We start from the raw sequence: 144,179 nt of genomic DNA on the forward strand, positions 1-144,179 counted from the left end.
CTTTTATTTACGATAGTTTTCTTCAGTTTATTTTTGTCCTCCTTTTTATTTTAAAAAAGTTGGTCATCTTATGTCAGCAAAAGCAAGAGCATGTTGGGGAAGAGAGCTCCCTTTGCTTGGAGTAGAAAGACTCCTGAATATTATGAGAGACTAGCAGGAGTCCATGTACAAATTCCAGAGGCAGATGGGTCTGTGGGACAGGGACAGAGTGGACGCACCAGGAAAGAACAGACATTTCACCCACTTGGGTTCTGTGCAGGCGCATAAGTGCCGCTTAATGCTAACCTGAAACCAAGTTTACTTTATGAGATTAATCAAGCCTTTGAAGAATCTAAGGAAAAGTGAAAGAGAGAAAACCACAAAAGCAAGAGACAAAGGATGAAGAAGAGGAGAAAGGGAAGGTGACTTTGTGGGGCTTGGTCAGTTGTCAGAGGGTTTAGCCTGTCAGGGAGTGAGGTGGACTCTGGGGGAGGGGACAGATACCTCTCCTGACTACCAGCTTTTTCTAAAACGTGGCTGCTTATGTGTCTGTACCTTTCATTGGGAACTAATAGTGTAAGATTAGAAAGAGCAATGTGAGCAGAGGGTGAACATCCTTGGGGAGGACCCTGAGTGTGCTCTAACCCTGAAGGTCTGTCTCCCCCCCTGGGGCCCTGGAAGCTGCCTGGGTGGGGGTGGGGGATGAACTTGCAGCATCAGGTCTGATGCCTGATGGGGGATGGGGAAGAAGAGGCTGAGGAAAAGCCCACCCTGTTACCTGTTATGCACAGAATGCTCTATCCCATGGGAACTGGCACCCACAGGAGTAAGGACACCCACCCCAACATCAGCCACTACTTGTAAGTTTGGCAAGAAGTGGAAGGTGGAATTATGGAGAGAGAAGAGAGACGAGGAAAGGAGATGGAAAGAATAAAGGGAAAGGAGCAAGACAGACTGGGGAGGGGGTAAGGGGAGGAGACAGGGGAAGGGAAGGGAGCTGGCACCCAAGTTAACCCAAGCTTTCCTTTCAATGCCCAGTGCCGACAGTGGTGCTGTTACTGGCCTCAACCCTTCCGGGTCCTTCCATGTTAGTTCTGCACCCACTCCTACTTCAGGCTCCACCCCGAGTCCTACCAGGGAGTCTCATCTCTTAAGGCTGCGAACTCCCTGCTCCAGGCCCCGGGAGCTGAACACCTTGTTTGTAACCAGGACAAGTTAAGCAATTTCAGACTCAAACAGAAAGGAAAAACAGGAAAAAGAGAAGGAGAAGAAACCTGCTAGAAACTAGTGTTTGTATTTGGAAGGAGTCCCTCGTAACCTAGCACCCCTTCCCATGTCCCACATCCCAACAAGCTTCAGAGCAGACCCTGCAAGCCTCTGGCACAGGTGCGATGACCAGCAGGTATTCCTGAGGAGCCCCCTTTGGGGATCATTTTAGTAGGGTGCAGGAGTCAGGGGGGACTTCACATAGGCCCTGGTCAAATGGTACCTACTGGTTGTTACTACTCTCAGAGTCAGCTGGGTTGTGCTGGGACATTTTGCCATAAGGAGAAGAGTTGGCAGACCCCCACAGACACCCTCAGGCTTCTGCTGACTTGCTGTTCTACAAAACACGACAGTGGGAGGGGTGCTGGGTGCCTCCCTCCCACCCTGAGGCCTATGTAGAAAGTCACAATGATAGATTATGTGTATCTTTTGGGTGGACAGGTCATATTAGAGCAGATCCCACCCTTGATTATGAACTTGTCACTTTATACCTAACAATTCATGCAGGTTGGGAACATTAAGATAGTAAAGTGGAGATGTGCCAATGACATATAAAAAAAATGCTTGTATGTTGAACACCAAAATTCACTGCTTACCATTCTGTTCACAGCAATGTAAGCTAGAGCTGGTATAGATCAATGTAAGCTAGCGCTGGTATAGATCAAGGGTTAAATCAGGCCCATGCATGTGAATAAAGACTGGTTTCTACATTTTCAGAGGATTATTCCCCTCCTGTTGCCACCCCCCCAAAAAAAAATTGAAAAAGAATGTGTGACAGAGTCCACATGGTTTCACAATGCCTAAATGCTTAGCTCTTTTCAGAAAAAAATATTCCAACTCCTGGTGTACATTAAATAGGTCTTTATTCTTCAGTTCATCCAGAAACATTCTTCCCCTCCCCCATTTTTAAAAATGCCTCTCAGAAGAATGCATTCTTCATTCTGCAATAGATAAGTTGGAACACACCCAGTTCATTAGCTAGGGACTGCTTGTGCCTCTCTGTATGTTTTGTGCCAAGTGCATCTGAGGCAGGAGAGGACGTTGGCTGATAGTGATTATGAGGGTGTATATACGATGACTGCCGGGCACCCCGGGCAATGAGGGTCCTGAAATTTCCTTTGGGAGCTTTTGCATACCTAAGGTCCTTTTAAGGTGTCAGTTACTGTTGGCTTTGCCTTAAGTGCCACCCCATTGAGCAAGACAAGAACCCCCAGCTCTGCTTATTTCCTTAGTTCTGCCGCTATCTAGGGAGAAGAGAGCAGAATTACATCAGCTTGTCTTTGAGCCAGTGAGAGAAGCATAGGCAAATATGCACTCAACCCCTAGAACAATCTGGTACTGCTCAGCCGCTAAGCTGTATGGGTAGAGAAGGTACAAACAGAGCTGACAATATGGCTCAGAGACAAATTAGTGAGACGTGAACATCCGGGTCTCAGGAACCATAGTGCACCTTGGGGATATTGAAGGCTCATGGAAAAAAGGGCAGAGGCTGGATTGGGGGCTAGTAAAAGAACCTGTAAACCTCTCCCAGTCCCCCCCCGTGTCTTTATATACTAAGTACAGATAATCTATATTATGAAATAATACTCAAGAATGACTTGAGATAGGCAGAAGTACAATACTTTAAAAGGTATGAAGTATTGTATAAATGAAAGGAAATATTCAACTCATGTTGGGATTTTTCTGTCTTCACTTATTTAATTTTGCATCTGAATACACCTACTATTTATTTAGGCTTTTTGATAATCAGTGTCTTTAGCATTTTTTTCTCCAGAGACAGTATAAATTTGCTCATAGATTTTTCTAACTTAATTAAGCAATAATCATTTCCAGCTGATAACGTGAAAAATGGACTGTGACACGGAGGGAAACTAATGTAAATAACACCCCAGTCTCATGAAGAGGAAAGAGAATAACTTCATCTTTGGAAACGAATAAGCATAGTTTTAGGGCAGCTCCTTGCTGATCAGTAGCAGCAACACCTTCCTGAATCTTCCATCCTGCTTGGGGCAATGTCCATAGTTAAGTCTTCTTTCTCCTTCTCAACAGCCCTCTTCCCCCAACTGCTGTAATCTTCCTGTTAAGAGGACACTCCATAATTTGTGTTGCAGAAGCAAAGAAGAGATGACATCTCCCTTCACCAAGAAGATACGGTCCATCCTCAGCCTCATGACATGGGTCTGGGAAGCATGAATGAGGTAACCCTCGCGGGAGCACTGGCCAAGGACCAGTGTCCTCTGCTGAAATCCTGACTTGCTTTTGCCAGCCCAGCTCAACAGTCATCTCTTTGCAAGGACTTTGGAGGCCAGGAGGCCACTGCTGCCGTTGCATTTTGAAGATGTTGGACCCCACAGCTGCCTGGGCTCAGGCCAGCCCCACAGCACAATTTGTGGACAAGGAGCAGGTGCCAACAGTGTTCCAACCAGGCTCGACCGGAGCTGTGTGCAGGTGGTTTCATGGTTAAAAGTCCTAGTAGTGTAAAAAGAAATCAGAGTAATAAGTGAGCATACCTCTGAGGTTGTCTCCATAGTTACCACCTCTGCCTTTTCTATCACCCTGCTTTTGCTCGCTGAGTGTACCTTCCATGTGCTGAGCCCCCTTCTCCCTTTGCTGATGAGCAGAACTCCTGCCTTAATTAATTCAGCAAGCCCTCCAGAGGCCGCATCTCTTTGGCAAGAGGACCTGAACAGAACCAGCCCCAGAGGCAAGTGAGAATGTGTGTCAAGATATGATTAAGTAGCTGTGATTTAAGATGGAATAAGTACCTTCCCGAGCAAATGTTCCTAAAATGTTCTCCCAGGCCTCAGCTGAGAAACCCATTGGGCCAGAAAATATCTGCGCAGTGGTTCACTGTGAAGGGGTAGGAGGGCCGAGACACTCAGGACATAAAACATTCATTTGCTAAAGAAAATCCAGGACCAAGGGCATGCCATCTAATAAGTAGGCACAGCTGCCAACCAGTTCTCCATCTTCAAACATTGCCTCGACCTCTGGCTACCTGGAGATCAGCATCCTAAACCCTGTCCCCATGGTGACAGATATGATATTCACATGTTTGACACACTCTCTGAGTTCTGTGTAATTCTGCTGGGATAGCTATAATTTCTTTCTATTTTCCAACTGAAAAAAAATGCTGGATTACAGCTGATAAGCATGATGTCATATTTGTTTTTATTTACTTTAAAAAGAGAGGTACTTTCTGAAAGTGTGCCAATGAACTGTGGTTGGTAGTCAACAATGTCAGCACACTATACAATGTATTTCTTACCCACAGGTATGGTTTGCTACTCTAGGCCAATGCAGCTTCTTCTGCATTCTCTTACATGTCCATCTTATTCCAATTTGATATAATTTGTTCCTCTTGCAAGTCCTTAGGAAAGTGATACAATCTGATATTTAGAATTATAGACACCAAACCCTGTGATTTATGACCTGCTGTTGGGTTTGGCTGGAATGAAGATTTGGCAGCATATGTACCAAGGTTAATTGTCAGGCAAATCCCAAGGAAATAAAACATTAATAGGTTTGGGTATGGTATAGTATCCTTAGCATGCCCAATTCCAACTGAGTGACTCAGCCCCACTATTTCTGAGGCAGGGGTACGGTGAAGAAAAACCAAAACATTCAGACTTTAGTGTTAGGGAGAACAGGATTAAATCATGGTTCCTCCTTGGCTGTGGGCCGATCCTCACTCACTCTTAACTATCAGTTTTTAATCTCTAAAATATGAATAGTGGAATTGTTATGAGGTTTAGAGACAATGGACGCAAAATACCCTGGTAACGCCTAACACACAATGGCACCTAAAAAATGGCCTTCAGAAAATACTTATTTACTCGAATATCACTGTCTACCGTGGATGGACCAGGTGAACCAGGCGGCAATAGAGTCTGAGGCTTTAACATTCTGGAGAGTGTGAGTGCGCACTGAGTGATTACAGGCAGGAGCGGCCATGGATGACACACAACAGAGGCAAAGGGAAGAAACTGTGACAAGTAAACTGCTTGAAATCTTAGCAAATGTTTGGGGAATATTTTTGAACAAAAAGATTCAAGGTCTCTCTTAAGGCATGCAATTTGAATTGAGGAGGAAACTCAGATTTTGCCTATACCATTATGTCAAGTTGACTTTTTGTGATGTTGAAACAATCCCAACGCAAGTGCTTTTCAAAACACATTGGAGAAGACGTTTTGACCACTGTTGCTCTGGGTGAATTCTTCAAACTCCAAATAGAAGCAGTAAACATGTGAGTATAAATATGACAATCATTTGTTTCACTGTGACAATTTTAGTTTGGTTTTGGCATGCTCAAAGGTACAGAGATTTTTGTGGATGAGTAAAAAATAACTTGAACATTGTTATCCCACTTTGGCTAAGTCTTGGGTGACATTATTAATTCTTTGTAAAAATTGGCGTGCTCATATATAATACCAGGTTATGGGAAAGGAAAGAAATGTTAAAGTTTGCCTCCCTGGAGGGAGTAGGGTTGGAGAAGAGTGTAGCAGACAATTATTTATGGATAATTATACATGAATACAATTGTCCTTGCTTTTATCTGATGATAGAAAGATTCTCTAGTTGTTTATTTTGATTAGCAGGAGCATTAATGCTAGCTTCCCGGTGATCTTAAACTTTTTAATATCTAATACTTCAATTTGTCTGTGAAGGTGTTTAAAGATCATCTCAAACTTGGAGGCCCATACTGCTGATGAGAGCTATTGCCACTACTTCATGGAGATGACCGTTCTGTAAGGGGTGGCCTGGAGAGAGTGGTTTTGTAGATTCAGATTCTGAAAAAAATTATTCTCAATAATGAAACTTATCTGTCCTATGAAGGCAGAAGAGGAATGAGGTTTGCATATTCACATCCATCCCTGGTGCCTACACCCATAATAGGACACCCACATCTGGCAGAGCAGTTATGGACATGCACACAGACCAGAAGAGTCTAAAGCTCCAGTCACATCTAATGCCAGGCTCCAAATTATGAGCACAAAACAGAATGCCTATGGGTCAGTGAGAAGACACTGTCCAGAAATGCTGAGAAAGTGGTAATATTCTCTGTCCAAACACCACCGACAACCCAACTCTAATCACAAACATACTCTCCATGGCAGTATGCAAAGGTGTCAGTCTTTCAGAAGGCCTTAAAGAAATCATCATTTTGCTGCAAGGGAAGAAGAAGAAGGTGATGTGGCCACTACTTTTGCTCAAAGGTTAAATAATGGCTATGACTTACTTTGAAATTCTTAGAGAAAATTACTCAAATGTGTGGGAAGAGTCCATCAAAATGATCAGTAGTTCTAGATGAGTGGTTCTAGTCAATAATCATTCCAAAACCATAAATCTAATTTTAAATTCTTATAGTTGAGTGTGAAAAGTATTTTAATTTTTACATAGTTACCACCTTCATCTTTAGTAAATACACTGAGTTATTAAGATTTACCAAAATTTGGTATACATAAAAAATAGCATGCTCCCCCAGTATCTGTAGAAAGCGGAAATAGATGAGGGGAATGGCCTGCTGGCTCTTTTACCAGAATAAATGGGCATCTGTCAAACACTCTTTGCAAACTTCCTCTTTTGATGGGTTCTTAGTCAGTATTCTCCCAAGCTAAGCATGTGTATCTCTCAAATTACAGGGAGGATATACTTGGATCATAAGGCTCATTCCAACATGCTACAGGTGCACTGGGGACCTTAACTCTCATTCATTATGCAATAGTGAAGCTGCTGAGAAAAAATTGAAATTCAAAATGTGCTTTTCAAAATATTATCAGCTGTGAATTTTCATAATGGAATTCTGAAAAAGGTAGAAGTGCTTTGCCAAGAAAGATCTTTCTAGGTCATGTCAAAAAGGCTGTGGAGCCTGACCAGGTGGTGGCGCAGTGGATAGAGAGTCGGACTGGGATGCAGAGGACCCAGGTTTGAGACCCCGAGGTCGCCAGCTTGAGTGTGGGCTCATCTGGTTTGAGCGAAGCTCACCAGCTTGGACCCAAGGTCGCTGGCTCGAGCAAGGGGTTACTTGGTCTGCTGAAGGCCCGTGGTCAAGGCACATATGAGAGAGCAATCAATGAACAACTAAAGTGTTGCAACGAAAAACTAATGATTGATGCTTCTCATCTCTCTCTGTTCCTTTCTGTCTGTCCCTATCTGTCCCTCTCACTGACTCTCTCTCGGTCTCTGTAAAAAAAAAAAAAAAAAAAAAGGTTGTGGAGTAATTTTGCAGCCTCGATGTTAGCATGAAATTAGCACCCACCCCACCCCAACCTCTCTATATTTAAATGTGTTAAACAGGAAGCCTTCCTCCTTCTAATCTTGGAACTGCTTAATGAAATTGTGTTCATAGCAGTTAGGTTGACGAAAATAAGCCTCATCTTCACTGTCTTCCATTTAGGAAAAGCCATCCTTTCCCTGGCTGGTTCTTTCAACACTCTAGACCCAAGCCTAGAGGCTGAGCCTCTCTTAGTCCAAAGACATACTGGGTGCCCCTCATCCTCATCCTCAGGGAACCGGGAGCAGTATCCGGTCAGATTGCTGTAAAAGGTAACCACTGTCAGGTTTCACCCAAGCTGAGACACTAGATGTATCAGAAATGGTGAGCATGTTTGAAACTTGCTCTAAAAATAATGTGCCTGGATACCAGCAGCCACCTCAAGTCTCTTTCTCTCCAGGCCCTCTCCCCAGCACGGCTGTCAGTAAGTTCAGCCTGAAAAAAAAATCCCCTCACTCCATCAAGAAATAGCTCCAAACTTAGAGTGTGCGCTGAAAATATTCATGATGAAATCATAATCCTATATTTATAGTCTTTTGGGTCGTGCATGAAATTCTGTTTCCCATGGTGTTTTTCGATGAAGGGGCCAGACATGGAGAGCAGGCTCAGGGGACGCCCAAGAGAGTATTAACCTCAATGAAGTGCTGCTTATCCTCATTTGGAATGGGATGGTTGTGTGACACTCCCCTCCTCCCTGAACCCTACCCCCTGCCCAGAGCCAGGTCTTCTCTCGCACCCCATCCCCACATGGTCCCTGGTTGGATAGTCCTGCCTTGTCATCCAGGAAGAGTGAACTGGCCTTGTCAGTAGGAAGGGGGCTGGGTGCTTAAGATTACCCTCCTTCCTTCTGACCTTTCCTGTGCTCTGGACTTCCTCCTCGTTTTCATTGAGGGAGATGGTGTGGATCTTAATGGTTGGAACTTGATGGGTCTCTCCTCAGCGGAGGGTCGAGGGCCCCATGCAGCAGCAAGACCTGCAAAAAGCATTTACTTCTCACCCGGGCTGTGGTGCAGGCTGACTGGTCTTTGGGTGCTGTGATCCTGGCAGGTCCACGGGTCAAGGAGGAGAAAAACTTCCATTCACAGACCCCGTCCGTCTTGGAGATCTTATAGAAGGTTTCTCCTGAGCCCGCGGGGATGCGCACCAGGTCCTTATGCTGCCCCTCCAGGGCATGGCTGGGTGGGTGCAGGGTATAGCCCAGGGCCCGTTTGGAAGACTGCTTTCTGTGGAGACACTGCATTCTCAAGACATTCTGAAAGGCCTTTTTAAACTCTTGACTAGAGCATGGGTATATAATGGGGTTGATGCAGCTGTTTAGGTATCCGAGCCAAAACGCTATTTTAAAAACCGTTTCAGAGGGCTTGAAATCAGGGAAGAAAGACCCTGGAAGAAAACAGACAGATTCATATACATTATTGGCAAGCCAGCAGGCCAATGGTCTAGGAAAACAAGCAAACAAACCCAAACCATCCTTTATATTTTTTTAAAGTTTTGAATGATTCCAAGTGTGTTTGAGTTTCTCGCATTTGACTGACTAGCCCTGATGAACGTAACTCTTTTCAACATCCACAAAGGTCATTCTCATTGGTCCACTCGTATAACATCAACTATGAAAGCGGACCCAAAGCGTAGATTGCACTGGTTCTCAGTGATAAAACATCCCTTGATATCTGCTGTGAAGTTTTACACTCTGAAAACATAAAAATGAGGTTGAGTCTACATTTACACATTGTTTTGCTTGAATTTAAAATTAAGTTGGAATATATTCAAATAATCTATATAAAAATGGAGTTATTTGAATATTCTCTTTATTATTTAAAGCAATGTTATAAAGACACAGCCTAAATAGTTGTGAATTCCTTCTCCCTGAATATGGGAAGTGTTTATTTTAATGAGAATACAAATTTTGCAAATCACTAGCTTTGCCAACTTTTGGTTAGTAATCTTTGGTTATACTGTAAGTATGGTCATTGATCTACTATGTTTAGACTTACAATTTTTTGATGGTGCAAATTCAGTGGAAACTGCACTTTGAATTCTGAATTTTCATCATATCCTGAGCTAGTGACGTGTGCTACGATACTCTCTCGTGATGTTGGGCAAAACAGCAATATGATTTTGTCCAATCATAGGCGAATGTAAGTGTTCTGAACACAAGTAAGGTAGGCTAGGCTAAGCTATGATGTTTGTAGGTCAGGTGTGTTAAATGCATTTTTGATTTATGATTTCTTCAATTCACGGAAGGTTTACTGAGATGGGACTCCATTTTAAGTTGAAGAGCATCTGTCTTTTTCTTCAATGATGCCTTTTGATGTTACACTGTGCTTCTTTGTCAACATATTCCAATGACTGCCAAATGCTTATAAAATGCTTGCCAGTTGCTTGATATGCAGGGTCCTCCACAGACCTCAACTTAATCTGACTTTCTAACAGCAACACTTGCACTCCAACCAGACCCACTACAGACTTGTCTCCTATTTGTAGTGAGTCTGATTGCTCTTTTTCTCCTCCCTTCTCAAATTGGGTCCCAATGTCTAAAATGCCCTTTCTCATCCTCTTTACCTACTGAAGTCTTGTTCATTGGTTAACAAAGCAGGAATCATGCTTCAGACTTCTTTAAAATCTTATACAGAAACTGTCCCATCCATAGCTATTGGCAGCAGAATAAGAAAACCATGGCAACATAAAGTGGGAACAAACTTAGGCATGATCTTATTCAGTTACTCATTTTCCAAGTTAAAAAATGACGATGAAAGAGGTTGTCTCCACTCAGTAGCTACAGTCCCAGGACAGTGATGGGTAAAGGGGTCTAGAACCCCTTACCCAGTGAACCTTATTCTCTTGCACAGCTTTTCTCTTTGGCTTCAGCTGAAGGTCTTGATTTTATGTCTTTCTTTTTCTCTTTGCTCGATGGGCTCATCAGAGTCATGACAAACAAACTCATGTGTGTCCTTAAATGTAGCAAACAATGCCCTACATTTAGTAGAGGGTCTCATAAATATAAACAAAAAGTAAAGTTAAATATTGCACAGAAGACGCAATGGCACAGTGATCAATGGGAGCATTTATTATCTCTGAAGCACACTCCCTTCTAAGTTCAGTGTCTCAAAGAAATCACACACACACACACACACACATACACACACACACACACACACACACACACACAAACATACACAATAGTTGGGAAGTGGGAAAGTATTATTCTTTAGATCCAAAACTTTTTCTATCATTATAATAAAATTTACTTATATTGAGTGCCTGACTTGAGCCGGGCTCTGTGCTAAACAGCTTACATACAACTTAATCATCATTAGCAACGTCCCCATTTTACAAATAAAGAAATAGCGGTTTAATGAGGTTGAATAACTTAACTAAGGTCACTCAGCCAAATAGTTGTGGTAGAGGTGGGATTTGAAATTGGACAGTCTGATTGACGCACAAAATAGATTCGAATAATACATCTCTTGGGAAGAAAGATGGTGAATAGAGAGCGATGAAGTGTACGGTTGTAGGAAGCTAAATTGGAAAGATGTTTCTTCTTTTTTTAATTTAGATTGTTTTTAGGTGTACAGCATCATGGTTAGACAATCATATACTTTCCAAAGTGATTTCCCTGATAATTCCAGTGCCCACCTGGCATCACACAGTTATTACAGTGTTATTGACTCTGTTCCCTGTGCTGCACTTACATCCCCGTGCCTGTTCTGTAACTACCAAACTGTGCTTCTCAATCCCTTCACCTCTTTCACCCAGTTCCCAAACCTCCTTTAGCAATGGCCAGTCTGCTCTCTGTGTCTGTGAGTCTGTCTCAATTTTGTGGAAAGTTTATTTTGTGAAAAGATGCTTTTTCAAACTTTATGTGTGATATGGAGAATGTGGCCAAGGCAAACAGGACTGATGGCTTTGCGTGATTATGATCAGTTACAAAAAAAAATTCTCTCACATTATGATGCCAATACCTTGTCCAATATTTCCTCCTAATGCACTAGTGACGTGATTATGGGAACCCACTTCACCAAGGCACACCTTGGCCTGGCTTGGGAGTATGTGAGCAGGGAACACCAAAAACTATCTTGTCTGAGAATTCCACTATTCTGTAAATCTGTGAGAAAGGGAAGTACATTTATTTTAAGAATTTTAATTAAGAGAAAAAGAAAAAAATACATGAATTACGAGTGGAAATGCTAATGAAATGATTTGGGATCCTTGGAATTTTACCCAATTCCCTCGAGGACACTCATTCTGCTTACAGAGCCCAGATGTGCATGCGTAAATATAAACCTCAAATTTCCTTTCCGTCTCTTTTCCCCCCACCACCTGGTCTTCCCTTCCTTCGAGCCCCAACTCGATTCCAGATCAGGCTGACTCAGAGCTGAGCTCCTAGTCCTGTCTCCTCTGGTCTTCCCGTTGTGTCACAGTGTCAGGGGTAAATACTGGCCCTCCCCTCTAGGTGCCTTGCTTAAAACACCTATGTCTTCACTGCACCTGGAGTACAGGGTGAGAGAAAGAGATGGTGAAATGAATTTATATTCAGATAAATGTCAGTCTCCTACTTTAACCCTCTAGGGAGAGTATTTTGCTAATCCAAGCAAATCTCTTTTGAGACAGTCAGTGAGAGATTCTTCCGGATGAGAAGCCTTGCCATAAATGCCATAATTTGGTTTATCCTATTAAGTGGCACCTAGATGTGTCTAAACCAGAGGTCCCCAAACTATGGCCCACGGGCCGCATGCGGTCCCCTGAGGCCATTTATCCGGCCCCCGCCGCACTTCTGGAAGGGGCACCTCTTTCATTGGTGGTCAGTGAGAGGAGCATAGTTCCCATTGAAATACTGGTCAGTTTGTTGATTTAAATTTACTTGTTCTTTATTTTAAATATTGTATTTATTTCAGTTTTGTCTTTTTACTTTAAAATAAGATATGTGCAGTGTGCATAGGGATTTGTTCATAGTTTTCTTTTATAGTCCGGCCCTCCAACGGTCTGAGGCACAGTGAACTGGCCCCCTGTGAAAAAAGTTTGGGGACCCCTGGTCTAAACCTACACGACCCACCTAAGCCCACTCTGACAGTTGCACAGGGGCAGATCCTGTGATCCATTTCTCCTGCCTGCAATGCTCCTCCTGCCTTGGGGTGATCCTCTTCCAGCAGGTGCTGGATGGGGTTGGGATAGGGACTCATAACTATTTCCTTCAGGAGCTTTCCAAACATCGAGGAAAGACAACAATGGGCTGTTTCCCTCCTCATTTCTATTCTTCACATCCTTAGATCTCTTGCATTCATTTTTCCTCTCCTAGGAAGGGGAGATTGAGCTGGGATCAGGCTTAGAAAATGGCTGTTGCTGCCTGGTCCCAATCAGGGTATCCACACCCCACTAGCTCCTCTCTGTTCAGGACCTTCTCTGAACGCTCCACTATTTCTATCCCTAACCTCACTTTCTTCTCAGGTCCTTTCTTCTTAATGATGACAATGATGCTTGTTAGAATGGGGAGGCAACAGGACTGTGCTTTTCCCTGCCCTCCACCCACCATGACATGGAGCACAGGGTCGAACCGCGCAATTCAGGGATCGATGCCTCTGACCCACTCACTAGGTTATAAACTTCTTCTGAGCAGGTGCCATGTTAGTTTTGCTCATCGATTCCCAGCACCTAGCACAATGCTGGCTTCTTCAACATATCCTCTCTGTTTTTGCCAAATGAATGGCTGATTCTTTAAATAGCTGATCAAGTGGATGAATGTGTTTGACCTCTTCATGACTGCTTCCTGTGTGACCTGGCTCCATCTCCGCCCGACAGCTGTGGCCCCATGTTATCTCCCTGCCGTGCTTTCTGCCTTTGTCTCTTTTCCTTTTTCTGCCCAGTCTCAATGTAACCCTCTGGTTTTCTCTGTGATGGTATTTCACTTTCTTGTCTTGCTGCTGTCTAATTTTTCTCCTTACGCTTCATAGAAAAAGCCAGTCTTTTGAATTGCCCACCTGAGCAGAGAGACTCCTGTTTCTCTCATCACTAAAGGCCTGTGTGCTCAACAGCCCCCGCCTAGACTCAGCTGCAGGAGGAGACACAGCTTAATTCCTCGAACTCCTCACCCCAAAAGTCAGGTTATCCCTTTATGTAAATCTGTTCTGGAGCTTTGAAAAAGCCCGAAGCCTTCAAAAATTCTTCTCTTCACTGAGTTTCTTCTCACCATTTTTTTTTTTTTTTGCAAGAGAGACAGGCAGACAGACAGAAAGACAGAAAGAGAGGGAGATGAGAAGCATCAATTCTTCATTGCGGCACCTTAGTTGTTCATCAATTGCTTTCTCATATGTGCTTTGACCGGGGAGCTATAGCAGAGCCAGTAACCTCTTGCTTAAGCCAGTGACCTTGAGCTCAAGCCAGCGACCTTGGGCTTCAAGCCAGCGACCTTGGGCTTCAAGCCAGCGACATTTGGGCTCAAGCCAGCAACCTGGGCTCAAGCTGGTGAGCCTGCACTCAAGCCAGATGAGTTTGTATTCAAGCCAGTGATCTTGGGGCCTTGAACCTGGCTCCTCAGCATCCCAGGCCAATGCTCTATCCACCATTTGGCCTGTTGCAGAATCTCTGACTCTTTTTTCTTCAAGACCCTCCAGACATTCTGGTCAACTAAAACTTGGCCAGACTGAGGTGGGTAGAACATGAGTTTATCCCTGAGTACCATCAGTGTCATCACTGTTGGAAATTCAGAATTGTTACTTCCACTGGCAAGGTCTCTGGATTCCAAGGAAAAATGGGAAATTACAATTTCAAATGACGCCCTTAAGACTCATCACTCCATTGGGAACATCTGACTTTTCATTTCTAATCTGGGGCTTATCTGTAGACTTACAATGGGGGAAATGGGAGCCATCCTAGTGAAGAGTTGGCCACTATAGTTACAGTTTAGCTACCACAAAGTTACAGCAAAGTTTGCTCTCAATGTCCCCAACACAGGAGAAAGCCATTTTTCTACTAACGCTGGTCTCCTAAGTGAGTTTGTTCCACCAGTACTCTAGTTCACTCTGTAAGACGATGAAGGCAAAGATGGAGCTCTCAAATTCCAGCCTAGCACTGGTAATCAGTTCAGCTCCTTCAGAGTCAGGGTGACTCAGTATGAAAGCAGAAAACTGAGTCAATCTTTGTGGTCCTAGGCTCCCAGCTTCTGTGCTTAATTTCACCTCCCTGAAAATGTGACATCTTCATGACAACTTTGAGAGACACAGGGTTATGATAAACCCTAATTAGTTGGAGCCACAGAATGCTATAAGGTGAAGACTGGCAGAGACAGCGACTAGCAAATACCATCAACCCTTCCTTTACAAATGGAGATATTAAGGTTGAGGAAAGGTAGTGGTTCATTTCTGTCCTCATTTGTGGTCCAGTCAGGACTAGAACCGACTCTGCTCTGCTTAACCCGTTTCTGCTCCTGATCTCGTGTGCTACTTAGCAACCCACAGTGGCATGGAAAGTGCTAACGGCAATATGCCTAGCTATTAACACAGGATGACAAATTTTTCAGAGATAATGAGAAAGAAGGGGGAGAACAGTATTCTCCCTTTATCTGGGGAGAAATGTTACTGGCTTTGGTTACTATACTGTGATTACTGTTATCAAGAACCACAGCTTCTTCCAACCCAGGCAAGGAAAGTGTCACTGGGGAGATGTTCTCTCATAGCTCATGCTTCTGTAAGTGGTAGGCTGTCTTCATGGGACCCTTGTCTGGTCCCGTGCAGCTCTACAGAATTAGGGATTTTACCCCGAATGAGCCCACATTGCTCAAGGTAAAGCTCTTTATGATGGTTCTCTCACCAGTTACCAAAGCCCCAAACTGTACTTCTCCTTTTAGAAAAGAGGACCATGTCTCCCAGGACACACATGCCCCACTTGAACACCATGATGACTGGGTAGCCTCACTGTACACATCTCCTTAGAACAATTGCTGGTGTCAAGTGTTTCCTATTGAAATGAACAACTAATTCAAACACTTTCTTTTTTTTTTTTTTTGTATTTTTCTGAAGCTGGAAACAGGGATAGACAGTCAGACAGACTCCCGCATGTGCCCGACCAGGATCCACCCGGCACGCCCACCAGGGGGCGACGCTCTGCCCACCAGGGGGCGATGCTCTGCCCCTCTGGGGTGTCACTCTGTTGCGACCAGAGCCACTCCAGTGCCTGGGGCAGAGGCCAAGGAGCCATCCCCAGCGCCCGGGCCATCTTTGCTCCAATGGAGCCTCAGCTGCGGGAGGGGAAGAGAGAGACAGAGAGGAAGGAGAGGGGAAGGGGTGGAGAAGCAGATGGGCGCCTCTCCTGTGTGCCCTGGCTGGGAATCAAACCCGGGACTTCTGTACACCAGGCCGACACTCTACCACTGAGCCAACTGGCCAGGGCCAAACACTTTCAAAAGATAGCACAATATCTTCTCTCCCTCTTAGTTAACAAAAACCCGAGATTTGGGTAAGGGAAATGTTGGCAAATAAGTCATTGTGTTCTTTAATAGGCTGTTTCCTTAAAAGCAATCTCCTTTCACAAACCAACTTATTTTCCAAACTTTGCCACTTTCTTTAAAATCATCACTGTTTCATGAGTCTTACAGTTGATAAAACATCTGTTTATCATCTCTACACAATCACTTTCTCCCATCACCTGGCTTATTTATTTATTTATTTTTGGTATTTTTCCAAAGTTAGAAGCAGGGAGGCAGTCAGACAGACTCCCACATGCGCCCAACTGGGATCCACCTGGCATGCCCACCAGGGGGCGATGCTCTGCCCATCTGGGGCATAGCTCTGTTGCAACTGGAGCCATTCTAGCACCTGAGGCCATGGAGCCATCCTCAGCACCCGGGCTAACTCTGCTCCAGTGGAGTCTTGTCTTTGAGAGAAGAAGAGAGAGACAGAGAGGAAGAAGAGGGGGAAAGGTGGAGAAGCAGATGGGCACCTCTCCTGTGTACCCTGACTGGGAATCGAACCTGGGACCTCCACATGCCAGGCCAATGCTCCACCGCTAAGCCAACCAGCCAGGGTTTCCATCACCCAGTTTAAAGCAGAGCGGTCCTCAAACACACACTTGCCAGTGTGGTGTTTCTCTCATGGCACATATCATGGTTTGTAAGTTTTCTTTTTTTCAATAGAATTTTCATTTTTCCCCCTTTGTGATGAAAACTTTTAAATCTACTCACTTAGCATCCTTCCAATATACAATCCAGTATTGATAACTATAGTCACCATGTTGCACATTAAATCCCTTTCTTTATAACTGGAGGTCTGTACCTCTTGGACACCTTCACCCATTTCGCCCACCCTCTTGTAAGTTTTCTAATTTAGTTGTTTTCTTTGATGGTCTCACCTGCCATATGCAGTAGCTCGCCGGTGGCAGGGGCTTGAGTTATCTCTCTGCTCTAGTGCAAGTGCAGGGTCAGGGTCGGGCTCAGCTCCTGAAAGGATGTGGATGTGACTCCTCCTCCCCTCTGTCTCCTACATGTTCACCAGTCCCCGAGCCCCCCTGATGCTTTCCGGTGGAATGTGCTTCAGACTTGCCCCCCCCCCCCAGTACCTGTGCACTGTGGCATCAGATCTAGAGGGCTTTCTTCACTCCTAGCCTTGCTCATCTCTGAGCCAGTGGTGCTCAACTCACCACCTGCCGCTTTGTCACAGTGCCACCACTTCCCTGCTTCAAAATTAAGGGAGACCTGACCAGGCGGTGATGCAGTGGATAGAGCATCAGACTAGGACATGGAGGACTCAGTTTTGAAACCCCAAAGTCACCAGCTTGAGCGTGGGGTCACTGGCTTGAGCATGGGATCCTAGACCTGACCCCATGGTTGCTGGCTTGAGCCCAAAGGTCTCTGGCTTGAGCAAGGGGTCACTCATTTTGCTGTAACCCCTCAGTCAAGGTACACATGAGAAAGCAATAAATGAACAATGCAGGTGTGGCAACGAAGAATTGATGCTTCTCATCTCTCTCCCTTCCTGTCTGTCTGTCCCTATCTGTCCCTCTCTCTGATTCTCTCTCTGTCTCTGTCAAAAAAGAAAAGAAAAGAAAAGAAAAGAAATCAAGGGGGGTTGGGGCTAGGAATCAGGAAGGCTTGCATGGTTGTTTAGAGCTGGGTGAGTCACTTTACCTTCCTGAGCCTCAGTTTCCTAATCTGTAAAGTAAATGTTTCAACCAGGAAATCACTACCACCCCTTCCTCCCTCTAAAAGTATATGCTTTTAAGTAAACAGAAACAATCAAAAGTGAAAAACAGGCCGTGTCAGAGGGGATGATTGAGGAACACTGGGAGATGTTCAGGTGGGAAGAGGACAGACTAGAAGTCAGGGAACAGGTTTCTGAGATGGAGGGAAAGAAGGTCTGGGAGGACATGGCCAAAGGCAGTCATCACGAGGCACATCTGCAGAGGGGCGTGTGCAAGACCAGGAGGCCCACTGACAGTGAGTGGCACTTTGTTCTTTTTGTGCACAGAGCGCAGCATGGTCCAGAGCTCCCATGCTCCTTGGTAATAAGTGGCCTGCACACACATACACTTAGGACCTGAGAGGTGATGGCAGTGGTCATCTTGTCATCTCCAAGGGATGGGACAGAAAGGCAAGAAAGTAATTGAAGCCATGAGGGAAAATTCCCAAAATTAACTAAAGGGAAGAAAAATTTTTCAAAGGGCTCAGTAATATATTTAAGGGAACCTTATAATAGTGACATTAACCAAGATGTGTGATGTGCATTATCTTTTTGTCGCTGATCAGATCAAGTTCAAGCTCATCACCTTGTCATCCAGGGCCCTCCATCATTTGGTTTCACTAGCCTTGCACAAAGTCCTCCCCTTGACGAGTAATCTGCTTAGCATCTTCTATCAGAGCAGGCGCCTGCCCAGTAAGTACTGGAGATAGAATGGTTAAGAAAGTGCACAGTGTTCCTGGCCTTGGAGTTTATACTCTATGAGTATTTCCAAAAAACATCTGTTAAACTGAATTGTGAATTACCACCATGCCATGGTTTCTTCTTACATGACTTTTCATTGTAACTTTGTTAATCCACTGTAACTTTGCGACTATGGCCTCAGCTCCTGTGGTTCTCTGCTTCATTCTTCTGCTCCTCTCTCAGTGACCTCTCCCTCTCCCTTGTGTCAGTTCAAACTTAAATCCATTCAAATTCTCTATTTTCAAAGCTAAGTTCAAAATCCAGCTCCCCCATGAACCCCTTCCTTCACTGCAGCCTATTTTTGCAGCTTTTTAAGCCTTAAGCATTTAAGTTGAATTACTTTTCTTGGTAGCACTCATTGCCATCTTCTCTACTTGTTTCTTCCTTTGTTGTTGTTTTCCTTAAATATGAACTCCCTGAAGCCACAGGTTTTTTGTATTTTTATTTCACTGCTATATCCTTGACACCTACAACAGTTTATAAAATACAGAAGGCTCACACAATTTGAATGAGTAACACATTCAATCCCTATAATTTTAGTCTCTTTTTTTTCTTTTTTGCATTTTTCCGAAGCTGGAAACGGGGAGGCAGTCAGACAGACTCCCGCATATGCCCGACCGGGACCCACCTGGCATGCCCACCAGGGGGCGATGTTCTGCCCATCTGGGGCGTTGCTCTGTTGCAACCAGAGCCATTCTAGCGCCTGAGGCAGAGGCCACAGAGCCATCCTCAGCGCCCGGGTCATCTTTGCTCCAATGGAGCCTTGGCTGCGGGAGGGGAAGAGAGAGACAGAGAGGAAGGAGAGGGGGAGGGGTGGAGAAGCAGATGGGCGCTTCTCCTGTGTGCCCTGGCCGGGAATCGAACCCGGGACTCCTGCACGCCAGGCCGATGCTCTACCACTGAGCCAACCGGCCAGGGCCTAATTTTAGTCTCTTTAAAGACCCACACTAGGCCCTGGCTGATTGCTCAGTGGGTAGAGCATTGGCCCAGCCTATGGACGTCCCAGGTTTTGATCTCTGGTCAAGGCACACAGGAGAAGCGACCATCTGCTTCTCCCCCTTCTCTCCCTCTTCCCCTCCCGCAGCCAGTGGCTTGACTGGTTCGAGTGTGAGCCCCAAGCGCTCAGGAGAGCTTGGTTGATCTGAGTGTCAGCCTCAGGCACTGAGGATTGCTTGGTTGATTCGAACATTGGCCCCAGACAGGGGCTGCCAGGTAGATCTCAGTCAGTGTGCATGCAGGAATCTGCCTCACTATCTTCCTTCCTCTCACTTAAAAAATAAAGATAGAAAGAGAGGAAGGAAGGAAGGAAGGAAGGAAGGGAGGAAAGGAGGGAGGGAGGGAGGGAGGGAGGGAGGGAAGGAAGAAGGAAGGAAGGAAGGAAGGAAGGAAGGAAGGAAGGAAGGAAGGAGGGAGGGAGGGAGGGAGGGAGGGAAGGAGGGAGGGAGGGAAGGAAGGAGGAAGGAAGGAAGGAAGGAAGGAAGGAAGGAAGGAAGGAAGGAAGGAAGGAAGGAAAGAAGTATGGAGGGAGGGAGGGAGGGAGGGAGGGAGGGAAAGAAGGAAGGAAGGAAGGGAGGATGGAAGGAAGGAAGGCAGGAGGAAGGAAGGCAGGCAGGAAGGAAGGAAGGAAGGAGGAGGAGGAGGAAGGAAGGAAGAAGACACACATTACATCTTATCTTTCATTCCTATCTTCCTCGGTGATGGACAATTCTCAATAAATGTTCATTGACATTTGTTGATGGAAGAAAACGACGCTTTGAATAACCCTCCTGCTTCCACTGCTTCCAGCTGCTTCCACTGCTTCCAGCTGGAAATACATTCTTAAATGGAGAAAGAGAGCCTGTCTTGATTTATTCCAACATTTTATCTTCCCAATTTTCAAGACATTCTTATTTGCATAAAACCAAAATGATTCTACAAATAATTTTATATAGCTAAGGCACTTCATAAAATTATTACTTCCAGTACTTATAAAGACATGTTATGGGGTCTTGTAGGAAAGGTTGATGCCTATAATTAAGGCGTGATAGTCATAAGCAGCCTCTCATATTTGTGGGATGTGAATTCGAGGCCAAACCCCACAAATCCTAAGCAATGACACAAACGACCAAAATCGGTCAGCCTGGGAAGGAGCCAGGAGTCTTTCGGGCGAGGCCCCTTCACATTCAGCGTGAAGGCTGAGGCAAATTCCAGCCCAGACCCTCGCTGGCAAAGACATGCTAAGTTGTCTGAAGCTCCTGTATTAAGAGGTGAACAGAGAACAGGAAGATGACCTTTTGGTTCTGTACTTGCTGTAAAAATGCCAAATCTGAGCTTTCTGGACAATCCTACTGGGCAATAACATGCCAGGTCATCTTAGTGGCCACCAGATCATCCAGAAGCATGTCCTTTGATGCTGTAGTCATCCTTCAGGGACATCATCTAGCTCTGTTTCAGGTAGAATATGAATAACCCTTTGTTCTACACTTCTGCACACCCCCTTCCCTGCTGAGTTAAGCCAGGGACTCCTTCTACATACTTTTCCCCAGCCTTAGGCTCAGGCTGGACAAGACCAGCAGAGTAGCTGACCTCCAACAAAAGTGAGTGGTATTCACCTGATCAGTGGTGGCGCAGTGGATAGAGAGCATGACTTGGGACACTAAGGTTCCAGGTTCAAAACCCCAAGGTTGCTGGCTTGAGCATGGGCTCATCCAACTTTAGCGCACGCTCATCCATCTTGAGCGTGGAATCATGAACATGGTCAGTGGCTTGAAGCCCAAGGTAACTGGCTTGAGCCAAGGTTGCTGGCTTGAGCATGGGCTTATCCAACTTTAGCGCACGCTCATCCATCTTGAGCGTGGAATCATGAACATGGTCAGTGGATTGAAGCCCAAGGTAACTGGCTTGAGCCAAGGTTGCTGGCTTGAGCAAGAGGTCACTGGTTTGGCTGGAGCCCCCCGAACAAGGCACCTATGAGAAGCTATCAATGAACAACTAAAGTGCAGCAACTACGAGTTGATGCTGCTCATCTCATCTCTCTCCTTTCCTCTTTTTTTCTTTCTCTCTCTCAAAAAACAAAACAAAGAAAAGGAGTGGTATTCAAAATGACATAATATATATACACAGGTGTTTTATAGCTTATTTTCAAAATAAAAGGTGCCTTTTTTGTAAGCTATAATATGGCTTCTAAGTTCAATTGGGCCAATCAGTTTTAAAATGCAGAAAGGAATTGGAGGATATTTACTTTTTAATTTTAAAAGGCAAAAGAGCATGGAACTATTTTAATTATAGACAACTTTCATAATAAATGCAATATTAAGAAATCTCAGTTTTACGTGCAGGAGACATCTTCATTCTTTTCAAACTTAACCTAGCCTTCTATAATCTCAACTGAGAACTGCCTGCTACTCTAAAAGGGAAGACAGAGGTCAGGGAAGCTCATTCATTTCCACAGTTTCTTCTTTTTTTTTCTTTGACTCTCAAATCTCTATCCCTGGACCATGCCTGACTCCTGAGCTCCAGTTCTGCATACACAACTATTACCAAACCACCTTATCCTTAACATAATCAAACTGAATTGTTTGTCTTTCACAAAACCTACTCTTTTTTCTCCTCAGTAGATGGAGCCCCTTTCTCTAAGTTGTCCCATCCAGAAACCCACTGTCATCCTCAGTCCTTCACTCTCCCGCCTTACCCACTACATCCAATCACCCAGTCAATACCACTGACCCTTCATTTTCTCCGTCACCATTCATCCTAGTTCAACCACCATCATCTCTAGCTAAGACTCTGTGTCAGCTTACTGATTGAGCTTCCTGCTTCTAGTCTTACCTCCTCTCAACCTAATTGCCCACACTGTAGCCAGAGAGATTCTGAGAAAACAAACCTAATTATATCATCTTTAATTAAATCATGTCAATGACTCTTCACTGAATTCAAAATCAAGTACAAATTCTGCACTAGGACTTACTAGGTCCACAGGTTTTGCAGACTAACAATACACTCTGATAGATTAACTAGTTAGTAGAGTATGGGGACCCAAGTCCCATTCAAAGACTAGTTAGTATAGAAAAGCAGAAAATTATAACCCATAGAATTTGAACATTTGTGTAATTGTTAAGTGAATAATATACACATTTAGTTCACTACGATATGGTTTAGTGTTACAATGCTTGACAGATCATAGTTTAATCTTTCTCTCTTTTTTTTTTTTACAGGAACAGAGAGAGAGTCAGAGAGAGGGATAGATAGGGACAGACAGACAGGAACGAAGAGAGATGAGAAGCATCAATCATCAGTTTTTCGTTGTGACACCTTAGTTGTTCATTGATTGCTTTCTCATATGTGTCTTGACCACGGGCCTTCAGCAGACCGAGCAACCCCTTGCTTGAGCCAGCGACCTTGGGTCCAAGCTGGTGAGCTTTGCTCAAACCAGATGAGCCTGCACTCAAGCCAGTGATCTCGGGGTCTCGAACCTGGGTCCTCTGTGTCCCAGTCTGACGCTCTATCCACTGTGCCACCGCCTGGTCAGGCCATAGTTAAATCTTAAAGAATAAATATATGGTTTCCAGAAGGCAGCATGTTCACTAAAAAGTCTTCCCAAGGCCAAGGAATAGGAACCACTCATGATTTCTAACTATTCTAGTGGTAGTGACGACAATGGTTCAGAAAGTTGAACAAAACCTGAAAGGCCTGAGTCAGGAATAAAGATGTCTGAAAGATAGACATGGAAAGTGGTAAAGAAAAACCAGAGACAGAGACAGGTGCATTGAAGGCTGCCTGAAAAGAACTAATCCCTGGTGCACGGTGTGAGTTTGTTACCAAAACCAGTCATGTTTCTAAGGAAAGGTTGCTCCCCACTGTCATAATTCCCCCCTGAAATGCCTGCACACTATTTGCTTAAATTAGGGGATTGATTCAGAACACATGAGATAACCACAAGCGGTGGTGGTGTGTTCTAGATGTGTGTTCAGAACGGAAGCCCCTCAGCACTGTGGCACAGCTGTGGGCAGTCCCAGGCACAGGGGGAGACCCAGACCTTTTACCTGGTTCTAGATGTCTGTTTGTTGCTCTCTCTCTCTCTCTCTCTTTCTCTCTCTCTCTCATTCACAGAAAAATTTTTATGGGACGAGAATAAAGCTATGATGGTTTATCAAAATGAAAATAATGATATTCATTATTTTTGTTTATTCCAACTTGATGCTGGTGTTAGATGTCAGCTCCACTTTGTGTCTCAAGATAGGTATCAGTGTCCGCGAGTGGCTGGCGTAGGAACGAGTGTGGAGGCTCTGGTAGTTTCTATCCTGATTTTTTTCATAAGGCTATATTATCAAGAATAAAGAGAGCGATTGCTAGGGGCAGGGAGACCAACTCGGAGGCTAGCATATTCATCCAGTGGAGAATTCTGACCAAAGGCTAAAAGCTGTAGGAAGATGGGTCTGGGCTGCCTTGGAAGTCTCTCTTCATCGGTGACAGTGTCTTAGGGATAGGCTGGGTAGCCGCTCACTGAGGTGTCAGACGGGACTCAAGCATCACTAAACATCCTGCTAAATGCTCTGAGGTGCATTTAAACTGAAGTTCCAGATCTTCCTGAGGAAGCAAATCAGTGGAGAAAAGGTTGGTTGTCTGGATGCTTTGTTCCCTTTTAATATTGCGATGAACAAACAAACAAACAAACAAACAAACATAAAGCCTTCTGAATCTACTGTTCAATTTCTAGGAAATATAAAGAGAAAAGAATATATTAAATGACACCAAAAGAATGAAGTCAGCAAAATCCAGACAATGGAAAACTGTTCAAATAAAATAAAAATAACAATCTCAAGGAAAAGGAAAAAAAGAGGGAAAGATGAAGGGGAAAGCTGTAGAGTAAAAAAAGACCCATGAGACCTAAAACTCACCCTGATGCATGACCTTATTTGGATCTCATTTCAAGCGAAAAGGTTCTAAGGTAATATAAAAAGTTGGAGAAATATGAGCACTGGATACTTGATAATGATAAATTACTATTGACTTTTGCTTCAGAGCTGATAACAGTGTTAAGGCTATTATTTTGGGGGTAAAAGTATTGGAGGTATGTAGTGAAATATTTACAGATGAAGTGATGTGCTGTCTAAAATAAGCTTCAAGCCTGATCTGTGGTTGCGCAGTGGATAGAGCAGGGACCTGGAATGCTCAGGTCGCTGGTTCAAAACCCTGGGCTTGCCTGGTCAAGGCACATATGGGAGTTGATGCTTCCTGTTCCTTCTCCTTCTCTCTCTCTCCCCCCCCCCTTTCTAAAAATAAATAAAAGGTGTAAAAAATTAGAGTAAGCTTTAAAACACTCTGCGTGGAGTGGGGAATTTGAATTTAAAAAACTTCCCACATATGAATAAATATAGAAGCCTCATTACATACATTAGACTCTACTTTTGTGTATATTTGATAATTTACATAATAAAAGTTTTTAATGAAAAAAGAATGAAAGCATATAACTATAAATACAATTCACTTATTAGCTGATTTATTTGTGCTTTTATCTGCATTCCTAAGTTTCTTAAAACTCTCCTAAGTGAGTTTGTTGTTTAATTCATCTGACAAGAAGACCAGATGCATTTGGAACTGTGGGGGGCACAAAGAGGTGAGACTTTGTTCTGACCTCCTGGATCCATTTTGAAGCAAGACTCATAGAGATGGCCCATCATTCACAGCACAGAATGCCACATCGGAGGAGGCAGCTGATGAGGAGCTGGGGACAGACCCAAGGACAAGCATACCCCACACATTGCCACAGAGATGGATGGCATGGATGGCACGTGGGCAGAGGAGACCAGGGATGGGAGAGTTTTTGCAGGAAAGGAAACCAGGTAAAGGCAGGTCACAATGAGCTGCGTGGGAACAGGATTCAATGAGAAAGGGTGGCCTGGGATGAAAGGAGCCTTGGAAATCAAGCAAAAGCATGTAATTCGATGCAATGACAATCCAGCAGCCTCTGTGCTGTGTGATCACAGAAAATTCTTGGACACAGTCTTGTTTTTTAAGGCAGATATGTTCAGGATATACTGGAGAGGTTTTTCACTCACTAAGCAAATATTTATAAAGCTGAGACTAGAATCGAGTCTGAAATACAGTCATATGTGCACATCAGTTCTCAAAGGTCTCTTCCAAGGGGGCTGTTAGGTGGAAAATATATTCATAGCAATACATTGTTTGCCTTTGCGCACTCATACTCTCGCAAGACGACGTGAGAGTACGGTGGGATGGTCCAGAGATGACCTGACACGTGTTATCATGGCAGGCTGGAGCACCAGTGAGGATCCAGCTGTTTTTTATAGTTAGATATCAAAAAGATTTGCAAAAAAAATGTAAACATTATTATTAAAAAATGTAAATATTATTCTTTTCACTATATCTTTTTAGTTTTAAAAATAGTTTCTTTGCACACAAAAAATGAGCAGGTCAAAATGTAATGGTTTTATTTGGTTATTTTAAAAGAATGAAGAAATATTTAAAAAATTTCCCAGTTTTGATTTCTCATATGGTAACCTCAACAGATCTAATTCACATAAATAAAAGTCCTTTAAAAGTCTCAATAATCTCTAAGAGTATAAGGGAAGCTTGAGACCAAAAAAGTCAGAGAACTGCTGTTTTTGAGTGTTTATTAAGGATATGGAGAAAAATAAAGAACTCAAGGGGAATTTAAAAGGGAATGTGATCAAGACATGGCGATTACCTCCATAAATAATCATTAAGTGCTCACTGTATCTGAGGTACTGAAATGAGGCAGAAGGGATAAAAGTTGCCTCCAGGCTGTCAAGCTGGCTGTTTGACTCAAAGTCAGACATAAATTGTTATCTGCATTGACAAGAAAACCAGTTTGAGTAACTTCTAGTGATGTTCTGATTATCTGCTCTTTTAGCTGAGTGGATGGGCAAAATTTTGAATTTCTCTCACCCAGAAAAGCATAGCTTCCTTAATAAACACAGCAAGAACATGTTTAAAAAGGACTCTTAGTATATTAAGCAGGGTCCAAATATACTTACCCTTTGCTTACACATGTCATATAAACACTGTCAACTCGCACTTACCTTCTGCTTACTCTGATTTACGTCTGATCTAAGGACATTTTTCATTCTCAAATTATTTCCCCAGATAGAGCTAATGAAAATTAGAGCTAGGATGGTATCTGCCTGCATAAATGACACAAAGCTTTTAAAATATTTTAAAGTTTACAAACAGAGGATATTTGGGGGGGGGGGTATGTAGGTTACCGTTATTTAATACCTAAATGAAAGGTTACTTTTTAAAGAAACTTTTCCAAAACACTACTCACCCACCACTACTCCCTTGTGCTCCTCTGAGCAGTTTGATTTTCATCTTACACCATTTATTAACTCCTAGTACATGACAGTTTGTTATGCTTTTTTTTGGCTTTGCTTCCCTGACCAGGGAGATCCTTCAGAGAAGTATTTTGATTTATTCATATTTGATTCCCAACAATGATGCCATGTTTCAATAATGGAATTCAATTAGTTTAAAAAAATTCTTAAAAGTTATCCTCATTGCATTTGTTTATTTAATGTATGTAGTTGTTCAAAAGTTTATTACAGGGTTCTAACCAGACATTGCAATGGGTATCAACAGCATCCCAGTCTGAAAATGTTAGAACTGCACACAATATATGGATGACTTATTCTTAGACATTTAAGTTTTGATCCTTGGGAGAAGAAAATGGAGGAGATGTGCTCCACATTTATCCTGGATTTCTCCATGAAGGCACTTACTCAACTGTGACACAGAGAAAGAGAGAAGGGAGGCTCAGACAGAAAGCATCTCTCTGGGTGGAAGAAACAGAGGCCATTGCTCAGGAATACTGAGGTGGATAAAATCTGCAAAGCAGGGTCTACAGAGGAGAAAGCTGTGTGGGGAAGTCCTGGCAATCTGCAGATGGGTCCCCTTGAATCTTCAGCCAAATATTGAGCTGTGCAAGCACAAGGTAAGCAACCTGTAAGAAGACCTGACAGGTAGAATAATTTGGTTCTGTTGAGGATGGTTTAAGCTTTGTCATTGCTTCTAAGGCTAGAGTAGCCCTGCTCCTGAGTTATGCTTCTGTGAGGTCTCAGCTGAGACTAGAATATGAAGCAATGTCTCTGCTCTGGCTGGTTTCACCTTTAATGTGTCTGCACGTGTGCGACCTCTGACTCTCTGGGGGGCCTAGGGATAAGGGGACACTCTGAACTTTATACTAATAAGTTCAACAGCCTAGATGAAATGAAGACATTCCTTGGAATACACAAAATTTCAAGCCTGATGCATAAGGAAATAGGACATTTGATTATATCAATTTGTACAGAAATATTAATGCCTAAAATTGTCACTAGAAAAGAATAACAAAACTCGATTGGTTCGAGCATCACCCCCTGGTGGGGGTTGCAGGATGGATCCCAGTTGAGGCACATGCAGAAGTGTGTCTGTCTTCCCTCCTCTCACTTAAAAACCAATTTAAAACACACCTTTTACATGACCCAGGCATTTCTTTCTAGATATTTACCCAGGAGAAATAAAAGTATGTGTCCACACAAAGTCTTACATAGGGATGGTCAAAGCAACTTCAGTTGTAACAGCCCCAAACTAGAAAGAGTCCAGTTGTTCATCAGTAGGTGAAAGTATAAACAAACTATAATATACATATTACTCAGCCATTAAGAGAAACAAACTATTGATAAGTGCAAGATAGATGCATCTCAAAATCACAGTGGATGAAAAGAAAGAGGTAAAGAAGAGTAAATACTATATGATTCTGTTCATGCAGGGTTCTAGAAATTGGAAGCTAAAATGTAGTGATAGCAAACAGATTAGTATTTGCCTAGGGACAGAAGTCCGTGACTCCATGGGTGTCAGAGTCATGCTCTGAATTACTCAGCATATACTGCTCTTTGCTTAATGAACAAATAATCATAGAAAGTGGAAAATCTCTAAACTAAACCTTTGGGTTTTAGTTTCAGAATGACCATTAACAAGTCAGGTAACCTTTGCATGTCCCATTGCACTGATGGCTTAGAGGCCGGCTGTGTTAAGAGATCAAATCAGATGACATGTGTGAAAAATAATAGCCATTATAAGGTCTGATAGAAATTTCATTTATTCCTATTGTTTGTTGTTAACATTTAGAGCGAAGCTATCAAATTGGAATTTCACAGATAATCAAAGAGCATCAACCATGGTTGGGCTTCAAAATCAGTTTTGGATTTCTCTCTCTCTCTCTCTCTCACACACACACACACACACACACACACACACACACACACTCATACATATGGGGTCCATAGATATTGATTCTTAAGATCTGGGACATGGCTCTGAAATATTTTTCTAATGGCACTGGTGACTGGGATGCTCCTGTTAGGCTAAGTACCCAATCCTCACTTTTGCCTACCCATCTCACTCCTTAAAGTCACCCTCCTCATTTGCCCAGAGCAGTATCCGTTTATGCCTGTTGTCTCAGCAAAATTATCTTCAAAAAAAGTATCTGTAATACTTTTGTTCTCTAAAGTATCATGGGCTGGACAACACATTGTCATTGAATTAATATTTTCTGGTCAGGATCCACAAGGTGTGTATACACCCACTTTGAAGATAAGACAAATCACTTGCTGTAGAGAAGGAAGACCAACACTCTGGGTCAACCAAAACCTAACACTTACTGCCTGTTCACTATGGGCCTCGTACTTTCTAAGTGATTTCTGGGTATTATCTCATTTAATTTTCCAAAAGCTTATGTAGTAAATAAAATATCACAGTTGAGGAAACAGACACAACAGGCGAAGTAAGCAGTCTGGCAGCACACCGGGAGGAATGGAAGAAGCAGGTTGGATTCCTATAAAAGGCTCTGGCCACCCGCTCAGCCTCTGTGCCCCAGCCCTTGCCGCGTTCTCTGTGTTCAGGGAATGAGATGGCACATGTTCTAAATAGTTTTCTTCCTCTGAAAAGTAGAAAGAAAATCTCTACCATGTCGCCACTTCTTGACCACTACGGAAGCTCACCCCACACCATAAGCATGACCTGTTGTGGGGAGTTATTACTGTCTTATTTTTAACTGGGCTTCAGTTCACTCAGACTCCTGTGTTTGTATCAAAATAATTTCCCCCACAGCCTTCTTTGGACACAGTCCACAGCCCTGGTACAGCTAGACTCAGAGCTGAATGTGTCTGCTAAAGACCTTATTTTGAAATTGAAAGCAGGCTTTTGTGTGGCCCCTCCCTTGCAGTATAATACAGAAGAAGGTGTAAAAACTCTTCATTGAGTTCACAGAGTGGCCCTAGGTGAAACAAAAGAGCACCATTCAAGTTTTCTGTGGCTTCTGGCTCAGTTTTAACTCAATGGAAGCACAAAGCCAGAGCTCTTCTCCAGACGGTGCTTTGGGCCCAGACAGCAACCTGCCTTGAGAAGGGGCGCTGTTGACTGATAGGAGGATGTCATATCTAAGTGCAGAAGCTGATACTGCCAAGAATCCTGGGTTGCTCCCTGAGTCCTTTGCTCTGGATTAACTGAGAGTTCAGTCATTACATAAAGTTGCCCACATGCTTGGAAGGATGAAATAGGGAGCATGGGCACTTGACCCTGGTTAGACACGACCTAAGGGAAAGTCCTGGAAAAGGAGAAAGAACTTGTGATAGATCCACAGAAAGGAAAGTGATATTCTAGACTCCACTTAAGAGAAGTAAAGGGAGGAACAGGCAGAGCTCAGGTCACAGGAGCCGGTGGGGAGGAAGCAGACACTCAGGAGCCAGTAGAGCTGAGTGAGAGGGAGGAGGGCCAGGCTTACTCTGGTGACCAACTGTCTGCTTCTTCCCTGGAGCCTACTAGCCACTGATTTAGCCTGATAAGATGCTAAATGATGTGACCTAGTCAAAAGAAGACAGAAGAGCAGCAAACCTGGACATGGCTTACCTCTGTAAATGGCTTGCTACATAATTTTTGCAAAGTGTGTTCAGCAATTTGGTCCTAAGATTTACTAGATAATTAATGAACCATCTTCCCTAAATTAGGACACTATTCTGTGTCTCAGCTTGCAACTTTTATCAAAGCAGAACTCTGATTCTAAGAGGGAGCTCTTTCCTTGAAAGCCGTTGCCCTCCGCTTCCCCGAGCTCCAGTGGCATGCACACATTTCTGCTAACTCCTAATGCTTTAAATTCAGAGGTCAAGTCAATACAGCCAAGATCTCGACTGATTTGAGATCTTTGAGATCTTGGCTTTATTGAGACATGGACAACTCAAGGAAGGAGCAAAGCAATTTTTACAAAAGAGTAGTCATGCAAGTTCTAGTAGTATAGGCAAATTCCACGTTGAGTTAATTTCATACTGGATTTCTGAATTCCCACTGACATTTATACTGAATGTCATCATAACTGTGTATTTTTTCCATGCTCCATCCTAAGAGTTGGTGACAGGCAACAGGCTTAAAACAGTCACTCCGTCTCTAGGGAGAGAGGCTGCATGTGTACTCTAACTGAAGCCATCTGTTAGAATCGTGCAGCAGCGTGCTAAGGAAGAAAATGGTGGAGAATCTTTCAAGAAGCTCCGTGAAATGGTAACTTAGTATTTAGGGGATGACCTGAAGCATCTCAAATAAGAAGACAACCTCTTATGGGCACCCACTCCTACGTCACATGGACAAGGTAGATCTGACATGTTCCAACCTAAAAAATATCCAGTGATTTTTCTTTGCAGAAAACCGAGTTTGTTAGACACAGCATAGAGACTTGAGTAGACACCAGAACCCATATTTCAGGTCCTCCTTCCAAACCCATCACACCGTATCATCATATCATCAAGTATGGCCAACACATCTGGTCTTAGATTGGAGGTTTTGCAATTGTTTTTAACTACTATGTTTCTTACTTCCCTGATTTCAAATAGTCTAAAAATAAAATAAAAAGAGCTGACTTAATTTAAACTATGATTAACCAATTATTTGAAAAGGTACCTGAAAAAAAGAGATTCACTTGGCATAACATTTTATTCTTTTATCATTTCCTCCAAATGTGTTTCTATGCTCAACTGGATTTTGGAGTTGACTAATATGAAAACATGAATTTAAAGGAAATTCTTTATATTCACAAAGGACATTCTGTTTCAAACACCAGGTCTTCTAAGAAGCAGACTCACTCTGAGCATATTTACTTGTTCATCAGCATTTTGTGTGAGGTCTTGGAAGGAAAAACAGATCCGTAAGTCTGGATCCTGCCTGGCAGGCTTACCGTCTAGCTGTCTAAAGACAAACTGGTCCTTGCACCAATGTCTCTTTAGTCATTGTCACTAAATTCCAGTCTACTCAGAGTCCACTCACAAAACTTTTCATCAACCCGTAGGAGCAGATAAGTGGGAACTGACTCTCAAATTTCTTGCATTTAAAAAAATTTTTGAGATATAATTTAAAATTGTAAGGTATCCAAATCTTCACAATCCAGCTCAATGATTTTATACATATGTATAAACACAGGAAATTGTTACCTAGACCCAGATCCAGAACATTTCCAGCACTTTGAAGACTCCCACATGTCTGCTCCCAGGCAATACTCACAAAGGTAACAACCATTACAACCTCGAACACTGTGGCTTAGTTTTACCTGCTTTGGAACTTCATAGGAATAGAATTATGCAGTTTTTACTCTTTTGTGTCTGACTTTGTTCACTCAACAGCATGTCTGTGTGATTCATTCATATTGCTATATGTACCTGTGGTTGCTGTATAGTATTCCACTGTAGGACTGTAACACAATGTATTCACCTATATAGTAAGTGACGAACATTGGATTGTTTCTTATTGTCGGGCTATTGCAAATTAAACAGCCACGAACATTCTTATAAATATATTTTGGCAGATATGAGACTTTAAGAAAAAAATCTAATTTGATAAATTAAATATACAGGGTGGGGTAAAAGTCAGTTTATATCTGTTTGTATGGAAAATAATGCAATAATTAATAAATAATGGTGTAAGAATAAACTTTGTTTTGAGTACTCACAACTGTAGTAAACCTGCTTTTGCCCACCCTGTGTTTTATGTATTTTCTTTTTTAGAAGAAGACAATGTGGTCTGTTGAAATGGGAAGCTAAGACACTGAGCTCTGATCAGATGAATCCAGAAGTAACCTCTGCAAAATTGTGCTCTTCTGTCTTTGATGCCCCATTCCTGCCTCCTCCTTCCTTTCTCCCTCCATGCTTAGCAACGGCAACTCCTACTCACACATTTTAGTTCTCTGGAGACTTCTCCTTACTTTCTCCATGCTTCTTCAACTTATATCCACTGGGCAAAAATTATAATCAAGTAAGTAATACTTAGGTTTAAATAATAATGAGACCACTTTCTTGATGATATACGCACATGAACAGGAAACATAGTCTGACTACAATTGAAGCATTAGTTACAGCCGTACCTTTACTACGCTTTGCCTGCCTAGGAACAGGGGATGAAAGAGTATACTTGCTTTAATAGTAAAGCATGCTAGAGGAGTTGTTCACTTGGAGTTTCACAGCAGTGAAGGCCATGCAGTTGCTCTGAAACAGTAGGAACTAATAAAAGTAGACTTCCTCCTTTTATATCCTTGGTATGAGATGTAGTCCAGGCCACCAAAGAGGCAGATAAAATGATTTTCAGTGACATGACTGGGGTGAGACATTTTTAGGAAAAATTAAGAAGAAGGTAAAAAACAAATATTTAGCTTCCTTTTGTCTTTCCTTTCCCAAAGCTACCCTCTCAAACTTTCTGTCTCCATGATCCTACTCCTTATTGGAAGGGAAACTATGACCAAAAGGGATCATAAATATCCTTGCGTCAATCCATCCATCCATCCAACCATTCATCCACTCATCCATCCACCCACTCATCCATCCATCTATCTATCCATCCACTCATCTATCCATCCACCCAATCCATTCATCTACCCATCTGATGCTTCAATCCCAAATCATTATTTCACACTGTGGATATGCAGTTTTTATTTAATTCTTTCCAGTGATATGGGATTCACACAAGCCAAGCAGCCAGTTCATTCCTGACAAAGGAACAGGTCACAAATAGCTTTGATATGTTAGCATTCTTTTATTTCCTATTGCTATGGTAGTTGTTTCAACAACTGGGCAATAGGGCATTAAAAACAAAAGGCAATTTTATATGTAAAGATCTTTTAAGACTGGACTCTAAAACTGAGGCAAAATGAAGGACAATTCTGAGACCTGAAATTTTTCTAAGATTTTGAGTTGACAATAATTTATCGATATCTATGAGTGACATGTTCCTGATTCTCAAGTTTTACAGCCTGGGCCTGGGGCCTACAGATGGGTTTTATTTGGCCAATCCCGTATTTATAAAATAATGCATAAGTTGCTAAATTTTAACATTAGACTATTTCACACAAAATTTGAGTCTGGCCTATCCTAGCAAAAAAAGTATGTTTAGTAATATTTTATGATCTTTTTTCTTTATTTTCTTTCTTTTTTGTGTGTGACAGAGACAGAGAGAGGGACAGATAGAGACAGACAGAGAGTTAGGGAGATAGATGAGAAGCATCAATTTTTCGTTGTGGCACCTTAGTTGTTCATTGATTTCTTTCTCATATGTGCCTTAACGGCGGGGGGGGGGGGGGAGCTACAGCAGACTGAGTGACCCCTTGTTCAATACAGCAACCTTGGGCTCACGCTGGTGAGCCTTGCTCAAACCAGATGAGCCTGTGCTCAAGCTGGCAACCTCAGGGTTTTGAGCCTGGGTCCCGTCCCAGTCTGATGCTCTATCCACTGTGCCACCACCCAGTCAGGCAATGATCTTTTTTCTTAACTTTAAAAGAATATCTTTAGGCCCTGGCCGGTTGGCTCAGTGGTAGAGCGTCGGCCTGGCGTGCAGAAGTCTCGGGTTCGATTCCCGGCCAGGGCACACAGAAAAGGCACCCGTTTGCTTCTCCACCCCTCCCCCTCTCCTTCCTCTCTGTCTCTCTCTTCCCCTCCCGCAGCTGAGGCTCCATTGGAGCAAAGATGGCCCGGGCGCTGGGGATGGCTCCTTGGCCTCTGCCCCAGGTGCTGGAGTGGCTCTGGTCGCAACAGAGCAATGCCCCAGAGGGGCAGAGCATCGCCCCCTGGTGGGCAGAGCGTCGCCCCCTGGTGGGCGTCCCTGGTGGATCCCGGTGGGGCTCATGCGGGAGTCTGTCTGACTGTCTCTCCCCATTTCCAGCTTCAGAAAAAAAAAAAAAAAAAAAAGAATATCTTTAGTGATTACTATCTGTTGTAGTGAAGAAACACTTCCTGGAATTAAATTATTCCTTAGATTTAGATTTAGTTTTAGTGTATTTTTTCTTCTGCTAAATAAATTAAACTTAATATTTTAAAATACAAAAGCAAGTATGACACTATTTATTTATTTAGTATTGTTCTGAAGTGAGATGCAGGGAGGCAGAGAGACAGATTCCTACATGCGCCCGACCAGGATCCACCCTGCATGCCCACTAGGGGGTGATGCTCTGCCCATCTGGGGCATTGCTGTGGTGCAAATGGAGCCATCCTCAGCACCCAGGCCAATTTTGCTCCAATGGAGCCTTGGCTGTGGGAGGTGAAGAGAGAGATAAAGAGAAAAGAAAGGGGGAAGGTGGAGAAGCAGATGGGCATTTCTCCAGTGAGCCCTGACTAGGAATCAAACCTGGGACATCCATATGCCAGGCCAACACTCTACCACTTAGCCAACTGGCTAGGGTCTATTTTTAATTTTCTTTTTCTATTCATCCATCCATTCATATCCATCTACCCATCCATCTATTCATCCATTCTTCCATCTAGAAAGATGTTTAGAATGTGTTGGCCAAATAATAATGGTGGTTATTTCTGGATGGTGAAATTTTTGATGGCCCTTAACTTTTTTTAAATTTTTTTTCTGAGTTGCTGTCATTTTAGTATTTAACATGTCATTTTTACATAATGGTAGTCATTGTCATTTGAATTATTTAAAAATTCAAATATATCTCTTACTTCTTGAATGAAACTTTTAATAGATGTGATTCAGTGAATGCTAAATTAATAATGAATGTCATGAATGTCATTTTTAGATTATAATAAAATATTTTTAAACCAGAGCAATGCCAATCTTTATATATTTAACTAATTTTCATAATTTAGAAAGTCATGTGTTTTATTCTTTTCATTGGTCAGTATCATCTATGCATATGGGTCAAGGTGTTAAAAATTTTCACTAAGAAATACTTGATTTTATTCTATGGTAAAAGATAGAAAAATAATACTCTTAAAGAGAGTTTAAGATCACATGTAGACTTCCACTTCCAGTAAATGGACAGACAAGAGATACAGAAAAACCTCCCATAACAGAACACCTACATATAATGAATAAAATTTAATAAGCCTCCTTTTAAGTACATGGCTAAGTTGCAAGATAGCAAAAAATTTTCCAAGGCCCAGCAACAGGAGGTAGCTAAAAACAGAATATTAATATAACACTGACCTAAAGCTCCCTTGTGGGCATTGGTTGTTCTTGATTATCAAGAGTTATGGGTTTTAGAAACCCAATAGGGTTAGAAGATGAGTCCTTGAGACTGTGTAAGATTGGGGCAGAATGTAAACCAAGATCCCCGCATGAAACTTGGAACTCTGAAAGGGCTGGGTATTCAATGAAAAGGTAGATGTCTAGGATTAGTCTCAGTCTGAATCTTGACTGTTGGAAAGAAAAGTGTCTACTGAGCACTGAACCATAAAAAAAATTAAACATATACAAACTTGTAGGATGCAGCCAAAACAGTACTTAGAAGGAAATTTACAACCTTACATACTTCTTTTCTAAAAGAAGAAAGCTGAAAATTAGTGAGCAAAGTACCTGTCTCTATTCCCTATAAAATGGAGATTGATGCAAAGATTAAATGCTAGTGCTTTATTTGGAAGGTCCACTCCCAGGTCAGAAAGAATGAGGAAAAGGGGGAGTAAGATGGAGAAGGCAGCAAGTAATGAAAGGTGAAGTGTTAGTACACTGGCCATTGACTTAGTCTAAGCCATGATAAGACTCAGCTGATTGTTTGACAGGTGTATCAGTTTGTACATCCTGTTGTATCTTCAGATAGGCTATCCAAAGAAATAGTGCCTCAAAACAGGATCCTGATAAAGTATCCTTCCTTGTATAGACCTGGGGGAAGTAGTAGGAAGGCATAAAATCCCAACTGCATCCTTCTCCTTTATATTTCCAATGGAACAAAAGCCTGAAGCTGATGGGGAAAGGGCAACAAATCCTGTCAACTCTAAAATGCTGTAGAAAATCAAGCCCAGTAACCACAATAAAACACAACAAAAACTGCTAATAACTAAAGACAAAGAGAAAATTGTGAACACATCCAGAGGGAAAAAATACACATTACACACAGAAAAAAAGATAAAAATTACAGCAGAGTTCTTATTAGAAACAATGCATACTAGAAGACAAAAATATGATTTCTTTAAAGTGCTGACAAAAATGTCACTCTAGAATTCTATATCCATAGAAAATATCTTTCAAAAATGAAGAAGAAATGAAGATGCCCTCAAATTAAAATTAAAGGAATGTATTGCCAACAGTCTTGTGCTATAAGAAATGTGAAAGAAAATTATGTGTTCAAGAAGAAATTTGAATCTATACTGAAAAAAGAAAAAAGAACAATGGCAATTAAATAAATAAAAGTAAATATAAAATCATTGTGTAATTTTTAAAATTATTCTAAATATAACTGACTGAAGCAAAGATAGTAGCAATCAACTGTGTATTTATATCATTTGTAAAAGTAAATATATATGGCCACATTAGCACAAAGTACGAAAGAAAGGAATTGGGAGTATACTGTTGTAGGGTCCTTATATTACAGTTAACCTATATAATAGTATTTAAAGAATAATTATTTTTAATAAAGAATATGATTATTCTTTAATAAAGAATGTGATTAATTAAAGATGTATATGATATATGCTAGAGTGTCCATTAAAATTTTTAAAAGAAGCATAAATAATAAGTCAATAATGAGTATACATTGAAATAATAAAAAATACTCAATGAATCTAAAAGAGGAAAGATGCAAGGGAGGAAAAACTGCAGCTGGAATAGGTAGAAAAAGCTAGCAAGGTAGTAGACTTTAATTGGAATATCTCAATAATTATATAAAAATAAAGACTAAGCAAACCAATTAAAAGGCATAAATTATCAGATTGGCTAAAAAGCAAGACCTAACTATTTGCTGTTTATAAAAAACCAACTTTAAATATAAATACACAGATATGTTACAAGTGAAAGGATAAAAAAAGATACACTAGGCAAATACAGTACTAATCAAAGCAAAGCTGGAGGAGTTACATTAATGTCAGAAAAAGTAGCTTTCAGCCAGGGATAAAGTGAAATACTACATAGTTACTTTTTAAGAAGCTATTAGAGTCCTAAAAGTGTACACACTGAATCATGGAGCTTCAGAAAACATAAACAAGAATAAATAGGAATATATTAAAAAAAAAAAAAGACAAATCCACTATTATAGTTGAAGACTTCAACACTACTCTAAAGTAAAGAAAATAAATAAGAATATAAAAGGTCTAGATAATGCTTTCAAACACCTTGACATAGTTTATAGAACTTTCTACCCAACAAAATTGTAATACACATTCTGTGAAGTGCACATGGAACATTACTAAAGATAGAGTATATTCTGGTCATTAAATAAATCATAACAATTTTAGGAGAATTGGAAATATAGAACATACATTATAGATTATCAATTACAGGAAGAGAACAGAAAAATCTACAAATCTAAGAAAGTAAACAACTCACATATATAACTCATGAATCAAAGAAGAAATTGCAGAGAATCTAGAAACTCTTTTATCTTAAAAAAATGAAACTATAACATTTTATTTTCAGCCAAAGCAGTTCTTAGAACTATAGATCCCACAGGTATTAAAAATGGACAATGAGACAATTCTACAAACAACTCTGTGATCATAACTTCAACAACTTAGATGATGTGGACAAACTCCTTGAAAGACACAAGTTGCTAAACTTACTCAAGTAAAATAGAAATAAATATCTTAGCTAGTCCTATACCTGTGAAAGAAATTAAATTTGCAATTAAAAACCTTACAAGAAAGAAAAATCCAGGCCCAGATAACCTTACTGGAAAAGTCTACTAAATTTAAAAGTAATAAATATTTTTAATTATATACAAACTCTTCCAACAGAAAATGAGGTAATAACTCCTAATTAGTTGGTGCTGGGGGGGGGGGGTGTCTCAAGCATTATACTGATATCAGATAAAGACATTATAAGAAAGAATAACTATATATAAATACTTCTTATAATGAAAGCACAAGATGAATGTCACAGCTCAAGCAGAGAGTGAATTCACCTTTCCTTCACCTTTTTTGTTCTATTGGGACTTTCCATGGACTAGATGATGCCCATCCATATTGGTGAGGTTGATATTCATTACTTTTTTGTTTGTATTTGTTTTTTCGTTTATGATTTTAATCTACTATGTTTAATTTTTTTAAAATACTCATGCTCTTTTTTTTTTAATTTTTATTTTTTATTTATTCATTTTAGAGAGGAGAGAGAGACAGACAGACAGACAGAAAGGAGGAGCAGGAAGCATCAACTCCCATATGTGCCTTGACTAGGCAAGCCCAGGGTTTTGAACCGGCGACCTCAGTGTTTCCAGGTCGACACTTTATCCACTGCGCCACCACAGGTCAGGCATACTATGTTTATATAGATTCAAGTGTCCCACCAAATATATCTCCCCCAACCCCGTGTTCCCTCCGCACCCCCTTTTGCCCCCTCCCTCCAATGCTTTCCCCCTTCCCTCCAAGATTTGCTGTCCTGTTCTCTATAATGCTGAATTTATATATATATATATATATATAATTTCACTAATCTCTTTCCCTTCTCTGATCCCATCTTATCTTCCACTTTCCCTCTGGTCCTTTTGATCCCGCCTCTGCCTCTGTTCCGTTGCTCTGTTCACATTGTTCATTGGATTCCTCAAATAAGTGAGGTCATATGATATTTTTCTTTCTCTGCCTGGCTTATTTCACTTAGCATAATAGTTTCCAGGTCCATCCATGTTGTCACAAAAGGTAAGATTTCCTTCTTCCGCATGGCCGCGTTCATTACTCTGCTTATTGATTCAAATGCTCATCTCTTCCGGAGATACACTCACAGATACAGTAAGAAATAATGTTTTATCAGCTATCTGTGTATCTCTTAGCTTAGCAAACTATCACATGAAATTGACCACAGATAAATACATCATGGTTTTGTATGGAAAAACTCATTATTTTCAGATATAATTCTCTCCAAATTAATCTATGATGTAAATCAACAGTCTATTTCATGGTCAAGTGGAGAACCAAAAATGGCCTGGAATATTTGAAACAGAAGAAAGCAGAAAGAAGGAAGGAAATTAATTTCCTAAATATTAAGGTATTATAAATGTTTTATAAATCACCTATTGACTTATGAATAGACAAACAGATCAAGAGAAACGAATGAAGACCTCGGAGATAGTCCTACATATAAGGAATCTTGTGTTTTTTTTTAATGTCTTATTAGGCTCCTTGCTTGGCTTTCTTTTTTTTTTATAAATAAATTTTTATTAATTTTAATGGGGTGACATCAATAAATCAGGGTACATATATTCAAAGAAAACATGTCCAGGTTATCTTGTCATTCAATTATGTTCCATACCCATCACCCAAAGTCAGATTGTCCTCCGTCACCTTCTATCTAGTTTTCTTTGTGCCCTGCCCCCTCCACTTCTTCCTCCTTCCTTCCCCCCACCCCCCATAACCACCACACTCTTGTCCAGGGGTCCCCAAACTTTTTACACAGGGGGCCAGTTCACTGTCCCTCAGACCGTTGGAGGGCCGGACTATAAAAAAAAACTATGAACAAATCCCTATGCATACTGCACATATCTTATTTTAAAGTAAAAAAAAAAAAAAAAAAAAAAAGGAACAAATACAATATTTAAAATAAAGAACAAGTAAATTTAAATCAACAAACTGACCAGTATTTCTTTTTTATTATTATTATTTTTTATAGTAAACGAATAGTCTTACTTTAATTAAGTTCCAGAATGAGGGCATACTGATTTGAAAATCAGTTGTCTCAGCAGAAGATGCAAGGGTGTGTATAAAAGAAAGTTTCTAGAAATACCAAAGGCATCAAATATAACCCCAATTTGGCTTTCCATTTTCCGTTGGTGCCACTCCATATCCCAGGCGGGGAGGCTACTTTGTCCAGCTGACTCTGGGAAAGTCACAGTGCTCTGTGAGTGTATCCAGGTGCCTGTTGAAGTCCTCCACTCTTTGCTTGTGGGTTTTGGAGGCTTTCTTCAGGATCCTTTCCATTTTCCGCTTCTCCTGCATCTTCTCGAAGGCTGCCTGGGTCGGAGTCCACTTGTCCAGGTCGCGCTGCTTCTCTTCCTCGTTCTTTTTGCTTGTCCCCATGGCTTCCAGGAGTTTGGCCTTGTCCTTGTCCTTCTTTTTCTTCTTCCGCTTGGTCACTCCGAGCTCTGCAACGCCTTTCAGCTTCAAGGTCCCCCTCTGCACCTGTTCATAGGCCTCCATGGCGACTTGACCAGTATTTCAATGGGAACAATGGACCTGTTTTGGCTAATGAGATGGTCAATGTGCTCCTCTCACTGACCACCAATGAAAGAGGTGCCCCTGCCCTGGCCGGTTGGCTCAGCGGTAGAGCGTCGGCCTGGCGTGTGGGGGACCCGGGTTCGATTCCCGGCCAGGGCACATAGGAGAAGCGCCCATTTGCTTCTCCACCCCCCCTCCTTCCTCTCTGTCTCTCTCTTTCCCTCCCACAGCCAAGGCTCCATTGGAGCAAAGATGGCCCGGGTGCTGGGGATGGCTCCTTGGCCTCTGCCCCAGGCGCTAGAGTGGCTCTGGTTGTGGCAGAGCGACGCCCCGGAGGGGCAGAGCATCGCCCCCCTGGTGGGCAGAGCATCATCCCTAGTGGGTGTGCCGGGTGGATCCCGGTCGGGCGCATGCGGGAGTCTGTCTGACTGTCTCTCCCCGTTTCCAGCTTCAGAAAAAAAAGAAAAAAAGAAAAAAAGAAAGAGGTGCCCCTTCCGGAAGTGCAGCAGGGGCTGGATAAATGGCCTCAGGGGGCCGCATGTGGCCCGCAGGCCGTAGTTTGGGGACCCCTGCTCTTGTCCATGTCTCTGAGTCTCATTTTTATGTCCCACCAATGTATGGAATCATGCAGTTCTTCGTTTTTTTCTGATTTACTTATTTCACTCCGTATAATGTTATCAAGATCCCACCATTTTGTTGTAAGTGATCCGATGTCATCATTTCTTATGGCTGAGTAGTATTCCATAGTGTATATGTGCCACATCTTCTTTATCCAGTCATATATATATATATATATATTTACAGTGATTAAAGTCTTTAAGCAAACTCTTGGCCAATACAACAAGAATCCATAAAAGAGTAGTGTCCTTAACATGTTCACCAAGTCCAGGTTGGCACCAGCACCATTCCAAATCCCTGTGAATGCAACCCAACCCCAGTTCAGTCCGTTGGGAGCTATCACAAGGAGCAGGAATCCAGAAAAAGTCCATGTCCAGGAAAAGTCTGCATGGCACTGAAATTGTTGTCACAATTCTATATTTTGCAGCTCACATCCAAGTCCCAATGACTGCTGCTTCTAGCTGGTAATGATTCAGGTAGACTGGAAAAGCCACCTGCATGCAGCATGTGTGGAGATGGAGCCTCTGTTCTCCTCTGCCTGGAGAGATGAGACCAGGGTGCTTTTCCCTGGAGCTTTGCAACTGTGGCATGGTAAAGAGAACCTTGGGGTACACTAAGCTGGGTGGCAAAGGTAAATTCACAATAGAAGCTGGCAAAAAGGGGAGAGAGAGCTCTAAATTAGGAGTAGGTCCAAGCCTGAAATATGAGTGGGGCATTGAGGTAGGAGGAATAAAGAAAACACTATATATTAAACAAAGCAGCAGAAAATAGGACTATCAACACCCACAACAGAGATCTTTGAGGGAAGAATAAAAAACCTGACTATTCAGGCAAGACATAGTTAAGTGGCCCTTGTGCAAATGAGATCTGTTTACCTGCTTCTTGGAAGAAATACCCTAGGCTCATCCACAGTGTCATAGATGGGGTTGACAGCCCTGGGCACCTTCAGCCTTCAGTGGCAAACCCCAGCATTTTGGGCAAGGTTAGGTCATAGTTGGCTGAAGCAGGGCTGGAAGAGACTGAACCCTCCCTTAGAGGAGCGAGGGGGAAGCCTACCTTCCAGTGTCACTTTTTCCTCACAGCAAAGGCATGTAAGCCTGGCAGGCTTTAGCTCAATGACCTTCCTTTTCACTATTGAAGCAGGACCCAGATGGATTCCAATGAGACCCCTTTGGGGCATTGGAGCCTTTAAGGGCATATCCTAAAAGCTGGTAGTTCACTTGATCTCTATTGGACTTATTCTGCCTCTTGGTACCTTAAAAGCCATGCTCAGAAGATCTCGCTGAGGGGTTTGAGGATCCCCATTCGCTTATATAAACCTTTTCCATATATCTGGAGCTATTTGGAAGAAGACAAAACAGTGTTATTAGCTGGATCAAATAAAAGAAGGCAGAAGTTTGCAGGAGAAGAAGATTTGGTGTCTCCTGTTCATCAGCACTCAAAAGAAATTTAAAAAATTTTAAGTAAAAAGCATGATATAGTAGACCCATAGGAGTTCCAGGATATGACTCCCCCCTTTAAAATTTTTTAAATTGACCTTAAAATATTTGCTGGGTATGCTTTAATAATACTTTGACTTTAAAGATTGTAAGAAATACCCATAATTCGAAAGGTTTGACAAAATACAGTAAATGCTTTTGCAACATATGCAGGAACATTGTCAGTTTTAACCAGTTTAGGAAATCCAATAATAGAAAAATGCATACAGACAATGAGCTATAACTTGTTTAGCAGCCTCTCCTATTCTGGCAGAGGGTACTATGTATATAAATCCAGAATAAGTATCCATTCTAATGTGGACATAAGGCTGTTTGCCAAATGAAGGTATATGAGTAACCTCCATTTGCCAAAGTTGTCCTGGTAGGAGTCCTTGAGGGTTAACTCCAAATGAAGGGGCAGATTGTAGTATAGGAACCCTTGGACAGGATTTACCAATCTGCCATGTTGCTTCCCTGGGAAAGTTGAAGCTGTTTACACAGGGCTGCAGCGTTCTGGTGATGAATAGTATGAGACTGAATTTTTCGATCTGTCATGGCTGCTTCAAATAATTTTTTTGGGGGTAGCTTGATCAACAAGGGCATTCCCTTGTGCTAAAGCTCCAGGGAGCATGGAGTGAGCTCGAGTATGTCCTATACAACATGGAGCTCTATGTTGACATACAAGTCTTTGAAGAAGGAGGAACTGCTGAAATAGTTCATCCGCAGTTGTCCCTAAGACAGCAGTCTTTATAGTGGAAACAACCATAAGTAAATATTTGCTGTCTGTATATAGATTAAAGGAGGAATATGGCAAATACTTAAAAGCCATGATAATGGCATATAATTCTAGTCTTTGACCTGATTTTAAGTTGACTGTTTCAATATAAAGTTGTCCATTGATTTGCAAAAGCGATTTGCCATTTAGTGGAAGTTTCCTAAAGCCATTGTTGTTGATCCTTTGAAAAAAGGAACAATAATTTTGAGGCTCAAAACTTATAAGCTATAAGGGTCACCTATGCCCCTTGATAATCAAGGAGGTGACAAGATCAAAATATGGAAGTGTATTTCATGGGCTATTAGATGGTTCAATGTGCCCAAGCTGTAGCTGCAGGAATCTTAATATATGATCAAGGTTGCATTACAGATTAGTGAGGAAAATAGAGATGCTTCAATAAATGGCCCTGGTACAAGAGGCTATCCAAATGGATTAAAAAAACCATGTTACTTTGGATTCTAATCTCATTTCATACATAAAAATCAATTTCAGGTGGATTAAAGACCTTGTTTTATGTTCACATACTACTGACTCATGCAAAATAATATGAATGAGTCTCAAATGTATTATGCTAAGAGAAAGAAACCGTATTCAAAAAGTTATATACTGGATGGTTCCATTTATATGACATTTTTGCAATGGCAACCCTATAGGGACAGAAAATAGATCAGTGGTTGCCAGGGGCTGGGGATGGGGAGAGAGCTGTGGCTGCCAAGAAGCATGAAGAAAGTTTTGGGGATGATAGAAATTTCAATACTTTGATTGTGCTGGTAAGTGCTTGTTAAAACTCACAGAACTATATGGCAAAAAATAATAAATTTTAGTGTACATAAATTATACCTCAATATAACACCTTCAGGGAACTTTTCTCCTAAAAACATAATAACTTACCATTATTAATCTCTTTCTATGAACCAGGCACTGTGATCAGCATTTCTACATGCACCCTTCCATTTAATTTTTCCACAATCGTCATATGAGATAGATACTATTTTTATTTAAGTAAAAAAGATTAGGAGAGATAGAATCATTTAGCAGTTTCTTTTATTCTGCAGAGTTGGTTAAATTCTTTTTGGTTTTAATTCTTTAAATATCCTCTCTAAGAATAACTTGATTAAACATCCTTGCTCTCCTTTGGCCTACAACTCTATATCTGCTCAGCTGGCTATAGAAACATTCCTTCTCTCTTAGACTTTTTGTCATCTTACCTAAGGTTTACAGCAAGCATTCTCTGCTTCTCTCTTCTACCTTATTAAGTCATGCCCACACCAAGATACCCACATACACACAACCATGAACATTGTTACAAAAGAAAACTGGCTTCATTACATTCTGAAAAGATGCAGCTTCTGTAAGTAATGTGTATAAAAAGAGCAACAAGTGAACAAACAAAACAAACAAACAAAAATTAAATTCATAGATATAGAGACAACAGAATGGTAGTTACCAGAGGGAAAGGAGGATGGGAGAGGGTGAAGAGGGTAAAAGGGGTCAAATATATGATGATAAGATGGAGACTCGACTTTGGGTAGTAAGTGCACAAAAGAGTATACAGATGTCATATTATAAAGTTGCAATTTATATAATGTTATTAGCCAATGTTACCCCAGATAATCTAAAAAAAAAAAAAACCCAGAAAAACTAATCAAATTTTTCAGAAATTAAAATTTAATCTAGGATGATTGCAGCTTCACATATAGTTGTAAGAAATCATACAGGGAGATATTTTATTAGCAGGTTTCCTCCAATGGTAACATCTTGTAAAACTGTAGTACAACATTACAAACAGAATATTGACACTGATACAGGCAACATACAGAACACTTCCATTACTGCAAGGACACCACCCCTACTTTCCTCCCAACTCCACTCCTCCCTAACCTTTGCCTATTACCAATCTGTTCTCCATTTCTATAATTTTGACATTTCAAAAATGTTATGTAAATGAAGTCATGAAGTATGTAATTATTTGGGGATGGGCTTTTTTTATTCAGCAACTCAGCATAATTCTCTGGAGATTCATCAAAACAATAACAACAACAACAAAACTGTATGTATCAATAGTTCCTTCCTGTTTATTGCTGAGTAAGAATGTATCACAGCTTGTTGAACCATTCACTCTCTGAAAAACATCTGGTTGTTTCTGGTTGGGCTTATGACAAATAAAGCTGCTATAAATATTCCTGTACAGATTTTTGTGTGAGCATAAATTTTCACTTCTCTGGGATAAATGCCAAGAAATTCAATTACTGGGTCATATGGTAGTTGCATGTTTATGTTTTTGTGAAATTTCTGAACTTTTCCAAAGTGTCTGGATTAGTTTACATTGCCACCGGCAATGTACAAGTGATCCAGTATCTTTGTGTTGCTGCCAGCATCTGATGTTGTCACTATTTTTAAAGTTAGCCATTCTGATAGTTGTGTAATGAATCTAGTTATTGTTTTAAATTTGCATTTCTCTACTGGCTAATGATGTTGAGCATCTTTCCATGTAGTTATGTGCCATCCATATCTCCTTTTCAGTGAAATGTCTGTTCATGTCTTCTGTCCATGTTCTACTTGGATAGTTTTTGTATTGTTCTGTTTTTACTGTTGAACTTTGAGAGTTCCTTATATAATCTAGACACCAGTCTTTTATAGGATATATTTTTTTAGATAATTTCTACCACTATTATCTTTTTCATCCTCTAACAGAGTCTTTTTTAAAATTTTGACAAAGTCCAATGTATTAATTTTTCCTGTTACAAACAGAGCTTTTGGTGTATAGTCTTCTCTGGACCTGGAGGCCTAAGATTTTCTTCTTTGTTTTTCCTAAAAGTTTATAGCTTTAGATTTTATTCTTACGTCTATAATCCACTTTGAGTCAATTTTTGTATAAGGTGTGAGGTTTGTGTCAAGGTTCAATTTTTGCCTATGGATGTCCAGTTTGCCTTTGTATCATTTGAATAGGTTATCTTTCATCTATTGCATTTCTTTTGCATCTTTGTAAAAAAATTAGTCAGATATATTTGTATGGATCAATTTTGGAGTTCTCCATTTTGTTCCATTGATCTGTGTGTCTATCCCTCTGTCGATCTACAGTCTTAATTACTGTCACTGTATAAGCTCTGAAATTGGATAGCATGATTCACTTTAAACTTCTTTCCCAGTGGTTTTCAGCTATTTTAGTCCCTTTGTTTTTCCATATAAATTTTAGAAAACTTGTGTATAACAACAAGAAAATCTTGTAGGATTTTGACAGTGATACTGTTAAATCTGTATGTCAATTTGGGGAGAACTGTTATCTTTACTATGTTGAGTGCATGAATGCAATAGGTCTGTCATTTATTTAGATCTTCTTTGACTTTGTCCATCAGTATTTTGTTGTTTCAGCATACAAATATTGTTAGATTTAACCCCAAGTATTTCATTTTTATGAGCAATTGTAAATTGTATTGCATCTTAAAATTTGGTGCCCAAGTGCTTATTACTAGTATGTAAATAATATTTTTGTTTGCCTTGTCCCCTGAGACCTTGCTGAAGTTGCTTATTAGTTCTAGAAGTATTTGTTTTCAGTAGAATCCTTAGAATTTTCAACATAAGTATCATCATATCATCTACAAATAATGACAGTTTTCTTTCTATCTAATCTGTATGGGTTTTTTTTTTTCCTTTTCTTGCCTTACGGCATGGGTTAGAAGCTCCATGTTGAAGAACAGCAATGAGAATAGACATCCTTGCCTTTGTTCCTGATCTTAGGGGGAAGGTTATTTGCTCTCTTACTATTATGTTTAATGTTACTTGCAGGTTGGTTGTAATCTGTATTTTATTGTATAACAACCAGATTGAGGAAGTCTCCCCATCTATTCCTAGTTTTCTGAGAATTTTTATCATAACTGCCTTTTGGAATTTGTCAAGTACTTCTTCTGATCAACTAATGTGATAAGTGATTTTTATTCTTTAGCATGTTAATATGATGAATTACATGTATTGATTTTTAAATATTAGATAACTTTGCATCCTTGGAATAAATTCCTCTTGGTAATGACATGTAATTCTTTTCATATTTTGCTGAATTCTACTTGTTATTTTGTTAATGGTTTTTAAGATATATTTATAAAGGATATTAGACTGTAGTTTTCTTTCTCCCTTTCCTCTGTTCCTTCTCTGTCCCTCACTCCTTTCTTCCTCTCTCTCCTTTTCTTTCCTTCCCTCCTTCCCTTCCTTCCTTCCTTCCTTCCTTCCTTCCTTCCTTCCTTCCTTCCTTCCTTCCTTCCTTCCTTCCTTCCTTCCTTCCTCCCTCCCTCCCTCCCTCCCTCCCTCCTTCCCTCCCTTCCTCCCTTCCTTCTTCACTAGCTCCAAAGTAAATTGGGAAATGTCTCATCCTTTTTTACTTTCTGAAGAGACTGTATAAAATTGGTATTAACTCTTCTGTTAATAGAATTTTTTCCTGAAACCATTGTGTGACAATTTCTTTTTTCTTTGACAGTTTTTAAGTTATGAATTCAATTTCCTTAATAATTATTGAGCTATCTACAGTGAAAGATCTATGGTGAGTTGGGTAGCTCAAACTTGTCATAAAATTAGTCCACTTCATCTAAATTGTCAAGTTAATGTGTGTAGGGTTATTCATAATATTTTCTTATCACTGCAAAGTCTGTAGTAATATCCTGATTAATTCCTGATTTGGTAATTTTGGTCTTCTCTTTGTTTTTATCTATCTATATATCTATTTATTTATTTTTGGTCAGTGTTGCTAGATGTTTGTCAATTTCATTGAGCTTTTCAAGAATCACTGAATTTTTCTGTAGTTTTACTGTTTTTAATTTTATTGATTTCTGCTCTTATTCTTTTATTTTCTTCCTTTTTCTTGCCTTGGGTTTATTTTACTTTTCTTTTACTTGTTCCTTGAAGTGGGAGCTTAGATTATTTTTTTTCTTTTTTCTTTTTCTTTTTTTTTCTTTTTCTGAAGCTGGAAACGGGGAGAGACAGTCAGACAGACTCCCGCATGCGCCCGACCGGGATCCACCCGGCACGCCCACCAGGGGCGACGCTCTGCCCACCAGGGGGCGATGCTCTGCCGTGACCAGAGCCACTCTAGCGCCTGGGGCAGAGGCCAAGGAGCCATCCCCAGCACCCGGGCCATCTTTGCTCCAATGGAGCCTTGGCTGCGGGAGGGGAAGAGAGAGACAGAGAGGAAGGAGGGGGGGGGGTGGAGAAGCTTCTCCTATGTGCCCTGGCCGTGAATCGAACCCGGGTCCCCCGCACGCCAGGCCGACGCTCTACCGCTGAGCCAACGGGCCAGGCGTGAATCTTCTTTTTCAAGATTGCTGAGGCCATTCATGTTCTTTTTTTGGTTCCATATGAATTTTTGGAGTATTTGTTCTATATCATTGATATTTCAATTGCATTGAATTTATAAATTGCTTTGGTAATATAGACATTTTAATGATGTTTAATCTTCTTCTTAGATTATTTCATTGATATTTTTTCCCTTTTTACAATGTGTTTTTAAGGTAAGTTTCCATTTCAGCACTACATTAGCTGTATTCCACATGTTTTTATATGTTTTATTTTCATTTCATTCAGTTCAATGGTCTTTTTTGTAATATTGTATATAATTTCTGTTGAGGCTTCCTCTTTGGCTTATGGATTATTTAGAACTGTGTTGTTTAGTTTTCAAGTGTCTAAAATCTTTCCTGTTCTCTTTCTGTTACTGATTTCTTATCTGATTTCACTGGGGTCACAGACCTCATGAACATGTATGATTTTAATTTTACATTTTTGATGTGTGTTTTATGGTCTAGACTGGGGCATATCCTAAGTATTCTGTGGATGCTGGAAAAGAGTGTGTATTCTGTTGCTGTTGGGTGGCATAGGCTATCAAGGTCAACTACACCCTCTTGATCAATATTGCTCTGTATCCTAACTGCTTGATGATTTTCTGTCCAGCTGTTCTATCAATTGTTGAGAGAGAGGTGCCAAAATTTACAAGTATAATTGTGGATTGGTCTATTTCTCCTTTCAATTCTATCAGTTTTTGCTTCACATATATTGCAGCTATGTTGTTTAATGCATACACACTTAGAACTGCTATGTCTCCATGGTGGATTGGTCTTTTGTCTGAGTAATTTTCATGGTCAAAAATCTACTTATCTGATATTGATACAGTCATTCTTGCTTTCATGTGATTAATGTTTGGCTGCTTTGTCTTTTCCCATCATTTTGATTTCAACTAATGTATATCATTATATTAATGTGAATTTCATATACATATCATATAATGGGTCATATGAGGTATTTTTGGCTTTTTTCTTTCTTTGTTTGTTTGTTTGAATTCACTCTGGCAAGACTGCAATATTTGAAGCAAAAGAAGAAAACTCAGGAAACGTATCAGGTCTAAAGATCTCTAACTGATGTGACTTCTCTTCATCTTTCACAATCATTTTTATCTTTTTAAAAATTTTTTTTCAATTACAGTTTATTTTTTTAATTTTAATTTATTGTGTTTACATAGATTCTAGTGTCCCCCCCCCAAATGCATCCTTCCTCCTCATGTTCCCCACAACATCCCCTTTCCCCCCTCCCCACAACACCCTCCCCCTTTCCCTCTAGGATTTGCTTTTCTGCTCTCTATAATGCTGCGTTATGTGTATATAATTTCACCAATCTCTTTCCCTTCTCTGATCCCATCTTCTCAACCCCTTTCCCTCTGTCCACTTTCCCTCTGGTCCCTTCAATCCCACCTCTGTCTCTATTCCATTCCCTAGTTCTATATTTTTCATTGGGTTCCTCAAATGAGTGAGGTCATATATTTTTCTTTCTCTGCCTGGCTTATTTTACTTAACATAATAGTTTCCAGGTCCATCCATGTTGTCACCAAACGTAAGATTTCCTTCTTTTTTATGGCCCCATAGTATTTCATTGTGTGTATGTGCCATAGCTTTTTAATCCACTCGTCCACTGACAGACACTTGGGCTTTTTCCAGATCTTGGCTATTGTAAGCAATGCTGCCATAAACATGGGGGTGCATTTCTTCTTTTGAATTACTGATGTGGGGTTCTGGGGATATATTCCTAAAAAAGGGATGGCTGGGTCAAAAGGCAGTTTGATTTTTAATTTTCTGAGGAATCTCCATACTGTTTTCCACAGTGGCTGCACCAGTCTGCATTCCCACCAGCAGTACAGGAGGGTTCCCTTTTCTTCACATCCTCGCCAGCACTTATTCTGTGTTGTTTTGTTGATGAGCGCCATTCTGACTGTGTTAGGTGATATCTAATTGTGGTTTTAATTTGCATTTCTCTAATGATTAGTGATGTTGAGCATTTTTTCATCTGCCTATTGGCCATCTGTATGTCCTCTTTGGAGAAGTGTCAATTCATTTCTTTTGCCCATTTTTTGATTGGATTGTTTATCTTCCTGTTGTTGAGTTTTACAAGTTCTTTATAAATTTTGGTTATTAACCCCTTTTCAGATGTATTGTTGAATATGTTCTCCCATTGTGTGGTTTCTCTTTTTATTTTGTTCATATTGTCTTTAGCTGTGCAAAGGATTTTTAGTTTGATATAGTTCCATTTGTTTATTCTGTCCTTTATTTCCCTTGCCCACGGAGATAAATCAGCAAATATATTGCTGCGAGTGATGTCGGAGAGCTTATTGCCTATGTTTTCGTCTAGGATACTTATGGTTTCCCGACTAACATTTAAGTCTTTTATCCATTTTGAGTTTATTTTTGTGAATGGTGTAAGTTGGCGGTCTAGTTTCATTTTTTTTCAGGTAGGCACTCAATTTTCCCAACACCATTTGTTAAAGAGGCTGTCTTTACTCCATTGTATGCTCTTACCTCCTTTGCCAAATATCAGTTGTCCATAAAGGTGTCAGTTTATTTCTGGGTTCTCTGTTCTGTTCCATTGATCTACATGCTTGTTCTTATGCCAGTACCAAGCTGTTTTGAGAACAATGGCCTTGTTATAACTTGATATTAGGAAATGTGATACATCCCATTTTATTCTTCTTTTTCAAGATTGCTGAGGCCATTCATGTTCTTTTTTTGGTTCCATATGAATTTTTGGAGTATTTGTTCTATATCATTGATATTTCAATTGCATTGAATTTATAAATTGCTTTGGTAATATAGACATTTTAATGATGTTTATTCTTCTTAACCATGAACACAGTATATGCTTCCACTTGTTTTTATCTTCCTTGATTACTTTTATCAATGTTTTATAATCTTCCGAGTACAAGTGTTTAACCTCCTTGGTTAAATTTACTCCTAGCTTCTTTATTTTTGTTGTTGCAATAGTGAAAGGGATTGTTTTCTTAATTCTCTTTCTGATAGTTCATTGTTGGTGTATGAAAATGCCTCTGATTTCTGAGTATTAATTTTATATCCTGCCACCTTGCATAATTCATTTATCAGGTCCAGTAGTTTTTTGACTGTGACTTTCAGGTTTTCTATGTACAGTATCATATCATCAGCAAATAATGATAATTTTACTTCTTCTTTTCCAATTTGGATGCCTTTTATTTCTTCTTCTTGTCTGATTGCTGTGGCTAGGACTTCCAGAACTATGTTGAGTAAGAGTGGTGAAAGGGGTCACCCCTGTCTTGTTCCTGATCCTAAGGGGATTGCTTTTAACTTTTTCCCATTGATTAAGATGTTGGCAGTGGGTTTGTCATAGATGGCCTTTATCATGTTGAGGTATGTTCCCTGTATACCCCCTTTGCTGAGAGTTTTGATCATTAATGGGTGCTGGATTTTATCACATGCTTTTTCTGCATCTATTGAAAATATCATGTGGTTTTTCTCCTTCCTTTTTTTTATGTGATGAATCACATTGATTGATTTGCAAATATTGTAGCAGCCATTTCTCCCCAGAATAAATCCCACTTGATCGTGATGTATGATATTTTTCATGTATTGCTGGATCCAGTTTGCTAATATTTTGTTGAGAATTTTAGCATCTAAATTCATCAAGGATATTGGCCTATAGTTTTCTTTTTTTGTGTTGTTTTTGCCTTGTTTTGGAATCAGAATTTTGCTCACCTCATATAAGGAGTTTGGAAGTCTTCCCTCGTCTTGAATTTTTTGAAATAGCTTGAGAAAGATAGTTCTTCTTTGAATGTTTGGTAGAATTCGCCTGTGAAGCCATCTTACCCAGGACTTTTGTTTGTTGGGAGTTTTTTTTATAACTGTTTCTATCTCATTTGTTGTAATCAGTCTATTTAAGTTTTCTGATTCTTCCAGATTGATTTTTAAGAGATTATATTTTTCAAGGAAATTGTCCATTTCACCTAGGTTGTCTAATTTTTTGGCATACCTATCTTCATAGTATTTTCTTACAATCCTTTGTAAGAAATCCAGTTGTTACTTCTCCACTATCATTTCTAATTTTATTTTTTTGAGTCCTCTGTCTTTTTTTCTTGGTGAGTCTAGTTAAAGGTTCATCTATCTCAGGGGTTGGGAACCTTTTTGGCTGAGAGAGCCATGAATGCCACATATTTTAAAATGTAATTCTGTGAGAGCCATACAACGACCCGTGTACATTATACTTTATCCAATAAAAATTTGGTGTTCTCCCGGTGTACAGCTGTGATTGGCTCCAGCCACCCGCAACTGTGAACAAGAGCGGTAGGAAATGAATGGATTGTAATACCTGAGAATGTTTTATATTTTTAACATTATTATTATTTTTTTATTAAAGATTTGTCTGCAAGCCAGATGCAACCATCAAAAGAGCTACATCTGGCTAGTGAGCCATAGGTTCCCGACCCCTGATATATCTTGTTTACCTTTTCAAAGAAACAACTCTTGGTTACATTGATCCTCTGTATTGTTTTTTAGTCTCTATGTCATTTATTTCTGCTCTGATCTTTATTATTTCCTTCCTTCTACTATTTCTGGGCTTTACTTGCTGTTGTTTTTTTTTTTTTTTTTTCTAGTTCTTTTAGTTGCAGGGTTAAATAGTTTATTTGAGTTTTTTCTAGCTTCTTAAAGGTATGCCTGTAATTCTATGAACTTCCCTCTCAGGACTGCTTTTGCTGTGTCCCATAAATTTTTAGTTGTTGTATGTTCATTTTCAGTTCTTTCAAGGAAATTTTTTTATTTCTTTCTTGATCTCATTGTTGACCTATTTGTTATTTAATAATATGCTATTTAGTTTCCATGTGTTTGAGTGTTTTTTAGTTTTTCTATTGTAGTTGATTTCTAGTTTCATGCCATTGTGGTCAGAGAAGATGCTTGATATGATTTCAATCTTCTTAAATTTGTTGAGGCTCATTTTATGCCCTAACATGTGGTCTATCCTAGAGAATGTACCATGAGCACTTGAAAAGAATGTATATTCTGCTGCTTTAGGGTGAAAGGTTCTGAAGATATCTATTAAATCCAGTTGATCTAGTGTGTCCCTTAATTCTGTTGTTTCTTTGTTAATTTTCTTTCTTGAGGATCTATCCAGTGATGTTAGTGGGGTATTGAAATCCCCTACTATTATAGTATTGCTGTTGATCTTGCCCTTTATGTCCATCAAAGTCTGCTTTATATATTTAGGTGCTCCTATATTGGGTGCTCCTATATTTATAATGGTTCTCTTCCTGTTGGATTGCTCCCTTTATCATTATGTAGTGACTTTCTTTATCCCTTATCATAGTTTTTGTTTGAAAGTCTATTTTGTCAGTTATAGTATTGCTACCCCAGCTTTTCTTTTTTCATTTTCATTTGCATGAAATATTTTTTTCCATCCTTTTACTTTCAGTCTATGTGTATCTTTTGTTTTGAGGTGGGTCTTTTGTAGACAGCATATGTATGGGTCCTGTTTTCTTATCCATTCAGCTACCTCATGTCTTTTGATTGGAGCATTTAATCTATTTATATTTAAGGTTATTATTGATATGTAGTTGTTTATGGCCATTTTTTTCTTTAAATCTACATTCCTCTTTTACTAGATTTTTTTCATGCTTTGTTCTGTCTACAGCAGGCCCCTTAACATTTCTTGCAGCATTGGTTTGGTTTTGATGAATTCCTTGAGGGGTTTTTTTGTCTGGGAAGCTTTTTATTTCTCCTTCAGTTTTAAATGATAGCATTGCTGGATAAAGAAGTCTTGGTTGTTGGCTCTTGTTCTGTATTACTTTGAATATTTCTTGCCATTCCCTTCTTGCCTCAAGTGTTTCTGTTGAGATGTCAGATGTCATCTTTATGGGGGCTCCTTTGTAGGTGATTGACTGTTTTTCTCTTGCAGCTTTTAGCTTTAGTTTTTGATTATGATGTATGTTGGTGTAGGTTTCTTTGGGTTTCTTTTTATGGGATTCTTTCTGCTTCTTGAACCTGTATGACTCTTTTCTGCATGAATTTAGGGAAATTTTCAGCTATAATTTCTTCAAAAAGGTTCTCTATCCCTTGTTCTTTTTCTTCTCCTTCAGGAACCCTTAATATGCAGATGTTGTTTCTCTACATGTTGTCAGAGAGCTCTTAGAGTTTCCTCAGACTTTTTGATCTTCTTTTCTTTTTGCTGTTCTGCTTCTGTGCTTTCACTTATCTTGTCTGCTAAGTCACTGATTTGATCCTCTGTTTCATCCAGCCTGCTTTTAATTCCTTCTAGTGTAGTCTTCATTTCTGATATTGTTTTTGTCATTTCTGACTGTTTTTCTTTTTTTATGATTTCAGTTCTTTTTGATGTTTACAATGTCTTTATTTAGGTGCTCATTAAGTCTATCCATTGTAGCTTTGAGATGCTTAAGCATCCTAACAATCATTATTGTAAACTCTGCATCCAGTAATTTGATTACTTTCATTTCATCCAGATCTTTTTCTGGGGATTTTTCTTGTTGATTCATATGGCTTACATTCCTCTGTCTTCCCATTGTTTCTTTTTGTGATTTGCAGGCTTGTTCAAGTTGTGGTCTCCTTAACTAGTAGAGCCGCTTTTTCATTTTCTATATCTTAACTGGGTCATGTGTAAGGAGCCTTCCTTAAGATGTCACTATAACAAAGGTTGTTAGGTCCTGAACTGATGCTCTCCGTATCTGCCCTCTGGATATGCCCTCCCTGGACACAGACCTGTGGGGGTCTGAGCCTGGTGCAGAACAGTGGGGGTCACTGCCTATGAATGGCCCTTCTATCTTTTTGAGCAACAGGCCACCCAGATCCTGTGGCTGCCTCTGCTGGGCCTAGGTGCCATTGTTAATATCTATTTACTCTGACTTTTATCTACTTTTGGCCTGGAGGATGTTCATTTAAATGTTCAGGTTCCCCTGAGATTCGCTTTCTGCTGCTTCTTATTGGTGGCTACTTGTTGGGCTCAGTACTACAAATCAGGGGTTAGGTAAGGTATTGAATGTGGCTTGCCCCTTAGCCTCAGGGTTGTTCTATCCAATCTTCTTTTTAATTTAGTTTAATTTTATATTTTTCTTTCTTTTCAGCCTTCAGAAGGGTGTGACCACAGGAGTCCAATGGGCATGGCCTTTGTATTCCCGAGGTATAGTCTGTCCACAGGCCTGCCACCACCACTGCTGCCGCCTCGAGTGTTCAGGCATGGGCACTGCCGGCATTGGCCTGACTCTGCAGTCATTGCAGCTTCTGCCTTGCCTTTGCGGGTGGGACTGCATGCATGCCTGCCTGGTCTGCAAGCCTTGGCCAGCCCCAGCCTCTGCCCTGTTCCTGTGGGTGGGACTGCGTTCACACATCTGGCCTTGCCACTTCAGGCTGCTTTGGCACACCCAGGCTGCGAGCCTGGGCAGGTTCCCCAGCTTCCACCCCACCCCCGTGGGCTGGACTGTGTACACGTGCTTGAGCCACAGCTGCAGCCAGCTCTGGGTTTCCACCTCCATGGATGGGACCATGCTCTCATGTCCTGCTGCCGTCGCTCACCCTCTAGCAAGCACTCAGCAGTGTGGGGGTGGCGTTGTAGCTCAGATCTCAGCACCTAAACTGTATCCCTGATAGGCTTCTTACTTCTAAGCGACTCCGCTCTGAGTATAGCAGGAGAGCTTCCATTTAGCTGGTGACCTGCTTCCCTTTGCTGGTATTGCTGGTTCCAGGAAAAATATTCATTCTAAGTTTGGGTAGTGACTCAGTCCAGGGTGTTGTAAGGTACCAAAAAGCTGAAAAATTAATATTGATAATCTAGGAGGAAAGGGTTAGGCTTTCCTGTCCTTTCTTTGGAAAATGGAAGAAAAGGAATGTAGAAGTCTCCTGACTTAAAAGGACGACTAGGGTCATTTGGTTTTAAGTTCTCTGAAAGGATTAAGCTTACCTGAAGAATTCCCTTTTGCTTTCAATAAGAGACAAAATTAATGTACCACCCTACACTGATTTTAGCTCTCCTTCCCTTCCTGGAATCCTGAGATTAACATGTATCTCTAGGCGAAGGAGGAGAGACAGATACTGAAAGGATTTGTGAATGTCTTTGATTGTATTACCTTGAAAGTTTTAATGTTCTTTGTAAATCCCCTAGACAAATGTTAATCTTGTTAATGTAACATAAATCTTGTTAAATGTTAATCTTGTTAATGTAATGTAAATCTTGTTAAATGTTAATCTTGTTAATGATTATGTCATGCTGTCATGCCCCCCCCCCCCACAACCTGTATGTAGTCAAAGGGTATATAACCAGCCTCTGAAATGCACTCAGTGTGCATGATTTGGGTCTTCTATGCCCAGTGTCAGCCATATGCGGCCAGCATATTTAACAAATCTCCTCCTTCAATAGAACTCTTCAAAATACATCTGGACTGGGTGTCTCTACATAAACTTGATGATGGAGTGAGGTACGGTGCCATTCAGAATCTGGGGTATGGTACTTTATAACAAGTGGTTAGGGTAGCTGTCCCTCAAAGTGTTTCTCCCTGTGCCTTCTAGATTACACTCTCTTCCTGCTACTCCAGTCCTCTCAGCTCTTCTCATCCCCCAGAACCCCAGGTGAGTGGTTGTGAAAGAGGTTTTCTGCGCAGTCCCTTTAGGACGAATCCTGGGTCTGAGAAATCTGTCTCTTTCTTACAAACAGTATCCTGACTTGTTTCGTAGCTAAATAGTCTCCTAGGGCTTCAGTCCTAGGGCTCAGGTCCTTCCCCTTTCTGGTAAAACCCCACCACTACCACGTGAGTCCCTCCGGGCCACCACTCGCTCCCGGGTACTGGGCAGCCCTCTCCACGTTTCCACTTTTCCTACCAGTTTCAGTGTGGCTTCTTCAGTGTTCTTTGGTTATAGATTCCTCTTGGTTTAGCCCAAAGTTGGTTTTTCCAGATGATTGTTCTTAAAATTAAGTTGTAATCCACTTTGGTTCTGGGAGGTGGAAGTTAAAACGTCTGTCTACTCCATCACCATCTTGCCGCCCTCCTTATGCACAAGGTCAGAGTGAGGAGCCCACAATCTTATGTTTATCTTATATATAATGCCCAGACCTTTTAGTTATAATTATTAGAAGGAATAAGTAGAAGTATGTGTTTTCCATCTTTTAGGAAGTGAAAGTTATTATTACATCTTGTAAGCATTTTGTTGTTGTTGCTGGTCTTTCTGCATCAGGAGTATTGTGTGGAATGTTGATTTAGAAAGGAGATTTTGGGAGTTAGTCAATATCCATCACTCCCCTACCCTAGATAACCTTGGCAAGCAAGCAAATACCTTCAAGACTTACATTGTTTATCTGTAAAGCTGTACTTTACATCTCAGAACCGTTTTGAGAGCTAAATGAGATGATACACACACGTGCTTACCACTTGGCTATTGAGAACTTGAAATATGGCTAGTATGATTGAAGAAGTAACACTTTTAATTTTAAGTCATTTAAATAGTCACAAGTGGCTAGTGGCTATTGTATTAGACAACATAAACTTACGTGGTTATTAACAAGGATAAGAATAATCCTATCACAGTGCAAGTAAGAATATGGAAAACTGACTTGGAGACACTGTAGTCATATAACCTAAAATGGTATTTGTAGTCAACACAACAACTCAAAGGCCTTCTGACTTCAGACCAAGAAAGTCTTTTTTTTTTTTCTCCTCTAAAAGAAAACTGACATTTTTTGGTACAGGCATGAATGGCGAAGTAAATACCAGCAAGAAAGGAACAAAACAAGAAAGAATGGTAACAGGAAGCAAAAGGTATGCCTAGCCTTTTTCTACTGTGTGTTCCCCCCATGATACACTCGTGAGGCCACATGGCACAGCATCTGCCCTCCACACACTGTCCCCTGCTGAGTTCTATCCTACCTGGTAGCTCTGTGCTGGGGTCTGGACATGGGTAGTGATTTTTACCTGACTCCTCATGGAACATTGCCCCATAGAATTCATTATGGTGATAGGTCGCCACTGGTTATATGCTCTTTCATGAAAAACTGGTCCCTAAAGAGTCCTCTCTTTGATTCCCATGGAAACATTATCTGCCTGACCAGGCAGTGGTGCAGTGGATAGAGTGTCAGCCTGGGACAATGAGGACTCAGGTTTGAAACCCCAGGGTCTCTGGCTTGAGTGCAGGTTCACCAGCATGGGGTTGCTGGGGTGAGCGTGGGATCATAGACATGACCCTGTGATCACTGGCTTGAAGCCCAAGGTCACTGGTGGAAGCTCTAGGTCACTGGCTTGAGCAAGGGGTCACTGGCTTGGGTGGAGCCCCCAGTAAAGGCATGTATGAGAAAGCAATCAATGAACAACTAAAGTGCCACAATTACAAGTTGATGTTTCTCACCTCTTTCCCTTCCTGTCCGCCTGTCTCAGTCAGTCCCTCTCTCTCTCTCTCTCTTGCTAAAAAAACAAAACAAAAATCCCAACAAAAACAACATTATCCAAGGAAAGAAGGTGAGACTCACTAACAACTCACTATACCCCATGACAGGTATGAGGTCCATGAAACAAAAGAACCTTTCTTCCATGCTGGGGACTGAAAGCCAACAGGACTTTTGGAGTTTAGATTTTTGGGGGACAGAGGTGTGGGGAACTGGCCGTAAACTGACAGTCTGCCCAACCCCCCACCTCACTTGCCTGATTAAGTTGCAAAAGGCTAAGTTCTTCCCCACACCTCCATGTTAGCTGTGATGCTCAATTGTTTGTACTCACCCTACCCCTCCAGGTCCCTCAGAAAGACTGGAGGCAAGGTTCTTCTTTGAGTGAAGTTAAGATGTTATATATAGTGGGGGGTTTCTGCACTTGGTAAAATTCTTGGAAACATGATCAGAGATCTCATTGATTTGCTAATGGCCCACTTTGTCCTATAAATAAAGCAAGATGCGGTTTTTGAGCACGCTCAGTTTCTGCTATCAGCTTTGCAGAGCCCTTCCAAACCCATTCTTTAATTCTTTAAGCATATTTTCTTAATTCTGTGCCATTCCCAGTCAGGACCTGGAATTACTAGTCACGCTGGTTCGTGACACTTCCATCCTGGAAATGAGGACAAGGGATACACCAGGATAATATTAAGCTGCCAGGGGTCTTAATACATCTGTGCCACCAACTATTTATGTGACACCAGGAAACTCAGCTCTCTCTCTTCCTGTGTAAAATGGAGAATTAGAACGCAATGGCCCAAGACCCTCAGCAAGACCATAATCATTATTTACACCTGACTTCAAGTGTAAATTTTTAAGACTTCAAGGAAGTAACCACTCCCTGATGTCTATTATAATTATAGATGTAGAAATGAGAAACCATAGGTGCAATAAGACCATAATTTGGTCAAAGCCTCACAAGAATGATTTGGTCAAAGCCTCACAAGAAGATGGTGGTAGAACTGGAAATAAAATCCCCAAACTCCATAATATGTTGCTCTGAGCTCACTTGGAAAAGAGTATTGCTCAGGGCTGGAAAACTGCCTAATGAACGGACCTGCTTCTCTTGTCTCCCACTGCCCCTCCTTGCTCAACCCCTCCACCTGTTAACACCAGCTCTGGTGGGGTGTGTAGGAAAGAGAAGAAAAACAGAACAAAAGAGGTAGGGAGCAAAATTTAAAATAGAGATAAAAGTAGAAAAGATGCTTAGTCTGTACAGAAAGAATGGCACTTAGAAAAACTAGCATCTTCACACCATCACCAACAGTTAAAGAGAGTGAGGACAGGGAGGTGAAGTGACCTGTGACAGGTAACAGGTAACACGGGTCGATTTAATAAGGAGATACCAACAATGAACAGCAGCGCCTGGCAATTAGGTCCCATCAGAATTCTTACCCCAGCTCTGCTGCTTTCCAGTTGGGAAATAGTGATCAGGGCAGCCTCTCTGAACTTTAGTTTCCTCATCTCTGTAAAAGGGGTCATGACACCAACATCACAGGGTTACAGTGAAGATTGAGATAATGTATGTAACTCAGCTGTCCAAGATAAAAAAACACAATTGAAATTTATTAGTTTGGAGTAGAACCCAGATATTGTTTCGATCAAGTGATCTTCCCATTATAACATGCTGCCCCTCCTCTTCCCTCCCACCTACTCCATGCCAGCTCATCCCCTTAAACCTTCTACTCAGTTTAACAAGAGTGCAGATAGGGCCTATGTAAACACGCTCTCCAAGACAAGTGAAATCCCCAGGGAAGCAAAGGAACCTACATGGCCAATTGGCCAATTACCATAGCACCATTTCATTTCCTTGGAGTGACTGATACCCAGTGTCAGTCAGTTTAAACACTAATTGCAGGACAACAGGTAAAAATCATGTTAAATGAGCCTATTTTTATTTATGGGGGGAGGGGGGAACAAGGCTGTCTGACCCAGGAGTTGGCGTACTTCTTCATCTCCCATGGAGAGGTCAGCATCCGTGTCCAATCGGACATTAGATTTCAGTTGCATCTGTAGTTGTTCTCAGGCTAGCAGGCAGACTTACAGTGTGGAGCTGAATTACCAGCATGACAACCAGCTCCATTCTGTTGGCATCAATTTTTCTGAATTCAAGCCCCAGATGAACAGTGATGCTGCTGCATGCTGCAGGGAAATCAGAGACACCCCATGTATCACAGCAAGCTTGTCAGACCTCCTGGGCCTCAGTCCTCACTGCTGTGCTGAGAAGGGAGGAGAGAGCCCCTTCCCCATCAGGGTTTGATGAGATTTCTTCACCGAGGGCTACCGTGAGTCATCACTCCCCACCCTTTTGCTAGTTCCCACGTTCTAATGCTACCTTTTCCTTCCTTCTCTCGTCTCCTTCCTGTCTCTAACTATACTTCCATTCAGTGCCCAAGTGAGAGAGTTTGGTTGTTTTAAAGAAGGTGGAAGGCAAAGGGAAGATTGAAGTTCATTTCTGAATTCTGCCCTATGTCCTTACTTGCAGTGTGACATTTGCTCTGGTCCTGCTGGGGTCTTTCATCCTCCAACACCACGCTCACCCCACCTGCAAGCTGTCAGCCATTCTTGTCAAACTTCCCTAATCCTTCCTACCCAATTCCTACTTATTTCCTAATTCAAGGTCAGGTGCCACCTTCTCAAAAGGTCTTCCTTAACTATATCAGCCTTCACACAACTCCTGTTGTGTCTTTGGAAAAAACAAAGTTTAGTTCATAATTATATACAAATTGCATTGTCATGTCATTTAGATGCCTCGTCCTGATTTAATGGTCCTTATAGGATGGGACCAAATGTCCCATCACTCTGTATCCTCCACAGGTGTCCTGTTCAGTGCTAGGCTAGGAGCAGGTTGACTCTGATACTTACTAAGACAGAGAACCCACTTCCAAGTTTCTTATGCCGGTGTTTGCGAGAAGGCACAAACCTAGTAAGCTGCAGTAGTAGTTTTCCGTGGTGCAAAACGGTTCAATTCAAAATAGAACACATTTCTTGGACTCCTCCTATATCCCAGGTATTGAGTTGGCCCTCGCCATATCAGCAACACATTCCATCTGGAGCAGTCTTGATGTCCTCTTTGTAAGGAGGTGGCCAATGCACCTACAGGCTGGCCTGATTGTCATCGTGGCGACAATGAACACAGGATGCATTCCAGCTGAGCCCATACGGCAGCTGTCAAGTCATCCGGTTCCATTTCCCTCTCTGACCTTCCTCAGACTGTGTAACCTCAGGCTAGAGTAACTGAGTAAGGTGATCCTCTCATGGGATATGATCTTTTGAATCTATTTCCAGCTGGTAGTTGGGTGTTTCTGGTTGGCAGGCAGCTCTCCTATGTGCCACGTTCAGGAACACAGGCTCCTTCCACCTGTGGCTCTGCAGCCACCTCAGGCTTGCAGTGACCTGCACCCAGGAGGCAATGGCAGGGCCACCCTACAACTCTCATGGCTCTAGCTACTTTTGCCTCTATGTATCCCTTTTTCCATACAAAATATTAAAATTTATATGTATCATCCTGTTGAAATAAAGATGACTATATTGTATATTAATATATTTTCTTTTCCCTAAAAGTTAGTTTTTTTAAAATTCTGATTTTAAAGAAATTAAAACATTTGCCCAAGCCCTTAAGTTTCTTGATCCCTAGGGACTGTGCTCATGCAGTCTGTGTTCATGTCTCCCTGGTCCGAGCTTCTGCAGTTCTGGTCTGCCCATGGCCTTGGCACTCTGCTCATGCTGCTGGCTTTCCCCACTTGCTATGCACTCATTGGCCTTAGCAGACAGGGGGCTGGGGGCAGGATCTTGTGCCTTCTTGAGTTCTCTAGCACCTTGCATCGCATTTCACCTAGAGTTAGGATGCTATGCGTATCGCTGTGCACACTTGGACAGTCTCTATGCCTCACTGACGCTCAGGTTCCTTGTCTGGAAAGCAGAGTGTGAGACCTAATCCCCTCATGGTGTTGCCTTGAGGATGACCTGAGATGGATCATACTGAATACAGCATCCAGTACGTGGTGAGCATGAAATACATGTTAACTTTTTTATCATCATGATTTAATATGACAGTAGAACACCTGAGTTTCCAAATAACTGCTACAAGATGATGCCATGTCTATAAGTTTTTAGGTCTCATTGCAGCCAAAGTTTGTTTATGGAAATGGTGGAAGTTTGACAGGAAGGTTTGAGACTAGGACAGATGTGGATTTCAGTTCCATTCTGCCACTCCCCAATGGGGTGATGTGTGACCCAGGTTTATTCTCTCTCCGAGGCTTTCTCCTCCTAAAAAGTGACAGCACTCACTTCACAGATAACAACAACTGTGCTGGGTCCCCTGTCAGCAAGCTGCCTTCCTTTTCGTTGAGGAAGAAGATTAGTGTCGAAACGAGTCCTTCCCACTCGCCTATGGTGGGAAAGCCTCAGTGTCCTCGCAGGAGACCGGGAGATTTGGTGCTGAGCTCGGGAACGCCAGTGCCATCCTCATCTCTATTTCTGTTGAAGCCTCAGTCCTCCATCAGCTGAGAGCACCGCAACACCAGCATGCTTCTTGTCTCCAGCTCCATCAGCTGGCAGGAGAAAGGGGACTGAAGAGGGCAGGGCTGGGAAAAAGGCATGGGTGATGAGGTCTTTCTTTCTTGCTTGGTTTCTGTGTGTGTGTGTTCTGTGACTCTGGCATGGCCTCAGTATGATGAAGTCCTCTGGTTTTAGAGTGACTACACTCCCTGCTGAACTCTTCTCTACTAAGTGAGGTTGTAGAGTATGAATTAATTCTGTAAGTCTTTGTGGTCAGTGGCCTAATATAGTCAATTGACCTAAACACTGGAAATGGCAACCATGCCCAACCTCTAGTGAACATGTACATCTGCAAGGGACATATCGTAACCACAGAGGCAGGACAGCCTAAGTGAGAGCCCAGGACCTGGTTCTGCCTTTGCCACATACCAGCTCTAAGAACCACATCACCTGACCTTGGGATTCCTCCATTTGTTTCTTCTTTTAAATTTGAATAATAACAGTGCCCACCTTACAGGGCTGTATGCACACGGCAGTGCACGTGACAGTGTCTGGCACATAATGATTCTGCAAAAGCACCACATTTCATACAGCAGAGCCACACCACACAACGATGAGTGGGCTCTGGGAAATACACTAGGAACGGTGATGCTTCCCAGCTGCCACCTGAGCTGGCAAGTGGACCGTTACCCACACTGACCCTTAGAGCCACCAGCAGCCTGCCTTACCCACTGCCAAAGCCAGAGTCTGGATAAACCCTGCTGGATTCAAGACCCTATGACAAAAGGAAGAAATTGTGGTCTGGGAAGAAAATGACCATAAAACAAGGCAAATTCTAATGGTTACTAGTAAGTAGTATTCATAAAGCAGAGCTACCTGGACAGAATGAAAGACAGACAGACAGTTCCTGATGAACATTCTAACAAATAAGAAAATGAAGAGAGATGCATGTCTCTTAAAGCAAAGAACAATATTGCAGATTCCAATTTATCTCACTCTTAATAAATATAATTCTAATGACATTTTCCTTGGCACTTAAAATTATGTTATAAATTGTTTCCATAAGAAAATATAGAAAGAAAAAGATGAATGAGTTCACTAGATGGAGAAAGAAAACAACAACGACAAATGAACAACAGGCAATATGATAAAATGCTGAATCACATATCAGAGAAATGCCACTAGAAACTACAGCATCCTTGACCCCACTTCTGAACACAGAAAGCCTGCATTTGGAGTTTATTGCAAACATGGTCCTAGAGGCAGCAACACACTGAGAACAGTCTAACAGAAAATTGAAGTTTAGGAAAAGGTCAGTAATTCTATAACAACACTCTTCTTACAGACACCCTACACACACCCTATAAGTGTCTCTGGAAGAGATACCGAAATCCTGATCTCAGGTCAGGCAAGCCGAGCAGAGGCAGGTTCCCTAGGGAAGTAGTGGCCCCACATACTTCATGTCAAATGTGTGGAGCGAGGGTGGGGTGGGGCACTGCAGGGACAAGGAGCACCAGACACTCGAAGAGAACATCAGTGTGTGTGATGGTGACTCTAACAGACTCAATTCAACTATCTGTGTCAGAACAAGGACTGCTCCCATCCCACATAAGGCAGAATTTCTGGGGTTAGCGGTGGGAATTTACCATATTTCATAAGCTTCCTAGGTCATCCCTATGCTCACCAAAGTTTGCAAACCACCACTTGAATACCTCCCAGGCAGAGTTGTTCCTGCCAGACACCAAGGAGTGCTCTTAGACAGGGCCCTTTGGTCTTCTATGGGGAGAGGAAAGCTGGTGGACACCCAAGACCATCATTAGCAAAAGATGCTTCATGGCTTATTCTGTCTGCACCTGCCCTTAAACCTTGGAGGCAGGTACTCTTTTTTCAAAGAAAGGGGAGGATCTGAAGTAACCTAGCTGTGAGATTGTGATACCCTCTACAGTCTCACTTTTGTCAACCTCGATCTGAGCCTTGCACTCCTCTCCTGTCCCCAGAGCCCCAATCTTAGCCACCAGGACTTATTCGTTCTTGAGTGTGAAGATGACATGCATCTGGACCATCAGAAAATGGCTACGAAAGGACGAAGCTCTGGAGCCAGACAGTATTCTTCTAACACATACAGTGGGAGCATTAACAGAAGATGAAACCCAAGAAGGCTCGTCTGGAGGGACAGCACCACAGAGCCTTCCTCGGCGTCACTATGGCAAGAGTTCACAGAGACAAGGGTTTATTTAAGGAATTAAGTGAGAAATAAGCCGTTCTGCCAACAGTCATCTCAGCTGCCAAAACCATAATTATTTTCCTACCCTGAGATGATCCTACAAAAAGAATAGTTCAAGTTCTACCACAGTGCCAACTTCTTCCTCTGTGTCAACGCCTTCAGAATATTGGAATGGGTTTCTGCAGCCTCTCAGAGCTGACCTGGGTTGCTGCAGTAGTCTCTCAGATGGGGGTCAGTGGGGGTCCCAGTCTCTCTCTCTCTCTCTCTCTCTCACACACACCCACACACACACACATACCTTTTTTCCTCTTTACTTATTTTCACAAGATTAAATGATTCAATGAAAGCCCAAGATATTGTTCTCGCTGATACACTGGTACCTTGTGAACTTCAGGAGACTGAGTTCTCTTATAATGCTTCAGAGACGAGTCGGCCGGGGAGAGGGAGGCTCTCTGGAGCTGTAACCCAATCGTGTATCCTTGGCAGCTACGGCAAGAGTCCCTGCTGACTTGTCAAACCCTCACATGGACGTTAAGAAGATTAAAATTGTAGTGTGCCGAACACAGCTAATAAGAAAGATGTAAAACAATTGGTAAAAATAGATTGAGTTATGGAATGCTTATTAGGGGTAATGATTGTGTGCCACAATAACAGCGAGCAAGGTCAGCTTAATGTCACACACTGAAAAAGAGGCGAGGAGAAACCGCTAACCCCGAGGAGGGGACAGACAGCCTGTGACAGGTCGTGCCCAGTGCCCAGCCAGGCAGGAACGGCACAGCCTCCAGCAGAGAGCTCCCCACCACACTCCACTCCTGGTCATGGCCAGCTTGGGAAGGGTGTAGTGGTCACGGGGTTGCCAGTTCATATTTTATGTCTTGTTGGACATTGGAAGAGGTGCATCCGTGTGCTCAAATATCCTTGACAGATTTTCCTTATTTGAAGAGGTCACCCCAACCTTCCCCCTGTCCCACCTGGGATATCAGTGATATGCCAGTTCTCTTACTTTTTGTTTTCAGGGACAAGAAGAGCATAATTCCATCTTGCAGGGAACCAGCTAAGAACCTGTGGGTCCTGGGGAGGCAAGCTGCATGCATCTTCCCCCCGCCCATCCTCAGCTCACCTTTGCCCTGTGGAGCTCCTGTTCCCAGTTCTGGGAGGGCAGCAGCGCCATCCCCTGAGGCTTGGGTTCCCAGTCTTGGGCAGCAGTGCGCCCCAGGCTGGTGGGCTGAAGCATGTGAAGAGGTCCTGCTAGTCTCCACTCCATGTTTCTCATCCATCTGGAGGAAGGAGCTTCCTGGAGGCCAAGGGGCTTTCTCAAGCCCATCAGCTTTGTCTTTCCCTCACTAAACTCACCTTCTTTTCAACAGCAAAGGGACAAGGTAGACCTGCAGTAACAAATGACTGAGACCCAAACTGGGACCTGATCAAAGATCGGCTCTTTGATCTTCCAGTGGGAAATAAGAAGCAGGGATTTCTACTCATTACTGATAAAATGATATCACAGAGCTCTAAAAAGGTTATTCAGGGCGCTGGCTGGTTGGCTCAGTGGTAGAGCATCAGCCTGGTGTGTGGAAGTCCTGGGTTTGATTCCCAACCAGGGCACACAGGAGAAGCACCCGTCTGCTTCTCCACTCTTCCCCTCTCCTTTCTCTCTCTCTCTCTCTCTCTCTCTCTTCCCCTCCTGCAGCCGAGGCTCCATTGGAGCAAAGTTGGCCCAGGCGCTGAGGATGGCTCCATGGCCTCTGCCTCAGGCACTAGAATGGCTCCAGCAGCAACGGAGCAATGCCCCAGATGGGCAGAGAATTACCCCCTAGTGGGCATGCCGAGTGGATCCCTGTCGGTTATATGTGGGAGTCTTGTTCTCTGCCTCCCTACTTCTTACTTTAGAAAAATACACACACACACAAAAAAAAGATTATTCAGCAACATAGCTTAAAATTGAAAGCACAGGACCCCTTTAAAGCAGCAACCCTCTCAGGAATCTGTCCCATGGAAGCTAATGCACCTGCACTCATAAGCACGTCTATAAACACTGTGCATATTTGGATGCCTGGAAACCCAAGGAGTGCCCACTGATAGAGGAAACAGTGAATGTGATAGACATTAGATGGTTTTTGTAGAGAACTAAATGAATAGAGGAAAACTGTGGGTAGACACAAAAGATGTCATGAACACGGGTTTTCTTGGGAGAGGTCAGTGGGACTCATGTTGTTGTGCAGGACAAGAGATAAGAAGTTGGCTCAAAAAAAAAAAAGTGAAAGGATACCACTAAAATTTCAAGCAGATTGTGTTGTTGGTTAAGGAAGCAGATTGAGATATGACTCTAGGAATGTTGTCTCCAAGATGGAGGCTTACCTGCAGGAGGTTTGTGGGAGGTACCCTCAGAATCATACCTGTAGGCTGTGAAGCAAGCTTGTATCAGCCAATCCCAGTGGAGCTAGAAGTGCTCTGGACTGTTGTCCCAAATTAGGAAGAAGACCAGGTATTGGGCATGGGCTGCTCCCAGAAGGGAGGCGACTACCATCAGGAGAGGATGCTCACCAGGAGGTGAGACTGAGCTGTGAGCTGTGCACTGTGAGCCATAGGCACTCCCAGCTCTGGGGGGATGGGCATCAGTCCTGGTGGTAAGGAACCCGACAGCACAGCACCACTACCTGGCGGTGTGATCACGTTTATGCACGTTTGTGAGATTGCAGCTATATTGTGTGCACAGTTATATAAAGAAGAAGACTAAGCAGAAGAGCAGCCTCTTTGATGCTCAGATTTTAAATTTATTTCTAACACGAACAATTCTAAGCCTAACTGGACTCCATACCAAGGGGAGACGGAGGCAACTCCATCCTGGGCAGTTTCCAGCGCCTAACAAGTTCCCTTCATGTTGTCACAATGGCAATCAGGCACCCAGCCTCCCAGCTGAGCTGACGTCCACTCCTGAGAACTCTGACTGCCTTCTATTTTTGAAGGGGTTGGAAATAGAACTGAGGGATATATTTTGTCTCTCATTTGCTTTTCAGGGGTGGGTACCTTGAATATGGCTTCAAATTGAAATCAAGCATAAAACACAAAGGAAAGAGCTGAGAAGCACACCCCTGTCTCCTTGGGAGGTGGAAAGATACAGGGGGCTATACCATACAGTCAGCAACTCTGAGCCAGTCCTAACCAGAAAGCCCGGCAGTGACTCAGGCATCCTCCTGAGACCAATTATGATACTATAAAAGATGTAGGAACTGCATAATTAAACATATAATCAATCCTCCAATCCCACGTTCCCCTTCTTGTGCCATAATACTAAGGCAAAGCAGAGACAAAGAATTCAACTTGCATATTTCTTCCAAAGCCATCTTTCACAGGTCATCTGAATGAGATTTCTGTCAGCAAGGGTTTGAGAAACAATAAAAAGGAAAAAGAAGGGGCACTGAGCTTCAAGTTCTGTGTTTCTATTGATAAGATCCAGCCCTTTACAACATTCAAACAGGATAGCTTCTTTTTTTTAACAGTGTTCTGGGAATAATAGCTCATACAATTAACCAAGAGAAAGGAGAGTTCTACCTATTGGAAAGGAGGACCAGAGTTAGTAAATGTAGATAATAATATTTTATACTGGAGAACCTAAAAGAATTAGAACTGTTATAAGAGAGCAGAAAGGTGGCTATTTAAACATTAAATATATTAACATCCATAGCTTATTTTTACACCAGCAGTAATTAGAAAGTAATGGGGGACAAGATTCCATTCACAGTGACAACAACAATATAAAATATCCAGGGATAGATACATTTAACAAGAAATATATAAAATGAACAAAAAAAACTATAAAAATTAACTGACTGGGGTGAAATGATTAATTTGTGGATAGGAATTTTTTATATTGTCAAGATAACAATTTTTATTCATTTAAATATATAAGTTTTCTCCCAGGAAGAAATACAAATGGCCAACAGATATATGAAAAGATGTTCATCTTCTTTAGTTATTAGAGAAATGCAAATCAAAACTGCAATGAGATATCACCTCACATCTGTTAGATTAGCTATTATTAACAAGACAGGTAATAGCAAATGTTGGAGAGGCTGTGGAGAAAAAGGAACCCTCATACACTGTTGGTGGGAATGTAAAGTAGTACAACCATTATAGAAGAAAGTATGGTGGTTCCTCAAAAAACTGAAAATAGAACTACCTTATGACCCAGCAATCCCTCTACTGGGTATATACCCCCCAAACTCAGAAACATTGATACGTAAAGACACATGCAGCCCCATGTTCATTGCAGCATTGTTCACAGTGGCCAGGACATGGAAACAACCAAAAAGCCCATCAATAGATGACTGGATAAAGAAGATGTGGCACATATACACTATGGAATACTACTCAGCCATAAGAAATGATGACATCGGATCATTTACAGCAAAATGGTGGGATCTTGATAACATTATACGAAGTGAAATAAGTAAATCAGAAAAAAACAGGAACTGCATTATTCCATACGTAGGTGGGACATAAAAGTGAGACTAAGAGACATTGATAAGAGTGTAGTGGTTACGGGGGGAGGGGGGAGAGGGAGAGGGAAAGGGGGAGGGGGAGGGGCACAAAGAAAACTAGATAGAAGGTGACAGAGGACAATCTGACTTTGGGTGATGGGTATGCAACATAATTGAATGACAAGATTACCTGGACATGTTATCTTTGAATATATGTATCCTGATTTATTGATGTCGCCCCATTAAAAAAAATAAAATTATTATTAAAAAAAATTAAAAAAATAAATATATAAGTTAACGGAATTCCACCCAAGATTTTTAGAACTAGACAATTCTAAATTTCATCTGGAAGAATATATAAGGATGAAAAGCTAAAATGAGATGGGGTACCCTATTCAATATTAAAATATGTTAAAACATTAACTTACAAATATCAATACTGAAAGAGAAGTCAGGCTTTCAGTGGATCACTCTGCCACTCCTGACATGCCAGACGTGGAGGTCAGCATCAGCCACTCCTGACACGCCCAGACATGGAGGTCAGCATCAGCCACTCCTGACACGCCCAGACGTGGAGGTCAGCATTCTCCCCTTCTTTAGTTGACCATGGTCTCTGGTGGATGTTACTGTCTCGTGGCTAACTACACCCAGGCCTCATCACCACAGAAAGAGCCATGAGCTCTGTGGTCCTCGGTACCATCTTAGGAAAAGTATTTGGAGCCCTATGCTTTGGACTTTTATTCTTTTGGATGATAATGGGTGAGTCTCCAAGGTGAGACATCAGAACATGCCCTCTGTCTACAGGACACCAAACACCTGGGAGAGAAGTGACCCAGTTGGAATGGATTCCTGTTCTCCACTTCCTGTCAGCTTTCTCTGGATGGGTAAAACAGACAATTTCCTAACTGTCTCCTGGACTTCTGTTCTCTCGCATACCATAACTTCTTGCATCATCTGTGTGAAGGGCGAGTTTTTCCCCAAACCATTGTGCACCAAAACTTTTCTTAAAATGTAAGAGAGATAAATGATTAAAAATAAAATAAATACCAAGAAAATTCAAGGCACATTTTTTATTATTGTATTCAACAGCCATTAAATTACTCTGTCATATTGCCATAATGTTTCTAGACACTCACTTTGTTCACAGCCCAATGACAAGCGGTCAGCAGCTGGGCATCTGTTCACTGACCATACCATTTTAACCTCATCCCTGACAGACTGGTTACCACATTAGCTCAGGACTCTTCATGCCCTGTCATCTATGCAACAAGAAAATCTTACATTTTTATAACACTTAACTTTTTATAGCACTCAAATCTTTTCCCGCACATGACTTTCCAACAACATTACTCTGAGGTAACTGAAGCAGCTGTTAAACAAATCACATTTGTCAGGCAAGAAATGCAGATCCTTGTAGACATTCAGAGATGGGCCCTAAGTGTGAGTGACAAACCTGGAACTCGCCGGAAGTGTTCTGATTTACGATCCCATGTCTTAACAGGCCACATACAAGGCAAAGAACTGGATACTGATCTACTCAGTAAGCAATCTCATGGCCCCAGAAAACAAAATGTTTTAAACGCCAATATTGTAAAGTCCCTTTATACCTTTCTTGACTATGACTATATATATTTAAGCAAGAGAGAGGGACGGAGTCAGACAGGTATAGACAGAAAGGAAGGGAGACAGATGAGAAGCATCAACTCATAGTTACGGCACCTTAGTTATTCATTGATTGCTTTCTCATAGGTGCCTTGACCGGAGTGGGGCGCTCCAGCCGAGCCAGTGACCCTTTGTTCAAACCAGCGACCTTGGGCTAAAAGCCAGTGACCTTGTGCTCAAACCAGCGACCATGGGGTCATGTCTATGATCCCATGCTCAAGCTGGTGACCTCGAGGTTTCGAACCTGTGCCTTCAGCGTCCCAGGCTAACACTCTATCCACTGAACCACTGCTCAGTCAGGCGATTGACTCCATATTCTTGAAGAGAAAAAAAGCCCACCAAACCACCTGGAGGCCTTGGGTTAATGATACTGTTAGATTGCTGTGTTAGGAAAAAATTTTCTAATGATCCATAATTCTCAAAATTAGTAGCAAATATCAAACTGCAACACTGTTATTAAAAACACTGTTATTAAAAACTCTTTCATTAAACACTTTATAGGTTCCACAGCCATAACCAATGTGGCGTTGCTCACTTCATTGCTCTTGTCCAAAAGCACAGGTACATTATGTAAGAGCAAATGAGTAGCCAATTATGTGCCAAGTTTGCAAATTAAACTACTAAGAGATCTCAGAAATTTCAAAAAACCTCTGCTCATTATTCAGAAGGGCATGCTTTTCCCTGTCTTCTGCAGGGGGAACTTGCATATGGGGTGCTCAGCTCACCTCAGGCTTCACACAGCGAAATACAGTTCCAAAGAGCTGCAGGGAAGCACCTGACCAGCCCAGGACAGTAGCATGCTGCAGGGGGAAAGCCTGCATCCAGAGTAAGAGGGCCAGGGTTTGAATCCCAGCCCTGCCCCTCCCTATCTGGGCAATGGGCTTTGCCTTTCTTATGCTTAACAGAACTGTGATTATTAAACAAAGGTGGATGAAACGTGGCTTAGCACACAAGTGCTGGGAAATACTTGTCTTTGTGAACAGAAAAAGAGCAGATAGCGTTCACCCTCCTCTACCAGGCACCTGCTTGCCTCTTGGGAGCCCCATGTACAAAGATTTTTTATTTAGTTTTGCTTCACGTTGATTATTTAGAATTAAAATAGTTTCAGGTGGGGCATGGATCTACATGAAAAAAAAAACAGTTAAAAAAAGTAGTATAAGAGTCACATTAAAGTCTACAATAGCATGACTTGTGGTGGCGCAGTGGATAAAATGTCCACCTAGAATACTGAAGTCACCGGTTTGAAATCCTGGGCTTACCAGGTCAAGGCACATATTGGAGTTGATGCTTCCTGCTCCTCCCTCCTTTCTCTCTCTCTCTCTCTCTCTCTTTCTCTCTCTTCTCTAAAAAATAAAAATAAAAAATCTGCAATAACCCTTGGGCACTAAATTAGATAGCCTGAGGGCTGACTGACACCCACAGTGGAGATATTTCATAGAGCAGCAGAAAGGGTTTGCTTTACAAAACCCGCCATGCTGTTCTGCTGCCCACACCACTGAGCTAATGTGTGGCGAAGATGGATCTCTGGCTCAGAACATTTCTACCTTTGCTGGCTTGAGTTCCTACCCAGTATATTACTTTAATCTCTATCAAGGCATCTCAAAGGATAGGGAAATAGAAGCATCTTTAAGTTCTGAAAGCACTACAACACAGAATTAGAACAATTCAGATTTTCTTTTTTTTCCTGGCTTGCGTTGTTGTGGTAGGCTGTCTGTAGTGATCACAGGACTCCTGTCTCTCAGGGATGTGCCACCTGAAGCCAGCAGCCGAATATAAACAGGACAGGCATTCAATCACACAGATGTTCCACACTGTATTTTCTTTCCTAACACCAACAGAGATGTGGAGGCTTTCTTTAGTATCTAAAGATTTCACACAACATGAAGCCCAGACCAGCCTGCCTGAGTCCACATCTGAAGAAGCCAAGCTGGGCCAGCATAAAGACCCAGGTGGCCTGCCCAGTCTGTGTGACAGGTAGAAAGCCCAACCCTGGTGCAATGCCAGGTCCACATTGGACTCAGGCAGATGGTAGAGGAACTGTGCAGCCAGAAAGCATTGGGCCATTTCCATTTAATAGATTCTCACACAGCAGACAAGCAAACAGTCAGGGAGAAACCACTTCTCCAGGCAGCAGGTGAATAAACAGCCCCTCACAGTGACGGGCAAGCGATCTGCAATCCGCCCTGAGGGCAAGCACCCATATTCTTAAATAGACTATACACACATGGTTCTGCCATGGGCTTACTTACACACTATTCATGCAAAGAGCAAGCAAGCAAGCCTAAAACAGCTGTTTTCACAACACCTGGTTCTGCTGACCAGGGCCCCCACAGACTTCACCAGGCTAGTCTCATCCTCTCACGTAGAGAACTGGACTTCAAGTCTCTTTAATTCAGTTCAACAAACATTTAACCAGTACTTACTTCTGTGCTTGGGCCCTGAGGATTCAGAGCTGGTTTAGACTGATGCAGTTTAAGCCTATAGAATACAATTTAGAGTTTAAGAGACAATCCCCTAGCAGGGGTCCCCAAACTTTTTACACAGGGAGCCAGTTCACTGTCCCTCAGACCATTGGAGGGCCGCCACATACAGTGCTCCTCTCACTGACCACCAATGAAAGAGATGCCCCTTCCAGAAGTGTGGCGGGGGGCCGGATAAATGGCCTCAGGGGGCCGCATGTTTGGGGACGCCTGCAAAGCAACCCTCTCATTCTGCTAATGAAAGAGTGAGCCCTGGAGAGAAAGAACGTTCCCAGAGCCACACAGTGAGCTCTGATCCAGGGTAATTTAAAAGTTTTAAATCAGTCCTGGCTGGTTGGCTCAATGGTAGAGCTGGTAAAGCATTGGCCTGGTGTGTGGATGCCTGGGTTTGATTCCCCGTCAGGGCACACAGGAGAAGTGACCATCTGTTTCTCCACCCCTCCCCTTCTTCCTTCTTTCTCTCTGTCTCTCTCTTCCTCTCCTGCAGCCACAACTCGGAGTAAGTTGGCCCCAGGTGCTGAGAATGGCTCCATGGCCTCTGCCTCAGGCGCTAAAAATAGCTTGATTTCCAAGCTACAGAGCAACAGCCCCAGATGGACAGAGCATCAGCTGGTAGGTGGCTTGACAGGTGGATTCTGGTCAGGGCACACACAGGAGTCTATCTCTCTGCCTCCCCACTTCTCACTTAAGGAAAAAAAATATTTGAAATCATGCTTAAGGTTAGAGGTGCCATTAGCCTCAAAGAAATGGTAGAAAATAAAAGCACTGCATGCAAAGCCCCTATCCTTCAGCTTTTGGGTTCAGTAATCAATCTATTTCTCAGCATGGTGGCAGCATGCTGTGCTGTCTGCACACTGTCTGCAGAGGGCCACCCCTCACACAAACTGCCTGTGGATTCTCCAATCTGTCCTTTTGTTTCTGAAGGCAGAGTCAAGGCGATGATAACCCTCGCTGCTCTATTCTAAGTTAGATCTTCAACCTAGTACAGGGGGACCTCAGATTACGACACAGTTCCATTCCTACGACAGTGACATAACCCGAATTTTGGTTGTAGTCAAAACTCACCGTAGCCTAACACGAACAAAACACTTGCACAGTCCAAAATGACGTAGGTAAGCATACTGGGGGACACTAACTCCCTCAGTCATACACCACATTATTGCATATTCTTCCGCCATGCACAACCAAACTAGTTTGCCCACGTAGTTCATAAGTACGATGCTAACATAATGAGCCAAAACACTCATGTCTCAGTTTGTTTGTTTTTCATGTCTCAGTTTTTTAAAGTTTTTATGAGAGTGTTGTAAACTTAAAACATTGTATGTCGAGACTGTTGTAACCCAAGAACCGACCACATGTATAAAAAAGACCAGGTTTTCACATTCAAGATTTTTTTAATCTAAGGAGATATCAAGACAAACTTGCCTGCAGAAATATTTAAAACCTATGTTATAATTATGTGCATGCTAATAAATTAGATGGCTTTGGATCATGCTAGTCAAGTCACTTCTTTGATGAAGGCTTTTTGACAGCTTGTTCCCCAGATTGGAAAAGCACCTTCTTTTTTTATTTTTTTTTATTTTAATTTTATTTTTTTATTTTTCTGAAGTTGGAAACAGGGAGGCAGTCAACAGACTCCTGCATGCGCTCGACCGGGATCCACCCGGCACACCCACCAGGGGGCGATGCTCTGCCCATCTGGGGCATTGCTCTGCCGCAACCAGAGCCATTCTAGCGCCTGAGGCAGAGGTCATAGAGCCATTCTCAGCATACGGGCCAACTTTGCTCCAATGGAGCCTTGGCTGCGAGAGGGGAAGAGAAAGACAGAGAGGAAGGAGAGGGGGAGGGGTGGAGAAGCAGATGGGCGCTTCTCCTGTGTGCCCTGGCCGGGAATCGAACCCGGACTCCTGCATGCCAGGCCGACACTCTACCACTGAGCCAATCAGCCAGGGCCGAAAAGCACCTTCTGCTCATGCCTTTTTGGGCTCAGTTCTAAGTGTTGACCTCCACCTTGAGCTGGGGTCTGCTTGTGTCTGCCACTCAGGAGGCTCTGAATATGTTTCTTGCATAAAGTAAACAAAAGATATTTTGAGATCCTAGTCCATTCTGAGGTGGCTTCCCAGCAGAGGAAAGCTGGGATTTATTTTAGGAAATGGAAATGGTTTGGTGAAAGGAGACATATTTCTTCCTCAGTTCCTTCACTATGCCTAGAAAACAGGAGCAGGGCTTGGGGTAAGAGTGGTGAGAGGGCATGGGGAACGGAAAGACCTATGTTTCTCTGATAGTCCAATTATTGGAGAGAAGTTCTCAGGGTCAAGCTCATCTGCCAAGATCAAGCATATGAAGAGAAATGGAAGTCCCGACCCTTGGCACAACTTCTCTTGCGCCTTCATGCCACACAGGATACTTTTGTACCAAGCTTTGCCGTGACCTTGGAAAATCACTTCTGTCTGGAAGCCTGGGTGAGTCACAAGGAAGCAATATGCAATCTCTCCAGTTTGCATTTGGCCCAGATGGTCAAATCTCCATTCTGATGCTTATGAAACACTACTGCATAAAAACACTCCATTGGGTGCAGCATTAGTAAATCAAAAGCCACAGCTCTGATTCCCTTCCAGTGGACAGTTAGACAGAGGGAGAAGTTACAGTTGGAGGCAGCCAATAATTTGACTTTTGAGAGGATGGCCCACTCTGGATGCACAGTAGCAAAGTGCAAGGGTTTGTGAAGGTAGAGTTTGGGTGGGAGAAGGTGTGGCATGCAATGTTGTTTTTTTTCCTGGTACTTGTCCCAGGAGATCCATTTGATAGTGACTCTTGAACTTTGTGACATAGCTGGGCTCGCTCCACTGGCTTCCATTCAAAAAACATGATGCAAACCAGCTGGGGTAAAAAGCAGTTACCATGGAAACCCCAGATTTCAGTTTGAAAAGTAAAAAGTGACATTATGATGACTATAGCTATGGTTTGCACCAATGCACTTCCTGGGAAGTTTCCTTCTATTCTAAACTTTTTGCCCCCCTTGTCCTGCAGAATTCGGCAAAATAAAAAATTTTAATCAAATTGGAAATATTAACTTCCCAGTCAAATAGCTAAAACAGAAGGTTTTGATTTATTTGAACCATATTTGTTGAAGACAAATTTAACTCTAAATGAAGAAACTGCTTAAAGGTCAAGTTTTGTCTTGGATACTTTGAAAGAGTTGCTAAGCACTTTCGTCCCCCATTGAGGCTGGGTTGACACCAGGAGGTGTTATTTGTGTTATTTCCCCAAAACCATTTTCTACCTCTCAGTAACGAGAGGAGATTTATGGCTGTAGAGAGCAAACACATCCTTATGTGGGCATGAGCACAGTGGTGGCCAACCCAGTCATGATAGCAGGAATAGACTGGTCACTTAAGCATATTGCCTGAGAACACAGAGGACATTAGGGCACAAGACTGGGTGCCAGAGAGAACCAGATTCCAGTTCCTACTCTGCCCCTTGTCCTTGCTGCATGACCCTGAGCAAGTTACCTCACTAACCTCTGCCACAATTTCCTCACCTCTGACATGAGAATTAGAACATTTATCGCTCCCAATGTCTACAAGGACTGAATAAAATTGTGCACAGAAAGCCCTGAGTATCAGCCCCTAATAAACTAAAGCCTGAATTTAAATCAATCTCTAGTAACTCTTTACACAATGGCAAGGAGGGTAAATTATCTTTGATCAGTGGAGTTGGCCAGACACATACACAGGCACACCCACACATTCAACTGTATATATATAATTTAAAAGCATCTCTTCAAATACAGGTGTAATTACTGATCTTTACAAGTAAATAGTATTGAATTAATTGCCTATATATTCATAGTAGTATGATGAGCCCTGGGGAGCACATGTTAAACAAACACTGTCCTTGTCCTTATAATCTAAACAGATGACACAGACCTGGATAAATAATCAGTGAATGTGTTTACGTGCAATGGCTTTTAGAGAAATCTAGAAGGCAAGGTAGTAACACTGCCTAAATGTTAAGGTCTAATGTGTTAGAGAACAAATGAAAGAATCTTGTGAATGGGAAGAAGACAGGAGAACAAGAGGGAGCAGGCAAAGCCAAAGCAGCCTCTGGCTTTAAGCAACTGTTCCAACCTCAGAGGACAACAGTTGCAAGCCACCCACAGCTTCCCGGTCCCCTTCCCCCTGAGCCCCAGAGTATGGCCCTCTCCTCATGTTCACTTTTCATGCCCTCATTCCCATTCTATCCCAACCCCTAAGGCTGTTCACAAACATCCTCTTTTTCTTTTTATTTTTTACCCATTTTTCTTTTCTTGGGAAAAAATAATAATTGACCATAAAGCCCTGGGTGGTGATAGTTCAGTCTCTTTCATTCCTCTTCCTTCTTCTCCCAGTAGCTGGCTCAGCTCCTCACTTCTCTTCCCTCTGCCCCCAACCCAGGTTCTCTTTAACAAGCCCCATCCCTGCCGTGCCACTGAAATACTCCAAGACCCCAAACTCCCACCCTGGTCTCAGCTGGTGGCGTTCCTATTTAACTATATCTCTCTCACTCCTTCATTGAGTTGGATGGGGCACTAATGACCTCAGATTACTAAACACCACTTTTCCTGGTTCTCTTTCCCTTTGACGTCCCCACAGCATTTGACATCGGTACCACCCCCTCCTCGCTGACAGCTTCTCTTCTTTTGGTTGCCAGGATTATTTTACGTTATGCTGAGGCTCCCTCTTCCAAAACCTCAGGCAATTTTTGTTTGTTCTTCTTCTGCCTCTTTCTCCCAACTTTATACATGTCTTTTAAATTTTAGCTCTTGGCCCTCCTCCTTGAGAGCTGACCCACTGACTTAGTGTCACTATTTTCCCAAAATGTTAATATTTACTACTGTTCTCTAGATAAATTCGACCCAATAGAACATTCTGAGATGGTGAAAATTGTTCTATCTAGGCACTGTCCAATATGGTAGCCATTAGCCTTGTATAGTTATTGCACACTTGAAATGTAGTTAACCTGAACAAGAAGTTTTAACTTGACCTAATTTCAGTGAATTTTAATTTAAAGTTAATTCCCTACATGTGGGCTTGAGGCTAGGTTCAAATAGTTTCACATAAATATCATGATTTCAGGCTAAATATGGTAAAGACAAAGGGCTTTCTAGAATATATTCTTCTTTCCAACATCTCTGCCCATGGCACCTCAACCTTCCATCCTCCACTCAAAGCTCAAATGCTACCCTTTTTTTTTTCTTCTGCTTCCTCATTAGCAGCTTATAACTTTCACTGACTCTGCCTTGAAATGTCCTGGTTCTCTGCACCACCCTCTGTGTGTCATGGCCGCTCCCCTGTTCAGGTCCTCTCTCAAACCAAACAATCAGCCTGAGTTCCTCACTTCAACACAGCTTTGCCGTCATAGCTAATCTAATCTCATTCCAACACTGCTCTAAATTCACAGTGGCTCCCCATATTCTCTTACCAAAAAACACCCCAGAGAATGTTGTCCCACCAACCCTGATCAATGTCTTCCACGGCCCTGTCTGCATTAACTTGCATGCTCACACACACATACTCCACCACCCTCCTCAAGGGAGTTATCTCACGAGTTCATAAGCATGCCATGCTCACTCTTGCCTTGGAGCTTTGCTTTTCAAACCTTGCCTTTCAAGAACCCAGTGAAGACTCCCTCCTTCCATAGTTTTGCATGACTAGTTAAGCCCTGCTTGACATATCTCGCCTCTGAATTTTTAGAGTATTGATAAGACATGTTATCCTGTCCTGATAACTGTTGTTTCATGGGCATTATTCTCCCCAATTAGACTTAAAGGTAGTAGGTCTTTTTCAAGATCTTCCATAAGACTTGGCTTAGGGCTGAGCACACAGTAGATGCTGAGAGCTCATAAATACTTCTCGGCTAATAGGCAAGTTCAGGAAAAGAACTGAACGTGAAAACATCTGAGACCCAGTGAACATTAGAATTACATTTTAATAATTAACTCCCTGATCCCCCTCATTCTCTGTTCATGCTTCTATTTGTTGTGGCTTTTTTCTAGCTTTAATTTCTCTCAAATGTCTATGTGTCCCCTTCATCCAGGACATTATATGAACTTATCATGACGGTTAGCGTAGAAAGTGTTGGGTTTTCTACTTTTTCCTGGAGATGGCAGCATGACTAATGCCTTGCTGGCCATTTGATCAACATGGTTCTACTGAGGAAGTTAATGCACCAAAGAGGAAAAATCATGACGAACCTTCTATACTAGATTGATGGCACTGGGTAAACTAACCTCTCTCAGCCTCCATTCTTAGGCAGACAAAACAATGATAAAAAATTCCTCCTTATAACCTTGTAAGGAAACCATGGACTTAAGTAAAATAACACTTGAAAAATAGGGTGGCCCTGGCCAGTTGGCTCAGTGGTGAATCATCAGCCTGGTGTGTGGATGTCCTGGGTTTGATTCTCAGTCAGGGCACACAAGAGAAGTGCCCATCTGTTTCTCCATCCCTCCCTGTCTCACTTCTCTCTCTCTCTCTCTCTCTCTCTCTCCCTCCCTCCTGCAGTCATGGCTCAAGTGGACTGAGTTAGCCCCCAGGGGGCTGAGGATGGCTCCATGGTGCTAAGTAGAGTTCAGTTGCTGAGCAACAGAGTAATGCTCCAGATGGGCAGAGCATCGCCCCCTAGTGGGCTTGCCAGGTGGACCCTGATCAGGGTACATGCAGGAGTCTATCTCTCTGCCTCCTCTCCTCTCATTGAATTTTGAAAGAAAAGAAAAGAAAAGAAAAAGAAAGAAAGAAAGAAAGAAAGAAAGAAAGAAAGAAAGAAAGAAAGAAAGAAAGAAAGAAAGAGTAAGGGTATAGGATTGGATGAACCAGAGGCTAAAGTCATGCACTTCAGCAATGATCTAGCATTTGCACCTTAAAGAATGATTCAATAAGGCAATGTTTAGACCAAAGAAACTGAGAAAAGTGCTAAATTCTAGACTATGTAAACTAATCTGCAGGAGAAGAATTATCTGGAAATCACAAACAGCCCATGATGGCTGCAGAGGGCCACAGAGAGGTAAGAGGGAATCTGGGCAAGTCTGCTTCCTTTAAAGAGAGATGAGCCGGAACAAAACTGTAAAAGGCAGAGGGACAGTCCTCATGCGGAGGCCAGACCAGAGACAGTAGCTACCCAACAGCAAGAGAAAAACTTTCTTGGTTTCTCACCTACCGGAGCTAAGCAAAGCCTTGAATTCAGGGCACAGCTCTTCTTTAGAGTTTCTCCTGATTTATTAAAAAAAAGGGTAAAAACAACTATGCTTAACTTTTCATTGGCCAATGGTTGTTACATTTGTTTTCCTTGCAGAATCTGTGTTTTTTGTTTTGTTTTGTTGGTAGAACCAAAATTCTGGTTTTTTCTAATTTTATTTATTTATTTAATTTATTGGAGTGACGATGGTTCTCAAAACCATAAAGGTTTAACATATACCACTCAATAAAACATCGTCTGCACACTGTATTGTGTGCCCATTGCCGAGCGCAAAGTCTCTTTCTATCCCCATTCCCCCTTTTTGCCCACTTCCATGTACCCCCATCCTCTTTCCTCTGGCTACCACCACACTGCTTTCTGTGTCTATGTGTTATATACATATATATTTTTACTTAATCCCTTCACCTTTTTTTACCCAGCCCCCATCACCCCTTCCCTTCGACAGCTGTCAAACTGTTCCATGTGTCCATGCCTCTGTTTCTATTTTGTTCGTCAATTTATTTTGTTCATTATATTCCACATATAAGTGTAATCATATGGTATTTGTCTTTCTCTGATTGGCTTATTTCACTTAGCATAATAATCTCCAGGTTTATGCTGTTGCAAAAAGCAAGATTTCCTCTCTCTCTTTTTTTTTTAATGGACGAGTAGTATTCCATTATATAAATGTATCACAGCCTTTTTATCTGCTCATCTCCTGATGGGCACTTGGGCTGTTTCCAGATCTCGGCTACTGTAAATGGCACTGCAGTGGGCACAGGGGTACATACATTCTTTCAGGTTAGTGTTTTGGGTTTCTTCGGATATATTGCCAGAAGTGGGATTACGAGGTCATAAAAATCTTAAAAGAAAACATAAAACAGTAAAATCTCAAACATCTCTCATAGCAATATTTTTGCCAATATATCTCCTTGGACAAGGGAAACAAAGTAAAAAATGAACAAATGGGACTATATCAAGCTCATCAAGTTAAAATGCTTTTGCACAGCAAAGGAACCATCATCAAATTGAAAAGGGAAGTCACAGATTTTTTGGGAGAACATATTTGTCAATGATATATCCGATAAGGAGTGAATTTCTAAAATATATAAATAACTTACACAACTCAACACCAGGATGGCAAACAACCCAATTTAAAAATGGGCGAAGGATCTAAATAGATACTTTGCCAAAGGGAGCATAGAGATGACCAACAGTCATATGGAAAGATACTCAATGTCACTAATTATTAGAGAAATGCAAATTAAAACCACAATGAGATATCACCTCACACCTGTCAGAATGGTGCTCATCAACAAAACAACACAGAATATGTGCTGGCGAGGATGTGGAGAAAAGGGAACCCTCCTGCACTGCTGGTGGGAATGCAGACTGGTGCAGCCACTGTGGAAAACAGTATGGAGATGCCTCAAAAAATCAAAGATGGAACTGCCTTTTGACCCAGAATCTGTGCTATGAAAGATTTAAATGAGATAAAAGTGCCTAATACATTGCCTAATACAAATCACTTGAGCCATAAGTGTCAGTTACATAAAACACATTGTGGTGATTGGTTTCTACTGTTTTTTAATCAAAGATAGAAAATCATCAGAGGTTGAACATCAGAGATAACCACTGTTGCTGTATATTGAATAGAATAATGCAAGTTTACCATTTCTTTTCCAAAACTACTGGAGTTGGTGTATTTTTCAAATTTTATGGAGGCAATACAGGTCATATACTGTGCACTGTAACCACCACCAGTGGGGTGTGGGGCAGCACCTCACAATCAAACATATAAATCTTTCCAAAACTCGATGTATTGTATAAAATATAGATTTTTACATTCTATATTCTATGTTCTCTATATTCTGAAATCTATGTTTTCATAGATCTCATCATGTATATAGATTCATATGAATTCAGATGGTGTTCAGCATCAGATTAGTTCTGATCAGGTCAGGTTTTGGCCCCAAATTAGGAATGTAGAACTCTTTGTCTTCAGAGCTTTTGAACTTAGGAATTCTGGTAGAATTGTGTACTATCCTATATACTTTTCTCAAAAAGAGACAATCTTTTTGAAAGGTTCCATTAGCCTTTTAAAAATGTACAAGAAAATAGTGGGTAGCAGTATCAAAACTTAATACAAAGCTACAGTAATCATAACAATGTGAAACTGACATAGGAATCATAGAGAGAATACGGAAGAGAACTGAGAGTCCAGAAATGACCCATATATCTATAGTGAATGGAATGTTGACAAGTTGTCAAGAACATTCAATGGGGGAAAGAATAGTCTCTCCAACAGCAAGTGGTGCTGAGACCACTGGATTTTCACATGCAAAAGAATGAAGTTGGAACCTTACCTCACACCATATATAAAAATGACCTCAGGGTGGATCAAAGGCTGAACTGTAAGAGCTAAGACTACAAACTCCTAGAAGGAAGCAGAGTGATAAGTCTTTATGACCATGGATTAGGCAATGATTTTTTCAGATATGACACCAAAAGCACAAACAACAAAAGAAAAAGTAGATAAATAGGACTTCATAAAAATTACACATATCTGTGCATCAAAGGATACTGTCAAAAAAGTGAGAGCAATCCACACACAGAATGTGAGAAAAATATGTGCAAATCACATATCTGATAAGAATCTAAATTCTCAAATATATAAAGCACAACTCAACAGCAAAAGACAAGCAAATTTAAAAATTGTTCTGAGCTAATGAATGTGTGGTTGTCTTTCTTTTCTCTGTATTTTTTATGACACACAATCTTCGAAAATCCTGTTATTATTCATTGAACTTTGGTTTGTATATATCCTCTATAGCCTAACTCCACACATCAAAATGTATGTCAACCAAGTCTTTAAAATGAAATTATAAGTGTTTAAGTCCAAATAAAGCATGTGATGTGGTACTAAAAAATGAACATAGGACTTGAATAGACATTACTCCAAAGAAGCTATGCAAATGGACAAGAATGACATGAATAGATGCTCAACAGCATTAGCCATTAGGGAAATACAAAACCAAACCACTAAAAAAATGAGATACTACTTCATATCTACTAGAATGTTTATCATTAAAAGGAAAGTAAGTATTGGTGGTAATGTAGGGGAACTAAAATTGTCTTGCATTGCTGGGAGGTATGTTAGTTGGGGCAACCACTATGAGAAGTAGTTTGTTGTTCCTCAGTAATTAAATATGTAAGTATCACGTCACCCAGCAATTCCACTTTAAGTCCACATCAAAAAGAATTAGAAACAGGTAGTTGAACAAAAACTTTCACAAGAATAGTCATAACAAAACTGTACACAATGGCCAACAGGTATAAACAACTAAAATGTCCATCAACTAATGAATGCATAAATAAAATATGGCACTCATACAATGAAATATTATTCAGTTGTAAAAAGGAGAAGTATAGACGAATAGATGGCACAAGATGAATAAAGCTTGAAAACATCATGCTGAGTGAAGTGCCAGATACAAAAAGGTCACTGATTATACTATTCCATTCATATGTACAATCAAGAAAAGACAAATCCAGACAGAGGGAAGAAGACTGATGGTGGCCAGAGGCATGGGACGCAGGACATGGAGAGTGATTATGTGTAGGTATTGGGTTTCATTTGGGGTGATAAAAACATTTCAGAAGTAGATAGTTGTACAACATTGTCAGTGTACTAAATGCTACTAAATTATACACATTAAAATGGTTACAATAGTGAATTTTCTGTTATATAAATTTTACCAGAAAAATGATGAATAGACAACTACTACCTTTTAAGGGAACTTAAGGCATCTGTAAACACCCATTTATTTGTAATCACTAGCCAAGATGTTGAAAATATAGTAAAAAAACCCCCACAAAACCCCAAAACAACCTACGAATAACCAATTTGGTGTTCTGCTTTAAATGTAGTATTTCTAAAGATTTTGATAGCTTTCACAAATTCTTATAAGCTAGAGTTTATCAATCTTGGCACTACTGTCATTTTGGGCTGGATAATTCTTTGTGGTAGGGGCTGTCCTGTACATGGTGGCATGTTTGGCAGCATCCTGGCCTCTACTTGCTAGATGCCAGTAGCACCTGTCACCCCAATCATGACATTGTGACAAGCAAAAATGTCTCCACATATGCCAACCAAATGTCCTTGAGGGGGCAAGTTCTCCCTTGGTTAAGAACTACTGCTATGACTTCATTAAGCATAGTTTATTCTTCTGGGATTTCATTCTCTTCTAGAATTTCCTTTTAAAAAATCGACTTCTGAGATTGTCCTTTAGTTATTTCCTAAAGTCAGCAATATCATTTTAAAAAACACTGGACCGACTGCAGGTAAATTTCAAAAACATATCTCCTTAGAATGTATCAAACTACACAATCGATGTGTGAGTATTAAGTTTCTCCCTGGAAACTACAGGTTCTGGCAATAAGCTAAATGTGGATAGCACAGGGAAAAAAAAGAAAAAGAAAAAGAAGGAAAGTGTGCAATGTTCCCTTTTCAAACCCCTTTTCTGTGCCAGCATTCCAGAATAATAACTGATGTGCCCTTCGGCAACTTCTCCCCTTCTCCTTTGAAAATGCACACCGAATTCCTGCCAGAACTTCTGATGATACCATTGAATGAGTTCAGAATCAGACACTGACGGCACAGAGAGAAACCTGCAATCCTGATCCCCCTCAGTGGTCACTGCCTGCAGGAGGGCCAGAGCTGAGCATCCAGGACCAGAGGCAGATTTAACGGTGGGCGCACCAGGCATGTGCCCTGGGCCCTGACTTCTGAGGGACCCTGCAAAACCCCAACTTTACACTTTTTTCTAATGACACCAAGTTAGTTTCATATGTGCAATTTTAACATTAATAGTATATAATATTTTTATTTATTTAAAAATATGGTTAATATGTATTTTTATTTTCCCTGTCTCTTTTTTTTAAGGGGCCCAATATTTTCTTCTGCAACCGGGGCCTCAACCAACCTCAGTCTGCCTCCGTCCAGGACCCAGGGTCCCCTGGCTGCTTCAACCAAAGCAGGGCCCCTGTTATCACTTTTATGTCTGGGGCTTCTGAGTAGAATTTTGTTTGAACAAGTTGCTCCAAAGACGAGACACTTGAGAGCCACTGGCCTCATGCAAGTCCTTTCTCTACAGATGAGGAGAAGGAAGCCAGGGCTTTTAACTCATGGCCAGGTGACACCCCCACCACCACCACATTCCTCTGTTCCAGGAAAGGCAGGCAGCCACGCAGCTCCAGCAAGATGTGACTTCATCTCTGTTGTACCTCTGTTTCTGCTTCTCTACATGAGCACTGCAGCTTCTGTCACACAGGCTTGTTCAGGGATTTGAATTCAGTACAATAGTAGCACACACACACCACTGTTAGGCACTGAGTGTTCCCACATCGGGCAGATGTTGAAGTCCTGATCCCCACCCCCACCATGTGATGGTATTGAAGGTGGAGCTTTGGGAAGATAATTAGGTTTATAAGAGGTCATTAGGGTGCAGCCTCTGTAATGGGATTAGTGCCCTTATTAGGAGATAAAGGGACCAGAACTTGCTCTCTCTCCACCACGTGAGGCTACAATCAGAAACTGGCCCTCTGTAAAGCAGGAAGAAGGCCCTCACTCACCATAACACAACCACGCTGCACCTGATCTCAAACTCTAAGACATCTAGTCTGTGTGGTACTGTTATAACACCTTAGACTAGACAAACACCTATCACATCAGATCTATGAACTAATTCATTTCTTTTTCCTGGAAAGAGACTCATTAAACACTTCACATGATTTCATCTAATCTTCTTGCTCTCATGCTGCAGAAAAGGCTCAGCTTACTGAACAATATGTACAGGGCGTTGATCAATGTCTGACCCCAGGGATGCCTTCCTCTAACTGCTTCGTCCTGAGCCACACACTGCCACAGCCCCAAGGAAACACTCACACTGAGGTTATTCTCATTCCCGTGTCACACTTTGGTATCAGTGCAGAAAGGTGCCTGAGCTGTGGCAGTGACTTCTAGATCAAGCTGAGCTTCTTCATCCCCTTTCTAAATTCTTAATAAATCTAAAAGAATTTATGGATGGGTAAAATCTTATGTCCCTGCTAAAACACCAGGGAAGGGCAATATCCACAAACCAGAACCTCTGAGAAATTTCCGGAAACTGTAGTTTGGTAACGACAGCAGGAATGAAGGGCAAATACATCCTCAGTTTATCTCAAGAACAGGAGGTAAAAGTAAGATGGCTCCCAGTTACTGCTCAGTGGCACCCCCAGGGGCCTGGCATAATGGATGCTGGGGGCACAAGCAGACTCAGGGGTGGCTTTTCAAAGACAAATCTCAGCTATACTTTAGTGTCTGAGAAGAGTGCTAATGTTGAGGTCTACATGGGGCGGGAAGCCCCTTAGTTTCTCCAGGCAAGGTCAGCAGATGAGGAAAGGGAGGCTGTTTGAGACAAGGGTTCCAGGGCACCAGTCATGCCACCCAGGGGTGAAGCCACAGCACCCATTGGTGCCAAACAGAACAAAGAAACTCCGCTGCACAAAAGTGAAACCTTTTCCTTCCACCTCCTTCTTTGCTCCTTATGGATAAATAGATCTGGATTCTGGCAAATTTAAACTACAATGATAGCAATTATGTTCTTTTCCCCTTCATCTGAATCTGAAAGATTTAACAGGGACCCACCAACTTCCAAACAGAACCCATTTAAAATTTTATAACTAGGTTATCCATGAAGTTCAACAAAAAGAATTATTGTTCTGTTGAAGAGATTCGGCTATTGAGTAGATAATATCAATTTGAGAAATCAGAGCACAAGTCTATCTTTAAAAGAGTGACATGGAAGAAAATCTCTAAGTTGTACTGAAAGAGACTTAAGGAGCTATTGGGTTGACAAAATGACCGTCAGCAATAATGAAGATGGAGCAATGTGCCAGAGACACGGAGTGGAGTGGAGGGAATGTGGAGGACATTGTCTATTACCAAAGCTAAATAGGGTGAAATACATCACACAAGAAATTCAAATGGGAGTCAGAACAAAATGGGAAATGATGACTAATATAAGACAAAAAAGCAAAAGAAAAAAGAAAGGCAGATATAGGAGATCCAAAATACAACTAGTATGCAGTCCAAGAGAAAGAGTGAAGTGAAGTAAGTAATCTCTGGGTACAAAAAGAACGTGCACTGGGTTCCAGAAAATAGCTCTGAAAGCGTAATCACCAAACCAGAAACTTCCAGGAGATATTTTTTAATTTGATTAGAGAAACTCTTTTATAAGCATGTTGGCTGGAAAATAAATACATAAATAAAAAGAATATTTGACAAAAAAAAAAGAATACTTGACAAAAAATCAGTAAGTTGGTCTCAAATCATTTATAAAGTGTGAAATACCAAGAAACAAAGGACTAACAACAACAATATTTTGAAATTAAAAAAAAAAATAACATGATTTCTATGCTTTGAGAAGTTGTCTTTCATGTGTTTAGCCTTAGGCATGTAAAGGCTTAGAAAATGTGTTTTGCTTATGCCTTTATTGGTAAAATTTTATTTGGCATTATATAGTTACTTCTTTAATAGTAAATATTTTAAACCTTGTGAGTCATGAAGTCTCTCTAACAACCACTCAACTCTGCCACTGCAGCATAGAGGCAGCCAGGGATGGTTTGTAGGCAAATAGGCATATCTGTGTTCAAATAAAACTTTATTTATGGCTCTGGCCAGTCGGCTCAGTGGATAGACCATTGGCCCAACTTGTGGACATCCCAGGTTTGATCCCCAGTCAGGGCACACAGGAGAAGTGACCATCTGTTTCTCTTCCCCTCCCTTTCCCCCTTCTTTCCCTGTTCTCATTGCCCCAGATGAGTATTGGCGGGTAGATCCCTGTCAAGGCACATGTGGGAGTCTGTTTCTCTTATCTCTCCTCTGATCATTAAAAAAAATTTTTTTAATTTTATTTACAAAACAGGTCAACAGGTCACAGTTTTCCAGTTCTAGTTCCACATGGGAGAGAAGGTGAAATCCAGAGCTCATGAGTGAGTAAATCACAGTATGTAATAAGAAGGCAATTAGTGTTACACTAAACTAAATTATAGAAAGATACAAAGGACAAACTAAGTAAGACAAAAATGTAATAGAAATGATCTAGATTTAAAATGCAAAATGTTATTAACTGAAAGAAAGAAGTTTCCAGGAGGAGAGAAAAAGAAGTATGCTCAACTTTTTTCCTCACATGGGCAAAGGTGGTAGGTGGTAGGCTAGTGGTAAGAGTAACATAAAAGTTAAAAAATGCTTTTGAAATCTTGAAGGAAATCTCTAGGAGAATTAAAAAATAGGAGACAACCTTTCCAAAACATTGCAGCATTAAAAAGCCAAAAAAGAAAAAGAAAAAAAAAAAAGGTCCATTTTGCAAGAGACAAAAGAAAAAGAATGAAGAAAGCATAAAACAAAAAGACAAAAATCAAATCTATGTTACAATTGGTGGAAATCAGTTAAATCCTTATTAAAAGACAAATAGCCAGGTGAATACACAGACTATGAAAAAATCACTTTGATGCAATATGCACAAGCTAATATATAAAAATGTGAGCAAAGATATTTTGGCAAATGCAAAGAAAAATGTATTAGCAATTACAATATTATATTTTAAAAATATACTATTAAGGAAAAATAAATAGAACAAAAAAGTCTAAATGAAGATATTATTGATTGACTCAATATTTTAAGTGTCAAGCAACAGCACCAACATGTATAAAGCAAAACCTGTTAAATTTTTAAGAAATAACTGGAAAAGTTATTTCCAGGAGCAATGGGATGATTTACCATACCTACCTCAATATTTGACAAATAAAGCAGATTATGGATAAAGTAAAAGATAAAGAATAATGGGGAAAAAATATCTTTAAAACACTATTAAAGTTTAGTTAACATATATCTCTTAAACATTAAATATCCTAATTATTGATCATATACTAAGTCATAAAGACCTCAGTAAATTCCACATTCTCTGACCACAATGTAGCAAGTTGGAAATTAATTTTTTTGAAGTGGGGATAAAAGTACCAATTGTTTTCAAATTAACAAACAACGACAACAACAAAATAATAAACTCTCTCCTGTCAACAACGAAACAAAGGAGATATTAAAAGTGGCAATATGGAGCAACCGGATGAGAGCAAAGTACTACCTCACAAAACAGTGAGGGAGGGACAGCGCGGATTGTGGTTAGCTCAACACCAGAAAGAATTAGAATGCATGAACCAAACATTATGCTCAAGCTAATGAAAAAGACTAAAATACAACCCCTCTCCAAAATTCTAGAGATTAAATTAGTGACTGGAAAGCAGATGCAAATGATTAATAAATCCTGGACATAAATTCTTTGAAAACACTAATAAAATAAACAACCTTCTAGAACACTTCAGTGAAAACAAAAAGAAAGACAACACAAATACATGATGTAGAAAGAAGGATATAAAAGAAAGAAACTATTACAGAGTTTCATGTGAATTCTAGGCTAAAATGTTAAACCTCAACGAAAAGGAAAACAGAAAATAAGAAAACAAACTCTATCAAATCTGACAATCAGAATAGCCCACTATCCATGGAAGAAACAGAAACTGGTCTCTAAAAATTGCAGCCATAAAAGGAGCTGTAACCAAATGTTTTATGGGTAAGTTCTTTCAGACCTTCAAGGAACACATAATTCTTATGTTATTTAAACTGTTCCAGATTGTAGAAAAAAATAAAAAGTGTCACAGTTCGCTCTATGAACTTAAACTTGATACCAAAATGTGACAAAGAGGCCCTGGCTGGTTGGCTCAGTGGTAGAGCGTCGGCCTGGCGTGCAGAAGTCCCGGGTTTGATTCCCGGCCAGGGCACACAGGAGAAGTGCCCATCTACCTCTCCACCCCTCCCCCTCTCCTTCCTCTCTGTCTCTCTCTTCCCCTCCCGCAGCCGAGGCTCCACTGGAGCAAAGATGGCCCGGGCGCTGGGGATGGCTCCTCGGCCTCTGCCCCAGGCACTAGAGTGGCTCTGGTCACAACAAAGCGACGCCCCGGAGGGGCAGAGCGTCGCCCCCTGGTGGGCGTGCTGGGTGGATCCCGGTCGGGCGCATGCAGGAGTCTGCCTGACTGTCTTTCCCCGTTTCGGCTTCAGAAAAATACAGAAAAAAAAAAAAGAAAAAGCAAAATGTGACAAAGATAGTACAATGCAATAAAATATAGTAATTTCACATAGAAATACAGATACAAACCAGAAATAAATATTTAGTATAATGCAGCAACATATAAAAGGAATAATACCACTGATCAGAATTTTATTCAATAATAAAAGTGTAGAATAATATTACAAAATTACATTTATTAAATCAGTGTCAACAAAAAAGCTAAATATTATTTTTCTCTTTTAAAAAAAATTTTTTTTATTTTATTTATTCATTTTTAGAGAGGAGAGAGACAGAGAGGGAGAGAGAAGAGAGAGAGATAGAGAGAGAGAAGGGGGGAGGAGCTGGAAGCATCAACTCCCATATGTGCCTTGACCAGGCAAGCCCAGGGTTTCGAACTGGCGACCTCAGCATTTCCAGGTCAACGCTTTATCCACTGCGCCACCACAGGTCAGGCTATTTTTCTCTTTTTTATTTTGAAATTAAATGTCATGGAGTGACATTGAACAATAAGAGTGCAAAGGTTTCAGGTGAACATCTCTATAGCATTAGAATTGTTGTGTTCTGTTTCCATCACCCAAAGTCAGACCATTTTCTGTCACCATACAATTGTCCCTAAAAAGTTTATTACTCACTGATATAAAAAAGCATTTGATGAAACTAAAAATTCATTTTTTATTAAATTCTTTATAAACTGTAGAAAGACAGTTTCTCAATATGAGGAAGGTCATTAATCTAAAATCAATAATGAGTATCATATTAAATGTCAAAATACCAAACAGCATTTCCCAACTCATTGTCATTATCTCTTTTCCAGCACATGATAGTGAGTGTGATTAAAAATGTAAACAGCCTGACCAGGCAGTGGTGCAGTGGATAGAGCGGCAGACTGGGACGCAGAGGACCCAGTTTCAAAACCCCGAGGTCGCCGGCTTGAACATGGTCTCATTCAGCTTGAGTGTGGTCTCATCGGACTTGAGTGCAGGTTTATCTGGCTTGAGTGTGGGCTCACCAGCTTGAGTGTGGGATCACAGACATGACCCCAAGGTCGCTCGCTTAAGCAAGGGGTCACTCAGTCTGCTGTAGCCCCTCAGTCCAGGTACATATGAGAAAGCAATCAATGAACAACTAAGAAGCTACAACAAAGAATTGATGCTTCTCATCTCTCTCCCTCCCTGTCTGTCTGTCCTTCTCTCTATCTGTTACAAAAATAAAAAATAAAAATGGACAGGTGATGTTTCTTAACAGGAGGTCTCAGTGTCATAAAGATATCACTTTTCAAATTAACCTATACATTATGATTGACATGTGCAGGGTGTGTGTGTGTGTGTGTGTGTGTGTGTGTGTGTTAGTGGTGGGGACAGGGGTATAACTTAACAAAATGAGTTCAGAATCTTCTGGGAGGAATTGATGTGCAAGGATGAAAAATAATTTTGAAAAATAATGTTCATCCAGGGGACTTAAACCAGAAAATATTGAAATGTATTGTGAAACCGCAGTAATTAAAATAATGCAGTACCAGTGCCAGAATAGAGAGATAGATATATGGGACAGAAGTGGAAGTCCCAAAATAGAGTCAAAAGTCTAATATAATCTATTCTTTCCAAATAAGACCGGGAAGAATAAATTATTCTATGTCTTCAAAAAATATCTAACAACTTCAAAGTAAATATAGTTAGACATCACCTACCGATGTACAAAAATAAATTCTAGATAGATTACAAATGATGGTAAAAGAACTAAGAGGAAACAGAGGTGGTTTGACTTACATCATGGAAGATGTCTGCAAAAATTCTTGAGAAGGCACAATCCATGAAAAAAAAAACACATTAAAATATGTGACTACATAAAAATTTTAAATGTCTATATACTGTACTGGTAAAAAGCCACAAAATAATACAATGCAAAAAAATGGGGGAAATAGTTGCTAAACATGTATAAGGACTTTATTATTGTTTAATACTCCTCTTTATTCACTTTTTAGTAAACTTGTCATTCTGCCTGAAATCTTGCCATTGTGATGTCATAAAAGGTGGATAGAGCCCTGGAAGGAGGAGGATGTGGTTCAGAAGACTGTTCCACTTAGCCAGAAAAAGGGACCTCTACCCTGCATAGGTGGACTGTGGAAGAAAATGGGATAAGAAGTAGTGGAAAGAGGCAGTCGAGTGCTTGTACTGGGCTCCCCTCTCAACAAGGACCATAGAGGCATTTAAGAAGATGAAGATAGGAGTGAAGTTGCTTTTTCCCCCCATCCATTCTGGAAGATGGCACAGAAGGGTTACTGCATCAATTAAAGTGGTAGCCAGTGTGGCTGGGCATAGAGCACACTGGACTGCCACGTCTGCATGGTGTGGTGTGGAGGAAGCCCACAGGGCTCTCTGTGCCTTGAGACAGAGATGGAACATGGCTGACGATTTGGCTCAGGAGCTCACTGAGAGGTGATTATGGGGGATGGAGGGACAAAGTGATTCCCTGGCCAATGGCAATACAGCAGGTGGCATCACAGCCAGGAAACAAATGGAAGACAGACACAGAGGATCTGTTCTCGCAGTGAGGACTGAGTGGGGCTGGGTCATCAAGACCTGACAACCATTGCCAGGGAGCAGCAAACTTAGGCTCATTATGGAACAAGTGCTTGATGAATGGGACCAGTCAGTAGACTGGACCAGAGTTACCAGGGCAGGGCACTAAAAATCACAGTGTAGTGTCAGCTGAGGGCCCAATGTCCTGTCACATCTCCTTAGTGCCCCACCCCCCGCCACCTACTACCGTGAGGCAATGTGAGCCCCTGGGGCTGATCAACAATTTATGGGAAATATGAAAGGCTGAGTTATCTAAAAGAGGTTTAAATGACAGGATCTAATTGGGTTTAACTAAAATGTATATGTGTGTGCTCCCATAGAATTTCATAAAAAAGGTCACATTGGTTTTTGGAAAAATAAAAAAGCTACATTTTTCTTAGCCTATCTGAATACAGCATGAGAAAACTGGCAGCCCAGTATATACAATAAATAATGATTAATACTCTCAATATATAAAGTGAGCTTAAAAATATAAACAAAATTTAAAAAAATAACTTTATACAATGTGACCGAAAAGCACAGACAAGCTATTTCACATCCCAAAAGTCAAAATATAAATGACATAAAATATATGGAGGGCGTGGATTAGGCAAGCGTCCAGCTGTTAAAAATAACAAGGCTTAAAGACAGCAAACCTGCTGGACAAGGAAAAGGCCTTAGAAAAATGTCCTCATGTCCAAACCTGAAACCATGAAGTAACAAAAGACAACAATGAGTAGTCACTTGGTGCCGTCTCTTCACAGTAATGACCTGCCTTCTGCAGACTGATCTCAAAGTCGGCTATTGTTGAAAGTGTTAGGACTCATTGTAGACGTCCTCTGAGCCTGCAACACAGTCTTTTGGATATGATAGTAAACCTTCATCAACAGACCTGTCTTGCGGCAAGAGCTACCATTAAGGTAAAGCCAAGTTTGTTTATACGATTATGAGCAGCAAAATTTTTTCTCATCATTGTGTTGTGGAGGCAGTGGCAAAAGGGGCATTCCAGAACTCCGCAGCAGCTCACAGAAGTACATATTTTCAGCCACGTGTGCGAAGGCGTGTCTTGCCAGGCTATCTCTCCCCTGTTCCATGTAAAGGTCTCCCAACTGGTCTAGCCACAGTCTTTTTTTCACTAAGCCTTGGACTTTTTGAAATGTAGACTGGATCATGTCATCCCTGTTTCTGGTCATGTGATAAAACCAAGAAAACTCCTAGAATGGTTCTGAAGGCTTCTTTGGTCTGGACCCTCTTTCCTCAGCTTCATTTGACACCAGTTATCTCTCAGCCTGTCAGTTCTGGCCACACCAGCCTCTGGAAAATCCTCATGAATATCAGGCCAGCCAGGATTTCTTATGTGGTTATCTAATTAATGTCTATCTCCCCATGGGGATTAGAAACCTGCAGGAAGACAAGGACTTCAACTGGTTTTTGTTTTTTTGTTTGTTTGGGGTTTTTTTGTATTTTTCTGTAGTTGGAAATGGGGAGGCAGTCAGACAGACTCCCACATGCGCCCGACAGGGATCCACTGGGCATGCTCACCAGGGGACGATGCTCTGCCCATCTGGGGCATTGCTCTGTTGCAACCAGGGCCACTCTAGCGTCTGAGGCAGAGGCCATGGAGCCATCCTCAGCGCCCGGGCCAACCTTGCTCCAATGGAGCCTCGGCTGCAGAAGGGGAAGAGAAAGAGAGAAAGGAGAGGGGGAGGGGTGGAGAAGCAGATGGGCACTTCTCCTGTGTGCCCTGGCTGGGAATCGAACCTGGGACTCCTGCATGCCAGGCCAATGCTCCACCACTGAGCCAACCGGCCAGGGCCGGACCTCAACTGTTTTTATTCCACACATTGCATAAAGCCCAGCTCAATAAATAACAGGTGGAAGAAAGAAAACTGTTATATGAGAGGTTTGGGAGGTAGATGGGGTAGAAAATGTCCACAGTAATCCCATCCTCCTGGGCACCTCCCTGTTACTCGCCCATCAGGAGATGAGTCTACTTCCTTGAACCTACTGACTTGCTGGCTTGGTGACTTGCTTTCACTGCAGCATCTGTTCTTAACTCTTAGAACTGCCGTATCAGAAGAAAGTTAGTCTAGACCACTGGGGACAAGAGAGGCCACCAATTCTGACAGCCAGCCCCAGTACCTGGACAAATGGGGTCTTGACTCATTCCCTACCCACAGAATCACCAGCCATAAAATGGGGTTGTTTTAAGCCACGACATCTTGAGATGGTTTGTGGTATAGAAAGAATAACTGAAAAACTGATCTCTTACCTTGAAATCATAATGGCTCTTAGATTCTCTCTACACCAGTATCTCCGAGAGATCAACCTTTTCCATAAGAATCAGGGGTCTGATCCCTTTGTACCTGCAGTGAAGCAGCACTATCTCTTGGACATCCATGAGAATGAGTCCTTATCTGTCATTTAGATGTCACTAGATGCAGCTTCCCTTTTTTCTGCTATTTTTCATTTATCACCATCTGAAACTTTTCTAAGTATTTAATTGTACAGATGGTTAGTTCCATTTGGGCAGGATTTGTTGGTCTTATCTCCAGTGATTCTTTAGCTGACTGGCACATAGTAAGTGCTCACTAAAATTTTGCTGAATAAATGAATCCTTGCCACTGACTCTCTACTTCCACCTGATAAGCCTCTTGCCAGCTTTGCTTTCCTCCAAAGACATCCCATTTTAAAATATATTCTTCCTGGATCCCCAGAAGCCACAGCTCAGCCCAACACTGCTTCCTTTGATTTCAGACATAACAGCAATAGCCAGGTCCAATAATAGTGCCTATTTTGTACGTAAATCAGATAGTGTGTCCAGAGTTTAGATACATAACTATGTGTTCAGTAAATGTGGCTGCCTTCATCTCTTTCTCTCTTATGCTCTCTTTTTCTCAGACCTCCAGGGGCATCCACTGCTCATGGTGACATCCTTCTATGAACAAATGTCAGTAATGGTCTATGAATCACCTGAATTCTGATAAAATTACTAGCTACCCCATAAAACATCATCTATTTGATGAAAAAGGATGCCGTAGTTTAAATCTCAGGCCAACACTTTCTCCACCCAGCACACTGCCTCTGGGGCTAGTGGTATCCAGTCAAAAGGATAAAATAGGCCAAGATGATACATACAGTCAGTGCCCAGTCTTTCATGTGAGGCACACTCTTCACCCTTTCTGCTTTTAGAGGTTAAAGCCTAACACCATATTCTCTCTGTTCACCTCCTTAACCAAATCTTGGTTTTTTAAAAAACATTCACTCCACGTTATGAATGACTGATAGCAACCTCAAAAGTGATTCCCCTCCTGTGAAAGGGCTCTGAATTTCAACCAAACATCTGTGATGCAAAAAGAAAAAAGGACTAATAACACTTGACTTCAGAGTAGGGAAGTCAGATTCCTACCTGTAATCACACTATTCGGTCCAGCAACCAGCACAGCCCTGGTGAGGAGAAAGGGTAGGGAGTATGGGGTCAGCGAGAAGGCTCCACAGTATAGAGGAGCGATCGGCCTCCGGTGATGACGATGATGTGGGGAACACGCACTCCCCTGGTCATTGCCGTCTGCGATCTGTGCATGTGGTGCTTCAGTTGGCAGCTGTGTACTTCCCACTCATTTGGGCCCTGGTTTTAGCTTCTACCCTTACTGCTCCCTGGCAGCCTAGTGCAGACTGATAACCTCTTCTTCCTGAGAGAGCACTTGTCTTCTAGAACTCATGTCCCACCTGACCAGGCAGTGGCGCAGTGGATAGAGCGTTGGACTGGGATGCAGAGGACCCAGGTTCGAGACCCCAAGGTCGCCAGCTTGAGTGCAGGCTCATCTGGTTTGAGCAAAGCTCACCAGCTTGGACCCAAGGTCGCTGGCTCGAGCAAGGGATTACTCGGTCTGCTGAAGGTCCATGGTCAAGGCACATATGAGAAAGCAATCAATGAACAACTAAGGTGTCGCAACGAAAAACTAATGATTTATGCATCTCAACTCTCTCCGTTCCTGTCTGTCTGTCCCTATCTATCCCTCTCTCTGACTCTCTCTCTGTCTCTGTAGGAAAAAAAAAAAGAGCTCATGTCCCTCGTGTATGATAATGACATATTTATTCTTCCGTTCACATTGTGCATGGAAATGTACTAAAAACCAGTAACATCTTATGGGTGGCCCAGCAGAAGTAGTCAGCCTTCAAATGCCTGCTTAGTTAACAGTGATATTTCTAAATACTTCCACAGTGGCCTTCAGTCATGGTTAACTATTCAATATTACAATTCTTAGCCCTGGTAATATCGGTTTGAGGACCAATTTCATAGACTTGTGATAATGTGCATCTAACTTGTCTCCTGAACTAGGCTGTGAGGTCCTTGAGGGCCAGGTTGTGCTTTACCTTTTTATTCTGTATGACTCAGTGCCTGCTCCTTATTATACAGTCAACAAATCCTGGAAGATAAGAGTCTCTTGCTCGTTTGGTGTCAAGAAGAAATAGGGCAACGCAGACCTGGTAGGATTTGGGCTCTTTCACCTACTGAGCAACCTAGTCAAATACTGTTAACTATAAAATTTCAATTTCCTTCCTGTCACAACACATTATTAGGATATAAAGAAAGCCCCATAATTCTGGGTACTCCTCTCTTACTGCAATTGTCTTCCACCATAACGTCTTCACCTCAACATCACTAACTCCCTAAGAGAGCAGATCAGTAGGGAGGCTCTGCTTAGACCATGGTTCCCACCCAAGGGGGCCTCAGCGCCCAGCCCTCCGTGCTCATGTTCCTGGAGGCAGTGCGGTCACCTCCCAACCATTTATCATCACCTTAGTTTTTCCATTGACTCTGTATCTGATTCAGTTTATGTCCCTTCACAAGCACCCCTCTTCACTGTGGACCCTAGATCTAGCCAGTCATCAGTAACAGTCCCTATGATCCCCAGCTTCTTAGGTATTAGAGAGCAACATACAACCTTCCTGACTGGGTTTTAAATGTATGACCACAAGTCTCACACAGGACTCCTCAGGTCTTCCTGGTGACTCTACTAAATTTCCATGGTCTATTCACTCTCTCACCTCAAAGATTAATATTTCACATCTTCTTTTGCTCCTCAAATGACCATCATTTCACATCTTCTTTTGCTCCTCAAATGACCATCATTTCCTATTCCTTCCTCACTCTAAGTGAATAATCTTTCTACTTGTGTCACTGAGGACATAAACATATTCCAAGGAGATTCTCCCACCCCACTGTGTCTTCTCATCACTTCCCAACCCTCTATTTAGGTACTGAGTCCCATCGCCACCCTGCCTGCACCACCAGCATCTCCCTATCCCATCATTCTCATCATATAAACATGATATCCAATCTCCCACCTTTGAAAATTCTCTCTAGATCCTTGCAGTTACACACTATTTCCCAGCTCACTGTCTAGTAAAATCTTTCCAAAGAGTTGTCTATTTCACTTTTCCTACTTCATCTTCCATTCTAGTTAGAAAGCACACAACCAGGCTTTGTTTTGTTTCCATCACTCCAATGAAACTACTATCCTCAAAAGACCTCTTTATATCTGCACAGACCTCCACTTGGCCAAGTCCAGTCTCAGTTCCTGGTCCTCCTCTGACTTGGCTTTGGCAGCTGCATGAGACACAACTGATTACTCTTGTTTTCTTGAAGCATTTCCATTCAGCGTTGGGGATATCAGTCTTTTTCCTGCCCAATCCTTCCCAATTTCTTTTGCTGGATGGTTCTCTTTCTTTTCTCAACCCTCAAATATCAAAATATCCCAAGGCTCGGATCTTATCTCGTTCTTTCTCCATACTTTCTCACCTGTAGGTCCTTTCATTTCTGTGGCTTTAACTATATTGATGTGTCCTAGATTTATATATAGTATCCCAGCTTCTCCTCTGAGCTTCAGTTTATAAATCTAACTACCTACTGGGCATCTCTACTTATTTGTCTAATAGACCCTTCTCAACATGTGCGATACAAAATAAACACGCATCCTTCACACTCCCGCCAGCCCTCACAATGCTATTATTCTCAAGTTTTCTCAATTCCTGTCAAATGCACTGTTTACTCAGTTATTTCGGTTCCAGACCTAGAAGTTATCTCTAATTCCTCTCTTTTCTCATGTCCCTCTGTCTAAACATGTCAGCTCTACCTTTAAAATGAGTGCTGAATGTGATCACTTCTCACCACTTCCACCTGTCTCACCTGAGTTGGAGGCATCAAGACCTTTGTCCTCTTGATTTCTCCAACAGACTCCGAACCGGTCTCCCTGCTCCCACTCTCACCCCGAACAGCCCACTCTCCCCCTAGCAACTTAAATGGTCTTTTCAAAACCTAAGGCCAGCCACTGGCCTGCTAAAAGCCCTCTGATTGACTGGCTTCCCATTACAATTAGAATAAAATGCAAATCATACTTGGCCACAAATCCACATTACTTTAACCATGGCTGTCTTCCCGATCTCACTTCGAACTTGTATTTTCCCTCATTCTCAGTAGTTCAGCCACACTGGCCTCTTTGCTCTGCCTTGAAGAAGTCAGGTTCTTTCTTATTTTTGCATTGGAAGTTCCCTCGGCCCAGAAAGCTCTTCCTCCCAGACTTTGCAAGGCTTGCTCCTGGCCTCAGCCAGGACAAGTGTGCCCAGACATCACCTACTCAGAGAAGACTTTCCTGAGCCCCACTCACCCTTCATTGTCCTGCCACTCTCTAGCCTCTTATTCTATTGACTTTTTAAACAGTGCTTATTAATCCTGAATTATTTTTTAATATTAAATGAACTTTATTATCTTTTTTTAGTGAAGTTATTTTAAAATACTAACTTAAAATTATAATGCAATATCTACTTGAGTAAGAGGAATGGTAGCATCAATTAAATAACAATAGCTAAACTAAAAAGAAATCAACCAAAACTAATTTAAAGAGAAATGATACAGATGTTCTGAGTGGTTGTGGGTGTTCAGAACCTAGATGCTGTGGAAACCGAGTCAAACCTGCTGGTGACCCTTGAGCTCTTACTGCCATGTCCCTCCTTGCTGGGAGGCCTAATGACCCATGGGATCCCCTGACACTTCCAGGCCTGCAGGGTGCAGGTGGAGCCGCGGGAGCAAAGGGGCCACTTGGGAAAGGTTGGAACTTGGACTCGACCTTGGCCAGCATTTGCCTGTTGTGATCATTGCCCTTCCTTACCTCCTTGGGCTTTCTCTGGGTCGGAAGGGTTGCGGTCCAGCCCTCCACGCTTTCACGCAGAAGACCATCTCCTTCCGCAGTAGGAGGTGCTTCTCTCCAGCTCCTGGCCCAGGTCTGGGCCAACTTCCTGTCGGGGTCGGGGGAGGGGTGTCTGCTGGGCAGAGTGCGTGTGTCTGCACACGCTGACACGTGTCTTCTTCATTTCTAAGCAGCTCATTTCCTCCTCTGTTTTCGCTGACGTTGTACTCAGCAATCTGCATGGGATCCAGGACGCCTTTGAAACTTCGCTTCAGCTGCTGAATTTTACTTTCTAGGTTTGAATGTACAGGCTACAAAGATGCTTCCTCGAATTGGGGGTTGGTTTTCTGTTCTGTGAGCTCTTCGTTCATTTTTTTGGTACCACAAATATCTGGCTATTTCGTGGTGTTTCTCTTCAGGACACTGAAGGGACACATTGAAGTGGGCATCCGCAGGGACACCCTTCAGATCAACCTGTGGCTGAAGGACGGGATGATCGGCATTTTCTGCTTCCCTGTTCTGTTTGACCTGCCTTGGAGTGATCTCAGTGATCACTAAGGGAATCAAAACAAGGACGGTCTGCGGCAGGTTTTTAGCCACTGATAGTAATTCTTTCAGGACCTGCTCCGCTTGTGTCTCTGCTCCAGCCCTTTTCCTGCTCCTTTTCCCAGACTCTCTGCCTCCATCGCATGATTTCTTGGTGGAGCAGTTGTGGACTTTCTGAAAAATGAATGTTTTCGTTGAAATCATTCACTATTTTCTTCTGAAGTTGCTCTCCATTTATCTCTGATGCTTTTGAGATAGTTTTCATCAGTCAGCTGGGAAAGCTCAGGAGCCTGACTCTTCCAGGCTGTTTGTAGAGCCATGCTCTTGTCCTGCTCAGTTTGTATTCGGTGCTAAGTAGCACAGGGTCTGGGGGGTGGGGGGCACCACCCCAGGCAGCCTGAGGGAGTCATCGTGTGTGTCACTGGCTCAATACTCTCACTGTGTCTTCCTCAGACATCATTGCCCAGTGCCTTCACACTTCTTAAAGTGTGTTGTCTCTTTACTATCCAAGACACCAACACACAGCACATACCAGGGTCTCCCAGGAACATGCACGGGAGACACGGGGCATGTCTGGAGCTCTCAGATCCGCAGCAGAGCACGCACAGGTGCTCCAGGAGCAGCGGGGCGGTGGCTGTGGGGGTCTCCATGCCTGGTCGGGCTCACAGCTGACCCTGAGTGCCCATGTCCTGTGGGCCACATCTGACCACGCCAAAGCCCACAGAGTGTTCTGTCTCTAAGGTAAACAGATGCCCAGCAACCAGGTGAGATCAGCTGGGCTGGGGGAGGGGAGGCCAGCAAGTTCTAGAACTGTTTTCCCTACTGTTCTGAAACAGAAAGTGATCTCATGTACGCAGGCACTGGGGCAGGTGGGGGGTGCCGACTGCAGTCTGGAGGGCGGAGTTTACATATATGCCTCTGCTTACTATTAACAGCTTGCATTAGTGTGGTGCATTTGTGACAATTGATAAACCAATGTGTTCACATTATCATCAACTAAAGTCCATAGTTTACATTAAGGTTCACCTTTTGTGTTGTGTAGTTGTATGAGCTATGACAGTGCATGATGTCATATATCCACATTACAGTATCATACAGAGTAGTGTCACACCCCCAAAAATCCCCTTGGTCCCTCCTACTCTTCCCTCCCTCTTGAACTTCTGGAAACTGATAGATATGTGTATTTCAAACTGCCCTCTTGATGTTCCGCTTATCTGTCAGACCTCACCCTTACTGGACTATCGCCCCTGAGACAGAGGAATTCCAAAAAGCTGACAAGCTGCCCCAAGGAGGGGCTCCGGACATATCAGGACTTTTGATTCAACACCCACATGCTCGAAGCCCCCCAAAGAGGAGCATTCCGGACATACCAGGACTTTTGCCTCAGTATCCCCTCAGGCTCTCCCAAACACTATATAACTCACCCCTAGTCTGTAACGGGCACTCTTCTCCCCTGAGAAGTGCCCGGCAGGGTTCCTTTCTTCCTTTCAATAAAGCCTGTTACTCTGGTCTTTCGGACTCCCATGGATTCCAACAGAAACCACTGCTGGCTTTCTTTGTTCTGAAGTATGTTTGATCTGATATTAATCTATCTATTCTTGCTTTCTTTATTGTTTGTTTGTTTTTAACTTTTAATTTCAATAGTATTTTATAGTAGTTGCAGGTATATAATCTTGAATTCTTAACATATTTTTTTGGTCATGTCTATGTCCTCCAAAAGAATGCAAACATCTTACTGGCAAAGACTTTTCCTTCTTGTTCATTCTGAGCATCTCGAACAACTGCTCAGTAAACACTTGCTGAGCTGCATGGACACAAGAATGTGCAAACCTCAGGGGGAGTAAAAGCTGGGATGCAGAAGGTAGGTAAGCAGGCAGTGGCTCACGTAAAGAGCATTATCTAAATTCAAAGTTGTGAAGTACTTCCAGGGGCAGAGTAAGCAGTAACAATGGACAGACAGCAAAAGGTGAGGCAGAGGCCTCAGAAGGGCCTCTGTTGGAAAGAAATTTCTGCAATTATAAAATCCTCTTTATTTCTGCTTTCCAAAACCGAAGCCACTGGCCACATATGACTACTGAGCACTAAAAATGTGATGAGTGGGACTGAGGAACTGAATATTAATTTTCTTTCATTTTTAATTCACATTAAATAGTCACATGTGGGCCCTGGCCGGTTGGCTCAGTGGTAGAGCATCGGCCTGGTGTGTGGAAGTCCCGGGTTCAATTCCCAGCCAGGGCACACAGGAGAAGCGCCCATCTGCTTCTCCACCCCTCCCCCTCTCCTTCCTCTCTGTCTCTCTCTTCCCCTCCCGCAGCCAAGGCTCCATTGGAGCAAGGATGGCCCGGGCGCTGGGGATGGCTCCATGGCCTCTGCCTCAGGAGCTAGAGTGGCTCTGGTCGCAACAGAGCAACGCCCTGGATGGGCAGAGCATCGCCCCCTGGTGGGCATGCCAGGTGGATCCCGGTCGGGCGCATGCGGGAGTCTGTCTGACTGCCTCCCCGTTTCCAGCTTCAGAGAAATACAAAAAAATAAATAAATAAATAAATAGTCACATGTGGCTAATGACTATGGCATTAGACAGTGAAGCTCTGGATAATGACTATGGCATTAGACAGTGAAGCTCTGGAACCTGAAGAACCTCTTGCCCACAATGTGATTTCAGGGTAACAATGCATACTTCATATTGTAAGTTGTTGAGATGACAAATGCAATAATGATTTTTATCAAATGTCTCAATCATAGCTGCTATTATTATAGAGTTGCAATTAAAGTACTCTTAAGTACACACTATTTAAATTTGGCTCTAAAGTGCTGGAAGCAGGTTTTCATTAATTTTTATCATAATTTTTTGTTTGCTAGAGTTAGTGGATAACCAACCAATATGTGGGTCTATATTTGAACTTGCAAACTAAAAATAGCAAACAACCATTTTGGAATCCATGAAGACTTTTCAGAAATAGATGACTATTCCAAGTGGATCAGCTTGCTGAAACTTCTGGGCTAGTGAGTTTTAACAACAGCTAACTTAGCATTTGCAAGAACCGGATTTATAACATTACTATATTATTTTCAAACTGTGTCAGCTGCAACTTCCTGAACGCCTTTGGATAATAGTAGTGTTAGCCTTAATATTTACTATTAAAAAAAAAGGGGGAAAGTCTTTCTTACTGGAAACATTATATTGAAGTATTTAAATCTTGAATTGATATAGACATAAAATAATTTTTTTTCTTGTCAGAAGCTTACCATAATTTCTTCCATATGGAATTCAGAACATATAATTAACACAGAGATAGAGCATAAGCAGACCATTATAACTAATCTTTAGGAATAATCTAATCTAATAATAAAATTACACATGTGTTCAGAATAAGCATGGTGCTTATTTAGGCCAAGAGAATTAGCACTCCTTAACAGCAGAGGTGGAAGGGGCATTCCACAGCCCTGCCTAAGTTGGCAGAGACTCCTACAGAGAGAGGACGGGATGTATTTAAATTAAACACAGGCTTAATGGCACTGAGAAAAGTTGACGTTCTTATTAAAGAAAGCAATTAATCTGCACCAGTTGAAAGCCACTTTACAGTAGTTGAAAAAGTGCCCATAGGGCAAAATATAAATGAGATTGGAGTAGAAAGGAAATGGAAATTTACGTTTCTACAAGGGAGACTTTCCAAACTGCCCTCCTGGCTTTGCTGTTTTGAAATGCAGATCCTTCCCGACTCACCCCGACTGTGAATCTCGGGCAGCAAACCGGAAAGAGGGTGAAAACCCTACATACTAAGATGGAGTGTTGCAAAGACTTACCAATCGGCATCACTAAGAAGAAAGGCAGCCAGCAGAGGACGAAGCAGCCAACCACGATGCCCAGAGTTTTGGCTGCTTTCTTTTCCCGGGAAAACTTGAGGAGTCTCACAGAAAAGTGGGTTTTGTTCCTGGCGCTGGACACCCCACTACCTCCTACCGGGACATTTTTCCGATGGATGCGGAGCGTCACCTGCTCCGAGTCCGACTTGTGGGTCTTGAGGCCGGCCTTGAGGCCTCGGCTCTCCCTCTTGGCCACCACGTAGACCCGGCAGTACATGACCAGGATGATGGCCAGCGGCACATAGAAAGAACCCAGCGCCGAGAAGAGCACGTAGCCAGGCTCCTCGGTTATCTGGCAGATGGTCTCATCCTCCGGGGCCGGCTGCCTCCAGCCGAACAGAGGCCCGATGGAGATGACGAGGGAGAGCGCCCAGACACAGAGCAGAGCCAGGAGACCTCTCTTCTGGGTGACGATGGTGGGGTATCGCAGCGGGTAGCTCACGCCGATATAGCGGTCAATGGAGATGATGCAGAGCCCCATGATGGACGCGGAGCAGCACAGGACGTCCACCGCCGCCCAGATATTGCAGAAGACCCTGCCAAAGGCCCAGTAACCCAGAATCTCGAAGATAGCAGAGAAAGGCAGCACGGTGGAGGTGAGCAGAAGGTCTGCCACTGCCAGATTGACGATGTAGTAGTGAGTGACCGAGTGCAGATGCCGGTGGCAGGCCACGGAGAGGATCACTAAAATATTCCCCAGTACCCCGAAAATAATGAGGCTCCCCAAGATCACCCCGAGCAGTATGGCTTTGTAAATGTTCACCGGTGCCGGAGGGTGAGTGCAGTTGGAGCTGTCTGAGGCATTTCCGGAAAGAAACACCATGGTCCTAGCCAGGTCGGCCGAGGTCCCCTTGTTGGGGACTGGGGCAGAGACGGTAACGAGAGAGCAGAAAACCAAAGGTCTCGGCTTGAGGGAGTCTTGCCCACTAGAGTTGGATAGGGGTGACAGAGAGCGCGCAGGTGGGAAGCAACCAGGGCCAACCCTGTAAACCCTCAAAAGACCACGCAAAGGGGCAGGGCATTAAAGACGACATGGCCAGGGGCACGCGGGTTTGCCCGTGGACGCCCTCCACCCGCTGCCTTGAGCCCCAGACCCCAACTCCCTACCTACCCGAGGCTTGGCGCCAAACTCGAGGAGACAAATTGCAAAATGCAATCCCAGGATTACGAGAGTCCTCTTCTCTGCACTGGCTGATCTGTCCTGATTAGAAGATTCAGCATTCTGCACATTATTTGGAATTCAAAAATCCAGCGCCAGTCTCCTCCCAAACCACAAGCAAGTACCGGTCTGCCGTCGACCCTTAAAGGAGGGGATTGTTGACATCTGGGCACTCACTGCTCCCGGTCCACAGTTGCCCACAGTGTAGATAGTCGGCGGTGGACTCGTGCTAGATCCAGCTTCCAGGAGAGCAGGCACGGGGTCCTGAATGTGAATTGCTTGCTAAATCCCAGGCGGCTGCAGAGCTTTGCTGGCTGGCGATTTCTTGAAAGAGCGCAAAAAGGCGGGGTGTAAACCGAACGCAAGAGGGATCGAGGTCGTGCCGGGCTCGACGGGTAGAACCGGCTGGGAGCCTCACAGACTCTGCGGTCCCGGAGCGGCTAGCCAGGCTGCCACCGTGTGCCCCCGAGAGGTGCTCCGCGCGCAATGCCCCCGCCGTTGGGAACCTGCTCTGGCGCGCTCCGCCGCACGGCCACTGGCGGGGTGCAAATCCGAAGCAAATACAGCCCAAACCGCAGCCCCCGTCGGCCGGGTGACTTGCGGCGAAATTAAAATTCCTGAAGCCCGCGAGGCGCTACTGCAGCCGGCGAGTGTGTCGCACCGAGCTGAGCCAATGGAAACAGGAGGATCTACCCGTTTGCCATTTGAACAGGTTGCTTCGCGGTCCTCTGGAGGCGCCCGCTGGGGAGAGGGAACCGCTGCGTCCTCGGGACCACAGGGCCAATGCCACACGCACCCCCGTGCCGGAAGAAATCAAACTTGGGTGTGCGAAGCACGTGGATTTGTCGACCAGCCAAGTCGGCCTGAGAGTCAGGACCCGAGCAAAGCCCGATGAGTCCCCAGGGCGAAACGTGACCTAGGTCGGTCCAGATTTCTTTTCCAATACACAGGGTCAGAGGTCCTGGGGACTTGAGCCTTGAGCCACACCTAAGTGGGCTGCTGGGGCGCAGGAGGAAGATTTGGGGGGTGAGGGAAGCTTCTTTCTGCAGAAGGGGCTTTGCAAGTGGCAGTCACTGCTGACTTTGTAGTCGCAAAAAGAGAGCCAGCCGACAGAGGATTTCCCCAATAGACTGTAGGGCAGGGGTCCCCAAACTACACCCACAGGGGGCATGCCGGCCCACCGCACTTCCGGAAGGGGCACCTCTTTCATTGGTGGTCAGTGAGAAGAGGAGCACAGGATGCGGATGCAGTAGCTCACATACAGTACTACTTCCGGTGACGCAGGAGGCTCGCATCACGCTCCGGAAGCACGTCATATACTTGTTAAGGCTAGCAGTGACAAATATGGAACTGGACAGTGACCATCTCATTAGCCAAAAGCAGGCCCATAGTTCCTATTGAAATACTGGTCAGTTTGTTGATTTAAATTTACTTGTTCTTTATTTTAAATATTGTATTTGTTCCCATTTTGTTTTTTTTACTTTAAAATAAGATATGTGCAGTGTGCATAGGGATTTGTTCATAGTTTTTTTTATAGTCCAGCCCTCCAACGGTCTGAGGGACAGTGAACTGGCCCTCTGTGTAAAAAATTTGGGGACCCCTGCTGTAGGGGATCCCGGTCCGCGGAGGAAACCCAGATTTCCACTGCTACAAGCTGACCTAAGGGACTCAGGCAGGAGTGCGTTGGAGAAGTGGGAACCCATCTTGGCTTCTAAGGACTCTGAGGTTGGGCGCTGAGGCGGAACCCCAGGCAGAAACTACTGTGAAAATCACAAGTTCAAGAGCTCACAGTTGGTAATAAAAGCAAGCAACTGCAATTCTTTCCCCCATCTGAGGATGATAATGGGTTTAAAACACACTTGTTGACTATGAGGTAGCCTCCCAAAATATATAAGAGAAACGAGGTAAGTTGGGAATACTGGTGTTAGAGCATGTGGAAAAGGTGGGAGGCGCTTGGGAAAAGTGGGGGTTCCATTCACCCACCCTGCCCTTATGGATGCCTGTACCCGGTTCCTTTGCTTACTCACCTGGAGCACCCAGGCACAGCCAGCTGCCTGCCCACGGCCAGGGTGAGCGAGATTTCTGTCCCCGGAGCAGCCCTGCCGGCTTCTCACTGCAGGGAGAGGGGACCTTCTCTTCCAGGAACCAATTCCTTGTCCTTTTGCACCACTCCCTGACTCACCTCTCCACCAGGAGTGTCTTTATGCTCCTGACTCGCTATCCTTTATCTAGAGAGTTTTAAATAAAGGGTGAAAATAGGAAAAGCAAATTTTAAAAAATTAAAAATACAGCTGATCTATAACTCCACATTCACCCTTTGCATTTTCAGCTACTTGAAATCAGCAAAGAACTAACTGGCAAGGAACTTTGCAACTCTCGTTGATGTCACCTCATGGAGGCAGTAGCCTCAGGTCGTAGCGGATCTCCTGCAGTTAGAGCTCTGCATCCAGACACATAAGCAAAGCCATATTTTTTTTTCCCTTGCTGTGAGTAGCTTGGATTTCACTAATGCACACTTGATACTTATGTGATCTTATTAACCAATTACCCCAATAAACCTAATAAAAATTAAATGTTTAAAAGTGTGTGGGGTGGGAAATTTTTATTTGTAATGGATAACTTCTTTATATGATCTTATTTTAAAAATAAAGACAAACTGACAAGGGCCAGACGTGTTATTTACCGTCTGTTAAAAAAAATGCCTTTTTGAAATGCCCAGCTTGATTCGATTAATGCTTGGACTACATTTTGTTAAAATCAGAAAGAAGCATGTTCTTATGCCAATATGTGGGTAAATTATATTATCTGCAGATGTTTTAAGATGTAAGTAAAATCAGATAAAATTCAATAAATCTGATTGTAATAAAATTATAATTCCAAGAAGATAAAATAAGCATATCTAAGCCTTACTAAATAGGATTTGCCTCTCATTTCTGTAGCCAAATAGATTTTAAAAGAATTGTAAGCCCTGGCCAGTTGGCTCAGTAGTAGAGCTTCAGCCTGGCATGTGGATATCCCAGGCTTGATTCCCAGTTAGGGTACACAGGAGATATGCCCACGACCCCTCCCCTCTCACGTCACTCTTCTTTCTCTCTTCCCCTCCGGCAGCCATAGCTGATGCTGTACAGAGGGGATACTCCACCCAAAAAAGATGGCAACTGCAGTATTGGAGAATGACTCAGCTCAGGGGTTTGGTGCCCATTCCCCACAGTGTCTCTCCCTGGGCCTCCAACTTTACACTGTCTTCACGCAACTCCAATCCTCTTAGCTCTCCCTCCACCGGAGCCCTGGGTAAGTGGCTGTGAATGAGATATTCTGCATGGGCCCTTTAAGACAGAGCTTGCATCTCTGAGAGCTCAGTCTCTTTCTTGAAGACAGAAACCCTGCTCTTTTCACTGCCAAATGCTGTCTGGGCACTTCTTCTAGGCTCTGGAGCTCTAGGCTGGAGTTCCGAGCTTGGAGCTGAGCACCCACACCTCTCAGGGTGACCCTCCCCACAATGAGAGTCCCTTTGGACCCTCAGCTGCCCCTCACTCCTGGGAGCGGGGCAGCCCTTTCCACATCTCTGCCCTTCCTACCAGTCTCAGTGTGGCTTCTTCTGTTCTTAAATTAAGTTGTAGTCCAGTTTGGTCCTAGGAGGTGGCAGTTGGAACATCCGCCTACTTCGTTGCCATCTTGAAATCCCGACTCTTACATTTTATCATCAAAAATATGTATATATTATATAAGGTGACCAATCGTCCTCCTTTAGGGAGGACAGTCCTTCTTTTGTAAGTTCTGTCCTCCCTCGAAAAGTGTCCTCCTACATGTCTTACTTTTTGATATTGGAAGACTAATCTGTAAATGTCCGTATTCGATCGATGCAGAGTGGATCCATTGCGTGTGATGTGATGTATTTGTATTTGACATGACCATTCGTCAAGGATCAGTACAGTTCAGCGAGATGGGATTATGAGACACATGCACTCTGCATGGGAGACTTTGAGAGAGCATGCAATATACAGAGCTTGGAAATGGCTTTGTGTACTTCTTACTGAAATACAACATAGCACATACTATGCTGTAGACTCAGGATTATTTCTTTGTCAGTGAATATTCAATCATAGAATATTCAATCAGGTAAGCACAATTCACATTTTATTAATTCATTATCTATTTAATAATTTCCAAATACATATCATTTTATTTACAAGTATTTTCCCAAAATTTGAGTTTTAAGATGGAAATCTAACCTTAGACTATATCTATTAATAATGCATTTTGATTAAATAGTTGTATAAAACAGACGTTTTTAAATTAGAAAATGATAAATACACCCAAATATCACTCCAAATTAGTGGTTTTGTTTGATATTTAGTTTTATTAAATTAGTACTTTTTTCTTACAATTATTAAAAATTAATAGGCATATAAGCATAATTACAATATAAAATATTACAAATATTTTTATTATGCATTTATATTATAGTGTATTTATTATTTTGCAATGAATAAAATGTTTCTTTTATTTACAATATTGTTTTCTTCGATTTATTTTTGTCCTCCTTTTCATTGTAAAAAAGTTGGTCACCTTAGTATATAATGTCTGTTCTTCAGAAACCTCATTTGCCAAAGGAATATATTATCTTTTAGTTTCTTTTTTATTTACTTATTTTCAGAGAGACAGACAGACAGACAGGAAGGGAGAGAAATGAAAAGCATCAACTCGTAGTTGTGGCCTTTTTTAGTTGTTAGTTGGTTGCTTTTTATATGTGCCTTGACCTGGGAAGCTCCAGCCAAGCCAGTGACCCCTTGCTCAAGCCAGCAACCTTGGGCTTCAAACCAAAGACCCTTAGCTCAAGCTAGTGAACCTGTGCTCAAGCCCGCACTCACCCTGGTAACCGCAGGGTTTCGAACCTGGGACCTGAGCGTCCCAGGTCAACACTTCATCCACTGTGCCATCATCAGTCAGGCTATTGTTTAATTTCATAGTCATTAACCTTATACCATAAATGCAAGCATTCTATTAAGATCTGTTCCATGGTAGATAAGGGAAATAGTGTTATTGACAAGAAGAGACCAAAACACGTGTAGAGACAATGGAGGAACCTGTTAAATTGGAGAATAAAGATTTGTGATAATCATATACCTGATGCCTTCAATTGGCAAGACTGTTAGCGATTAGTGAGAAAGTCAGTGTGTGGTAGGCTATAAGGAAAAAACACTCAGAATCTACTAATTATTTTCTTAGAAGACAATACACATTGGAATTTGGAGCTGTTTTCAGCAACTTATGATTTTCCAAGTGGCAGAGTAGAAGGTATAATGTTAATATCCACCAAAAGACCTGGATTTTCAATTAATTCTCCTAGAGCATAAACAGTTAAAGTGGGAGGAAAATGAAAATATGGCTCAGCATGATATTGATGCACTCTCAAGTCACAATTCTCCAAGCAAGCATGGTGTTCTAATTCTTTATCAAACTCAGAAAACCGCTCAGTGCGCTGACACTGCTGAAGAAAAAATATTATAACAATCTTCTAAGTCCTCCTTGCCTACATTCAATGGTTATTAACATTTTCTATATTTGTTTTATGTATTTTTCTTAATTCAAAAAATTATGGCTATTGACATGTATCTCTAAATAATGACACTTGCCTATATAACCACAATGCACACTATAATCACAACTAGTAAAATTAACAAAAAAATCTGTGACATTGCCTAATACCTAGTCTTTGGTCAAATTTCTCCAGTTGTCCCCCAGGTATTTTTCAACCTTTGGTTTGTTTGAACCAATTATGGTCCACACATTTCCTTGGGTTTTATGCTTTAAAATTCTCTTTTTTTCCTTATTGTTTTTCCTTTTCATTGAATTTTTGGGGTGACAGTAGTTAACAAAATAATACAGGTTTCAGGTGCATAATTCCATAACAAATCATCTATACTCTGTATTGTATGTTCACCCTAAGTCATCTCCTTCCATCACCATTTATCCCTCTTATACCTTCCTCCAATTCTCCCCATCTCCCCTTCTCCAAGCAATCCCATAAGTTTTTTTCCCTTCTTTTCTTTTTTGCACAATCTCTTCTCTCCTTCCACCAGTTCCCCAATCCTTCCCACCCCAACAGGGCCCAGCCTATTCTCTATGAGTCTGTCTCTATTTTGTTTACTAGTTCACTCTGTTCATTAGATTCCGTGTATGAGAGAAATCATATGGTGCTTGTCTTTCTCTAACTGGCTTGTTTCACTTACATAATGCTTTCCAGGTCCATCCATGCTGTCGAAAAGGGTAAGATTTCCTTTCCTTTTATGGCTAAGTAGTATTCTATTATGTAAATATACCACAACTTTTTTATCCATTCATCTACTGATGGCCACTTGGGCTGCTTCCATAACTTGGCTATTGTAAATAACACTGCAATGAACATAGGGGTGCATATATTTTTTCAAATGGTGTTTCAGGTTTCTTCAGATTAATTCCCAGAAGTGGAATCACTGGGTCATAAGGCAGTGCCATTTTTAATTTTTTGAGATAACTCCATACTGTTTTCCACAGTGGCTGCACCAGTCTGCATTCCCATCAATAGTGCACAAGGGTTCCCTTTTCTCCACATCCTCGCCAGCACTTTTTTGCTGATTTATTGATGGTAGCCATTCTGACAAGCATGAGGTGATATCTCATTGTGGTTTTAATTTGCATTTCTCTGATGACTAAAATACCTTTTTAATACAAGGCAATTGACTACACCTTTTTTCATGACATTAACTTGGAAGAAAATACAATTTTTAATGACAAATAAAAGAACAAAAATTACACAATTTCTTTAAAATGTTCCTGTTTCTGATAACTGTGGGTTTCAGAATGACATTTTTTCCTCTTTGTGTGGCCAGTAGGCATGGCCACCATCACAGCCGCCTGGCCCATGCAGGTTCGCATTAGATTCAAACAGACGGTAATGAAACAACAGAGCCACAAACTGGTGGGCCATTAGCTGTAATCCTAGCTTGCACCCGGCGGGCAAGTAAAAACACTCACTGGGCTCCAAAACCCACTCATTCAGTGCTCACAAAGCTACTGACTTATCCGAGTTTCCTAGAATCAAAGGTTTCTAGCTCACCAACCTTATTCACCTCTGTTCCCCTTCTCCTTCTTTCTCTGCACAAACTCTGCACAAACTGGCTTCTCACTCAGCACTCCACCATCTTGGCTGCTTCTCCTCTCCTCCACTTGGCCTTTCTCTGCTCTCCTCTCTAATGCTAATCTCAGGAACTGAGAGAGCAAGCTCCTGGTCTTCCCCACTTTATAGTGCAGAAATCAAAACCTTTAATCCAATATACAAAATAGGAAGTCTCTGATACAAAGTCCACCCCACATCAAAAAGGGTGGGAAAGGCTTAGTCCTAAAACCAAGCCCCAGGCTAAAGGATCCTGCCTGCCCACAGCCCACCCCCAACACACATTAATATCACCTGGGCGACGGGCCTCCACGTGGGCAGCGCCATCTTTAACAAAGTGAGCATAATACATTTTATCTGCCCAACACTCTTCTTATGAAATGATGGTTTCAATGGCTTTCTGTTTATTCTTCCTTCAAGAGGAAGATCCAGGTTTGTTCCAGATTGGCTTGTGGAGTTAGAGTTTCATGGGTATGTGTGTGTGTGTGGTGTGTGCCGTGTGTGTATGTGTGCGCATACTTTGTCTAAGTGGATGGCTCTGCCTCTTTCTCAATCTTTCAGTCCAGGGGAGAGAGGCAGGACAGATCAGCTTTTCTCTGGTCTACCTGGCAGCAAGGAACTGCCCAGCCCGCTTCAACACCAGTCCTTGTACAGCATCTGGAAGCCCAGAGCCAAGGCTAGAAGGCATCTCAGCAGGTACCTTCCTCCCCTGTGCTGATCCCCAGTGCAACACTTCCCCAACGCATGTCCTTGACGTGTCCTGTCTGTGTGGCACCAGCTCAGTAGAACGTCCTACAGGTCCTGGTAGAGTGAAAGTGTTTCACCCAGCTATTCAATATTGCACTGAATATTAAATAGTAGAGGTAGTCCATCCCCATCTCTCTGCACATTACCTCACATTCCAGCAGTACCAACCCTTACTACTTTACATACAGGATTTTATGTAGTTTTGTTTCTCTTCCACTTACTTTCTGAGCAGACAGCACGGTAGTAGATGGTTCTTCCTTTTCATTAATCCCATCTCATTTATCTAAATGATTTCTTCATTGCTTTTGGCATATACATAATCTTTCCTTGAACTGCAGCACTGGATAACTCTTCATAATATTTATAATCATTTCAGTAGGAATGGAGGAGGAGCAATTTGACATCTGTGCACATATCATCTTGTCTGGTCTCCACATTGCTTCTGCATGCTTCCTGTTGAGCCTCATACACACCTGTAACTACATGGCAGAGAGAAGGCTGTAGATTTTCTTAACACTGGAATTCTTCTCAAATAAGAATTCAGTCTCCAGTTTTTGGGTTGGTTTTTTTTTCAGTTTTAGGAATAAAAAAGTAATATGAGAGTACCAGACAAGATAAATTTTCTGTAAGTTATTTAATAAAATAATTGGGTTAATATGCCTGGATCTGTGTCATTACAAGTGAAATCCATGCTTCATTGTTTTCGCATGGGGACAACTGCCCCTGGAAGCCAACAGACTAAAAATGAAAACAGCAGCTTGTCTCTCCCTGACTGCTCCTGCTCCCATTCTCATAGTCAACTTGTACCCAATAACAAGACAACAGAACACTGTTTAAATCTCTTCTGAAATGTTCACATAAATATGGTTCTAATAGCTGTTATAAATGTCAAAACTAAGCCACTGGATTAGTTGAATGGGTCACCTGTAAAGACTATGTCTGAGAATGTGAGCTGACTAAAGATGGCTAGGCACCCAAAAGATATTATTTATAGCCCATTTTCCAGTTTTATTCTTTATTCCCTTCTTAGTGATTGGCACAATTGCCTGGTCACGTAGATGAGTGGTTATAAATCCTGTTTTATCAAGAGGCAGTACAGAAGAAGGGCAGTCAGCACAGACTGCCATAATAATATTCTCTAAACTTGGTGGCTTAAACAACAGACATTTATTTTCTCACTGTTCTAGAGCCTGGAATGTTCAAGATCAAATTGCTGGCAAGGTTTAGTTCTTGATGAGGCACTCTTTCTGACCTTCTAATAGTGTTCTTACATGGCCATTTCTCAGTGTGTGTGTGTGTGTGTGTGTGTGTGTGTGTGTGTGTGTGTGTGTGTGAGTGAAGGACAGCAAGAGAGCAAGCTCCCTGGTGTCTCCTCTCTTAAGGGCACTACTAATATTATCAGAACAGGGCCCCACCCTTATAACCTCATTTAACCTTACCAACTCTTTTGTAGGCCCTACTTCCAAAGACAGTTACACTGGGGATTAGAGTTTCAACATATGAATTTGGGTGAAGACACAATTTTGTCCATAGCGGCTAAACTGGGCTATGGGGATAAATGTGGAGAGATTTGGACCAAGCATAAGAAAACCCATTGTCTCCCTCTAGTTTCTAGGTGAATTATCTTATCTGAGATGCTTGCATGAGAAAATCACAAGGCTCCTGACAGCTTGACCCTGCCAGGTTTTACAGTTCTCAGTAAATCAGACATGTTCCAGCTGTACAGGCAGGTCAGTGGCCTGTCACCACATACACATGCTACCCTTGTTCAGCTGTTGTTCCTTTGTCCATGGACATCACTATGTCAAGAAGGACCTTCTGTTACATACTGTCAAACAAGATCCCCCCAATCTTTTAGAAAATCTTACATTCCTCTATCCATTCAATTACTCTCTCTGTTTTCTTCTTCAACTGCTTTTGTTCCAGGCACCATTCTAGGTGCCAGGGTTGCTCCTGCTCTGATGAAGCTTACATTCTAATGGGCATGCATGAATAAAAGAGACAAATAAATAAATAAATACATGGTGTGTCTGATAGTGACAGGTGTTCTAGAGAAGAATAAAGTAGAGTAAGGGGGCAGAATGTCCTGGCATAGTAAAGGAGGGGAGGGTTTCTATTTTCCATGAGAGGTCATGAAAAGGATTTGTGCAGGTGTGCAGGGGATGTGAACTAGCTAAGCATGCATTAGGGAGGACGGTTCCAGGTAGACAGGGCAATAAATGCCTAGAGTGTGCTTAAAGCAGCTGGAGAAGAATGAGCAAGTAGAAGAGTGAAAAGAAATAAAATCAGAAAGGAGGTGGGGCCCTGGCCAGATAGCCCGATTGGTTAGAGCATCATCCTGAAACACAACGGTTGCTGGTCCGATGCCTGGTCAAGGCACATACAGAAACAGTGTGATGTTCCTATCTTTCTCGCTATCTCCCTTCCTCTCTCACTGAAATCAATAAATTAAAAAAATAATAATATCATATAAAGAAAGGTGGTGAGAACCAGCTCAAGTGGGGCCCTGAGCTGCCTACCTTTAAGTTTTGATAGGACCTCAAGTAGTTGCCTTTTCTGCTCTGGCCAGATACTGTACTTTCATTCATGGGAGATCTTTCTGTTAGGAGCTTACTGCTCTATACCAAAAATAGCATTCTCTGGTTATGTACTTTTTAAACGTAAATCAAATCAGTTGTTTAAAATATCTTAACTATTTTTTTCCATTTTTATTATTTTTTAAAAACCAAATCTTTTCACCACAGGCCCTTTCCTACCATACTAACCTCGCCATGACGACCCCCTCTCTCATGCCTCCCTGAGCTCCAGCATCCCTGCTCCCTGTAACCTCCGTGAGTCCTCCAAGCTGATCTGCCCTCCGAGCTTTGGTACAAAAGTTTCTCTGTCTGGTTTTTGTTTCTTATCCTACAGGTATCGGCTCAAATGCTCTCTTCTCAGGTAGGCTGAAAGTAACATTTACCTAGTACTTATAACAATATGTAATTACCTAATCCATTGTCTTGTTGCTTAGCTATTTCTTTTTTTTTTTTTTTTTTTTTTTAGTTTTTCCCTTTTAAACTCTACACTTCATGAGGGCAGGAACCACTTGCTAGCATTGTGTCTATGTTATACAGTATCTGTATAACATAACAGATATTCAAAATATTTGCTGAATAAATAATTGAGGACTAGATGAATTCAGGATTTGAAAACATTGCCTAAAATAAGCTGGAATTTTCTGTAGGTTTTCTGGGAAACTAGAAGAGTGAGTTCTCAGCCCTCATTTTTCTTTACATATCAGCACCATTCAACTTAGTTGATCGTCATTCTTTCTAGATTTATAAAACTCTTGTAATATAATTTTACCAAAGTGTCATTGCAGATCAAATCTGTCTTTTTCCCAACACCAAAGATTTGCATAATTTGATTCAATTTATATTGTTTAAGGAAAATATAATGTTGATAAGTAAATTATGAACAATTAAGTTATTTTTGGATTGGGAATGTACTGTATGGTAACATATATATTAAAGTGTAATTATTTATTACTGCATTCAATTTATTTTTTAAAAAACATAGTTATTATAATTTATAGTAATATATAGTGTTATTCTTCATATCTTTTTTTGTGTATGTGACAGGCAGAGAGAGAAACAGAGGGAAGGACAGATAAGGACAGATATACAGGAAGAGAGAGAGAGATGAGAAACATCAATTCTTCATTGCTGCATCTTAGTTGTTCATTGATGGCTTTCTCATATGTGCCATGACCAGGGGCCTACAGCAGAGAGAGTAACCCCTTGCTCAAGCCAGTGACCTTGTGGTCATGTCTATAATCCCACACCCAAGCCAGTGACCTGCATTCAAGCCAGCAAGCCTGCACTCAAGCTGGATGAGCCCGCACTCAAGCCGGTGACCTCGGGTTTCAAATCTGGGTCCTCTGCATCCCAGTCTGATGCTCTATCCACTGCTTCACTGCTTGATCAGGCTTCATATCTTATTTAAATATATTTATTACTATAGTAATACAAAAGTAGTTCATAAATATTGATCTGCTATATAAGATCAATATGCAGGCCCTGGCCGGTTGGCTCAGTGGTAGAGCATTGGCCTGGTGTGCAGGAGTCCTGGGTTCGATTCCCAGCCAGGGCACACAGGAGAAGCACCCATCTGCTTCTCCACCCCTCCCCCTCTCCTTCCTCTCTGTCTCTTTCATCCCCTCCCACAGCCAAGGCTCCACTGGAGCAAAGTTTGCCCGGGCGCTGAGGATGGTTCTGTGGCCTCTGCCTCAGGCGCTAGAATGGCTCTGATTGTGGCAGAGCGACGTCCCCAGATGGGCAGAGCATCGCCCCCTGGTGGGCATGCCGGGTGGATCCCGGTCGGGCGCATGCAGGAGTCTGTCTGACTGCCTCCCCGTTTCCAGCTTTGGAAAAATACTAAATAAATAAATAAATAAATAAATAAATAAATAAATGATCAATATGCATTGTGGTCTGCTGCAAAGTTAATTTGTAATTTCTACAAGACACAGTCCTGGTGAAGATCAATTTGAAATAAGATTGAAAAGTTGTTATCGTTTTTATTCTTATAACTTGAATTTTGACATTGCAGCTTGTATGCTTTTTCTAAACAAATGGTCCATTATAGATATAAAAGGAAAATTCTATGACTACAACTAAAAGGAATTCAAAACCATCACATCTGGTGGGATTCAACCGAGTAAGAAACTGGGTGAGACATGAGTTTGTTCAATTTGAAATTCCCCAGCCACAGCACACCTGTTTACTGGATATGAAGAGAGAAGTTAGCAAAGTATTCTTTTTTAAAGGGAAAAATATTTTAAATCATTAATTTATTTATTTGTTAGTTTTAAACTTTTTTTCTATTCTATTAACCAACTGATAGAAACTAGAAAGGAACAGGTGCCATTGTGAATGACATGAACCTTCTGGAACCTCTTCATTAAACCCCCAAGTGCTCCTTAACTACCTGCTGGGCAGAGCCACCAGCATTGATGAGAGGCCAGAAAAGGAATTTAAGCAGGGAACACATTTAATCAAATTTTTCTTTTAGAAAAGTCACTCTGGACTGGGCAATGATACCACTGAATGCAGGGACACAAGTGGGAGCTATTGCAACAGTCCCTAGGTAAGGGTTAGTGAGCAGAAATTTGAAGGAATAAAGCCACAGATTTTTAGGACATGGAGTCAACAGAACACAGTGATGAAGTTGGAGGAAAGCAGGAGGAGAGATTAAGAGCCTGAGGTGCTGGCTGCATCGTTGGATAAGGAATTCAGAAGAGAGCAGGTTTGTAGGGAGAGAAGGTGGGTTTTCCTGGGACATGTCAAGTTTCAGTTGCCTGTGGGATTGATACATGGACTGGTCCATGGCACTGGCAGTTAAGAAATTTAAGTCATGGATTTAGGGGACAGAATTGTCCTAGCTAAAGACATAGATTTGGATATTTTTAGATCATCGTGTTTTAAAAACATAATTTGGAATTGCATGGGGAAAGAAATTCTGTGTTGTCAAAATGATTGGAAGGAATGCTACCAGCATTGGAAGTCAGGGGAAGGAAAGGAGGAGACTACACTGTCCGATAAAGAAAGATGAGATGTTGAACATTTAAACACTGATTAATTAAGACTCTATTGGAAAACAGTGGATGTGGTGGTAGAAACCATAAACCTGTGTAGAAGGCTAAAGAACTCTATATTTCTATCTACCTATTTGTTTCTAAGGAAGGGAAACTGCCAATTAAAATGTTTCAGCTACATGTATATCCAGAGGTAACAAACAGCAAGTCATCTAGAGGCACATTCTTTAGTATGGTAAATACCAATAAGTTTGTTTTTTGTAAGTTTATAAATACAAGGCAAGGTGTTTTACTCTGAAGAAGGGTGTTAAAGACCCTCTGCCTTTGCCTTTCTCTCTCTGGCAAAGGCAGACTGTTTAAGATGTGGAAATCGGGGGGGGGGGGCGTTGGGGGTATCATAAAATATTTTGTGTAAGGAACTCAGAGAGAGAAAAACACATAAAATTCTCCTAATCTCCTCTTCTTAGGTTCAATGTTAGATCAATCGATTTGTAAAACTTGAATGACCCTGATCAAAACTGTAGGGCAGCAAAGAGCAAGAAAATCCCTAAATAAAATGACTTTGAGTCTGGAAATAGTTGTCACCAGTGGGCTGGCCTTTGCTCTGGAAGCAAAAGAGGTCAATTCCAGGGCTCTGGCAGAAATCTTAGCGCCAGAGAGATTAGTATTAGTTCTCTACCTGGCACTGAGAAAACATGAGTGAAAGTAGTCAGCAGATGAAATCCATCTGAATCTCCAGAGGTAAGCCTAAGCATTACTATTATTAACACACTCTCCAACACAGAGGCACATATGAGAAAGCAATCAATGAACAACTAAAGTGCTGCAACTATGAGTTGATGCTTCTCATCTCTGTCACTTCCTGTCTGTCTGTCCCCGCCTCTCTCTCTCTCTCTCTCTCTCTCTCTCTACCAGTTTACATTTTACCAACATTGCGTCTCCCCAGTGCATGCTTGGGAGAAGAGTTATTTCATCATCATAGCTGAATAATTGCCATTTTTCTATTCAGCCTCAGTGGAAAAATGTAAAAATTATTGTACAGCTAAGATTTCTCAGACCTTACATGTGTAGGGTCCTTTTGTAGGGCAAGTGTCACTTAAGCTCCTTTTCTAACCATTCTGAAGTTATCCTTAGCTATTAGAAACAGGTGAAACCAATACTCAGAGCCACATTTGTCATTCCTTTAGAAAGAGTAAGAAGATGATAATATTCATTAGCTATCTGAATACAAAAATTTTTTTTCTGAAGTTGGAAATGGGGAGGCAGTCAGACAAACTCCCGCATGCACCCAACCAGGATCCCCCTGGCATGCCCACCAGGAGGCAATGCTCTGCCCATCTGGGGCATTGCTCCGTTGCAACCAGAGCCATTCTAGCACCTGAGGCAGAGGCCATGGAGCCATCCTCAGCGCCCGGGCCAACTTTGCTCCAATGGAGCCTTGGCTGTGGGAGGGGAAGAGAGAGACAGAGAGGAAGGAGAGGGGGAGGGGTGGAGAAGTAGATGGGCGCTTCTCCTGTGTGCCCTGGCCGGGAATCGAACCCAGGACTCCTGCACGCCAGGCCGCCGCTCTACCACTGAGCAAACCAGCCAGGGCCTGAATACAAATTTGAATATGATATCCATATGATATGAAAACCTATTAGTTAAGTTCAAATGCTTGGATACTCCCCACAAAGAATGCTGTACACCTTTGGACATCTTTTATTTTCTAATCAATACAGATGTAGAGCCATCAATCAGAAGCTTGGAAGAAAATTATATATTTAAAGTGACAGATATTGTCCCTTTGTTTTTTCCCTTATAAAAGGTTGACATCTATGTTGCAAGAAAGTGGGCCCCAAGAGTGTCATCTTCTTTAAAATACAGTAAAAATTATTTTAAAAGGTGAGAGCAGAGAAGATTGAATTGGAGAGACTTCAGTGTTCTAGCAAGGACAGGGCGATGTGCTAGTTTTCAGCCTTAGCTGCACATTAAAATTATCAGGAGAGTTTTTAACAATACTGCTGCCTGGCCTCGCCTCCAGAGATTCTGGTTTGATTGGTGTGGTTGCAGTCTGGGTGTCAAGAGTTCTCAGAACTCTTCAGGTGATTCTAATGTGCACTCAAAGCGGAGCCACTGAGGTAATGGTTTAAGTCGAGTACTAGCTGGAGTGTGTTCAGTGGTCATGTAGACTTCAGGAACCACATTCAATTAGATGAATACTAGTATTTTACAGGGCTATTGTAAGAATCAAATAAAATAATGAATATGAAATTTCCTTGAAAATTACAAAAGGCTATATAAACGTGCACTATTAAAAAATAATTTAGACTCTCTGGTGCCAAAGAAACAATTGAACAACCTATGTTACACACAGAGTCATATACTTCATTACCTCTGTAGCAGGGGTATGAATGCCACATATTTTAAAATGTAATTCCGTGAGAGCCATACAACGACCTGTGTACTTTACGCATTATTCAATAAAAATTTGGTGTTGTCCCAGAGGACAGCTGTGATTGGCTCCAGCCACCCGCAACCATGAACATGAGCGGTAGGAAATGAATGGATTGTAATACATGAGAATGTCTTATATTTTTAACGTTATTGTTTTTTTTAATAAGATTTGTCTGCGAGCCAGATGCAGACATCAAAAGAGCCACATCTGGCTCATGAGCCATAGGTTCCCAACCCCTGTTCTGTAGGAAACAGACATCTTGCCAATTTTTAATATAATTATTTATCACTCTGGTCAATTTTAGAACACAGTGACCATTTTGTATGATATGTAGATTTTATACTATAGAGGAATATTTAAATGGTATTTCTAAAACCGATATATGGATGATTTAGCAGTGCTCTAAGATTTTTTTTTTTATCATTTTCCCCAAGTGGGAAACAGAAATAAGTAAGTTGGCTGTAGGATTTTAGCTCTGCATTAAAGTATAAATTGGATGTAGCAAAAACAAAAAAAGGAAGTTACTGATAAAATTTTTTTAAATGAAACCCTTAATGAATGCAGAAATCTGCAGAAGACAAGGTAATTGTTCAAATTAAAGATAAGGAAACTAAAGATACAGAGATGATGAGTGAGATTGACCACAGAGGGGACTGAGATGTAAACATGGCAGTGTCCAGAGAGTGATGAGAAATGAACAAAGGAAATGAGTTACCCGGACCTGGAACTGTGACCTTATTTGGGAATAACTGGGCAAGTTCACTTTCCTGTACCTGAGATTCACCCATTAAGTGATGACATTAGGTTAGATGACTTCTAAATTTTTTCTTGCCTCTAATATTTAATAATCCCAGTCACCTACAGATCTCCTAAAATATGCACAGTCATCACCCAAATACAAATGGCACCAACCCCCATACTCAGCTTCATGAGTGACCAATATCATTAACTTGTGGCTTGGATCCTACTCAGTGGAATACTTTGAATGAAGATTAATCTAAATTTACAGAGATTTGGATTGTGGAAAATGCTGTAGGGGTTTTCTTGAGGTTCTTCTAATGTTAGTAAGTAAGGACAGTGCTGATCAATTCACTGGCATGATCTGCTCCCTAATGGGATGACAGTGTTGATGCACTGCAGCCTGGGACATTTGCTAACCTCAGGGTTCTTATCATTTAGTTTTACCTCCTACTAAGTCATATTTTTCTAATGGCATGAATCAGCTCTCATTTTAACTTTCCTGCTTTTTTTTTCTAATTTCCCTGCTGAGACACTTCTTAGCTGCATCTTAAAGACAAAGGATTGGGGATTTTAACTAGAGAACTGGAGAATTGCTGAATGAGCAGGCAATTACTTGCCGAAGGATGTGCCAAGTATTGTCAGAAATATACTCTTCCCCAGATTTGAAGGAAGGGATTCGATTACAGAGAGCACTTCTGCACAATGCAATTGGAGCTATCATAATTGCAGGTCTGAAAATAAACACCTGAACCTCGTATTTTTGGATCAGCACCTATGAAGTCTACATTTTATTGAATTAAGCATGTCTTTCAATTTAGTTTCAAGTTTTAGTGATTGATTGCTTGATTGGAAATACAGAAAAATTGCCACTTCCCCTTCACGATTTTGTGATCTCTGTAGACAGATTAATATGCCCTACATATTATTGCACTTTTCTATTTGGAATCATTGACTATCTATCCTCTTGTGAGGAAAGAAATTGTCCAAAAGAAGGGAGGGCTAATGTTTTCTATCAAACTAAATAATTTTAGATATAAAAAGAGCCTTAGAAATGGTAGCCATCTCATTTTACAGATAAAGAAGTCATGATGCTGGGACATTGGATGTCATGTTCATGGTCACAGAGATAATTATTGAATAGAGACACAATAGTGTCTCTTAAATCTAGTGCTCTTCTCTCCAAACCACATGGTCTGTCCAATCAGGGTCTGAAAAACAGGGGTGCCACCAGGATGGGCTTGGAAAACAGAGCACCAAGCCAAATAGAATTATTATTAAGCCTTAGAATCTAATGAAAATTTCCCTGCTATCTTCTGACTTGTTTGAATTTATGGCTCTTTTCTTATTTCTTATTTTGAAATAAAAATGACTATCTCATGCCTGTTCCATCATTGTGTTTTAGAAGCAGATTTGTTTCCTGGTTTCACAGTTTCACAGCTGTGGAGGAAGTTAATACAGGATGAATCATACCTTGAGTCTCACTCATGTCTGATTTGAATTATATTTAGATAAGATTTTGGACTTTGAGTTGATACTAGACCAAGTTGACTTTTGAAGCTGTTGGAATAAGGTGAATGTATTCTTCATATAAGAAGGGCATAAATTTGGGGGGCCAAAAGGTTGAGTATTATGGATGAAATTGTGTCCTCCCAAAATTCTTATGTTAAAGTTCTAACCCCCGTACCTCATAATGTGACTATTTGGAGATAGGGACTTTAATGAGGAAATTAAGGTAAATGAGGCCTTATGGGTGAGCTCTAATTTGATAAGAAGAGAAAATTAGGACACATATATGCACAAAAGGAAGACCAAGCAGGCATGAGTCTTGCAAACCCCCCCCCAAAAAAAGCAACTGTCTACAAGCCAAGCAGAGTGGCCTCAGAAGAGATCACCCTTGCTGACATTTTGCCCTTGGATCTACTTTTAGCCTTCAGAGCTATGAAAAAATAAATTTGTTTGTTGAGGCCAATTTGGCAGCCCTAGAAAACTAACACATCCCCTTTGATTGCACAGTCATGTGCCACATGATGACATTTCTGTCAGTCATGACAGACAACTATAGTCCCACAGGTTGTCATGAACCTGAAATTTTTGTATCCCTTGTGAAGGTACAGCCATCATATCCTCATAGCACAATGCATTACTTATGTGTTTGTGGTAGTGCTGAAGTGAGCAGCTCTGCCAGTTGCATAAAAGGCAATCACAGTAGTAGGCTATTACATACACCTATTAGTAGGTATATGTAAGTGCACTTGATGATGTTCACACAAAAACCAAATTGCCTAACCATTCATTTCTCAGAAAGCATTCCCTTGTTAAGTGGTGCATGCCTGTACTGTCCAAAGCACAAGCAGTATATCTGGACGATCTCATTTTCCTGCACTAATTTCCTTACACTGGATTTCAGTAAGTTACTCATTCATTACACATGAAGATGTGGCTATAATAACCAAGGATGTGGATGGAGGATTAAAAATAGGATAACAGTCTTAGATTCTACATTCCTAGATTACTTATAAAAGTAAATCTTCCTTCGTGTTTAAAAAAGATGTACCTAAGGAGAGAACAACGAAAACAGAGAAGCTCTGCATTGCTGCTTCTTTGCAAGAGACTGGTGTGATGGAAAAGAGAGTTCATCCCTTCCAGCACACAGCAGAGCCAAACACGGAACACCAAGAACTGTGGTGGAGAAGTTAGAGTCTCCTTACTGCTAGGCGGCATGCAAGAAAATTTGGGAAGCTGTGGCTCAAAATTTGAACTCCCGATGGCTGACAATCAAAGGGTTTTAAGGAGTTAAGGGAAATAGGTATGCAGAAGTGCTGGAGGAGCAAGTTTTAATTGGAGAACCTAGGAATTGGCCATTTATAGTAAGGGCTTTCAGCACCAGCTTATCCTGGACAACAAACCATTCCTTCTGAAGGGTTCCAGTGTTCAAGCTCCATTCATGTCCTAGTCCTTTGGTCCCAGGGAGAGTGGTGAGACTTCAGTTCTGGGTGCAGCTGGAGAACAGGGGTGGTACATGTGCAGGGCTGTCTCTGTAAGATAATTCCAGGATTACATTAATCACCAATTTGCTTTAAGGGAGCGGAATCAGTTTTAAGCTGGTCAATGTGATTTGTCATGACTGTTTCACTGGGACAGTTGGCAATATTCATTCACAAAAGAAACAGTGATTTCACACTGAGAGTATAGCATAAGCACATAAAACAGGAAGGACAAAATATTTCCCTTTATTGTGTCTTATTTTAAGCCTGCATTAGAAGCCACAGCTATTTATCTGGTATACCCAGTGCTTTGGCAATTAGTCTGAATGTTTTAAATAAAAAAGTAACTTGGACTCCTTTCACTCTCAGTTCACTTACTGCACTTCATGCTTTAGTCTAACTTGAAGCAGACCAAGAACATTTTTTTTCTTTATCCTTTATCAATCCTCCTATCCCACCCTGTAATCCCTTTCATTTATTAAGCCATGGCTCCCCGAGAATCTGATTGGAAAAGGGGAGGGATCAGCAACTCAGAATGTTTGCTTTGGTGGGACAGATTTCCTTGCTGGGCCCAGAAACAGATCTCTGCACTAGGCTGCCCCAGGGCCAAGCTGGACAGCCTACATTAGTTAATTCCCAGACTAGTGAGGGGGAGCAGACTTTGCAACCCCAAAATATCCCTTTTTAAAATATTAATTATGTTACGATGGTTATTTTTAAGAAATAAAAGGCTCAAGAAGAATCTTTGACCGTCCTTCTAAGAGCCTAAAAGAATTTAGATAGCAGACTTGCTCCAGGAAGGGAGCTATTGGGGAGGGAGCAAGCCTCCCTTCTCCCTTGAGAGGGGAGAAACCAGAAGAATACAAGGGAATGGAGCCAGCAGGGATAACTGAGTCAGCCAGTTATAAATTAACTACATCCCATAGTTCTCTAAATGGTTGCTTGGAGCCACTTGCAACACAAAGCGAGAAAAGCAGAATCTGTATGTAGCTACGACCAGTAATCAGGGAACCCCTTCCCCCTTGCTGACCCTACTGAAACTCCCCCTTCCCTCTCCTTGAGTCCTGGGAAACCTTAAACAAAGGAATCACGTGCCCATTGCTTGAATACTGTAAAGGTATATAAGCTGTAAAAAAAAAAATCTAATTCAGGGAGCTCATGCTTTGGTGCTACTGGTCCCACATGCTCTGCCAGCTACTAATAAATTCTCCTTCCTCTGTTAGTTAAGTTGTCTGAGTGTCTCCTCCCTCAGGTGCCACTTCCTGCAGCAGATTTCTGGTGCATTGGCTGGGAAGTGAGGAGGAATGATGCTCACGTTTGGCGAACTTCAGGTACCCCACTTGGGAACCCCTAAACCGCCCTGCAGATGTGCCCACTGAGTGTGCACTGGGTATTTCCCTGTGTGGACACCTCACAGACGGAAGGGTTAAATCCCATCTGCCAGTCCCAGAAAGTATTAGACAAAGGAGGAACAGGAAAGCAGGAGCATGTCTAAAGCATGGTAAGACATGCTGGGCAAGGGTAGCTAGCTGAGGTCTTCTTACCTTACTGGGCAGAAGGGAGGTCTGATCACCTTCGGAAAGTGACTGATTGCCTTCCATAGGTTAGGAGTGGCGACTGATCACTCTTCACAGGACAGGTTAGATGTGGTAGTAGGTTGTGTGAAAGAGAGTGAGTGTGGAGTGAATAAGACAGACACTGAGAGAGGGTTCCGACTCTCCCCCACAGGGCCGAAGTGAGTGTTGAGTCCCCAACCATGGTTCCATAGGGCACTTCCTATGGCTACAAGGCAAAATTGCATGCTGACAGTTTATATCAGCCTGTCATAAGCCAAGAGAGTCCAATATCTCCACGAAGGGAGTGGCCAGTGATGGACAAAGCAAGTGGTGTCCCCTCCAAGTTTCCTGTACCTTACCCCCAATCCATTCTTGTGGCATGACTGGTGTTTGTCTGGGAGGCATGAGAGGTTCACAGAGAAAACCTACTCCCCAGACATGATGATCAAGAACTTTAAGAAAGGGTTCTCAAAGGATTACAGAGTTATTATGTCCCCGGAGAAATTGAGGACCTTGTGTGAACTAGAATGGCCTGATTTTGGGGTGGGGTGGCAAGCAGAAGGGAGCCTGGATAGGTCCCTTGTGCAGAAAGTGTGGCAGGTAGTCACTAGAGATCCAGGCTACCCCAAACAGTTTCCCTACATCAGCACCTGGTTCACACTGGTATAGCACCCTCCACCTTGGCTTAGAGGTCAGGCTTTCACTCTGTTAATAACTAATGCAGGGAAGCCTTCCACCAAACCCAGAGAGCCACTGCCACTCCAGTGCCAGAACCTTTAACTCCTAGTGAACCAGAAGAAGCAAAAACTTTGGCTCTTCTACCTTATGCACCAGCAAGGCTTTTCCCTTCCATACTTGGCACCCTGTCTACCCCAGACAAGGCTACTAACTCAGACCCATCATCACCAGATCTATCAAGTCCCAGAGTAAGCTCACCCAAGCCAGAGGTGCCTCCCACTGCCCCGCCAGAATCAGGTCCAGGCTCTCATCCCCTAGGTGGGAGATTGCACTCAAAGACAGGGCTCAGAGTACATGCCTCTGAGAGAAATTAGGAACACAGTGATAAATGAACAGGGGTGGATGGCAGAACAGCAGGTGCTGGTGTACCAACCTGTCACCACTACTGACCTCCTCAATTGGAAGCACCACACTCCCTCTTCTATAGAAAAACCTCAGGCTTTAATAGATCTCATGCAATCCATATTCCAGACCCACAATCCCACATGGGCAAATTGCTATCAATTGCTCCTCTCTGTGTTCAACATGAAAGAAAGATGCTGAATAATACAGACAGTGACTAAATGGCTAGAGAGAAATACCCCTGAGGAATACCAGAACCCCCAGGAATATGTAAGGGTCCAAATGCCAAGATAGGATCTTAAGTGGGACCTGAATATAGTGGAAGGCCAGAGATGGCTCAGAAGATACAGAGAGGCTCTCCTCCAAGGCTTCCATAAGGAAAGCCAGAAGGCCACTAATATCAACAAAGTAGCAGAGACTTTGCAAAGGAAGGCCGAAAGTCTGGGTGACTTTTATGAGAAATTATGTGAGGCCTACAGAGTCTATACTCCTTTCGATCCAGAAAGTCCAGAAAACCAGAGAATGGTTAATATGGCCTTCATCAGCCAGAGTGCAGAAGATATATAAAGGAAGCTCTAGAAATTAAAAATCTTTTCTGGGATGAACATTTCCCAACTCCTGGGAGTAGCCAATAAGGTCTATGTCAACAGAGAGGTTGTAGGCAAGAGGATGAGCGCTAAATGAAGAAGGAGGCTGAGCTCACAGCTGCTGCCCTTCAGCACAAGGGCAAAGGAAAGCCTCGCCCATTTGAAAATGGGAAGAAGACAGGCAAGGGAAAGAAAGGACAGTCAGGCAGGACCCCCTTGTGGTGTGATCAGTGTGCCATCTACCAGAGAACCAGTCATTGAAAAAATAAATATCCCAACTGGGACAAGGGGGAGGTGTCCTTGCGCCACCTTCAAAGAGGAAGACACTGTTCAATGTAGCTGAGGAGTCCCCTTGGACTGAGGGTGACCGGACTCAGGGGCCCCCAATGAGTCTATGGTCCATATGATGGTAGGGGGTCAACTGATTGACTTTCTGATTGATACAGGGGCTGAACACTAAGTAGTGACCTGGCCAGTGGTGCCACTCTCTACCCATAGGGTGGACATTGTAGGAGCCACAGGAAAACAAGCGGAATAGGCATTCTGCCTGCCCATAAATGTCCTATAGGAGGTCATGAGGTTATGCATCAGTTTTTGTTCATGCCTGACTGTCCAGTGTCCCTGCTCGGGTGCAATCTGCTAAGCAAACTAAAGGCTACTATATCTTTTGCTGACAATAGCTGGCTAGACTTGCAAGTGCCTAAGCCTAGACTAGTTCTAACTCTAACCATCTCCAGATAGGAGGAATGAAGGATTTTTGCTACTGAGTCTGGGAAGCCACCCAGCTAGAGACTGACTCAGAAATGGAGTATGGGCTGAGGACAGTCCTCCCAGGCTGGCAAAAAACCAAGTGCCAGTGCAGATAGAGTTAAAGCCTAGGGTACTACCTGTCATCCAGAAACAATACCCAATTCCTAGAGAAGGCTTAGAAGAAATTCAGGTGCATTTACAGAGACTCAAGGAGCATGGCATTATTATCCTGTGCCATTCACACTGGAATAGTCCTTTGCTCCCTATCAGAAAACCAGGAACCAGTGATCATCGGCCAGTATAGGACTTGAGAGTCATAAATGAGGCAGCAGTGACTCTGTACCCCTACACTCTCTTAAGCCTACTTCATGCCCGCGTCTCCTGGTTCACTTGCTTGGACTTAAGAGATGCCTTCTTTAGTATAAGACTGGTTCCTGAAAGCCAGGATCTATTTGTCTTCCAACAGGAGGACCTGGCTACAGGGGCAAAGGTGCAGTACACCTGGACTAGGATCCCACAAGGGTTCAAGAACTCCCCACCATCTTTGAGGAGGCCCTTACTTGGGACCTCCAGCGGTTTCCTGCACAGGACATTAGATGTGTCCTGCTTCAGTACATGGATGACCTGTTGCTGGGTCACGAGACTCTCCAAGGATGTGCTCGAGGAACAGACGAGCATCTATGTCACCTAGAGAAGAATGGATACAAGGTCTTGAAGAAGAAGGCTCAGATCTACCAAAGAAGACCAGGTGTGAGTCAAGTTCAAATCCAGCTCTCCTCCGACCCAGCTGGAAAGGACCTTACACTGTGATACCTGCCTGTATTAACCACAGCCAGCTAAAGCCCATTGCCCCTGCAGAAACATCCTCATGGATAGCAGAGACTGGCCCCACCAACCCTTGTAAGTTGACTTTAAGAAAGACAACATGCCCTGCTCCAGTCACAAACCAGAAGCTGGCTGGTCCACACATAGCCAAAACCTCAGGAACCTCACCATGGGGCTCTTTACAGTAGGACTCTAGGGAGGGAGGGGAACTAGGGCAGAAGAATATGAACTGTGTATCCATATCACCAAGAAAGGTCAAAAAGTCTCCACTACCTTGCTTTTCTATAGCTTCTATGAGTGTAAAGGAACTAAAAAAGAGACCTGTACCTATCATCAGACTCAATATTCAGTATGTGACCCAGGCCATAACCAACCTTATATTTATTATGACCCCACAGACCCTCCTACTGAAGTGGTGTTCGAGGTGAAAATAGCAAAGGGAGGAGGAGTCTGGGGTTGGAAAGACAGACCAACCATGGCTCAAACTAGGGTCAAAGGAAGCCCAGAACAAATCACCCTAAGGTTCAATGCATGTTCCACTATGAGTCATGCTGAAGGAAGGTAGGAGTTGGGAGTTCTCTCCCTTCTCCCTTAAGAGGAGAGAAACCAGAAGAACACAAGGTAAAGGAGCCAGCAGGGATAACTGAGTCAACCAGTTATAAATTAACTACATCCCATAATTCTCTAAATGGTTGCTTGGAGCCACTTTGCAACACAAAGCTAGGAAAGTAAGATCTGTATATAGCTACAAGCAGTAATCAGGGAACCCTTCCCCCCCTTGCTGAAACTTCCCCTCCTCTCTCCTTGAGTCCTGGGAAACCTTAACAAAGGAATCACGTGCCCATCACTTGGATACTGTAAAGGTATATAACCTGTAAGAAAATTTAATCCAGGGAGTTCATGCTTTGGTGCTACTAGCCCCACATGCTCCACTGTCTAATAATAATTGTAAGGTCAACCAAAGAAGGACTGAGTTCAGGCAAGAAAAGTTTATTAGGGGGTCATCTGCCAGGCTGACTCCTAAGAAGGAGGTCAGTGACCAGTTCTCTAACAGGTAGGGTTAAATAGGGGATTCAAGGGTGGGGGCTGGAAGTCATTATGGGAAAAGAGGATTAACCGTAAATAAACTAGGGGACCTTCCACACCCAGGTGAGTCAGTCCAGATGCCTGGGGAAAAGTGATCTGGAAAGTCTAGTTTGTCAATGTCCCTTTGTCCACTTAAGGGAGGAGGGGGTTATGACTCCCACCTGCAACCCTATCATTCCAGCCTTTCATTATTTGGTTAATGGGTGATGATCATTTTTCTGTAACTGCTGCCTGCTGACTAGGGGCAGCAAGTTATGGGAAGGGGCAGCTGGCCTTGGGCTGCGGTGGCAAAGTAGGGACCTTCTGGTAGATGGCTTGAAATAATAGGAGCTCGTGAACAGTCTGGTTAGTGAAGGCCTTCAGGCGGTCCTGGAGAAAATTAGAGAAAAGGCGCAGGAGACAGGGACCAAATGGGCTCTTCTTCTGGGATTTTAATCAGTCTGACATTGGTGGGCCCTACGAGGGAACAGGTATATCTGGGCAATGATTCAGGTAGACTGAAAGGGCATGTGTGGTGATGGAGTTCTCATCTTTTTTAATCTAGAGAGATGAAACTAGGGGGCCTTTTCCTGGAGCTTTGCAGTTGTGGAGGTGGTGAGGAGAACCTTGGGATTCACTATGCTGAGTGGTAGAGGTAAATTTGTAACAGAAGTGGGAAAATATGGCTGGCCAAGAAGCAGTAACAGGGCCAACTCTGAGGATGGGAAGTGAAAGGAGAGAAAGGCTCTGAATTTGGAGAGTAGGTTCTGGCCTAAAATAGGCATAGGGCATTGAGGCAGGAGGGGAAAAGAGTGTGCAAAGGAGACACCATGTATTAGACAAGGCAGTGGATCCGTGGCCAATAAGGAGGAAATAAGACCATCAACAACCACAACAGATATCTTCAAGGGATGAGCAGGACCCAAATATTTCAGCAAGGCAGAGTAAGTGGCCCCCATGTCTGTAAGAAATGAGATCGGCTTACTTGCTACTTGGATGATTACCCTAGGCTCTTTGATAGTGATGTGCGATAGGGCCAATGGCCCTGGGCACCTTCAGTCTTCAGTAGCAAATCCCAGCAGACTGGGTAAAGTTAGGTCACAGGTGGCTGGGTAGGGGTGGGAGAGACTGAACCCTCCCTTGGAGGAGCAAGGGGGCACTCTACCTTCCAGTGTCCCTTTTTCCCACAGCAAGGGCAAGGACTTGGTGGGGGCCAAGGAACCAGACAGGCTTTTGCCCAGTGACCTTCCTTTCCACAGTTGAAGCAGGGCCCCAGTGGAGTCTTACAAGGCCCCTTAGGGGCATTGGAGCCTTTGGGGGGCCACCAAAAGCTGGTATTTTGCCTGATCTCTTTGGGTTCTGTCTGACCTCTTTGTCATTATAGACCTTAAAAGTCGTGCTCAGGAGATCTCACTGAGGGGTTTGAGTAGCCTCCTCTTCCTTTTTAAGCTTTTTCTGTATATCAGGGGCTGATTGGGTGATGAAATAATTGTTAAGAACTATGCCCCCCTCAACCAAATTGGGGTCGATTTTAGTATATTTTTGGACTGCCTTTGTTAGGCGGGAGTGGAATTGGGTCAGATTTTTGTCCACTTGTTGTGTAATTTCTTGGAGTTTTTTGTAATTAATTACCTGTAAGTGGCCTCTTGGAGTCCTACTTTTAAGCAGGTGACCATACAGTTATGAAGGTCTCTGCCAGGTTTGTCAATTTGATAGTCCCAATTAAGGTCTTCCCGGGGAATGGCTGCCACTCCCACAGGTTTTTGATTGTCTGTCCTGTGGAAGTCCTCAGCATGTGCCTGTGTAGCCAGTGAGACTAGCTCCTTCTCTTCGGGTAGTAAGGTGGAAGACAAAATGATATAGAGGTCATGCCAGGTCAGATCATAAGACTGGGTTAGGTATTTAAATTCCTTTATGTAGGTGTCTGGGTCTGTGGAGAAAGAGCCTGGTCTCTTCTCTATCTGTGACAGGTCTGAGAGAGAGAACGGAACATGGACTCTAACAATTCCCTCAGCACTACTACCTTACGGAGAGGGAGGAGGGGAGCCAGAGGGTCCTGGGAAGTACGTTGACTTGTACGGAAGTGAGTATGAGGAAGGAAAGGAGGTCTGGGAGGCCAGTATCCTGAGCTTGAATGATCCCCAGATGGCGGGGAGTTGTCAGCATAGGGGGGAGGAAGAGAGGAAGCAGACAGAGAGACAGCATGATCAGCTGGATCAAAAGAAGGAGAGTCAGAATTTTGTAGGAAGGAGGAGGAGGTTTGGAGCATGCTGAGAGGATTTGATAAGTGGAACAGGTTTGACAGAGAAAGGGACAAGAGTGGAGAGTAAAGAAGGCCTGAACGTAGGGGATTTCCAACAACTTGCCATTGCGTTGACAAAAGTTATCAAGGTCTTGAAGTGTGTTAAAAATCAAAAGTGCCATTTTTGGACCATTGAGACCCATTATCTAGTCAATATTGGTGTCAGGCAGTATTACAGTAATAGATAAGTCTTTTGTGTCTGACTACTCCTCAGAGACCAAGAGAGTCGAGATTCCAAAGGAGGCATCCTAATGGGGTGTCCTTGTGAGGGCAAGATTGCAATGCTCCCATGATACGAAGTTGGAGACTATGAAGGGTGAGTGTGAGAAATCCTAGAAGGATGAAGGGCCAAGGGAAGAGGTGTCCCTGTTCCCTGGCCAGTCTCCAAGAGCAAGAGCGAGGATCACTCACAAATTGGGCATCCCCAGATCTGTGAGGATCAGGCCCAGAGGCCAAGAGAGTCTTCCTGGCCTAGTGCTAGGACTTTTGAGAGACCAGGAGCCAAGAGAGAGAGAGAAGCAGGAGACGTAAGAACTAGGAGAACTCGTTACTCGCCTGTGAGAGAAGAAATCAGGCCAGTGATCCTTGCAGGGTCAGCAATGGCAAGGGTGGAAAGCCCCGGAGAAGGGTGTCCTCTTGGCAGGTTCAGGAGGGGCAGCCAGAAGGCGCATCAAGCCCAGGGGAAGGGAAGCAGGAGAGAAGGGCCATCCAGCAGGTCATGGCAGGTGCCCCTCCCGGGTTTCAGCACCAAAATGAAAGCTCAGCTGAAGGAGGACTCCCAAGTTCAGGCAAGAAAAGTTTATTAGGGGGTCATCGGCTGGGCTGACTCCTAAGGTGAGGTCAGCAACCGGTTCTCTAACAGGTAGGGTTAAATAGAGGATTCAAGAGTGGGGGTTGGTAGTCCTTATGGGGGTAAAAAGGATTAACATAAGTAACCCAGGTGAGTCAGTCCAGATGCCTGGGAAAAGGTGATCTGGAAAGTCCAGTTTGTCAATGTCCTCTGCCCACTTAAGAGTGGAGGGGGTCATGGCCCCCACCTGCAACCCTATCACTAATAAATTCTACTTCTTCTATTAATTAAGTTGTCTGAGTGTCTCCTCTGCCGCGGACCAGCATAGCTCCTAATAATGGTGCGGAATTAAGAAAACACACTTATCAAAACAAAAACGATGGGACCGGGAGGACTCTTCAAACTGCCTGGCAGTATCTGAGTGCCCCATAGCCCCAGTTTGCTTTATTATATAGCCATATGCAAATCAAGGACCCTGATACAAAGTTGTACATCCAAGGCTAAGACAGGAACTCTCCCAAGGCATAAAACAGGATGCATTAGTGAAATCTACCAACATCCAAAAACAAACAAAGAGTCAGAGGAAGGGCATGTATATTGCTTCCAGCAACCCAAGGAAGCAAGTGGAGTGGGTACAAATACTCAGCATCATAGCCAAATATGGAGATGGAGTGGGGAGAACTTAGCCTTTTGCTAAGCCTCGAATCTACAATGGCTTTTTGCCATTTACGGTCCACAATATATCCTCCTTTTCTTTTTTATTTTTAATTTGTGTGCTGAGATTTGCACTCATCTGATTTCCTAGTCTCCTAGATTCTAATTTGGAGGCAGACAAAAAAAAATACAGAACAAACACAAAGTTAGTATAGTCAATGCTAACAGATACCCAAACAAACATTCTAATACATGACACATGATTAAAGACTTTAAGCAAACTCTTGGCCAATACAACAAGAATCCATAAAAGAGTAGTGTCCTTAACATGTTCACCAAGTCCAAGTTGGCACCAACATCATTTCAAATTTCTGCAAATGCAACCCAACCCCAGTTCAGTCCATCAAAAGCTGTCACAGGAGCAGGAGTCCAGGAAGCGAATCCAGGAAAAGTCCACATGGCACTGGAATTGCTGTCGTCACACTTCTATACTTTGCAGCTCACATCCAAGTCCCAAAGACTGCTGCTTCTAGCTGGTAATGGCCCAGGTAGACTGGAAAAGCCATCCGCAGCACGCATGAAGATGGAGTTTCCGTTTTCTTTAAACTGGAAAGATGAACCCAGGGGCCTTATACTGGAGCTTTACAGCCATGGGGTGGTAAGGAGAACCTTGGGATACACTAAGCTGGGTGGCAGAGGTAAATTTGTAAGTTGGCAAAAAAGGGGAAAAAAAGCTCTAAATTAGGAGTAGGTCCCAGCCTAAAATATGAATGGGGCATTGAGGCAGGAGGAATAAAGGAAAACTATATATTAAACAAAGCAGCAGAAAATAGGACTATCAACACCCACAACAGAGATCTTCAAGGGAAGAATAAAATACCAGAATATTCAGGTAAGACATAGTTAAGTGGCCCTTGCGTAAATGAAATCAGTTTACCTGCTACTTGAAAGAAATACCATAGGCTCGTCCACAGTGTCATAGATGGGGCCGATGGCCCTGGGCACCTTTTAGCCTTCAGTGGCAAAGCCCAGTATTCTGGGCAAGGTTAGGTAACAGGTGGCTGGAACAGGGCTGGAAGAGACTGAACCCTCCCTTAGAGGAGCGAGGGGGAAGCCTACCTTCCAGTGTCCCTTCTTCGTCACAGCAAAGGCATGTAAGCCTGGCAGGCTTTGCCTCAATGACCTTCCTTTCCAGTATTGAAGCAGGGTCCAGAGGGAGTTCTATGAAGCCCCGTTGGGGCATTGGAGCCTTTTGAGGGTGTATCCCAAGAGCTAGTATTTCACCTGATCTCTTTTGGGCTTTAGAAGATCTCGCTGAGGGGTTTGAGGATCCCCATTTGCCTATATAAATCTTTTCTGTATATCTGGAGCTATTTGGAAAAAGACAAAACAGTGTTATTAGCTGGATCAAATAAAAGAGGGTAGAAGTTTGCAGGAGAAAAGGATTTGGCGTCTCCTGTTCATCAACATTCAAAAGAAAAATTTTTAAAAGATAAAGTAGATTTACAGGAATTCCAGGATATGACTCTCCCTTTTATATTTTTAAAATTGACCTTAAATATTTGCTGGGTACACTTTAATACCTTGACTTTAAAGATTGTAAGAAATACCCATAATTCGAAAGGTTTGATAAAATATAGTAAATGCTTTTGCTACATATGCAAGAACATTGTCAGTTTTAATCACATCAAGAAGTCCAATAATAAAAAATGCATACAGACAATGAGCTATAACATGCTTAGCAGCCTCTCCTGTCCTAGAAGAGGCTACCATAAATCCAGAATAAGTATCCACTGTAACGTGGACATAGGACTGTTTGCCAAATGAAGGTATATGAGTAACATCCATTTGCCAAAGTTGTCCTGGTAGGAGTCCTTGAGGGTTAACTCCAAATGAAGGGACAGATTGTAGTATAGGACACCTCGGACAGGATTTACCAATCTGCCATTGGTAAAGTTGAAACTGTTTATGCAGGGCTGCAGCGTTCTGGTGATGAATAGTATGAGACTGAATTGCTTGATCTATCATGGTTGCTCCAATAATTTTCTTTTGGGTAGTTTGATCAACAAGGGTATTCCCTTGTGCTAAAGCTCCAGGGAGCATAGAGTGAGCTCAAGTATGTCCTATGAAACATGGAGCTCTATGTTGATGTACAAGTCTTTGAAGAAGGAGAAATTGCTGAAATAGTTTGTCAGCATTTGTCCCTAAGACAGTAGTCTCTATAGTGGAAACAACCATAAATAAATAGTGAGAATCAATTTGGCCTGTAAAATTTGCAAAAGCAATTTGCCATTTTGTGGAAGTTTCCCAGAGCCATTGTTGTTGATCCTTTGAAAAAAGAAACAACAATAATTTTGAGGCTCAAAACCTATAAGCTGTAAGGGTTGCCTATACCCCTTGATAATCAAGGAGGCAACAAGATCAAAATATGGAGAACAGCAAAATGAATCCATTCAATAGGATATGAAGCTTGCCACAATAGTCCCGTTGGAGTGTAACTTGAGGGACAAATTAGTAAGGCAATTGATTCTTCAGGATTTATGCATTTTAGTTGTGCTTGTTGCAAGGCTTTTTCTACAAGCTTAAAAGCTTGTTATCCGCAGGTGTAAGTAGCTGAAGAAAAGCTGGTTCAGCTGAGCCTCTAAGAATATAAAAGAGTCAGTTCCCCAGTAGTTAATTTCAAGGAAGGTCTAAGCCAATTAATGTCTCCTAACAGTTTCTGATTTCTTTTTAATGAGAAATATAGGCGTATTCCATGGACTATTAGATGGTTCAATGTGCCCAAGCTGTAACTGCTCTTGTACCAATTGAGCAGCTGCCCCAAGTTGCTCCTGAGAAAGGGGCCATTGGTCTACCCATACAGGATTATCTGATTTCCAAGTAATTGGGTCTGCACAATGCATTATTGGGGTAGCAGGAACTACCAAGGCCTCTATGCTAAATTTTGATACACTAACCCATGCCTTCTGGTATTGGGTGCCACTTTTATGGGGGTGAGAATTTCCTGCTCTTCTTTTCCTAAGCCCTTAGTGGCAAAAATTCCTGATCAAGCATTTGAGTGCTAACTAAACTATTAGGACTGACAAGCAATGCTCCCATATTTTTCAAAACATCTCTACCCCACAAATTCACTGGTAATCCAGGGAGCACATAAGGCTGAAAAAATCCAGAATGACCTTCTTAATCTTCCCAATGTAAAAAACTAGAACTTTGTTGAGGGGATTTACTCTGCCCTATACACCTTGTAATTCTGTGGCTGCTACATGAGTGGGCCAGGAAGGAGACCAATGTGGCTTAGCAATAACAGATACATCAGCTCCACCAGTAACTAAAAGTCCTTTAAATTTATACCCTTGTATTGTTAGTTCCATTTCAGGGTGTTCCTGACCTCTTTTTTCTTAATCCAATTGGCAAAATCAGAGGAGCCAAATCACCGATTTCCTTGGGGCCCCTTTTGCAGGATGTGGCCTGAGAAGCAGAATTAGCATCCTTATACTATTCTTCTAACTGCCTGAATTAGCCATGAGACAAATTCTGGAAATGACTTATTAGGGCCCTGCTTAATTTTGCTCAATTCCTTTTGTTTTGCCTGAGTATAACCTTACACATAAACAAGACAATTTATGCACAAAAACACAAGTATAACATATAACTTTGATCAATCCTAATACTTTAGTTGCTATTTGGCTCCTAACTCTGAACACACCTCACAGTGCACTAACCATATCGTAAGTCTTAAGGATCTACATTCTATTCTATTCTATTTAAATTTAAATGAGTGCTCCTTACAAGTTTTAAAAAACATTTTATTTTTTCTAAATATTAGAGCCACCATTTCCAATTTTTGCATGCAAAAAAACTTAATTCAGGCCTTAAAAACAGACACATTTTAGACAACATTAAACAAAGACTACACAGAGACAAGAATTAGATGAACCAGACAAACCAGAGACAAACCTGGGATTTCAGAGCACATCCAGATTAGAAAGATGCCTGCCTGATATTAGTCAGGGCATTTTCAGACAGAGGGACTGAAGGATGTGACTAAACAAAATCTCCCTTGAGAAAATTTGCTCTTGGCAGCTGCTGGGATATTTTCTATAGTCAGATCCAACACAGGTCCCCTGCCTCAACCTCCAGGCAAAGAAGAAGAAAGAAACAAAATGATAGTTCAGAAGACTGCAGTCAAAACATTAAAGAAAATCAGACCATGACAGGAAAAGCTGCAATCTTCCTGATACCTGAGTCTCCTTTCCATTCTCAAGAAAGTCCAACTTCCACAGCAAATAATCACCCCTGGAGAGACAGGCACAAGCAATCGCCTTCCAGTCATTTGGGGGAAAAGCCTTTGCCCTAATAGTATCTAATAAATCGAGTGAAAAAGGGGCAGTAGGCCCATCCTGAACACAAGCAAGCTTAAGCTCTTTCAGAGTTCTAAAAGGTACAGGTTCATGTTCTTGCACTAGTCTCCCTGTATCATCCTGTATTTCTACAACAGGAAAATGGGTAAAGCCATCATCTATTGTTTCCCCTACATTTGAGCCTGGTCTATAGATTGTTGGAGAGGGGATTTCCCAGAGTTTGAGCTATAGACTCCGCAATCAGCCCAATAAGGGAACAGAGGAGCAGAGGGTTGAATGTAGGAAGGAGCTGAGGGCAGTGTTGGCCCCGTGGCTAAGGCAGCCATAGCCACGGATTTTTTATCCTCCCTGTCATCCTCAGGCTCCAAGTTATCCTCGTATTCACATCCCTCTGTTTCCAGCTCACCCTGATACTCTTCAGACAATGATTTGTCTTCATATGGAAACATTTCTACATAAAGGTCCCTTATTTTTTACCCTATCTGTCCCATAATCTTTTACTCCTGACTACACTTTCCCCCAAAACTTTCTTTACTCACTGTGCACACTTCACTTTGGGGAGTTCCACCACCTTCCTTCAGTTTTAGTTTCCTCGTACTCAAGTCATCTGTTCGGGTGCCACTTGCCGCGGACCAGCACAGCTCCTAATAATGGTGCGGAATTAAGAAAACAAATTTTTCGCCTGACCTGTGGTGGCACAGTGGATAAAGCGTCGACCTGGAAACACTGAGGTCGCTGGTTCGAAACCCTGAGCTCACCTGGTCAAGGCACATATGGGAGTTGATGCTTCCTGCTCCTCCCCCTTCTCTCTCTCTCTCTCTCTCCTCTCTAAAATGAATGAATAAAATAAAATAATAAAAGAGCATTCATTAAAAAAAAAAAAAGAAAACAAAATTTTCAAAACAAAAACGATGGGACTGGGAGGACTCTTCAAACTGCCTGGCAGTATCCGAGTGCCCCATAGCCCCAGTTTGCTTTATTATATAGCCATATGCAGATCAAGGACCCTGATACAAAGTTGCACATCCAAGGCTAAGACAGGAACTCTCCCAAGGCATAAAACAGGATGCATTAGTGAAATCTACCAACATCCAAAAACAAACAAAGAGTCAGAGGAAGGGCATGTATATTGCTTCCAGCAACCCAAGGAAGCAAGTGGAGTGGGTGCAAATACTCAGCATCATAGCCAAATATGGAGATGGAGTGGGGAGAACTTAGCCTTTTGCTAAGCCTTGAATCTACAATGGCTTTTTGCCATTTACGGTCCACAACACTCCTCCCTCCGGCATTGCTTCCTACAACACAATCATCACAGACAACTACAGTTTAATATAAACTAGGTGTGATGGACAGGGAGAAATCTAGTAAAGGCCCTTCAATCAAAGTCCTCTCTGTGTTCCATTGCTAAAGATGGCCCTGCAACATTTGGGTACCAAACATTTGCTTCTTCATCTGCATATGAATTGCCTTCCTGCCCTTTGAAGTCTAAACCACTAGTTCCCTTTCTCCTTAGCTCAAGGTAGCATGTAAGCGTCACCTGTCGTATTTGTCCTTGGATCTCATTTCTTATCCCTATATATAAGTACAGAATAAATTTAGTCACTTTCTCCTGTTTATCTGTCTTATGTCAATTTTATTATTAGACCAGACAGGATAATTAAGAGGGTAAACTTCCCCCATCCCTAAACTTGTCAGTCTTTTGCATCCAACAGTAAAGCTCCTACCTGAATGAAAATGATGTTCCAGAAGGAAAACCCATCATGAGTACGGGCTACCAGAGAAGGAGCCAGTGGCTTTGACAGCAGGATCTTAAGTTATTTTTGAACTGGTGGACTGGCCTCCTCATCCAATTCCTGCCCCATTGCTATTGCCTTTCGGTTATTACAGGCAGTCAGGAAAGCTTCTGGCAAAATTTGGAAAGTTGTATTTCTTTTTTCTCTATCAGATACACTCTTACCCATTAAGTAGCTCTCTTTGCTGGTCTCTGCCTCTCTCCCAGTGGCTTGGGGTTCTCCTCACTGGTTTTCTGTCTTCCTCAGGGCTTTCCTGCCCTGTACCACCAAAATTTGGACATCAGTTCAAAGAAAGAAGCTAACTTTTCAAAACCAGAGTGGTTGTGTCTCTGAGTTCCTACTATGATCTCGCATGTTGCACATCCTGGGAAATCTCCTGACTTTGTGCTTGACACATAGTAATACCAGCATTGTCTTATTCAACCTCCACAACAACTGAAGAAGTAGGCTCTATTCTCAGCCCACAACACATGGGGACCATTGCAGAGTCACATGCCCAGAGTCACAGAGTAGGGGCCTCCAGAGTCTGGTTATCTGTCATCTATCTTACCTGCATATATATTTTGGCATGGGCAAGGATGCAGTATTTTAAAATAATCTAAGTGAAGACATGATATTTCACCTATTTCTGAATGAATACGGCTCACAAAAATTAGGGGATACTTTATTGCTTTATATTCATTTTAAAATATCCCCTAATTTTTGTGATAGGGGAGAGTTTCTAACAGACCTTTAAAGGAAAACATAACAATAAACTGCTACTACCCTTAATCATATTAAAATTAGTTCTTAAATATCACCTAATATCTAGCCTATAATTGTTTTTAATGGCTGTATAAATCACATGAATAAGTCATAATTTATTTAATAACTTCAAATGTTATAGATATTTGATTTCTAACTTAGGGTTACTGTAGCAACATTATTATGAAAGTCCTTGTAACTAAATCTCTGTGGAATTCTTCAGCATTTTTCTCATGAGAAATTCCTAGAGATAAAACTGCTGTTGCAAAGGTTATGTTCATGGTAAAGATATATGTAATTTATACTGTATAAGATATATAATGAAGAGACTTTCAGAAAGATTCAATC

The 144,179-nt window shown here is 42.2% G+C and overlaps 2 protein-coding genes across 2 annotated transcripts; both read right to left on the reverse strand.

The window, feature by feature from the left end:
- Positions 1-3,317: 3,317 nt before the first annotated feature.
- Positions 3,318-107,754, reverse strand: ADRA1A (adrenoceptor alpha 1A). Its single transcript, XM_066361104.1, has 3 exons — positions 106,466-107,754; positions 8,517-8,902; positions 3,318-3,714 (listed from the first exon to the last, which is right to left on the reverse strand). The coding sequence occupies exons 1-3, from the start codon at positions 107,346-107,348 to the stop codon at positions 3,706-3,708; spliced, it is 1,278 nt and encodes a 425-aa protein (XP_066217201.1). The 5' UTR covers positions 107,349-107,754; the 3' UTR covers positions 3,318-3,705.
- LOC136389292 (protein FAM32A-like) lies at positions 40,487-41,015 on the reverse strand. The gene has a single exon (XM_066361105.1). It carries the CDS (start codon positions 41,010-41,012, stop codon positions 40,674-40,676), a length of 339 nt encoding a protein of 112 aa, XP_066217202.1. The 5' UTR covers positions 41,013-41,015; the 3' UTR covers positions 40,487-40,673.
- Positions 107,755-144,179: the final 36,425 nt, after the last annotated feature.

This window comes from Saccopteryx leptura, chromosome 1 (assembly GCF_036850995.1).
Source record: "Saccopteryx leptura isolate mSacLep1 chromosome 1, mSacLep1_pri_phased_curated, whole genome shotgun sequence".
Taxonomy (NCBI): Eukaryota; Metazoa; Chordata; class Mammalia; order Chiroptera; family Emballonuridae; genus Saccopteryx; species Saccopteryx leptura.

Excerpts from the sequence above, each read along its gene's own strand:
- LOC136389292 (XM_066361105.1), bottom strand. The coding sequence starts at position 41,012 with ATGGAGGCCTATGAACAGGTGCAGAGGGGGACCTTGAAGCTGAAAGGC.
- ADRA1A (XM_066361104.1), bottom strand. The coding sequence starts at position 107,348 with ATGGTGTTTCTTTCCGGAAATGCCTCAGACAGCTCCAACTGCACTCAC. Across the intron at positions 8,903-106,465 it reads CTTCTTAGTGATGCCGATTG|GGTCTTTCTTCCCTGATTTC; the intron begins GTAAGTCTTTGC and ends GTTTTCTTCCAG.